At 56.6% G+C, this 140,883-nt stretch overlaps 2 protein-coding genes across 4 annotated transcripts; both read right to left on the reverse strand.

The window, feature by feature from the left end:
* Window positions 1-1,601: 1,601 nt before the first annotated feature.
* Window positions 1,602-61,684, reverse strand: SPSB1 (splA/ryanodine receptor domain and SOCS box containing 1). The gene is made up of 3 exons (XM_036256943.1): window positions 61,650-61,684; window positions 8,797-9,606; window positions 1,602-1,729 (listed from the first exon to the last, which is right to left on the reverse strand). The coding sequence occupies exons 2-3, from the start codon at window positions 9,488-9,490 to the stop codon at window positions 1,602-1,604; spliced, it is 822 nt and encodes a 273-aa protein (XP_036112836.1). The 5' UTR covers window positions 9,491-9,606; window positions 61,650-61,684.
* A 20,311-nt stretch (window positions 61,685-81,995) lies between these two features.
* On the reverse strand, window positions 81,996-107,928 carry H6PD (hexose-6-phosphate dehydrogenase/glucose 1-dehydrogenase). Of its 3 annotated transcripts, none has more exons than XM_036256860.1 (5): window positions 107,734-107,928; window positions 97,039-97,675; window positions 95,683-95,800; window positions 84,755-85,021; window positions 81,996-83,701 (listed from the first exon to the last, which is right to left on the reverse strand). In XM_036256860.1, exons 1-5 carry the CDS (start codon window positions 107,769-107,771, stop codon window positions 82,341-82,343), a joined length of 2,421 nt encoding a protein of 806 aa, XP_036112753.1. In that variant the 5' UTR covers window positions 107,772-107,928; the 3' UTR covers window positions 81,996-82,340. The 3 variants fall into 3 exon arrangements, with proteins under 3 accessions (XP_036112753.1, XP_036112755.1, XP_036112754.1); XM_036256862.1 differs by lacking the exon at window positions 107,734-107,928 and adding an exon at window positions 106,470-106,519; XM_036256861.1 differs by lacking the exon at window positions 107,734-107,928 and adding an exon at window positions 101,653-101,810.
* Between the last annotated feature and the right edge of the window lie 32,955 nt (window positions 107,929-140,883).

Below are 140,883 nucleotides of genomic sequence, written 5' to 3' on the forward strand. Positions count from 1 at the left end.
GGCGATAAGGCTGGATCTGCGGAAGTGAAACTCTCATGTGCAACATTCATCAGAACAGGACCCACCCTGGAACAGGAGTGAGGAACATCTTTAAAAGTCTTACAGGTAAGGTTCCCCCGCCTGAAGAAACCACCACCTCACAATCATAAGGGGGTAATTTACATTCCTCACCCAGTCTTGGCACCAATTTTGTGCTTTAAAAAATACACTCCACTGGAAGACTTTTTTTTTTTAAGGTACCCTACAGCAGCTGTTTAAAACATAATTCTTACGGACAAATATATATGCATATATATTAAACATTTTAAACAAATAAAGTCATCTATTGTACCTGTACAGAAATGAACTGAAGTCAGCCTCTAAGGGAGTTGACTCCAAGATAAAGAAATGGCAAATGTGGTGGTAGGGGCCGGGGTCTGCTACGTGGGGGGGCTGTGGCAGGGAGGGGGGTCCCTCTCCTGCTGGCTGCCCCGCCCCACCCCACCCCTGTGGCTCTGGGGGGTCGCGATGAACTAGGCACTAAGCACAGACCTGCGTGGGCTTCTGTGAGACACGACTCTGCTCTGGTCTCCCCCACCCCACCCTGCTCTTGGCTTCTCAGGGGACAGAGACCCACTCATCCTCCCTTCTTGGTTCGGTGCTCCTGTGGGACCCGAAGCTTCTGGGGGTGCGCGTGGGAAATCTCAGCCAGGAAGGCAAAAGCAAAACCAAACCCACACCGAAAGGTCCATGGAAGACTACGGAAATCAAACCACGTGCAAACATGTGCGAGGCCAAGTGTAAGTAACTGCGTGGAGCCGGGACCCCTAAGACACTCGAACTGTGCTCGAGGCTAATGCTCCCTGAGGGCCTCTCTGGAACTTGGAGCTGAGCCTACTAGACACGGTAGGTCAAGGGACCCAAACAAAGACACCTGTGCTCACGTGGGGACACACCATAGACACAGCCCAGCGACAGGGACAGGTGAGGTACACACGAGCCGGGCACGGAAGAAAAGCGAGAGAACACTCCAGAGAGGTGACCGGAACAAGGTCCCTTTCTAAATGGAATAAATAAATGGCTTCGTTATTGTTAAAAGAATAAATACAGGGGCCGGGGCACAGGCAGCTAGGACAGATGTGTGTGCCCATGTGCCCGTGGGCGCGCCACCTCTGGCTGCTGTCTCGGTGTCCCGGTGCGTTTCTGACGTCCTGAGCTTGGTCCCGCGGCACGACCCCTCGTCGAAGCACCTCTTCGCACCCGGGGACCTGCTCTTGGTGCCGGGGCGCCCCTGGCCAGCCCCCACCCTGGGACCCGGCGGGTGGAGGCCACCCGTGCCACTCCGGGAGCAGATGAGCGCTCAGTGCCAGGTTTCGTCGGAGTCCATTCTGCGTCTTTTTCCGAGGAGGGGCTGTGAGGTGGCATGCAGGGACCTTCCGCCAATGCAGGGACGGGGCCGGGGGAGCCCGTGTCCAGAGCTGTCGGTGTCCCGAAGGGCAGCCGGGAGGACGAGGAGGAGGGGCAGGGCCTTTCTCCCAGGCTGCGGGCGCCCGTCCGCGCGTAGGGCGCGCAGCGGCTCGGTGATTGCGCCAGGTGGCTGTCGTGCTGGTGTCCTGGGCGCGTCACTGGTAGAGGAGGTAGGCCTTGAGGGAGGCGGGCAGCGGCAGCGCATGGATCTCGCCCAGACGCTCCTTCCCCAGGGCCAGGCGCACGGAGCGGCGGCAGAGATCCATGAGCGGCAGGGGCTCGGCTGGGGAAACCAAGGAGAGAGGGTATCAGCTTAGCGGGCACAGCCCTGGACGGCTCCACCGCAAAAACGGACGGTGGGGCAGTACCATCCCCATTCATTTTAATACACCATTGATAAATAATTTCCACTTGAAGCCAATTATTAATGGCTACCACAAAACCCGTTGTGGGCCGGGCACCTTCCTTTGCTCTCTGCAAACACTAACTCAGCCCTCACAATGGTTGATGATGATTTCATAATCGTAGGCACATGAGGAAACTGAGAGATGGAGTCCAAATAATGCCCAGGTCACACTGCTAGGAGGACATGAAGCTAGGATGCCGACCCAGGCTGTCCCTGCTCTTACACAGGGGACAAACAGCAGGTACCAAGGCACCCAGCAGTCAGCTCTCCCGACATGCACCCCGCACCAGATGCCACGCAAGTGCTCAGGAAGGGAACCGGTGTAGCCAACTGCTTGCTGCTATTGCTCTCATTTTCTTTTTACAGCTGAGGGCACTTAGGTACGGAGGGGACCTAGCATGCCAGGGTCACAGGCTGGGCACCTGGATTCGAAAGAGGCTTCTAGCTACAGCCTGCAAGGGCGGCTGTGCCCTTGTGTCCCCAGAGGGCCCTGTCTTCCTGCGAGGGAGGCTCCGTGCAGCCCGCACTTCGGATACACCCAGCCTCCGAAAGCATCTGAAAGTCATTCCCTTTAAGGCTTAGAGGCCCTGCTCACCCTTTCTTCCAGGGCTGACTTTTCCTTGACCTCCTCCCTAAAACCAGGTTCAAATGAACACACCTGGAGCGGCTTGGGGCCACCCCACAGTGTTCTGGACATAGAAAGAGCTGAGACGATGCACCTGTGGCTTCACCTAGGGTCGCCTGCCCCTGGACTCTGAGTCTCCTTTGTGAGCAAAACAAAGGTCAGACCAAAAATAAACCAAACAGAAAACCCCCAGCATTCCCCTTGAGAGCCCCATCCACTAATACAAAGTCTAGGCAAGTTCTTTACCATTCACCACGGTGTCTCAGAATGTTGAAAGTAACATTAAAAACTCAGTGACTGAAGACCAAATCCTAGGGCTGGGTTGTCGGGGGAAATGAGGAGTGACTGCCAGTGAGTATGGGTTCCTTTCGGGGTGACGGACGTGTCCCGAAGCCGGCGGCCGCGAGGGCTGCACAGCTGTGAGGACTGAGGCGAAGGGGGTGAACGTACGGCAGGTGAATTCCATCTCAACGAACCTGTTACTTCACAAAAATAAATCTGAGGATTAATCACGCATTTACTAAATTCCAGGCTTTAAAAGAAGCCCAACGTGATGGCCCGTTAATTATAATTAATATAGAGAGCAATATAAGTCAATGTGTGATAGAATGTCCAATAAGAAAATAAAAATAGCCCAGGCCGATTTGGCTCAGCGGTTAGAGCGTCGGCCTGTGGTCCAGAGAGACCCAGGTTTGGTTCCCGCTAAGGGCGCGTACCTCCGTTGCAGTTTATCCCCGGCCCTGGTTGGTCGTGTGGGTGGCAGCCACTCGATGTGTCCCTTTCACATCAATGTTTCTCTCTCTCTCTCCCTCCCACTCTATATGAACAAAAAATGGAAAAATGTCCTCGGGTGAGGATAAAAATAAATAAATAAATAAAATAAAAAATAAAAATAAAAGAGGACCAACAACTGCTTTTCATCTCTCGTGGGTTGGCACAGAAGGACCTGAAGTGTAAGGGTCTTTCACAGAGAGCTTTGAACCAGGGCTTTTCCTGGTTCAAAATGACCTTGCATCCTTTAAGGTCAAGGGTTCCAGACTCTGGGTGAGTAGGGCCGGGTCTCTCCCTTGCCTGCTGGCAGAGCCTTGGGCCTCAGCAGAAACTATCCTTGCCCAGGCGACCCCAGAGCTGGCTCCTCACTTCTGTTCTGCACAGCAGATCACTCCTCTGCCTGGGCCTCAGTTTCCCCATCTGTTAAGATGCGGACTCAGACCAGATGGTCCTCAAAGTCCCATCCAGCTGAGACCCTGAAGGCCAGAAACAGCAGTTGTTGGCCTGGCCCTGCTGTTGAGTTTCGGTCCTTCCGCTGGACCAAGTCGGGGAATTTGGAGGTGCTTCCTCTGCTCCCCTTAGGGCCTCTCTTCCATCTTCCCCCAGCCCCTCCTCCTCAGGGATGTGGCTGAGCCCCCAGTGGGAGGCAGAGGGGCTTCCCCTGGTGGTGACGGCACTTGCCAAAGCATCAAAAGCCACTGAACACGGCCTGAGACTCCTGCTGGGCTGGGGGGGCGAGGGCTGAGAGGGAGTTCCCATCACACCTTCTTGGCTCAGTGGGTTTCAGGTCAACGCACACACGCCCTCATGAAGACACACTTCTAAACAGCAGAGGCCGGCACCAGCCGGCACCCAGCTCCCTGCGCCATCGGGAACAGGAAGCTCCCAGCAGCCCTTTGCAGTTTACCCAAAGGGGCAAGGACCTACAGCTACCTCCTCCTCCCCCCGAAAGCGGCTGCGTGGTGTGGGGGAGCCTCCTCTGACTGGTCACCTTCGGACCACACTGAATAGCCCAGTTAGGGAGGGTTCGTGCAACCAGAAGGGACGCGTCCTTCACACATGCCATGTATCCAAGGTGGGCTACAGGCGTGGCAGCTGACCGCTCACGTGATGCGTTACGAGCTGAAAACGCAGCCCATCACCCAGGCATCCCAGGTCTGGGTCTATTCTCGGGGCCTCAAGGACACAATAGGGCACCCTCCCCAGCTGATCTTGTAGGAGCCAAGCAATGGCACACAGGCGTGGTCTGACTGCTTGTCAGAGGCCGGGCCCACAATGCTCCAGCCACAGAAACAGACGTGGGCACTGGGCCATGGGAAATGTCTGTCCCGTGGGTTTTGGTTGGTTGCTAACAGGACCCAAGAAGCACGCCCCCACCCCCTCCCGCCACCTCAATACTTCTGACTCGGGGCTGTAGGTTCTGTATCTGGCTCCATCCACAGAGCTGGGTGCCCACTGAAATTCCACCAAGGAAGTTCCCACACGGAGAGGGCAGAGCTTATCAGATGACTCCTGGCCTCTCTGCCATCTCCCGGAAGCAGAGGCGGCTCGCTCATTTACATGGTTTATATGAATGAGAGGGGGAGGCGCCAGGGCGCAGCTCGGAAATCAGGAAGTGAATCAGGCGCTATTTATGGGAGCAGAAGGTGGAGGACCTGGAGGGCCCCTGCGCCAACTTCTGAGTGTCTAGGAGAAACGGTCAGGGGCTCACTGGCACGTGCGCGGCCCTAGCCCAGCTGCCCTGGGCTCTCGAAGTCCCCCGGCTGCAACGTGCCCAGCACCGCGTCTGGTTCGTGGGCTCCGTGACTGAGCTTCGGGCGGCCGGGTCAGAGACCAATGTCCCAGGTCAGGACGGGCCCCGGATTCAGCGGCGTCCCCACCCTCGCCTTCTCCGCTCCTGCCACTGGCCCGTGGTCCCCTGTCGGCCGTGGCAGTGAAAATGCTCTGTGAGATGGATTCTAGAATGTGCTGGGATCGCCATCCCGGGAAATGTGTGCGTTGCCCTTTACACGAGACGGTTTTTACAAAAAGGCAGCAAAACAAAACACTAACCCCTTGTCTTTGCCCACTGGGGAAGGACGTCTGACACCTGGCCAGGTAATGTGGGCACCCCTGGTCCCCTGCCCCTCAACTCTGGGAGCCCACTGTCCCTGTGTGACCAGCCTTTCGGGAGGCAGGGAGTCTAGAACAATCCATCCCCCCCACAGCCTTTTTCCCCAGAAGAAGCCCCTGAAGGGTGGTCGGTCTCCCCAGAGAGGACTGTCCTCAGACCCAGCTGGAACAGAGGTGCAGGAAGGGGCCACCAAGCTGAAAGGCTCCTGAGGAAATGAGCTGAGCCTTGGCTGAACCCGCAATCACAACAAACCGCACCAAACTTATCGGGGAGACGTAAAAGGGAGAGCTTGAAAATGTCTAACTCGGGGAAAATGCTTCCTTAGTGGAGACGCCTGCTCCCAGTGGGGACTGAGGGGACTCACGGGTCAGGGACTGTCCCTTGGGTGACAGTGGTCTGTTGCTTGCAAATAGGTGTTTTTCTTCTGCATCTCCAGGGAGGGCGACAGGCAGTCCTGGGCCCAAGCTGGGCGCTGTCTCCCACCACAGTGGCCATCTCCACCCCTTCTCCCCAGGAAAGAGCAGATGACAGGTAGGCCCCTCTGTTTGCAGCCTCAGCCCGGAGGTCTCAGCACTGAAGCGTTAGAACGAGTGGCCCGTGGTCAGAGCTGCATGGATGGTGGGGGAGGTCACCCAGGGACACACAGATAACTTGCTGCCTTTGGCTCCGCACAGGGCAGGACTCTGTTGGGGAGGGTCCGCGTGCTGTGCAGGGGAAGGTGGGCTAGGAGAACAAATCGCCCTTTGCAGCGCCCAGGGAGGGTGCACACGCGGTGGCCTTGGCTGACCTGCTGTGCAAACAGCCGCTCCCTGCGGAGGTGAGGACCTGGCGGCTGGGTGGGTGCAGTGGGAAAGGAGGGTGCAGACGAGTTCCCAGGAGTCCCAAGGAGCAGTCAGGGATCAGAACCGCCACCAAAGCCCAGTCCAGGCCTGACACCAACCAAACCTGACCAGAGTTCCCGCCTGTCACACCCTGCAAAGTCTTGAGGGAATGGTCTATATTCACTGTCTCCACATCTGTAGAGGTGGATTTGTGTCCTCCCCCCAAACTCACGACCATCTAGGACCTCAGAATGTGACCCTATTGGCAATAGGATCTTTGCAGGAAGGGTCAGTGAAGATGAGCTCAGACTGGAGTAGGTGGCCCTGAACCCAGTGGCTGGTGTTCTTGTAGGAGGAGAGGCAGAGGAGGAGGCCACATGGCTGGGGAGGCAGAGAATGAGTACTGTGTCTACTAGCCAAGGATTGCTGGCAGCCGGCGGCCGGCAGCAGCAGGAGGAGGCATGGGACGGAGTCTCCTCGGAGCCCTCAGAAGGAGCTGACCCGGCCAACACCTTGATTTCGGCCACCCAGCTGCCGGTCATTTGTTCCAACCGCCCCGGGAAACAAACACACCACCCTTCCTCCTTTCCTCAAACCAGCTGCTCGGCCAGGCTTTTGGCCCCACCCCGGCCCACCCCGCCCAGATGACTCTCGTCAAGGTCTCCAGTGATCACCCCGCTGCCAGAGCTGATGGACAGTTCTCAGCTGTCAACACGCTCCACCTGGCATCACTTGGCCTCTGGAAGTCCTTTCTTCGCTTGGTGTCCAGGACACCACTCTCCCCTGCGGCCCCGTGGCCACTCTGCCTCCCCTCCCCCTCGTCCATCCGACCGCAAAGCATCGACGCGTCCCAGGACTCGGCAGCCCTCTCCTCCCTCACCCCTAGGTGATCTCATCCTGTGGTCAAGCTCTGAACACCATCCAGCCGTAGATGACTCCCCCACTGACCGCTGTCCCGGACCCTGTCTCCAGACTCACGGAGCCACCTGGACGTGTTGAGTGGGCTCTAGCCCTGTCACCTCTCCCCCTGCACAGCTGTCATAGCTCCTCCCAGTGGCCGCTCTTCCCCTCATGTCCATTTCCACGGAGCAGCCAGTGACCCGCCGAGGTAGGACACGAGATGCTCTTAGTACAGAGCTGAGGTGTCAGCAAGCAGGAGGAGGCTGGCAGTTCTAACACGTGGCACCCCATCCTACCCTCCACGCGCGCCGCGGGCCGAGGGCCGAGGGCGCTGCCACGCCCCATGGGCTTCCCCATCTGGATCCTCCAAAGTCAAAGCCGTGCGGAGCGGGGCCACTCATGTCTCAGCAGGACTGGGGAAGGCAAGAGGCGAGCGGTGCCTGGCACCATGATCCTGGAGGGAGGGAGGGAGGGAGGGGAGCCCTGTCATTACCCACGAGAGCCGGAGGGGGTTCAGGCCACGGGCACTTCCAGTCTCTACCAGGGTCCAGCTCCCAGAGCCGTTCTCAACAACCCACTCCCGGGTGCGTTCCCGGCCGCCCTCAAACCTGAAGGTTTGGAGACGGCGAGACCAGAGTGAGCATCTGTGCTCCTCACCTGGCGGGGCCTCAGCCAGCACCTGGCCTGCAGCGAGGATTAGATCTCGGGGTGCCAGGCCACACCTGTCACTCAACGATGGCCAGCGCATGGGTGATGAAGCTTTCTGACCCACCCCCTCTGCAAGGTGAGAGCTGCAGATGGCAGAAGGGACTCATGAAAGAGTGAGGGTCAAGCAGGGGGGTGGACAGCTCCAGGTTCCAGGACCTCCTGCCACCATGAGCTCCTAGCCAGGCAGCCACAGAGCCCTCCACCTCACAGTGCCATCGTATGAGAGTGCTTTCCACACGGGGTCTAAGAAAGGCCACCCCTTTCCCCAAAGGGACAGGTGGAAATTGCTGCTGACTCAGTCTGTTTGTAACCCTCCTGACATCATGACTGAACAAGCCCCTCAGGGAACTGTGTCCCAGAGGAGCCTACTGAGAAGCCTCCAGCACCAGGAGAGAAAGACCCTATGCCTGTCTAAGGAGCAAGAGAGGCCACCGGCTTTCAATTACGGGAGAGGACCGAGTACCGCCAAGACAGCAAACCCCAGCTCAACAATACACTGGCTGCTGTGCTGGGATTTGGTCACCTGCAGATCAATCCTAAAGGCAGGTCAACCAGAAACATCTATCAAAGCCCCTCCACCCATTTATTTATTCATTTATTATCCATCCATTCATCTACACACCCACCCACCCAGCATTCACTCATCTGCTCATTCATCTGTCCACCTATCTACCCGCCCATCTGTTATTCATCTACTCATTCATTTATACACCCACCCATCCACCCATTCATCCATCCATCCATCCATCCATCCATCCACCCACCCACCCACCCTTCCACCCACCTATCCACCACCGTGCATTCATCCGCGAGGTACTGCCAGGTCGTCTGGCAGACTCCAGCTACAGTTTTTCCTTTAACCAGAGGCAAGCAACAGTTGCCTCTGAGGATCTGAGTATGTCGGGGTGTCTGCTCAAAGACATTTTAATTCCAACGACTGCACAGACTTCTGGCCAGGCCCACCCAGGACCCCAGGGCCACATTGGATAGTGGAGGAGACACTTACGGTCGAGTCCATTCAAGTAGCGCATGCGGATCTCACAGTGGCCCCAGACAGCACTCACGACAGGATACAGTTTTTTGCCCTTGAGTCCCCGAAAAGCCACTCCCATGTACTGTCCATCCACAATGAAGCTCAGGGTCCCGTCGTCCATGTCCAGGGCCACCAGGAAAGTGTCGGGGACAATGAACGTCTCATCCGGCTCCAGAAAGGCCGGATATGTTTTGCTCGGCTGGTTTTTACCGTCATGGTAGAGCCGGTTGCGTCCCAAGTCCCAGCCCCAAGACTCGTGGTTGTTCCCCACCAGGGTCGTGTACCCAACGGAGTGCAGGGGTGCGTCGGCCGTCGCCACTCCCACCACGGCGTGCGTGCCCCGCTGCCTCATGGCCCACGTGATCTGCCACACGTGCAGCCCCCGCGTGTACCCGACTTTGCCCCTGATGGCGTCCGTGCTCTGGGCCACCGGATGCCGGTGGAAGATGAGCTTGTCGTCCTCCTTCACGAAGACGTTGAGCGAACGGTCATTGTTGTTCCACGAGTGGAGAAGCTGGACATCGTAGGACACGGGAGGCATGTCCAGCAGCAGGTCCAGGCGGGTGGGCTTGCAGTAGTCCAGGCCCTGGAGCTCCTGCTTCAGGGGCCGGTACGTGGGGTCCCTCATGTCCACAGTCTTGATCCCTCCAGTGACCTTCTGACCCATGTTCGCCTCCTGTTTCACCTGGTCACCGACCCCCAAGGCAAACTCATCAATCGTGGGGCCCCTGCCCCTGAAGGCTGCCGGGCGACGTCCGTCGGTCGTGGAGCGGTCAGTGTGGCCTAAGAGATGGAAGGAGAGACAAGAGGCAGGTGAGCACAGGTGGGGGGACCGAGGGAGAAAACCAACCCGGAACACAGGGTTCGTGGAAACAGGCTCACCACGGACACGTGCCAGCAGCCTGGCTTCTGGGCTCCCATCGCACCTGACACGGGGCGGGCACAGAAGGAAACCCTGCCCTGTCCCCGCAGCTATGTTGTCACGAGGGAGAGAAGCCACCTGCCCGGCATCTGCACGGGGAGAGGCAGGCGCTCCACTGCAGGGTACACCATGGACCCAACTGCGGTTTCTCGGGGCAGAAGGCCCAGTTGGCGTAGATCCTGGGATCAGCCCATGCGGTGGGCATCTTCCCTGGTCCAAGCGAGGGGAAGCTTCCTTCCCATGCCTGCTGCTTGTCTGAGATGCCACCTCCCAGCGCCTCCTGTCTGGGCCAGCACAGCCACCTCCCAGGGCCCCTCCGGCTCTCACCAGGGAAGGGAACCTGGGGCCGGCAGCTTGACTTGGGCTCAGCGAGTGCACTCGGCTGGACGGTTCCAAGCGCTCCGGGCCTGGTGGGCCCTGAGGCTGCAGCACCGCCTCGGCAGGTCCCGCGTCCCGCATCGTGCCCGGACTGGTGGGCATGGAGGTTCTCACCCCTCACCCCAGGCAGTTCTGGACCAACATGTGGATGACCACCGCTTTTCCCTTCAGCCAGCAGCCAATGTTTGGCTCCTTGGGTTCCAGCAGCCCATCTGGGGAGGAAGTCTGACTTCAAGACACCTCATTCCTGCTCTGGCTTCACCCTCTGCCGGCCCCTTTGAGGGAGGACGGGCCATGGGGGAGGAGAAGAGACCTCATTGCATCTCTGCGTCTTCTCCATCAGGAGGGTTATCCCAGGGGGAGGGGGCTAAATGTGGGGCTGACGGGACTCTGACCAGCCGTGCCAACCCAGTGCCACCTTGACTAAGGGAGGATAACAGACCGCTTTGGTTTCCTGAGCCTCACTCCTGGGCCAGCTAAGGGACTCGTGGCTGCTCCGTGTGGGGGACAGGCTCCTGGGACCAACCAGACAGGGAGAAGGCAGGCTCCTGGCTATTTACATGTAACCACACAGGTCTGCAGAGGGGTCTGCACCAGAGGCCATGGGTGCCTGGCTGCTGGGAAAGGTGTCACATGTGTCACTCACTTTCAGCAGCACCGGGGTGCCTGAGACGAAGAGAATAAAGGAGCCTGGGGTGGGCACTGCGGGGCGCCCGCTGCAGCCGGCCTATTGCTTTTCCACCCTGGAAGCAAGGGCAGAGCCTGCAGGGATTGAGGGCGGGGACTGGCCTCAGGGAGCTCTGGGAACCTGACCAGTGTCCTCCCTGCAGAGTGCCTGGGACAAGCAGGGCCAGGAGGCGAGGAGGGACGTGCAGGGGGCTGGCTGCTCCCTTGGGGTTTCCAGCTAGCCTGGAGCTGTCCCTCTCCTGGGAAGAGACCCCATGAGACAGAGTCTTCAGGACTGAATGGCAACCGAGGTACATGCCCTTGACCGGAATCGAACCCGCGGCTCTTTGGTCCACGGGCCGGCGCTCCTACGGTTGAGCCAAACAGGCCAGGGCGGGATCAGCCTGTTCTCTCAAGGGCTGGGCAGTCACCGTCTCAGGCTCTGTGAACCGGACAGGACAGCCGCCACACAGCTACTCAGCTCTGCCTGTAGCATGACAAGCAGCCACACGAGCGAGCATGGCTGAGTTCCAATAAAACTTTATTTACCAGAACAGGCGACGTGTGGCCGGCCCACCCGAGCCAGACTAAGGCCCTGCACAGTAGCTCCACTGCCGTGGACGCAGCAGGACAGACGTGAGAGGGCATCTCGTGGGGCAGGGTCAGTCCGGCCTCGGAACACACAACCTCATGGGGCCAGGTCGCATGTCCAGGTCAGCTCCCCAAACTCTTCCTATCCTCACTCCCATCGCCTCCGAGGCCGGTGGCCAAGCACGTCCCCTTAGCTGGCCTTGTGCTAAGTCCTACCCTCCCGGCCCCCCAGGTTAGAAACCACCTGGTAGGGAGGGCCCCTTCCAGCCCCTGGGCCACATGACCTTGAGTGGAGGGAATCTCTGGGAGTGGGGAGGGCGACAGGTAAAGGTGCTCACAGCATCGTGGGGTGACTCCTGCGCAAAAGTCCTCCAGGGCACGGCCAGGGGATGTGGGCCACCCACTCTGCTCTTCTGGGCCATCTGAGTCACCTCCTAGTGGTCAGTGGCTATGGCAACCCTAGGGTCACACTTGACTCACCGTCACCTGCCAGTCTCCACCCTGTGTCCTGGCCATGGCTAAAGCCGACACCTCCTCATCACCTTCCTGTTGTCCACACCTGGCCAAGTCCTTGCAAGGCCACTGAAGCCATCTAGCCGCCTTCTTCTCTCCATCTAATTTGAAACGTGACCTGCCCTTCCCGGGGTGCCCCGGGAGCTCCCCCAGCCCCCGTCGTGGGGACTGCGCCTGGCAGGATGCTTCCTTCCCTCACTGCTGTCCTCCGCCAGCCCTGCTCCGGGGCTTCGATCCAGGGGCAACTCACGCACCAGAACAGTGGCTTGGGCCACTGGCTAGGACTTGCCCTTAGATTTTTCGAGGTTCTCTTTGCTCCTCTGTAAAATGGGGATCCCACGCTTACCCAAGACTCCCCGGAGACAGTGTGTCAGAGAACGCGGGCAGTATCACGTTCTTTCCCTAACCTGCGCTCCAGACACTGAGCAAAGACCTGTCTTCTTAGTCACGGCCCCTGGGCCTGACACGGATGCGGACTTTGGGCCAAGACCCAAGTGCTGAGAATGTTGAGCTAGAGCAGATCATGTTTAAGGGCCCTGCTAAGCCAGAGGTTGGCAAATTTGTTCTGGACGGAGCCAGACAGTAAATATTCTAGGCTTCCCAGACAATATCTAAATGAATGGATGTGGCTATGTTCCAGTAAAACTTCATTTACAAAAACAGACAGCGAGCCAGGTTCCATCCAGGAGCCACGGTTTTCTGACCCCGGTTCTAAACCCATGCAAAACTGCTACATTGTTGTCCAAACATCCGGACGTGGGGCTGGAGGTGAGAGCAGGCTGGGGGTCTCAGCACCCCAGGAGCTGAGACACAGAGATCCTGGTTTGGTCCGTAAAGCTCCTGTTAACACCGGCCCAAGGAGGGGGCCCCCGTGGGCACCAAACCTCAGGTAGAAATGAGAGGAGCAGGATGGGCCCCGGCTCCGGACCAGGCTCCTTCCCTGCCACTCTGAGACAGACGGATGCCCAGGCTCTGCGGGACCTGGAGCTGCCACAGGAGTGTCAGGGCCTGGCGGGGCTCAGAGTCCCTGATGAGTCTCCACCAGGTGGGAGGACCCAGCCCTTGTCCCCACCCAGCAGAAGCAAAGCCAAAGAGGGTGTGTCGGGTGTGTCCGAACACTGCCCTGCAGGGCTGGCCTTGCTGCTGCCACCACTACCTACCTGTCAGTCACAGGCAGCCATGCACACACACACCTGCGCACACACCTTCAGCACCCAATCTGATAAGCAGGACGTGCCCAGAAAGCACATCGTACCTTAGCCACCATGTCCCCAAGACCGCATCAGCCCTCAACGGCTGTCTCCCCACTGAGAAACCCCACCTCGTCCCCACCTCGCCACACACATTATCCGCGCTGAGTCAAAAGCCAGTTCATGGTTCACTGCAAAAGGGGTGCCTCTCAGACCCTCTTCTGGGCAAAAGCCTCCCACCCAGTGTCACTGCACCCCCCAGAGCCGCCTGTCCATCATGGAATTCCAGGTGGACCCCGGGACTCTAAGCGGATGAGCATCCCAAAGCCTCCTCCTCCCCCTGCAGACTCAGACAGCGTGGTCTCAGCCTGGGGTCCAGGACCAGTGCTCCCATCACAAAAACCTGCTTTGAGAGGGTGTGCTGGGGGCCACCGCTCTCCACAGAAGCGAAGAGCAGAGCCCCACAAACCACCTTCCCTCTAGTCTCTCCAGTGGGATCCTCTGTGCCCTCGGGGGGAGGCACAAGGAAGGAAGCCCTGAATTGGATGCTGATCCCTAGATGGTGAGGTCAGAGGCATCCCGGAGCTCACCGTGTGGGGGTCCAAGACCTAGGCCAGGCTTTCAATGATCTAAGGCAGGGATTCTCTCCCAAGGGGGAGGGTATGAGCATACCCACAGCCACGTCTCCTGGGCACGAGTGGGTGGAGACACCTATTGGACACACCCACTGTTTTCCCTACACGGTCACAGAGAGAAGCGGCGTTGGCTGACATTGTCAGTGAGAGGGGAGCGATGTGGGCTGCGCAGGGTTAACAAAGTCTGAGGGAAATGAGAGGATGTGGGACTGCCACTCAGGTACAGGTGGGGGTGTGTGTGCTTCTCGGCTTGCAGGTGCCATCCAGGTGTAAAACACTCAGCAATCACCCGCCGACAGTGCTTCCAGGGTCTGCAAAACCCGTGTCCTTCCAGGGTCACGTGGACAAAGACAGGCACTGAACCATGAAGTCCAGCAGCCTTGGAGAGGAGGAGGCAGCCCCTCGGATGTGCTGACTTAACATAAAATGTAACATGATGCTGTTACATTTTCAAAAGCAAATTGGAGAACAATATGCAGAGCGTGATCCCATTTCTGTAAGCACAGTTTAAAGAGATTCTCTCTGCCCCTTTATGAGCTGTTTGCGGGCACAGGAAGAGGTGGCGAAGAGACAGCCTCTCCCAGGGGTTCATTCCGGAGGGTGGGCGGGGGAAGGACAGGTCACTTTCAACACTTACTGAATGGAGACTTTAAAATATGCAAACATGACTGACATTGCCATGAAAATGATTTTTAAGCACACAAAAAAGAATGAGAGACTAAAAAATATCAATTTAACTCACTGGGTTCACAAGGACAAGTTGCCACACAGCGATTCCTAAAGGCTCTCTATCTCTGTCCCTTCTATTTTTTATTTTTTCTATCCTCCCCCAAGGACATTTTGCATTTATCTTCAGATAGAGGGGGAGGGAGAGAGGGAGGAAGAGAGAGAGAGAGAGAAACATTGATGTGAGAGAGACACATCGAGTGGTTGCCACACACAGGACCCCAACCAGGGCCGGGACAAACTGCCACCGAGGTACGTGCCCTTAGTGGGAACCGAACCCAGGACCCTCTGGTCCAGGGGCTGACGCTCTAACCGCTGAGCCAAACCGGCCAGGGCTGTCCCTTCTTTTAATCAAGTACAGGATACATGTTTCATTTACCCACCAAGACACCCAGTGAATCCACCTTGGACGGGGGCATTTAAACAAAAGGTCACAATCCCCAGCTGAGCTCTGGGGCCCTCCCAAAGAGGGACATTCTCTCTGCAATGATTTCTCCTAAAATGTCCAATGACACTGTTTCTCAATCACACATTTTAATTTGCCCAGTAGCCACGGGGTAGCTGTCTGTCTCCCTGGGCCCCAAACAAGAGAACAAGTCGGGAAATCCGAAACCCAGTGGCTGTAACGTGGTCTGCGCTCCACTCCGCAAGGCCAGGCGAGGGCGGAGGGCCTGGGGCGGGGGCCAGCTCATAGGACAGCATGCTCAGCACCTGCCTGGAACTCCACGCTGTCCCTCCGAGGAAAGCCACAATGCTACAGTTCACCATCCAAAGACACCCCTTCAGATCCACTCATCCTGGAGCCCCACCCCTACTAAAAGTATCCTTTTGTTTTGTTTAAGAGAAAGTTCATTGAACGAGCCGGACTCTGTGTTGGCGACACATCCAAGGTGACGGTTGACAAATAGATGGAACAGGGGCGGGGAAAGGGGACACACAGAGGAGGCAGACACACACTCACCTCCTTTCAGCTCAGTTCCCCCTCAGTGCGTCCGACTGACCCCAGAACAGTAAAACCATTGTTTTGACTCAAGACGGGGAAAGAATGAAATTCAGGATGTGGAACAAGGTGACCTATTTATAAAGCCTCCTTTCACCTGAAGATCAAACACCCACCCTCCCTCTGCCGCCCCGCCTCACACATGGGTGGTTGCAGCCCAGGATTTTGCAAGAGAAGCTGCCCCGAGCGCTTTGTGATCACAGAGAACGTAACCTCTGCAGCCGGGCTGAGTGGCCGTGGGTTCTGCCTGCTAGTTAGGGCTCCGGGCTCCCGGGAGCCACGGCCCCCCAACACACTTCAGTGTGGGCGTGCCCCATGCAAACCTGGCTACGGAGCCCCCTGCAAAGGTCCCAACAGTGGGACAAGGGCCACATGGTTCCAGTCCCCTGCCCCATGCCACCCGTCCACTGAGCCGTGTTCTTGCTCAAGCAGGGATACAAAGTCTCTGCCCCTAGAAGCAACAAAAAGGATGGGACCCTTCTGGAAAGTCCTGACGAGTGATTTTGGAGAGAAAAATCCCACACGGTCGGTCCAGAGCTCTAGCCTCTGACCTCAAAAGGCCAAAAATGCACCTGCCATAAACACCTACGGAAGGAGCCAGATTACTCATCGGGCACTTTCAGAAAGAGCTCGAAGCAGGGGAGCCATGCCCCTGGGAAAGCAGCCTGACATTCATACAGAGACTGGCAATTAGAACGAGGAGTCACGCTGCAGCCCCGCCAAGCTGGTGACGGCAACAGCCTGTGCTTCACTCAGGCAAGCAGCCTGTTCTTGGAGGGACTTCGGTGCCACACACGCATTCAAGTGGCAGTGGGAATGGGGTCTGGATTTCAGGCCCCTGACATCACCCAGCCTGGGGCTGGCCACCCATCTATGCCCCCGGGCCTGCCTGGTCCACGTAGGAGCCGGGGTGCCCCACAGAAAGGTGCAGGAAGGCAGGGCAGAGGGCAGTGCCACAGCCACCTCCATGGGGAGAGCCCCTGGGAGCCAGGGGAAGAGGCTCGGGGACAATGGTCCCTCCTTGCTCCTACCTGGCTGGGGGCTAAAGCCTGCAATTCCCCCGGTGAACTGGGCAGCCTCAGCGCTCACTCCAGGTGCTTAGTACGTTACAGTCCCTGCCCCCTCCTGCCTCCTTTAACTCCAGAGGACTCCTGAACGGATGACCCCTGCACGCCAAGGGCAGGAGAGCTCCCAGCCAGGGAATGCCCAGGCAGGCACAGGGTGAGGCCTCACAGGGCAGCCCGAGGGGCCCAGCCCGGGTATCCTCCCACCAGGAGGGGAAGAGGGAGGGGGAGGCAGGAAGCCCCGAGAGGCCACAGCCTATGGAGGCACAGCTTCAGAACCCCCAAATTAAATAGCCCCTTAGATCCACAGCAGGGGCAGAAGTCCCACAAACTTTCTACAGGGGGAAGAGGCTGCAGGGATGTGCTCCTGGAATTAGGGTTGCAGGAGTGGTTCTCAAAGTGAGGACCCCAGGGACCAGCTGACCAGCATCACCTGTTAGAGCTGCAAATACTCCGGCCCCACCCTGACCTACTGAATCAGAGACTAAGGGTGGGGCCCAGCAGTGAGCCCCTCCGGGGATTAGGATGCTGCGGGTTTAAAGGACCAGGCTGTGTGGCTCAGTGGATTGAGCATTGTCTCATGGACTGAGAGGTCCCGGTTCCATTCCTGGTCAAGGCACGTGGTCAGGGCACATGCCCGGGTTATGGGCTTGATCCCCGGTGAAGGCCGATCAATGTTTCTCTCTCACATCAATGTTTCTCTCTCCCTCTCCTTTCCTCTCTCTCTTAAAAAAAACAAACAACAACAACAACAAAAAAACCACTTGGAACCTCATCCATATTAAATGAGAACCACCAGGCTTGGATGGATAACCACAATTTTTAAAAATTCTTCTTCTATCTCGATTTGAAACATTTCAAACATTTTTTATATGCTCATGTGGAAGCGCCCCAGAAATGTGTATGGTATAAATAGTGTCCCCCTTCCACTCTGGTGCGGGTAGGAAGACAGCAAAGGATCCGCCATACAAAACGCTCCCCAGATTGCTTTCCCCAAGTTGCAATATATCAGCACCTAGGTCAGTGTCATGTGTCAGTCGCTGCACAATGTTCCATCACCATAATTGTTGTGACTTTCTCTTACAGATGGACATGCAGCTTGTTTGACTGCAGCGAGGGTCATATGTTCGCAGTGGAGAATTTCTCTATCAGAGCATGGCCCCAAAGCAGCTTCTTTTTATTTAGTCCATGACCTCTTCTCCTCTCGTCACCCTTAAAATCTTGGACCTTGGCACCCCCCCCACCCCACTGTCCATTTTTTGCAGAAGAAAATCGAACGTCTAAGTAACCCATCACCAGGCTGTGGCGAGTAGACGGGGCTTCTGCACAGCTAATTGGACTAAGGTTTGTCAGCCGGGCCCGGAGTGGACCGCAGCCAGTGAGCTTGGAAAGGATTCTGAGAGAAATTGGGCAGCCGACCTCCTAATGCAACCTAATCACCACTCCCTGGGGGGTTTCTCGGAGCTCAGCAGGACGCCAAGGGAGAGGCAAGACCTGGGCCTCACAGGCCGGTCGGTGCAATAAGGACTTAAAATACTTTTGTAGCCACAATGGCCTGCAGGAACTTCCTCTGTTATGCTGCTGGCCTGCCTCCTCCGATCCAGTCAATCTAGAAAGTCCTGTATACCTGGGCCAACAACTCGACAAGGGAGGGCCTCAGCGTCTAAAGGCGGCACGTGGAAGGGTCTGGGTGCCAGCCTCCCATGGCGCCAGCTGGGCACATGGAGACAAGGCAAGGAGGCTGGAGGAGGTGTCCCCAGCTCCCCAGCTGGTGCCTCTGTGGAGTATCACACAGCCCTGAAAAGTGCCGGCAGGAAGGATCGCTGCACCATGGACAAAGACAAAGGTATGCATTATGTCAAGCGGAGCGAAGGTCACAACTGTATCTGCCGAGAGTAAGATCTAGGAAAAGCGCACACAGGCACATGCAGGGAGAGAGAGGAAAAGAAACCCGGAAAAAGGAAAATGTCTGTGTTCAGAGTGATGAGTTTTCCCTTTCTTTCAAATTTCCTTACCATTGTTTTATTATTGCAAAAAAAAAAAAAAAAAAGGAAAACCATAAATGGATGAACTTAAATGTCCATCGATGGATGAATGGATAAACAAACTGTAGAATATACACACAACAGAATATGATTCAGCCATAACAAGGCATGAAGTCCCTGCAACCCAGTTCCCACTCCCGCCTCATTTCCCTCCTGACAATGTAGGTGAACCTCAAAAACAGGCTGCGGAGTGAAAAGGCCAAATAGAAGAGGTCCCATATTGTATTACTGATATGAAAAAACCAGGACAGGTAAATCCATAGAGACAGGAAGCAGACGAGTGGCGGCCAGGAGCAAGGGCCACAGGCGCGGGAAATGGCGAGTGACTGCTACCAGGGTCGGGGCTTCTTTTTGGGGGGACGAAAACGTTCTGGAACTCAATAGAGGTGGGGGTGGCACAACATCGAGAAGGTACTAAACGCCACTGAACCATACTAGGAAGGTTACTGTTACATTATGTGAACTGCATCTCAACAAACACAAACCGTAAGTAGGTGAGAAACGTGCGCTCTCGCCCCGCCTGGAGGGAGTGGGCGTGGGAAGGGGCCGCAGAGCACAGGCTGCCCAGACCTGGCGGGCGGAGCCAGGCCGCTGTCAGGGTTACACGCAGGGACACGCTAACGATATTCATATGTGGGGAGTGAGCCTTCCAGAGAAGTCCCTGCAACCCAGTTCCGCTCCCCGCCCCTTCCCCTCCCTCCAGAAGAAAAGCGCAGAGCTGTGGTTTGGCAGCGTCGGGCCTGGAGACCGCACCTGTAGATCGCGTTTCTCCGGAGGCATCCGGAATGCGTGCCTGCGTCTCTGCGCCTGCACCCAGAATGTGGTGTCGGAGGGGACGGCCAACACGCACGAGGGCTGCCGGCCTGAGGATGAGGACATGGAAGAACCGATGTCACGGCAGACCACGCGTGCGCACACGCCCCACGCTGGGAAGGGCGGGGCGAGGAGAGACGTGCTCGGATTCCCTGGTCCTGCTTCCCCACGGAGCAATTCAGCACGCCCAGGCTGCTGCAGGTTGGCAGAGGCCTGGCGAGGCGCTATCAGGAAACCGTCACAGCCCTCAGACCTGGCTCACACCCTCTGTCCATGGCCCTGGTGCCTGCGTCACCTCTGATGCCACAGCATGGGGCTTTGGCCAGGCTAACACACAGTTTGACTGGACCTGATGCTACGTGGAAACCTGCTGAATGGGCTGAGTGTCTGCGTTCTCGCCGAGACTGTCACTCACGGACCTGGAGTGACCCGGGCTTCCTGGGGAACTCCCACAGATACTTTCGGGCTAGGCTCTCTCAGGTAAAACATGAAAAGTTGGCCAAAAAGGACCACGCTCAAGGCCTATGTGTATGCAGTAGGCACCAAATAAATCTCAGTTGCTGACTCTCCCATCCCACAGGCAACTTCTAAGCCTTGATGGGCTAGCACGGGCTTCCCAAGACCCTTAGTCCCTGAGCACCTCAACAAAGTGGCTGATTCCAAAGGAGGGTAGTATCCCATCTACACTGGCAGAAAGCATCTTCCCCGGATGGAGACTGGGAGGAACCAGTGAAATCGACAAGGTCGTGAAGGGATCCAGCCTGAGAGGTGGTCTGCAAATGTTCCCCTGATAAGCACTTGGAAAACACCCACGTCCAGTTGGGTGACTTAGGGCTGGAATTCATCCCACAGATATTTGCTAGGCATCTATTATGTACCCACAGGCAGATAGAATTCGTTGCCCTCATAGAGCTTGCAGTCTAGTGGGGGAGACAGATAACAGCCATTGGAACAATTAATGCAAGCTTCCAGGGCAGAGATTTTCATCTGCTGTGTTCACTGCGGTAGCCCTAATGCCTAGGGCAGTGCCTGGAACACAGCAGGTGCTCAACAGACAAGCATTGAATGAATGCATTTCCAATATAGGGTCAGGTGGTAAGTGTCAAAGAAAAATGAAACCCAGTCGTGAGGACAAAGCAAGTGAGGCAACAGAAGGCTTCTCTGTCCTATACTAACAGAGACCTGGGTGAAGGGAGGGAGAAAAACATGGGACTATTCAAGGAGAAGAACGTTCTGGGCAGAGGGAACAGGACCTGCACATGTCCTGAGGTGGAAGCATGCTTGGCATGTTGGGAGGACAGAAGCCAAGTGGCTGGAGCAGAGGACAGAGAGGCTGTGGGAGGGGACAGGACGAGAGCGTGCACACAATCCTCATCTAAGTAGCCCTGCTGCCTCTATCCAAGACTTCTTGGAACTTAAACAGGGTCAATCGAGGGTGACTGGTTTACTAAGTGCCTACAAAGATGGAGGAGACACCTTCAGTCTGAAGTTGGGCCTCCTGGGCTTAAACCTCAGCTCTACAAGCTGGGTGACCTTGGGGAAGTTCTAACCTCTCTGAGCCTTGGGTTCCTCATCCATTGAAATGGGGGTGATGACTGTTTGACCTTGTTGGTTGACACTGAGGATTAAATAAGAAGCCCGTGGAAAGCTTGGTACTTCATACATAAAGAGCCAACGCTTGTGATGTGTTTGTCGTTCAGTGGTCTGAGGAGAAAGGAGGGAGGGCAGGATGGGTGGCTGGCTCCTTGAGAAGGGGGTCTCTGTACTCCTCGGGGTGGCACACGACCATGCAGGTCCTGAAACCCATTCCCCAGCCCAGACTCATGATATCCACAAAGAACAGGGGTGTCCCTGATGCCCCTCAGCTCAGCTCACCAACAGTGATAGTGAGGCCTCCGCGGGACCCCTCCACAGCGGTGGCTTTGCCTCCCATGCCCCCCACTGTGCCTGCTCCAGGAAGGGTGGCAGCTGTGCTGGTAGGTGGCGGGGGGGCTGCTACCCCTCTGTGTTCTCTGAGGCCGGACGGCCAGCACATACACATCCAGAAAAGTTTCTCAGGAAAGCCACTTTGACCTGTGGTGAGTGTGTCCCATTTGTCACGTCTGAGAGCACAAGAGGAAGAAAGGGGAAGTGGAAAAAAGGGAAATTGGACCAATATCCATTTAATGGGCTAGTCTAGATGGCAATCAGGGCCGAGGGAAGAAGCAAGAACGAAGGCACGTGCTTAGGCCGCACACCCATCGGCCTCGCTCTGCAAGCGCTTAGGCCGCACGCCCATCGGCCTCGCTCTGCAAGAGCTTAGGCCGCACGCCCATCGGCCTCGCTCTGCAAACGCTTAGGCCGCACGCCCATCGGCCTGGCTCTGCACATGCTTAGGCCGCACACCCATCGGCCTGGCTCTGCAAACGCTTAGGCCGCACGCCCATCGGCCTGGCTCTGCACATGCTTAGGCCGCACACCCATCGGCCTGGCTCTGCACATGCTTAGGCCGCACACCCATCGGCCTGGCTCTGCACATGATTAGGCCGCACACCCATGGGCCTCGCTCTGCAAGCGCTTAGGCCGCACACCCATGGGCCTCGCTCTGCAAACACTTAGGCCGCACACCCATCGGCCTGGCTCTGCAAACGCTTAGGCCGCACGCCCATCGGCCTCGCTCTGCAAGAGCTTAGGCCGCACGCCCATCGGCCTCGCTCTGCAAGAGCTTAGGCCGCACACCCATCGGCCTCGCTCTGCAAGAGCTTAGGCCGCACACCCATCGGCCTCGCTCTGCAAGAGCTTAGGCTGCACACCCATCGGCCTCGCTCTGCAAACACTTAGGCTGCACACCCATCGGCCTGGCTCTGCAAACGCTTAGGCCGCACGCCCATCGGCCTCGCTCTGCAAGAGCTTAGGCCGCACACCCATCGGCCTCGCTCTGCAAGAGCTTAGGCCGCACACCCATGGGCCTCGCTCTGCAAGAGCTTAGGCCGCACACCCATCGGCCTCGCTCTGCAAGCGCTTAGGCCGCACACCCATCGGCCTCGCTCTGCAAGCGCTTAGGCCGCACGCCCATCGGCCTCGCTCTGCAAGCGCTTAGGCCGCACACCCATGGGCCTCGCTCTGCAAGCGCTTAGGCCGCACACCCATCGGCCTCGCTCTGCAAGCGCTTAGGCCGCACGCCCATGGGCCTCGCTCTGCAAGCGTAAGCCCCCAGGATGGCCGTCAGGCCACGCTAGGCCCCCGGTCCCAGGTGCACATGGGGGTCACAAATGCACATGTCGTGTGCTTGCCTCGCAGGGCTGCCTGGGGCACCGGACAGACCGTGTTACAAAGGCATTTCCTCAGCATGGTGGACTGCCCATAAAATAAAACCATGTTACCTTCCCAGGCACAGTGGGGAGCAGAGGCCGTGCCCCGCACTCCTCAGTGTCAAGGAAGGCCTGCCTCGTCACAGCCCCGGGCAGCTCAAACCACAGACCCAGGTGTGGGGATCCCCCTGCTCCCACGTGCTGAGGCCAGCTGTGGACAGTGGGTTTCCAAAGCTGGGGGAAGACCACAGGTCCTCTCGGCCGAGCACACCAGATATTCTAATCCTGTCCCAAGTTTCCGTTCCCATATCAAAAGCGCCTCTTTTCTGCTGAGGCAGCAGGACCTGCCAACAAAACAAGCCGCTGGGACCCACGTTTTCGTAACACAACGCCTTCCCTTGAAACGCGCTACAATGAATCACTGAGGTTTAATAGTTTCGGCAGCTGGGCTGGTGGAAGGAATCCGTGTGAGAGTCGGACAGCGGAGCTCGGGCGGTCCCCGCGCGCCCTGTCCCAGCCCTCCACCCAGATATCCCACCTCTCTTGATTGACGGCACCCCCTCTCCAGGCCCCCAAATGGAAAAACAGACACGACTGCGATCCTGCACGCAGAGCGGTCCAACCCCTTCCTGGAGAAGCAGTCACTTCAGAGATGAGACAGCCGTCACCCTGCGTGCCCTGCATCTGGTTCCACCCGGGGACCCAGCTTGGGCATTGCCCGGAGCTTGTTGGAAATGCAGCGTCTCGGGCCCTGCCCCGCTGACTGCCTTGGCATGGCACTGTAGCCAGATGGCAGGTGACGTGTGCGCCCCGGCGGGTGGGGGCTGTGGTGCGAGTCCTCCCCTGAGTGGAGGCCCAGGGGCAACACACACGCCCGAAAGAAAGAAACAGGAGTGTCCACCCCTCTCCAGGAGCCAGTCCTGAAATATAACTGACTCATAACTCACTAAACCGAGAAGCCGACCAGTTTAACACAAGCGATGGGCAGAGGCTGTCGGGGCCCCGTCCTTCTGCCAGACCTACAGAGAGGGGGGCGCTATGGATTCCTTGCCTTTCTAGAAGGCCTCAGTTGCTCGGGGTCAGGAAGCCAAGGTTATGGCAAGAGCCATGTCCAGGCCCCTCCTCTGATCACAGCTCTGCAGGGGCTCCCCTCTGCCCACCTCCAAGCTCCTCACAAGCCCCCCTCAGCTCTCTCTGTCCCTCCAGTGTCCCTGAGGGGCCGCCTCGCCAAGCCAGCCTTGCCACTCCTTTTACTTCTACAACCCGTCCATCCAGGACCCGTCCGGGCCCCTCAGCCACAACCGTCCCTAGTCCATGCCTCGGCTGTTTCACAGCATGCTGCCCCCCTAGACCTCCCCGAATTACCTCAGGACCCTGGGTCTTGCCAGAGTCTAGAAGGAAGGTCACTCAGGGCCCCAAGTCGAATCCTGGCTGAGGTCCACAGCCCTGCCTGAGATCTACCCCACACGGCCCTCCGGGGAGGGGCCTCCTGGGCTCCCAGACACCTACCGGGATCGGGGATCCGGAGCTCTGGAATGCTTCGGGCCAGGGCCTGGGAACGCGCCAGGAGAGAAGCCCTCGGCCCTCCAAAGGGGGCGCGGAGGGGAGTGAAGGCAGCGCCTGGCACCCTGTGTGCCCACTGCGGGGCCCCGCCGGGTCCCCCGACCTCCCTCGCCGAGGCTGGATCAGCCCTGGCCTGAGTGAGCTCCTCCGTCACCAAGGGGAAGCGGCCCTTGGTTACCACTGGCCCGGAGAACACAGAAGGCAAAACAAACCCTGGAGCCGCTCCTGCCCCTCGCGGACTGGCTCCTCGCTGCTGGGGACGATTCCCAGCAATCGGCGGTTCTTCAGAGCTCTCCAGAAGGGAGCTGGGCCTGGGAGCCACTTGTAACCAGTCCCTCCCTCTGCTGCGGCTGGTCCCTGAGACCCGGGGACCCCCTCCACCCCACTCAGGGACGCCCTGAGAAGCAAGGCTGGAGGTCACAGAGGAGGCTGGCCCACGCAGAAGCAAGGTGGAACACTGTGCCCGTCTCAGCAGCTGCCAGGTCACGTTTCCAAAACGCCAGGTGGGCCCCCGGCAGGTGCAGACATGCTGACCCCGAAGACCCCAGCCCAGTCTGCAGGGCTGATGCAGGAGACCCGCCCCCTTCGCCCCCTTCCAGCACCCCTTCCAGCGACCAGCAGCTTTCCTGTCCCCAAGCAACTTGCGAAAGGAACAGAAACTCACCAGCAAATGATTAGATGCCCTGCTCACCGGTGCCAGCGGGAGCCAGCAGCTGAGCGCCTAGGCTGCACCCAGGCCTCGGCCACCCGTGGGCACAGCCTGGTCACTGATCCCCATGGCCTCCTGGCAGAGCACACCTCCTCCCCGGGAACAGGGTCTCCACGCAGGGGCACCCCATGGCCTGGGCCTTGCTAGGGTCCCAGGTCCCCATAAGCAGAAACCAGTGGGAGGCCTGAGTGGAATGGGGTAGGGAAAGAGCTAAGTGACACCCCCCTTCCAGGTCTCCCCCAGGTGGCAGGGGTGCACATGCCCCTCTCCCACCGTGCATTTACACCTGCGCCCTTCACAAATTCAGCCACGCTCTCTTCCCTGTTCCCTCACTGGGAAGGGGAGCATCCCCCTCGCCCCTTTGCCTGCCCCGTCTTTTCGGAGAACAGACTGCTGACCTTGGGTGGGGAATGTGGCAGCAGGTGCAAGCCCCTGACTGACAGGGGGGCCACCAGAACACCTGTCTCGCCCACCTCACCCCACAAGGCACACGTCATACTCTGGCTTCGAGGGCCTCCCAGGGGCGGGGGGAGAGAGAAAGAAACAGAGACACAGAGATAGACACAGAGCAGAGACAGAGAGAGAGAGACAGAGCCAGGGAGAGACACAGAACGGGGCTGGAAGGAAGTAGAAGGAACAGGACATAGGAGGGTGCAGCCCCAGCTTCAACACATCAGTGGGGGCTGCAGGTGGCCGGAGCACCCCCATTGGAGGGTGAGCCCGAGCAGCAAGGCAGCAGGGTCGGCGCTCACAGCCAGAGCTGGGGTGCAGGCAGGAGGTCGGGGCGCACCTCTGCCCGCCCCTAGCCTTGTCTGCTCTCCCCCCCTCCAGAAGGGTTTCCCATCCCCAAACCAGAGAGCTCATGAAGTTAAAACAAGCCAGCAGCCTTGCTGACAGGTAGGCCACGGCTGCAGGGCTGGTGAGTGGCTGCCAGGGGGGCGAGGTGCCCGCCTGGGACGTGGCGCCAGTGGCCACTGGAGTGGCGGTGGCAGCTCCACTGGATGGTTTTTTAAAAACACAAATCAGTTCCTTTGGCGGCCAAGGCCCGAGAACCCGGAGCCAACCTCCCAACCCCCTGCTGAGCCCCCGCTTGCCTCAGGGGGACCTGGGGCCCACTCCCGCCCCCACCCTGCCCCGGTCTCAGAGCAGTTCTTGGGGGTGCTGAGCAGTAGGAGTTATACCCAGAGTTAGTCTCAGATGCTGGGAACGGACAGAGTATCTGCAGGGCCCCTACAACAGAAACTACCAGAAAGCCCACTCACCCCTCATGACGGAGATGTTTCTTCTGGCCCTTGATCTTGGGGGAGGAATGGAGAGGCCAAGAGTCTCTCGACCTCGAAGCCAGACCCTCCTGGGAGCCCCCCTTCCCCTGCCTCCCCGAGAGGAGCCCTGTGGGGCAGGGCCCCCCGCTGCAGACCCAGCAGCGCCCAGCCCGGGGGAGGCGCCCTGCCGTGTTTCTCTCTGGACATCCACACTGCTCACGCCTTGCATCTCGCTCCTCACCCAGTAACGGGAAACATACGTCGCCAGGAAAAAGCCTCTTGACACAGCCTCGGCCTCTTCGAACCACGAAGGATCCTGGCAAAGGCGACGGCCTGCCCCGCACCGCAGAGGCCGAGGTGAACAAGCCACCTGGTGCCACAGTCACACAGAGCAGGGAGGGGCGGGCTGGGCAGGGTGCCCACGAGCCCTCCGAGGGGTCCTTACCAGGGGCCGAGATGTCAGTAACGGGGCTGAGGGAGGAAGTAGCAGGAGGGACACCCAGCTATGAGGGCTCGAGGGGTTTGGGAGGTGGCGGGTTCCGTGATGCCGGTGCCAGGAGCATTTGGGGCAAAAATTAGGGAGGGACACAGGGTCTGCAGCCAGACAGCAAGGGCCTTGGATGCCGTGGCAGGGAGTCGGGACTCGGGCACAGGTGACAGGCCAGAAGGCCTCCTCCCCAAGTTCACCCACCACCCCGGGTTTCTGTCCCCTTTTCCCACAGAGCAGCCACACTGGCACTGCCGAGTGACAAGTGCCGTGCCAGGCGGTGGCCCCGCAACCCAGAAGGTGCCTCCAGGTGAGGGGACCGAGGAGGGTGGCCTCCTGTCCCCATGTCACAAACACCTCCTTGAACGCTGGCAGAACAAAAACTTCCTTTTCTTTCCTTCCTTCCTCCCTCTCTCCCTCTCTTCTTTCACTTTGGGGAGGTAGGTTAAGAACCAGGAGGAAAGAATTAGAACATTTCTTTTCTTTTTTTTTCACCCTCACCAGAAGACATTTTTGCATGTATCTTCAGATAGAGCGGGAGGGGGAGAGAGGGGAAGAGAGAGAGAGAAACATCGATGTGAAAGGGACATGTCGACTGGTTGCCACCCACACAACCCTAACCGGGGCTGGGGACAAACTGCAACCGAGGTACGGGCCCTTAGCGGGAACCGAACCCAGGACTCTCCGGTCCGCGGGCCGACGCTCTACCGCTGAGCCACACCGGCCAGGACGATCACCACTTTCTTTTAAAGCCACAGAAACCTTAGAGATCCCCTGATAAAAATGCTCTGCTTGTAAAACGGCGCAGCTGCTGTGGTGGATGGTATTGCGAATCCTCAGCAAAGCAGACAGAATCCCCATGTGTCCCCACCGTCCACTCTGGGTGCAGACCCAGGAGAACTGAAGCAGGGCTTGAGCACATCGTAACCGCCGAGAGACGGGGGCAGCCCACGGACCCTTCGGCAGATGCACGGACGAGCGCCGTGCACACGATCCACGGAAGGGGATGCCTCAGCCTGAGAGGGACGTTCCGGCCTGAACCCTGAGGACACCATGCGACGTGAAACGTGCCCGTCCCAAACGACAGATGCCGCGTGAATCACCTGCAGAAGTCAAAACCACGGGGCAGAGGCGGACGGTGGGGCCAGGAGCTGGAGGGCCAGTGATGCACGGGGACGAGTTTCAGCCGGGGAAGAAGAGAACGTTCAGGAGAGGGCGGGGGTGATGGCGGCCCCAAGGGACTGTGCTTAAGGCCATGACCTGTCTAGGCTTAGAGGTGGTTAAAATGGTGAATTGTATGTCACGTCTCGTTCACCACCAGTAAACGAGGCTTCGTTTTATATGAGAAGAAAAAAGAAAACTCTGAGGCATAGAAAAATTATGTGAGGAGCCCTGGCCGGTTTGGCTCAGTGGTCAGAGCGTCAGCCTGTGGACCGGAGAGTCCCGGGTTCGGTTCCTGCTCAGGGCATGTACCTCGGTTGCAGTTTGTCCCCAGCCCCGGTTGGGGTTGTGTGGGTGGCAGCCACTCAGTGTGTCTCTCTCACATCGATGTTTCTCTCTCTCTTCCCTCCCTCTCTCCCTCCTGCTCTATCTGAAGATAAATGCAAAAATGTCCTCCGGTGAGGATTAAAAAAAAGAAAAAAATTATGTGATGAAAGGGGGGTCCCTCTATCCTGGTGCTACTGGGACGATGCTGGGATACCTGGCCAGCGTCCCTGGCCATGACCCGCCTGCATGTTCAGGCTGGCCAGCAGCCGAGGGTGTCTGCACAGGGAGCGGCTGTCCCAGGAGCTGTGCTGAGGAGGGACCTCGGCCTAAGCAGGGGAGAAAGTCACCCCTGGCTTGGCTAATGGGCTCCTTAGACCTCTTTGCCAACCTCCCTCCCTCCCTTCTGGGATAGAAAGAGAAGGCTTCAAGGTTCTCGGGCCGCTTCCCAGTCGAGTCTGTTGGGCTGCTCGCCTGCTGCTTCCCACGGCAGCCGCCTCTCGAACCCGACGAGGAGACAGAGCGGGCAGGAAACAGAAGCGGACTTGAAGAAGACACTATATGAAAGCGCACGCCCCGAACGGCTAAGATGCTGGGACAGGTTGCTGTCCAGGAAATGACTCATGTCTCCACTGGTCCCTCGGGGCCGCACTGGGAACAGACACTGAACAGAGCAGACCGAGGTCCTCGAGGTTGTTGGAAGGGAGGCAGCTTCTGCAGACTCCCCCGTGGACCTCCAGGACCCCGGAGGTGGCTGGTGCCTAGCACGGACCCCCAGGGCAGCTCCATCCAGGCTGGCTGGTGCAGATCACTGAAACCTAGGCAGGGTGCCACAGAGCCCCAGGTGCCAAGACCGCCCCATGTACCCAACACCCTCTCCTGCAGCCACCCACACTTCCTGTGGCCTCTGTCACCCTCCACGCACTTAAGCTGCAGAACCCAGCGAGCTGACTTCATGCCCAAACCACTTCAGGGAAAGTACTCTTCCAAGGTCACAACCTCCTGATCAATACATTGAATGGCCTGAAAAAGCATCTTCTCTGCCTCCCAACCACATTTGAAAGTCCTGACCACGTCCTTGACCTTGAAACACTGGTTTCCGTGATGGTGAACTTCCCGCTCTGCAAGGTTCCCACCCAGCTCCTTCGCCTGTTCTTCTTCTTGCCCCTGAAACGCAGGTGCTCTTGAGGGGCCCTCCCTCCACGGGCTCCTCTGCTCTGGTGGCTCCAGGGAGCATCTCTGCTTCAACTTGACACACCCACCCAACAGCATCCCTCTTTTTGTTTTCAATGACAGTTTATGTCCAGTAGTAGTATTCTGTGTAGTTTCAGATGTACAGCATAGCGGTTAGACAACCATGTATTTTACAAGGTGGTCCAGCGGCATCACTCGTATGGCAACCCTGCCCCCACTCACACACCGCCCTCCCCCAGAGCCCCCTTCCAGCCTCTGCATCTTGGTAATTTCTGTCCTCACCCCTCACACCCACTGGGCACCCAGATTCAAACCCCACATCTCCCTGGATTCCTCCTCTTCTGAGCTTCCCACATTATCAGCAAATGGTATAAATGCCCACATAATTGCCCAAATCTGTCCCCATTCTCACGGTTAAGTCATTATCACCTCTAAGGCTAGAGCTGCAAAGAGTCTCCAAATTGGTGTCCCTGCCCACAGCATCTCTCTGACCTCAGCCAACCCTCCGAAAACACTCTCATTTAGATCCTTTTTTCATTTTGAAAATCTGTATTGCAAAAACGCACAAAAGAGACTCATGTTGTCAGCACCTAAAATGAACAGCTTTCAACAGTTCGTCACATTTGCTGCTGGTCCTTCCGTTGCACAACAGTCAAGTGGCCAGAGGACTCGAACAGGCAATTCAGAAGAAAAGTCAACAAACAAAAAGATGCCCAAACTCCCCGGTGGACAGAAAAGCACACATTTCAGCAATAATAAGCGATCACTGCACCCCACAGAGTCCCACGTGGTCAAAACAGAGAGGCGCCCGCTGCAGGCGAGACGGGGCGGCAGTATGTGCCCACAGGCTCTGAATCAGGGCAGGTTTGGGGAATCAAACTGGCAATCAACGCAGCAATTCTGCTCCTGGGGCGTGGCCCCCGGCAGTGAAAGCACCCCTACTAAGGAAGTCTGTACGGGGTGTGGATGACAGGGTGTCGCCATCGGCAGAAGTCGGTCAGGTAGAACCGTCACGCAGCAGGTAAAAAGACAAGGCGGAACCACACCGGGGCCACGTGCATTTAGTGAGAAGGGCACAGGATATGGAAGGTGAACCCGTTTTAGTAAAATAATGATATCCTCAAAGATGCATGAATCTATATGCCTGGGCAGGCAGGAAGGTGTGGGATATGGGGTGTAGCATCCTTCAACAAAAGGATGATGTTAAGAAAAAACACCCAGGAAACAGAGCCGCTGAAAAGGATGTGGACAAATGGAAACCCTCGTGTACTTCGGGCAGAGGTATAACATGGTGCAGTCACTGCGGTCTTCAGAAATCTAAAAGTAGAATCACCGAGGGTCCAGTAATTCCGCCTCTGAGTGGATACCCAAAAGAATTGAAAGCAGTCTCAAACACATATTTGTTCACAATGGACAAAAGAGAGAAGCAACCTCAGCGTCCACTGACAAGTGAATGGATAAACAAAATGTGGCCCATCTACACAATGGAATATTATTCAACTTTAAAAAGGAAGGGCATTCAGACACATGCTACAATGTGGATGAACCTTGAGGATATTGTGCTGAGAGAAAAAAGCCCGTCACAAAAAGACAAGCACTGTACAAGCCCATTTACATGGGGGACCGAGTCATCCAGTGCATAGAGTCAGAAAGCAGAATGGCGGTTGCCAAGGGCTGAGTAGGGGAGGAATGGAGAGTTATATTTTGGTGGGGATGAAGTTTCAGTTTTACAAGATGAAAGGAGGGAGATGGTTGGTGGTGACGATTGTATAATGCGGTGACTGTACTTGACACCACGGGTACACTTGAACACGGTTAAGATGGTGTGATGGGCTAAATGTTTGTGCCCCCTCCCCCCCCAGTCATATATTGAAATCCTAACCCTCAATGTGATGGTGTCAGGAGGTGGAACCTTTGGGAGGTCACTCAGTCATGAGGCTGGAGCCCTTGGGAATGGGATTAATGCCCTTATAAGAAGAAGCACCAGAGAGATGATCTCTCTCCCCAGAGGTGATATACAAACCAGGGAGGGCCCTCACCAGACACCGGGCCTGCCAGCACCTTGACCTTGGACTTTCCAGCCTCCAGAACTGTGAGAAAGAAGCGTCTGCTGTTCAAGCCCCACGTCTGTGGTATTGTTACAGCAGTTCAAGATGACTAAGGCTGATGGTAAATTTTGTTATGTGTATTACCATCATTAAAAAAAAAAAAAAAGACAGACATGCTCCACGTTGACATCAGTTCAGGACCGGAGTGACAGACAGAAGGGGAAGAGGGGGAAGGGTGGTTGGCAGACACGAAACAGTCCAAAGTGTGCAGCGAAGCCACGCGTGTGTGCGAACCATCGACTTACAAGGATGGTGTCAGAATATTCGTGCGGTCCCTCAGGCTGTCAGGCGACCTGCCCTTATGTTTACAAGTCATGCATCATTCAGTTTCTTCCCAGTGAGTGTGTAACCTCATCGGGAACAACAAGAAAGCTATTTTCACCGTGGAAAAAATGACTGCCGCAGAGCACAGGGGTTGGAAGTGGCAAACCCCTCATTTTTCCACGCACAGCTGATCAGCACTGGGGGTCAGCCCGTGTCTCCTGGGAGCATCAGAGCGTGAGTCCTCCTCTTTCCCATGTGGGCGATTTCCATCGCGCCGCCGGCGCGGCCTCAGAGTCCCTACTTCCAACACCGGCACCAGAGGTGTCCCACCCTGACCTCGGCCCACTTTGTCACGAGAAGGCTTTCTCGAACCCTCCGCTGGCCCCAGGTCAGCTCCCACACGAGCCCGTGCTCGTCCACCCCACCCACGCACCTGGAAGGCTGTCACCACAGAACCACGCAGACCGCCTGGCAGCCCTGTCAGACCCACCTCACCTCAGACTAACTAACTAACTAACTAAAGTCACTCCCTCACCAACGAGAACCTGCTAACTCGCCGACAACCGGCAGCCGCCAGGGTGCCGAGCTTTGCCCTGCACGACCTCGTGCTGGACTTGGAAGCGGAACCCAGTGTGTGCCTGCTGGCCGCCGACCCAGCGGTTGTTAACAGACTCCGGTGACAAAGGACGACAGTGGTGCGAGACCGTGCACGCATCAGCTCCCTCCTCTTCTGCACAACATGTGGCCACCAGCTCCTGGGCCTCTCTGAACAGCTGTCTGTCACCCAGGGACACTTTCCTCCCTGGACTCTGGGAACGAGTCCCATAAAAGACTCCAAAAGCTTCCTAGCGTCAAAGTTTCGAGAACAACATGTCTGTAGAGTGACACTACCCGCAGAGTGTTCCCCGCCTCCCTGCCGCTGCGCAGGTCACGGCCAAGCCCTCGGTGCTCCTGGCTGTCCCTCCAAGGCTGAGATCTGGGATGGCCCCCGGACTCTAGCCTTGACTTCTGGTTCACTGTCAGGCTCACCTCCCGAGACTCTCCACCCTCACTGCCGTCCGCACCAGTCCCACCTACATTCCCCACTGCCTTTCCAGAACATTCCATCCCTCCCCCCGCAAGACATGAAGTCCTCTGACTGTGACACGCACACTTCTATCCATTTGGGATCTCGCCTTCGCCTCCCTCTCCACTGTGTCGCCTGCCCCAAACCCCTCGACCGAGAACAGCGGAACATACGAGAATTGAGTCACCGGTGTCCCCTGGGCGGAGTCTCTTCCAGCAACCTGCCTGGGACCCCTCCCCGCTGCCTGTGCCGCCCGGAAAACGTTCCTAACTCCCGCAGAGCTCGGGATCTTTTACCGTTTACCAGGGAATCCCCGCAGACGCCGGCTCCATGCCTGTTCGCTGAGGACCAACCAGACGTTCTCACCTGGCCTTACCCCCAGGGGACACCTGGCCAGGCCTGGAGACATTCTGGGTGGTCATAAATGAGGGTAGGGGTGCCACTGGCATGTCGTGGGTAGAAGCCCAGGATGCCACTAAATACCCTACAGTATATGAACATCCCCTACATCGGAAACGTATCTGCCTATAATGTCAGCGGTGCCACGGAGAAACCAGAGACAGAGTGAGCTTCCGATGGGAGCATGCAGTGACTCCTGGGACCACCTCATCTCAGTGTGGCCGGAAGCACAGTCCAGGACACCCACATTTGTGACTCCACATCAGGACAAGATTGGCAAACTCCATAGGTTTGCCACGCCAGGAGGGAAGAACTCAGTGATTCTCCCAACACCGTCACCAGCCTCTGGTGTCTCCCTGAACAGCACATTTGGCCCCTCCAGGCATCAGGTTCCGGAATCTATAAATCGAAGGCCAAGGGAGATCAGCGCTTTCCCAAAGTGGTCTGGACAGATTCTTAAGCAGAGTTTGGGGAACTATATCCCTTCCTAGAGAGTCACAAAACCCAGCAGCATCTTAAAGGCTCTGAGAAGTCCTGCAAAACAGCAGTTTGGCAGGTTTCATTGAACTCTAGTGGTTCCCACACTGGAAGAGAAAGGGACATTCTTCCCACAGCACATTTTCCCACAGCACCCCAAGGGACGCCGGCGTGGAGGGCCTCTGGATCTCTGTCAGCTCTGTGGCGTCTCGATTCTATGCTGCGCAGGGCCTCTGCCTTGTCCCAGGCCCGTTTACCTTGCTCCAAAGAAGGGTATAAAAGCGCATGGCATGCCCTGACCAGTTTGGCTCAGCGGTTAGAATGTCGGCCCACGGACCAGAGAGACCTGGGTTCGGTTCCCGCTAAGGGCACGTACCTCATTTGCGGTTTGTCCCCGGCTGTGGTTGGGGTTGTGTGGGTGGCAACAGCTCGATGTGTCTCTTTCACATCGATGTTTTGCTCTCTTTCTTTCTCCCTCTCTCCCTCCCGCTCTATCTCAAGACAGATGCAAAAATGTCCTCAGGTAAGGATAAAAAAAAAAAGCGCACGGCAGAGCTGGGTGTGCGGCACTGGGCTGGCAGGGCCGTTTGCCCACCCTAGCTCTGCAAACAGTCTGTGAGGTACACACTGTGTCCCCAAGGCCTCCAAGTGTAGGTCTAACTGGCACACCCATTCAACAGCCCAAGGTCAGGGGCTTGTGTTTTGGTGGGTAATCTTGGCTGGTTCTGAGCCCTGTTGGGCCCATCTCTGAATCTCGATCAGGGGTTGGCAACTGATGCTCCTTGGGTCAACGTGGCCCACTACTTGTTTTGTCAATAAAGTTTTATTGGCACACAGCCCTGCCCTTCTGTTCATATGCTGCCTCTAGCATTCTCGCTCACTCATACCAGCGGTCAAGTAGTTGGAACAGAGGTCATCTGGTCCATGGTGGCTAGACGTTTACTCTCTGGCCCTGAGAGTTAGCTGACCTTTGGTCTAAATCTTAGAAAATGTTGTCAACCACTGAAGAAACAGGCCCAACCTCTCTCCCCAAATCCTCCCAGAGCCTGTTCCTCCAGGCTCAGGCCCCCGTGTCTACACCCACGGGATGACACATCGTGCCCAAAGCACAGGAGAGTGCCAAGATCCTGCTGTCTGTCCGTCCCCTACGCCTGCACTCCGCCAGCCCCCAACTTCCCTGGACCCCCGTGCCGTCCCCTTTCCTCACAAACTGCAGCCTCATTTAAAGCAGCTACCAGCCTTTTTGGGTTATGCACCCAATTTTCAAAACTTTAAAACACATACCCCCAAAAGACCTATCTTGTGCGGTGGACCGTCCGTCTTAGAGACATGCTCCGGACACGGGCACCGTGCCCACCTCCTTCCCAGTGACCGGCAGTGGGTTCATCAAGGGGCGGGAGTCATCCCGATGCCCACCCTGAGCACCGCCCTCACAAAACCCCCGTGGGGGGAGGCTGGGTCTGGAGACCCAGAAGCCACACCCACCTGGCGGCAGACAGGAAGGGAAGGATTAGGGACCCCCCAGAGAAGGCGCCAGTTGCTCGCCAGCAGCAAACATCATGGCCACGCAGGGGGATTTCTGTGTTTTGACTCAGAGCAATACGTCTTTCAAATTAAACCAACGCAGACTCAGTGCAGTCATGAGGAAAGCCCCTTGGAACCAGCCGGCGGGTGGCGGCTTCTGCCAGGAGAGTGGGAGGCAAGGCGACGATGAAGGGCTGGTGAGGGGGGCGGGAGGGCAGGGTTCTCAGACCACCTCCCCAGTTCTCGCACTGGGCCCTCGGCCCTCACCTCAGTCTTCCCAGGCAGCCCACCAGGGAGAACAGGGCCACAGGGAGTCAGTGACCCCAGGGATCAAGGTCCCATCTCACCTTCTCGGCCATTCAGTGACTTCAGCCACTGTTCAAGGGGTGGTTTGGGGCAACAGCTCGGACACCACCCACTGACTTTCTGTGGGTACTTCAGTGCTTCCCCAGGGTGAAGTCAGGTGGCCACATGGCACGGGGGAGAGAGAGAGGCTCAGAAAGCGACCTGAGCAGGGATAGGACTAGCCCAGGTCTCCAGGGTCCCCTGGGGTGATGCTTCACCACCTAAGACATCTCCTGAGCACCGAGGCCCCACAGACCGAGGGAAGGAGGGAAGAGCTCATTCAGCACCACCGAGAACTTCCCGCCTGACCCCTCCAATGCCAGCCGCCTGCCCCGCCGCACACCCGGGGAAAGACGGGACCCAGGACGTGCAGGGGACTGACTGCCTCCGACCTCAGGGACCTCACACTCCCTGCAGCATCTTCTCTGCTCCCAGGGCGAGTCGGGGCAGACACGGGGACCCAAATACATCTCCCCTCGCGTTTTTATGGAGAAGAGAAAAGAATTCAACCGCGGGGGCTTAGTGCCAGCCCAGGGAGCAGGGCCACCCAAGTGAAAAGGCAGCCTCCCCGGGCAACTGGCTGCTTTTAGCAACACACCCTGCTCGGCTGCCACAAACCTTCGCCGGCAGCTAAAGAGGGAAGTGAAGGGAACAGCTCTCCGGAGAAGACAGAGGATGCTGGGGCAGAGCTAATGACAGGTTTCAACTCCGCCACCCAAATTTGTCCAGACGGCCCCCTACGGAGCGGGCAGCGCAGAGAGTGTCGGCGCAGGAGGCAGGTGGACGAAGGCCCCTGTGCCCGGCTGTGTGCCCAGCCCGCCCAGGCCCTGACTGTCCCTGACCTCCCTGCAGCCTCCAGCCTCCGCACAGAGCCCTCTCAGACACTCAGGCGATGGTGCCTGCTCCAACCACCTGCTGGCCGTGCACGAACCATGCGGGTCACCCTGGCCAACGTACCGAGTGCCTACGATATGCCACTGGCAAGGACATCTCAGGATCAACCACCAAACTCTCGCAAATAAAAGCATTTTAGGACCTGGTTCTGACTGCCTTTGTGGCCTCCCCACCGCCCTGCCTGCCACAACACACAAAACCAGGGGACGGCAACAGTGTCCCTAACAAGTCTGGGCTTCTGACTCCTCTGCCCAGCACCTGGCTTCTCTTGTCCTGGTGATGCACCTCGATTCTGACTTGAAGGAGTCCCCCTTCCCATTCCTGGCCCTGGGCTGTGGGGGAAGGGGTACAGGAGGTACATGCCTCAGTCCATGCATTGAGACATCACCCACCCCTGTGACCAGGCAGAGGCAAGCTGGGGACTTCTGCTTTCATGACTTTCCCAGAAAGAGGCCCAACCCAAAGAAAGCAGATGCTTAAACAGAGAGGCAATTACCAATGCCAGAGTTTGAGCCTCTGGATCCAGCCATGCCTGAAACCCCTCAACTTTTTAACTGCTTATGGTTCAGCAAACCAGTCGCTTGTTTAAGGCTGTTTGGATCGGAAAAGGCCTGCCTGACTCGAAGCCAAGCTTTTGAAAGGCTTCACTCGTTTGCTCTTGCTGCTTCTTCCACCTGGAGGCCCCGGCTTCTTATCAGGCTTTTTCCCAGGGAGACTCTGACCCTGGGCTCAGGTTCCCTCTGGAAAGCCTTCCTGACCTCTCTCCCGTGTCACTCAGATGCCTCTGCTCTGTGTACTTTCCGTTCATTCACCCGATCCTCGACTATGCGCGGGCACCGTGCCCCGCCCCAGTCGGCAGGAGACTTGCCGAGACTGCCGATTCTCCTACCTGCCTCTGCTCCTGGAAGGCTGGGACTCTGCCCTACACCAGGCCCAGAGCCTGGCATGCAGAAGGCACCAGTTAAACAATTGCCGGAGGAGGAGGGAGCAACCCTGCCTCATGGCTGCATGCCTCCTCCATGGTTGCATCGTGTGTGAGCGATGGGGTGGAAATCTAAGCCGGTCCAGGAGCAAACCCTGTTGGTCCTACCTTCAATCTACCCAGAACCCAGCCATGGGCTGTGGGTAGCTCTTGCTCACCCTCATCACCTTGCTGTCCCCTCTCAGTCCCCAGCACCAGCCTCCTCTGCCGAGACTCCCCACTGGTTCCACTCAGTGAAAAGCAGGTGTCCCCCAGTGGCCCACAGGCTGTAAGCCCAAACTCCTGTACCTCCTTGTCCCTCTCCCCTTTCTCCTCTCCCCTCCCACACTCTGTCCTGCCTCACTGACCTTCTGGCTGTTTCTGGCATATGCCAAGCTCCTACCCCAGGGCCTTTGCACTTCTCAAGCCCTTGCCTAGTACCAGGTACACTGGGCCTGGATACTCAGGTGGCTATTCCCTCATTCCCATCAGGCATCTGCTCAAAGTTTGCCTCAACACTGACACCTTTCCCAGTCACCTTACTTTAAATGAAAACTGTTCTCTGTCCCCAGCGTTCCTGGCCCTGTGCCCCACTCAGCTCTTCTCCAGCGCTTTTCAATGGTATTCACTTGGCTATCTGCTTAGGACCTGACCCCGACAGAACACACGTTCCACAAGGAGCCCGGAACAGCTCCTGGGACACAGGTGCTCCGTGAACACCCGGTGAGGAGTGAGTGGCTGCTTCCCTCCTGTGAAGCCACCATACACACCGCCACGCTCCGCAGACACGCCACGCCCGCGGGAGCAGGACCTCAGGCGTCCCCTCCTGCACCGCCTTCCTAACGGGTGATCAGGGGTCCATCTGTCTGTCCCTGACCTGATCCGGAACCTTCTCCCGGCTGATCTGCAGCTCTTCTGTCCAGCTCTGCCCTCCGGGGCCCCTCATTCCTTGAAAACTCAGTGCTTAAGTGTGGCCAGAGCTCACTCCTACACACCCCGAACTGTCCCCGGTGTGTTGGGCTGGCCAGTGTCCAAGGATCAGGGTGCAGCCATGCCCTTCTCCACCTGCACTGGCCGCTCGTTCCTGGAAAACCCCGTCGGCAGCAGCGCAGGGGCGGCTCCATCAGCAGCTCACGCCGAGCCGGTCCCCGTCGCCCCCGCTCATCAGTTTTCCAAGAAACAATGTGTCAGGTCTGGATCAGACAATGCTGGCCCCGAGGCGCACAGACAGGCTTGTCCCAAACACGACCGTCTGGCCTGGTGTCAGCTCTATCTCAGAGGTCGAGGGTCACAGGCGTTATCATAGCCGCGAGCTGTGGCTCCGAGGTGGCAGCCCCGTTCCCAGGGAGACTCTGGGTGCCTCCTCCCAGCAGGAGCCACACAAAGTTCCCTTTATGGGAATGAGGCGGCCAGGCACCGGCAGTTTCAGTCTCAGAGAGACCCAGGTTTGGGTTTTCTCTGCGGGCACAACCAGGCCTTTGTCTTGACTTCACCCCATCCCCGCCGCCCGGCCTCCCTGTTGAGTACACAGCGTCCAGGCCCCAGGCCGCTGCAGCCAACCCTTCCGAGGCTGGGCACAAGGAGACACCACAGAGGACAGCAAGGGGCATGCACCCCACACGGAACACAACTCGCGCTCTCCACCAAAACCTCACGGAGGACCTACTACGTGCTGAGCAATGGAATCAAAGCGGAACCTGCCGCAGAGGCAGGCGATCAACGTGACGCCAGCGATCACGGTACAACGCGTTGCCGCGACGCGTCGCTGTGAGCCCTACTGCGCACCCGCCTGCAGAGGCGAGACGGACAAAGTGCTGCCCACGTGGCGTCCGCCCCAGCGGCATCGGACGCATCAGCTTGCTGAGAAAAGCGTGAACATGTGATCACTCACCAGGGATTTGGTCCCCTATTCGGCACACACACACAAAAATGTGGCCTAAAAAAAAAAACTAGAAAAAAAGAAATGGAAAAACAAAACAAAACAGGAATTGAGACCACATGGAGCAACCAGGCCACCCCAGGAGGGATTTGGAGGCCAAGGGGAGCTGGTGACAAGCCTGCGTGTGACACCCTCTTTGGGGTCTGTATCCTGGTTCTTCTTCCTGCAGGAAAAATCCCTCCGCCCCCATGTCCCCCTGGCCACCAGGAGGCTCTGAGAGGGAGGGAGGGAAGAGGCCCACAGGCCCACGGTGCCACGATCCCACGTCCCACATCCCACGTCCGGTGCGGCACGGCCCCTGCCACCTGTGAGCATCTCAGCGAAGCGTATCCTCAGCGCCTGGATGCCAGGCTGCGGGAGTCGCTGGTGTGGATGTGGCACTGTCTCGCCGAGGCCCAGGAGGCCGTAAAGATCTGCAAGGGCCGCTTCCCCAGAATCTGCCCGGCTTGGGCTCTCGGCGCCTGGAGACACTGGGGGCGGCCAGAAACCTCCTTGGAGGAAGATGGATCTGGTGTTTGCCGTCTGCTTGTGAACATACGGACTCTGAAGACTGGAGGGGAAGCCCTCCGTTTTACACAGGGCTCCAGGCCGGGTGAGGGGCGGCGCACCCCAGCACTGAATTCTGGGCACTGGCGACACAGTGAGGACCTTCAGGGTCAGGCTTGGCACCTGGGCTCTATGGCAACTTCCGAGATCCACCGTGATCTCTGCCAACAGGCCCTGACGGACAGCTCCCCAAGCCAGCTGGGATGGGAAACGGAAAAACCCCCGTGATTCTGTGGAAGCAACATCCGCTGCCGAGCACCAGGCGGAGGGGCTGGAGGGCCAGAGAGGGGCCGAGTCCAGCCCCCGGCCGCCCTCGGCTCTGGCCCAGCAGGAACTGGTCTGTCCCATCTAGACGGTCAAAGCGGCCAGCGCGGCCAGGGCTCCAGGGGGCGGAAAAGGTCGGCGCTCAGACAGGTCAGTAGTGTGGATTTCCCCTGTCCAAGATGGCAGAGGGGAGGAGGGGCGGCCGGCAGGACCATTGGCAGGCGCTGCCGAGGTGGCCGAGTCGTCGAAGGCCAGAGCAGGGGAGGGGCGGCCACCCTGCTCCCAGACACTCGTCCCTCCACAGCCAGCATCAAAGAGTGACGGCCAGACACTGTCACCACAGGGAAGGTCACATGTGGGTCAGCGCCGGCGGCACGGGAAGGGAGTGACCTCTTTCCAAGGCCCATTCAGGAACCTCCCTGCAAGCCCAGACGTCTGAGGCAGCCAGACAACAAAGGAAAGGGGGGCTGGCGGGGGGGCTGGGGTGTCTGATGGTCCACGGACTCCCCTCCATCACAGGGGCCCCGCCGCGGCACCCCAGCCTCCTGCTGACCATCAGGGTGGCCAAGCAGGACTGAGCATACGGCAGCACCCTTCACCTTGCATTGGCTCTCCTGACCCTCCAGAACTGCCAGTGTGCAGCCCGACGGAACCAGAGGTGGGTCCGGCCTCCCAGACGTCGGCACAGGACCAGCCAGTAAGCCGTCTGCCACACGGCTCCGAGGAGCACCCGTCACGCTGGGCCTTACCGAGACAGCCCTGCTTAGGCAACCCTCAGGTCACGACCTTTCCTTCCTGTTTGCCTACAGGTCAAATCACCACACGACAGCAAGTGAGACTGCTGAACCAAGTGAGGCAGGCACGGCTTTGGAGCTGACAGCCCTGGGTTCGAATCCAGCCCCGGCCTAAGATTTTTGGGGCCTCACTTTTCTCATCTGCAAAATGAGGACAATGACCCTATCTGTCTCACAGGGATGGTTTTAAGGTGAGATGATACTGCTGCACACACCCGGGGCCTGATACATGCTGAGGAGAAGCCACAGAGATGCGTCCAAGACGGAGAAGAAGGAGCTTGGGCCCCAGGGACTGAGCCCCAGGGACTTGGATCCTTACTAAAGAACCAATCAAGGCCCTTAGAGGATGGGAGCTTGGGGAGAGCAGGTACTAAGCCCCTGCCCAGTGCTATTCCCAGGTGTGAGTTACCTGGACGGCCTCTGCCTCCTGTACAGCAGACACAGGTGAGAAGCTGTAGCAAGTAAATGGACAGCCAGAGCCCAGCAGGGGCTACACGGGGCGGGCACGCAGTCAACCGTGCCCACTGGCATCGATCTTGCTGCTGCTGCATCTCCCAGCCCACTCGGCCCCCAAACTACCCCCCGGGTGCCCGCTAGAGCTGAAAGAACCTCTCCCGTGGACCTGGCGCTGCCCGGGCCAGTCCAACGCCCCCATCCTGTCTCTCATGACTCAGCGTGTGTCCCATCTTAACTTTGCAGCTGTCGGGCTGGTCCCGGAGTCAAGGGCACATTACAGCGACAATCGGGGCAGCTTATTTAAAAACGAGGACCCTTCCTCTCGATGGCTCTTAGATGGGATGACATGCAGCGCCCGTGAGCTGCCATCTGTCTCCCTCACTGGTTCACAAGCTCCTCGAGCGGCTCGCGCTCCGCTGTGGCCGGAGAGTCACTGTTCACTGAAGGTCTGGGGAGCTGAACCGCGGACACACCTCCCTCGCAGGTACCGAGGTGATGGCGAGCAGGTCAGGGCAAGTTTAGACAGAGTGGCACGGGGTCTGCCCTCTCCCGAGAACGGGCCCCGGTGCTTGGAGGCCACCGGTGCCAACCAGGGCGTTTGGGATTTCACCCCCCACACCCCACTAGCCCAGAAATGCGACACAAAAGCATCGGCTAAGCCCAAGGAATGTAAATGTTTAAGGCCTCCGCCTGCGATGCTCTGCAGACTAAACTAAGGTTTAAGAGCTCTGGTCGGTTTAGCAAATGTGTGTGTGGGGGTGGGGGTGGGGGGCAGGAGGAGAAGGTTCAGAGGGAAACGGGACCGTTTCTAGTACCTGTAATTACACTGCCGCCTTCTTCGGCCACAGTCCCACTGTCTTGGCCTGGCGAGTGGGTCAGACACTCAGGAATTCAGAGGCGGGATCAGAGCAGAGGAGAAGCAAGATGCCTGTTTTCAAAGGGGGAAAAGCCTCCCACTGGACCTGGGGAAGACCCCTCCCGGTCACACTACCCTTTCCCATAATCCCGTCCCACTGAAACCAGTCTCAAAAGCACCAGTGATGAAAATGAAAATTCCCCCACAAGGAAGCAAGAGACACAGAGCCCAACCTCCAGGGCACCTTCGAAAGGGAGGTCCCGGTCAGCCTGAGTGGGGGCAGCCACCCAGGGGTGCAGTTAGACCCTAACACCGGGATAAAGTGATGGCCGAAAACCAATTAGCTGAGTCAGTCCGACTGTGTGCCAGGCACTGTCTAGGCTCATGGGCTGCGGGCTAGGTAGACAGAGCCCCTGTCCTCATGGAGACATACAGTCAACAGACAACCATGGAATACGAGCTGATTGGATCAAAGATGCTAACTTTTCCATGTCGTGAAGAGGTTGGCTAACTCATTCCTTCCTTCATTCATTCACTCACTCAACAAGTTCCCACTGAGCCCACACATGTCTCAGCCACTGTGCTAGGGGGGCAGCAGGACCTCACCGTGATAACTAAGGTCTCTGCCCTGGAGGATGTTCCAGCGACTCCCAGCCCCCCCCCCCCCCCCGCCCCCGCCCGATTCCTTCCAAGTCCCCCGGCCAGGCACTGAGCATGGGATCAGCCCCAGCCCCATATCACCATCTTCCTCAGTGACATGGGGTAAATCCGTTTCTCCTGCTCCATAGCCTGAAATACTTGCCAAACAGAACGGGGTGGGTACATGCTTCCCCCGAGGACCAAGGGACAAATGAGAACCACGCAAACCCACTGTGTATAAAACACCCCAGCAATAGTGCACTCCAGAACACCATGATGAACGGGCTGTCTGGGACCTCCCTACAAAATGGGGGACAGGGACACCCCACATCTGCACACAACTGAGGTAGGGCAGGGGGTTGGAAAGGCAAGAAGAGGTCAGAGCCATCTGGCTCGGGTAGGGAGGGGGGAGGTGCTGCAGGTGGGAGACAGGCACACCTGCCGCACACAGGGCGGGCCTGCCCAGAGACCACGGCTAACCCCCACCCCCAGCCTGCCTCATCTTGCTGCAACCCCCACCCCAGAACAATGCTGGCACATAGTGGGTGCTCAGGAAGTATTTGCAGAAGCAAGTTCTGCTATGGACATTTAAGAGGGAGGCAAAGAGTAACTGAAGTGGGGTGGAGGCGGGGGGCGGTGCCCAGAAACAGTGAGAAACAGACACCACCTGGACATCTGGAGTCCCTGGCAGGGGGCTCTGGCCCTGTCCTGAGCAGGTAAGTCTGGCTGCCACAGCGGAAGTCACTGCATTCAGCAGGCTTGAAAGTATGAATCCCCCTTCCTCCCTTTGAGGACAATGTCCTGCCTCTGACCCCAGGATCAGGAAGGCAGGTGGCTGGCTGGCCCGGGGCCAGGCCCAGCCAGGGTCCCCCCAGGAGGTTTGGGGCTGGATGCCTGCAGACAGGAAAGGCCGGAGGCAGCTTCCCACCCAAGCACCAGTGGGTGTGGACCGGGAGTTCACTCAGAGTGGGCTGTCCTGTCTCTAACCACCGGGATGCACAGTGCTTTGAAGCTCTACCCTTCAGGAGGTGGCCCGACTGACATCACCCCCCCAAAACCACACCAGCCACACCTGGGCCCCAGCAGAGCCCACACTTCCATCACCCCCCCAACACCAATCCAGTCCCCTCTCCCTGCTCCGGGTGGACGCCTGGCGCTGCGCCAGGGTAAGGCCTCCTCCCCGCTCATCATCAGCCACCTCACCAAGCCCCTGACCTGTCCCCACTGCCTCCTCAACCTGACTTCAGAGGGGACAGCAGCGGCCCCGTCCTGGAGGGGGCTGAACAGCAGGGCCCAGGACTGTCCTCGTCCCTGCAGCTGGCCTCGCCTCCTGCCCTGCAACACGGGCCTCCAGCCACTGTCACAGATGTAGAAACTGAGGCTCAAAAAGGCCAAGTCATTGTCCAGGACCCAGGTCGGAGCCAGAATCACAGCTCATCCCTCCAGGATGCTGGAAGCCTGAGAGTGGAGGCGGGGGTGGCCTTGGGGACAAAGAACATGACAGGAAGGCCTTGTGGGCCACGGGTGAAGGATGCAGCCCTGGATCCCTCCTCCTGTGCCCCCTACAGCCTGAAGACGCCAGGCCTCCGGTAGGGCCTACACTGCCAGGGAGAGAGCAGAGACAGAGGGAACACACAGCAGACTGCACAGACCGCAGAGGGACCAGAGTGGGGGCGGCAGCCGAGGCACGAGGCCGGCCCCAGTCAAGGAGCGGGGGTGCAGGGTTTCTGGGTGCCGAGGTCCACCTTCACCCCTTGCCCACTGTCAGCCCAGATCCCACGCCCCTCCCTCACCAGGCCACAGGAAATGCCATCCCTCCCAGGCTGGAGCTTCCCAGAACACACGCCACATTCCCCCAACCTGCCCGGAAAGGGACAGTGAGTACAGCTGTTTCCTGTGGCCCCCACCTGGCTCGTCAAGGAGCTAGACTGTCTACCTGCCTCCCGTGGCTCCCAGGGGGTGCGAGTCAGAGCCTCGCACCTGGCCTGGGCACTCCACGGCAGGCCCCGGGCGCCGGGAAGTTCCAGAACAGCACGACCTTGAAACCCACGGAGGCAGAGACAGCGCCGGGACTCCCCTTAGGTCTCCGCCTCGGTCCTGGTTTCCCGCCCGTGTGTCCTCCGAGGCCACCGGAGCAGGGCCGAGCCTGGCACACAGAGGCTTTTGAAAGCATGTGGAATGAATGGAAGGTCAAAGGACGAAAATACCACCCAAGGAGCCGGAGGAACTGCCGGGTTCAAGAAAGAAAGAAAGAAGGAAAGAAAAGAAAGAAATTGATTCCTTTGCCACAGGAAATCAGTTGCACACAACTTTGAAACTGTCTTTTCCCACCTGGTGCCTGAAAATCTCACACACACACACACACACACACGCACACACAGAGTCACACACACGCACACACTCACGTGCACACTCGCTCTCACACACTCACTCACTCACACACCCACTCACTCACACCCACTCACTCACACTTGCTCACACACACTCACTCGTTCACACACACTCACTCGCTCACACACACTTGCTCACACACACACTCACACCCACTCACACACACACACTCACTCGCTCACTCTTCTCCCAGGTACCTAAACTGAAAATCCTGGTGCCACATTGATTTTTACAATGACCTTTACTAAGTGCTTACTACGAACCAGGTACCATCTAGGCTCCTGGTGGTTCTGCACACGCACATGCCCTTCCACCAGTGACAGATCCCTTCCCTTCCTCCTCCCCGAGCTCTTACACATCTCAAAATCCAGACTCAATGTCACCTCTTCCGGGAGGCCTCCCTGGATCCCCCTGCTGAGAGTAAACCCTGTCTTCATCAGAAGCCTCCAGAACCCCCACTGCCTCTCATCGCGTCGGTCGCCCTCTGCCTAAAATGATCTTGTTTGGGAGATAATTGTACATTTGCTCTCTTCCCTTCCAGAAAGCACAGGAAGCAAACTCTCAAAGGCCAGGATTAAGGATTATAAATTCCCAGGCATGTTCCCACCTCAGAGCAGGAAGGAAAACAAAAGGTGAGGCCCCACCCCACCTCAGGCCTCGGATCGCAATTATGGGAAGGACCGCCCCAGACAGCTCGCCCGCGTCGACCCCTTCCATCCATGGGGCACTCTTACCCACCCCCATTTCACAGACGGGAAACTGAGGCCCGGGTCACAGAAGGAGGAAGGACCAGAGCAACACTCCAGCCTCCTCCACCTGCCTCCCCAGCCGGGCTCCTAACTGCTCCAGCAGCCACGCCCACCGCAAACACGGCTTCCGGGGTGGCCTGCTGTGGGGAAGAAACCCACAAACCAGAGGCGTCACACATGGTCTGCCTGCGGTGCTCTGAAGGGGTGCACAGGCTCTAAGACGTGTCGGTAAAGAGTGACTGTCCCGAGCCCCCCAAGGGGCACCCCCACATCCAGATACTTGGCATCACAGAGGCCCCAGGACCCTGCCCAACGCTAACACCAAAGTCTGCTCTGCTTGGCCAGTACCCACCCAAACCAGTGTGCTAACATGGCCTGGCTGAGCCTATGTGGGAAGACACACATGCACACACACACACACACACACACACACGCACAGCCCTCCACTGTCCCCTGGAGTTGCCTCTCACCCCCACCGCAGCAGCACCTAAGGTGCCTGGGTGCACTCCCATCTCCGACTCACCTGAAGCAGGCGGCCCAGCAGCTGGGAAGTGTCTCCTTCCGAGCTCAGGTCCCTTGTGAGGTGAGCGAGCCCAGGGAAGATGAGGCTGGCTGCCTCATCCGGCACCTTCCTCTTCCCCCGGGCTCCCCCTCGCCCTGCTCTGCTGGGCAAGGTTGGGTAGGGAAGAGCCACTGTTCCCTCTGCAGGCCCCGGTGGCCCGCTGCACCTCCCTGACCTCCTGCACCGGGTCCCCACTTGTAAATGACTAAGCGGTTTCCACCTTGGAGCCTGCCTGCCAAGAGGCCCCGCTGGCTGCAGAACCGGGCCAGGATGCCCGGAGCCGCACACACTGAAACCCATAATTGGCCAGTCCTCTTCTTGGGAAAGAAAACCCCCTCCATGTTTTGTTTTGTTTTGTTTTCCCCTTAAATGAAACAAATCCACCCACGTAGTTACTGGAAACTCGAGCATGTGAAACTGAACGGTTTGCAAAGAGAATTAGTCAGCAACGTTGTGAGCAGAGGAGTGGCCCCTCTGTAGGTGGGGCCGCCCAGCTCTCTGGAGGTTCCCATCCAGGAGGGGAGGGGGTGGCCCGACCTCCACACCAACCTGCAGGGGATGCCCTGGCACGGATCCCGAAGAGAAGGCATCGCCCGTCCCAAGGGCAAGGTCGCCCGGTTGAGGAAAACGTGAAAACGTGCACCTGGCTGAATGCCCCAGGGCCAACGTGCAAGGTCTGAAAGCCTTGGCTCAGGAGCCTGACCCCTCCTTCAGAAAACCCCGCCTCTAGTTAGCTGAACCTCTCTGAGTCCGTTTCCTCGTCTGGAAGATGGGGATACCAGGACCTACCAGGTGCCTCAGGGCTACCAGAGCACTTTGCTCCTGGCACCCCACAGGCGGCCCCGAATGCCGACTTCCATAGGGAGCTGACATGGGTAGGTGTCCTGTCTCAGGGCTCTGTCCCCCGGTGCAGCGGGATTTGCTGAGTGAGTTCCCAGCCCTCCTGCTTTCCCCAGGACACAGCATGGTGAGGTGGACGTCGCCCAGGCCAGGCGCCAGCCGGTCCAGGTCTAGTCCCAGTGCCTCGAGCCCCAAGCTATGTGACCCCATGGGGCTGCTTGGCCTTGTCATCCTCATCTGTATGTGGAGGCCACAGACATTTCACTCTGTGTTGTTTCTTTAAAAACCAAACAAACAAAACCCCACTAAGTTATCTGCCAACACTTTGAAAAAATCTGGATTCCTGGCTTCTCTTAGGGGGGGAAAAGAAATGGACACCAACAGAGGCCGCCCCCCACCCAGGACACCCGCATTCCACTTTGCCACAGTCCTCCCCGACCCTAGAGCCTCCCACCCACTGCTCATCTGCGCCTTCTTCCCAGCCCCTTGGGGCATCGGAGTTTGTGACCCATTGAAAACCCTAATTTTATTTAGGAGCATGACCTTAGCCACTTTGCACTCGAGGTAGTCACAGGAAGTGCCCCTCAGGAAGGGAATTAAAGTCTGACGCTTATGGCTGGTTTTTCTTGCAGAAAAACAAGAGGACGTAAGACCTACGCACAGGGCTGGCCACGGAACCCGCGATGAAGCGGTCCTGTTCCGAAACTCTTCCCGTGGTGTCCTGGCCAAAGGGCGGAAGCAGGTGTGGGACCCTGCCCTTCGTTTCTCTGGCTTCCCCCCCTCTCCTGTTGCTCCTGAACCAGAAGAGGGCCCCCCGCTCTGGGCTCCCCGCTCTGGGCACACAGGAGGTGGCAGTGGGGCTCAGGGCGCCCCTCCAGGAGGGTCCGGCAGTGGCTCGCAGAACAGGGCACCCCCAGCTTTCCCAGCTGTTTTGTTTACGGGGGGCGGGGGGCAGGGGAGGCAGGGTCTGGAGGGACAGGGCTGGATCTACTCACAGTAGAGATCATGTAAATGTCAAGCGGACATTTGAGGGCATTTTCAAGTTGTCTCGGTCACTCCAGAAGGGAAAACACAAGGTTCAGAACCCCGCGTTCTCCCTGCGATGACATTTCGCTTACTCAGCCTCCGCTAGGCCTGCTAGGGGCTGGCCACCGAGACGGCAGGGGCACCCCGCCCCGTGGCACCCAGGCACAGCCGTACCACAGGCTTACCTGTGCAGCAGCCCACTGACCGCCGCCTCCTGACCCTCCCTGGCCCCACAGCATGAGCCTCGTCCCGCTCAGAGGCTGTGTGGGGCACTGGCTCAGAGCGGAGACTGGGTCTGTGTCCAGCTTGACTTCTTGGCTGTGTGAGTTCAGACCAGTTATTTGACTTTTGTGTTTCAGTGTTCCCATCTGTAAAATGGGCGTAAAAAACCCCACTCAACAGAGATCTTGGCAGCAGTAGATAAGCCCATGCATGCAAAGTGCTGAAAACAGTGCCCAGCACACCGCGGGTGCTCGATAAATCTTCAGCGAACTGGTCTAACCGCAGGAAGAACGGTGCTCCCTGTGCACTGGGGACACAACAGCCTCGGGCCCAGCTTGGGACAGTCGGCATCCACGGTCATGGTCACCTTCACTTTACAGCCTCCGCCTGCACTGCCTTCCACAGGTGCTTTCCCAAACTGTCCTGCCCCAACACGATGACAAGGGGTAAGAGGGTGCAGCCGTCCTCACCAAATGCAGCCTGTGAGCTGCTCGGCCAGGCACCTCCACGGCCGCACCCGTGTGCGTCGCGACCGGCGGGCTCGGGAAAGCTGCCCTTCCTGGCCCTGGACCCACCTGCACACCAGGCTTAAGTACTGAGAAGAAATGAATTCTGAGGGCGTTGATGGCTGCCCGGCTGCACAGTTACTAAAAATCCTCCACGTGGACATTTGCAACGGATGGCAAGTGAATGATGCTGCTAGAAATGGATCCTACTTTAGCTCCTGCTGTGTGGACGCTGAACCTCCAAGAGACAGCAGCCCAACCGAAGAAGGCCAGGCACTACCTGCTCTGTCTTATAAAAATGTTAGGGGAAACAGCTACACCGAGACGAACACCGGGCCATCACGAGCGCCCCGCTGTCTCCGTGACTCCGGACGCTCCGGCCGCGGGAGAGAAAGCCAGCCCACCGTTACTACTTGGTCTAAACACAGCTGTTTTATCTGGCTGGTCAGCTGCAGCAGAAAACTCCTCGTGGGTGCTCCAAACCCACCTTCCCAGGAAGAAAACAGATCTCATCCCAGATCCCAGAACCTGGTGGGTAAAGCCACATGGCGCCCGACACTCAGAAGCTCCAGCAGAACCATCCTGGGCGCTGCCGCCAGTTTGCCCGGGGTTTGACCTTGACTGAAGTATTTGGGGAAGGAGGCAGAGGCAGGAGGGGGTGGGAGAAGGCCACCCCCTGTCTGCCTCTGGGAGAGTGATCCCCAAACTTACTTTTAGCCATTCAAATGACCCCCCCCCCAAATTAAGCCTTATACAGAACTCTATCCCCCTCAAAAAAGAAATAAGATCCACGTTCCAGTGCTCTGGCTCCGGCGGTCCGTGTACCCCTCTGGCAGGGCCGGGGATGTGGTGCCCACACAGAGCCCAGCTCAGCCTTGCAAATTCCCTGGAAGCTTGTGCCCTTGTCAGAGTTGCCCAGGAAACTAGAACATGGTTTAAAAGCCCCAAACTCAAGAGCCTCAACTCACCCTTTCTGGGACTTCGATGCCATCTCCAAGCCCGGTCTTCGCAGAACGGAGGCTGTCCGTGCGCACAGACGGGACGGGTGAGTGTCCCGGGCTGCGCGGGGCGAGGCCGGCGTGGGGCTCACCATACCGTCTCTGCTCTTGCATGTGCTCAAATTTTTCCATTAAAAAAATACATGTAAACACTACAGCGAAGCAAAACCTCAGTGGTGGTGAGACACCCCCTGGGGTGGGGGAGGGATCCCAGGCAGGACTCGGCTCAGACATGGCCTCCTGGGCTGGTGCTGTGGCCCAGGCACCGTGACGCCCAGACAGAGCGGGCATTCACGGAGTATTGGCTGAATGATGAAGGAATTAAAAAAAAAAAAACCCTCTACCCTGAGCTGTCTAGACACCCCTGAGTGTGACTCGACAGTGAGGGCGACGGGCTTTCTGGGACCCTGGAGGGCAGGCGGGGGAAAAGGGATCTGTTCGTCTAAAACGGTTCAAAACTGGCCAACAGGATGTAACCGGGAGGAGGGGGAACCTACCTTTTTGAACATCACATCTCTCCAAAGACAGAGTTTTGGGAAAGGGATCCTGACATTTACATATAAGTTGACACAATTAGAACACATTTCACACCAGCGTCGCCCCTTAGGATGATTTTCCAAGCTTCCAAACGCGAGGTGACCTTTCTCATAGCTCCTCAGAACCCCCACACCGAGAAGACCCTCGGAGAAGCGTAAACCCTCCTGGGTCCCCACCTCCCGCCTCGGAATTCTCATTCCCCACCCGGGGGCTCGTCCCGCAGACGTCCACGGAGGTGCCCTCGGAACTCACCTTGCACAAACACCACCACACACTGAAGCCTGTGTTTAACCTGGGGTTGCTTGAGGCTCCTGGGATTGACCTAAGAGGCAGACCCACCAGCCTGGCCCATTTCCTGCTTGGCCTTCCCAAAGTGGGTGCGGTACCCCCTGCCCCTGGAGAGAGTCAGAGCCACAGTGTCACCACCCCAGCCAGAAACCCCAGCCTCGGTCAGACCTGCAGCCAAACCGCCCCGTGGACGGTCACTGATCTACTGAGAAAGCCCCCCGGGCGTCCAGGCCAAAGGACCCGGGAGTTGAGCTGGGCTGCGGGAGGGGCAGCCAGCATGTTTGAGGAGGAGGCACAAAGGGAGGCAAGCGTTTCTACTTTATCTACACTCTTAGCAGCAACTTTGGGGATAAATGGGGTGGGAGAGGGGTGCAAGGACAACCCTGTACCCACTGACAACTCCCGGGCCTGGCATCTAAGCCCCCACCACCACCATACGGCAGCCTTCTTGGGATTCTTCTCGTGATGGCCAGTCCCCCGTCCTGGGCAGGGAAACAGGGGTCTTTTCTCCCCACCCCCATCACGGAAACCCCCAGCCTAGAACATACCCTCCCGAACAGTCACACAAGGTCCTCTGTGCCCACCACAGCTGGCAGAGAGCTAACGCTTCCTGCACACCCGTCAACTCCACCTGCCCGACTGCAGACTCTCAAGGGCCGAGGCTCCTTCACACACCTCCAGTCGTGCCTAGTAAACAGCAGTGCCCAACGGACGAGCCACCGTGTTCAATATTCACAGTGGAAAGAACACAGGCTGTGGAATCAGGCCAACCAACACCATCCACGTAGCCATGTCGCCCCCGACAGCGTAGGAAGTACCTCCGAGGCTCGCTCGCCCTTGGACGGCGAGGTGATGCGTGACTCACGGGGTTGCTGGGGGGACTGAGATCCATCGACAGGCGTGAGCACTGGGCTGGCACACGGGAGGCACGCGATAAAGGTTACGGCTACTTCTGGCAGAATCATACTCAGAGCAGATGGGAGTCGAGACACCTGAACTAAACGTCAGCCCAAGAGTGGGAGGGGAAGGTGGGAAAAAGATGTCAGGGGCGCCAATGACCAAGGGGCCAATGTTCCTCAGGTGGTGACCACTCAGGTCTTCTCCCATGTCTGGGACAACCTACCAGTTCCCTTTATACAACCTGCACTCATGTACCATGGCTCTGGGGACCCACTGCTAGAGTGCCAGTGACCAGTCAAGGGCAAGCAGAGAGCAAATGGCACGATTGCTGGTAGACACTGGTCAGGACATCACTGCCTCGAAGACGGGCAGGAAGCCCTGTGTCAAACCACAGATGACACAGAGACAGTCCACCCCCTTCAGGGCCTGACCGGTCTCAGAAAACACTGGGAGGAAAAAAGAAGAGAAGGTGATTGGCTAACACGGAAGCTCTGGTCCCAGACAGGCCGACAGGACTTGAAAGTGACGCGAAAGTACCACAGCATCAGAGAGCAGTCCTAGAAACAGCGCCACCTCTGGGTGGCCCTGGGGAGGAGCAGCCCCACAAGTGACAGACCCCAGCCTCAGAGCTGATCCACGCAGGGCATGCGGCATCCCTGCTAGAGATGGGGGCAGGGCGCTGAACAAAGGGAGCTTGGGATGAGGTCATGCCCTGAAGGTCACATCCCAGGTTTGGGAATTTACCCTAAGAGCAATGGTCACTGCTAAGGAGCTGAGGAAGGGAGTTCCACATCGGCAGGTATTCATTTTTTATTTTATTGACTGATGTTAGGGAGAGGGAGGAGGAGCGAGAAAGAGAGAAACATCGACTTGTCGGTCCACTTGTTTATGCATTCACTGCTTCTTCCTGCATGTGCCTGCCTGGCCAGCGGACCCGCGACCGTGGCACATCGGGACAACGCTCTAACCCACTGAGCTACCTGGCCAGGGTTCCAGGTGCTCGTTTTTAAAAGATCGCTGGGAAAAAATGAAAAACAATGAGAAGGCTTGCTAACTGCAAGAGGACAGGGGCTGGGTCTTTGGCAGCCATGACTAGGAGAGACAGGCCAGTGTCGCAGTTCGAGGTGAACGTTTTGGACAAGCTGTTCCCACCTTCCAGTGGCCCTCGAGTGAACCAGGAAGGGAAACCCAGCATCCTTCTGGGAAACACCGCAACCTGAAGCCAGGCACCGGAGGTCACACGGTGCATGATTCCACGCGGAGAAAATGCCCAGGGTATGCAAATCCAGAGATTGGACGGAGACTGGTGGTTGCAAGGGCTGGGGCGGGGTGGTGGGGAGTGACTGCTTCAGGGGTACAGGGTTTCCTTTTGGGGTGATGAAATGTTCTGGAACTAGAGAGAGGTGGTTGCACAACACTGTCAATGTCCTGTTCCTCTGGATTGGTTCCAGGACCCCCCGCGGATACCAAAATCCATGGATGCTCAAGTCCCTTATGTAAAGTAACGTCGTATTTGCATGCACACCCTCCCCTCTACTTTAAGTCACCTCTGCAGCCCTCATAATACCTAATACAATGTAAGTGCTGTGTAAACAGTTGTTACACTGTATTGTTCGGGGAATAATGACAAGAACAAAATGTCTGTACACTTTCCGCACCACGCACCCATGTGGTGCTAAGCACACAGTGCGGGTCAGCAGCCATGGGACTTTCCCCCAACCTTTTCCCTCTGCGGCTGGTTGAATCCGCAGATGTGGAACCCGGGGATACAGGGGGCCGACGTACTAAATACAACTGAAGAGTTCACTTTAAAACGGTTAATTTTATGTTATGTGGAATTCACTTCAATTAAAAAACACACACATATACACACAGTTAGCCAATGTCACAGAGCACATCAGCATCTTAAGAATATTAAGAGAGCCCGGCCGGTGTGGCTCAGTGGTTGAGCGTCGACCCCTGCACCAAGAGGTCATTGGGTCGATTCCCGGTCAGGACACATGCCCAGGTTGTGGACCCAATCCCCAGTGGGGGGCATGCAATCAATGTCCTCTCTCATCGATGTTTCTATCTCTCTCTCCCTTCCTCTCTAAAAATCAATAAAGAAAAATAAAAAGTAAAAAAAGAAGAATATTAAGAGACCTCCTTGAGCTAAGACCCTCCACTGAGCCACAATGACCCCATTTCTGCAGGGGCGCCATCATTTCCTCACAAAACAGAGACCGCTTCTGCCTGTCCTCAGCCCCGAACGTCCAAACAATCCCACAGGAGGACAGGTCCCTGTCCCCCCACGCTGCTGTGCCAGAATGCTCACCCCGGTCAAAACCTGCCTATTTATGGTGAAAACGTGCTAGGCTAACACTGCATGCATCACGCGGGCACATCCACCACGAGGGAGGCCCAGGGACCCAGGAATCCCGCTGCAGGGACCCAAGGCCGAGAGGGGAAGAGAGTCGACGGGCAGACCAATCGTCCCAGGGGCCCTCGGCTGTGGCCTGAGAAGTGCAGGTCAGAGCTCACCCCCAGCAGCATCCCCTACGCCCAGCTCCTCCCCGCCGGTGTCCCGGCCCCTCTCCCTGTAGAGCCATCCCCTGGCACCCTCCTGCCTCTCCGCCCCAGCCACACACCTGCTCATGCTCACTTTCCACACCTGCCATCCTTCCACCCAGGAATGCCCGCCTGCATCCGCCCCTCACCTTTGCCTGTCACCGTCCCCATGCCCTCGATACTGCCACCACAGGGAGATGAAGCGCGTTCCCCTCTCCAGCCTTTGTATCCTCAGCTCCAGCAAATCGGCTGCATGCAGCAGGTGCTCAATAAATGTTTGAGTGGAAGAATCAATGACAAGAGACCCAATAACAGCTCAGGAGAGGAGCCCGGTCTCGGGGTTCCTGACCTCCCGGGGGATCCCGGGGGGAATTCTGGGACATCGAAGCTGGCGGTCGGGTTCTGTGAGGGAGATGCCCCCCCACCCCACCCCCTGCGCACCGTGGGCCGTGCATGTGGCCAGCGCGGATGTGCATCACCTCCCTGCAACCTCGCAGGCACCCCGAACGGTCAGGCAGGCCGAGGCTAAGGGAAACCTGTGACCGGGCCACCCAGCAGGAAGTGCTGGCATGTCCTCTCAGCCCAGGCCCAGGCCGCCCAAGCCCCGCCCAGAACCGCCCCGCGACGGCCTTGGCTGTACGCGCCGTCTAGTGGGTACCCGGTAGGAAGCTACTGCGTGCACCGAGCACTGCGGACACCGTGATGAACAAGATCCACGTGTCCTGGTCCTGCTCTCCTGGAGCCCACAGTCCGGTGGGACAGCAGCCAGCGGCCCCCGTGCCTCGCGGGGGGGAGTGTGTGTCTGGCGCGGGTGACTGGCCTCCTCGACAGGAACACCAGAGCAAGGGGGTCTGGGAAGAGAGGAGACGTGGGGAGCTCGGTTTTTAAAGGGACGTGCTGGCCCGGCCAGCGCGAGAGGTTCAGGGCGGGGCGCTTGTGCTGGAGGCCGAGTTAGGGTCGCAGGTTACAGGTGCTGGTGACTGAAGCGAGGAGGGGCGGGCGGGCAGCTCTCTAAGCAGGACGGTGGGGGCGAGGGCACCACAGCAGCAGAGCTGGAGAGGGGTGCGAACTGAAAGTGTGTGAAGGTGACCTCCAGGGGCGGCTGGAAAGACCCAGAAGTGCCAGGGAGTGAGGAAGGAGACCGGGTGTGTTGACCCGGGAATGAGGCGGGTCTTCGGCCGGAGGGACCACCCACTCCTCTCACCCTGGTAGCAGCTCTGGAGGCTCAGCCGCCACTTGAAGCCAGAATCCTGGGTCTCCTGGCCCGAGATCTGGCTCCCCGCCCCCGCCAGCTCCCACAAGCAGCCTCAGCTCCTGCAGGTGGAGGGGCAGCAGCCTGTGGGGCCGGTCACCTCCGGGCCGGGCGGGAGCCCAGGAAGGCCACCATCAGAGCCCCTTCATGCCCACGAGCTCCCCGAAGGCACACTATGAGGCCCTCCCTGGAGCCCATAACCCAGGGAGTGCCCTAAAAACCAGAGACCCAGTGTCCATCGATGGATGAACGGATGAAATAAATGCAGCCCATCCATGCCATAGAAGACTATCCAACCTTTAAAAGGAAGAACGTTCCAACACCTGCTACAACACGATGAACCTTGAGGACATGGTGCTGAGTGAAATCAGCCAGTCGCAGGAGGACAATGCTGTCCGATTCCACTTCTGAGGGACCTCACTCAGAGAGACAGAAAGCAGAATGGTGGGTGCCAGGGCTGGGGGAGGGGAATGGGTGTTAGAGATTCAGTTTGGGGAGATAAAAATCGCTCTGCAGGTCATGGTGCGATGGTGCACAACAGTGTGAATGTGCTTAATGCCCCTGAGCTGTGCATTTAAAGATGGTTAAAGGGGGCCTGCCTAGTGTGGCTCAGTGGTTGAGCATCGACCCATGCACCAAGAGGTCGCCGGTTTGATTCCCAGTCAGGGCACATGCCCAGGTTGTGGGCCAAATCCCCAGTGCGGGGCATGCAGGAGGCGGCCAACTGATGCTCTCTCTCATCCGTGTTTCTATCTCTCTCTCTCTCCTTTTCTCTCTCTCTAAAATCAATAAAGAAAAAATATTTTAAAAAATGGTTAAAAGGTAAATTGGATGTTATATGTATGTTATGATTTTTAAAAGAGAGATATAAAATCCCCAAGTCTTCCCAGGTGGCTCTTAGGCACCCTGGCGCCCACGTCGGAGACCCCAACACACACCCCTCCTGTCACAGGTGTACTGTCCCCGAACAGACAGGCCCCAGCCGGAGCGCTAGGCCTGAGGATGCTGGTGCCAAGGTCTCTAGATGGCAGTGCCAGGAATGAGGGTTCCATCCCTGGGCACATCTCACCTCACGCCAACGCTCTGCTGTTGATGGTACTAACCCCTTTGAAAGAAGGTTCCTGTCAGGCCTAGCTGTGGTCTGGACACATCGCATGAACCATTTCCACCTGAGCAGGTTTAACACACCTCGGTGCCCTTGTTTCGGCCCTCCCTATGGGGTCATCATCCCCTGTGACCCCCACACTAGCGGGGAACCTCACGGACATCTGCAATTCTTCACCCTTCTTCACCCCCAAACCCGACTAATCACCACACCTGCTGATTCCACCTTGCAAGCGCCGCGGGCTCAGTCCCAACGGCAGGAAACAGATGCAGTGTAACCCAAGGAACCATCTCAGTCATCAGAGGCCCCAAAGCAGAGCCGGCGGCGGTGTGTGGACACCATTGGCCGGTCTGGCCAGGACTGTTCAGAGCTGGCGCGGTCTCCAGACCCGGTGACCAGGTAGATCCTGGATGCCCGTTCAGAGTGGCATTTCCACGCCACATGGCCTGAGTCTTGGGCCGAATTACCCACTGCCTCTCCCATTTCCCCAGAGGCACCCCCAGGCCGCAGGCTCCCACACTCCCCCACCCATCGCCCCGACAGTGAATTGAACCTGGTTAAGCTTGAGTTGAGGTCAGTTGGGTCCAGAGCTTGTGACCATCCATTTCCACATCCCCGTCGCCCAGCCCTGACTCGAATCCCCATTCCTGCGTTGCACAAGCCCAGCCTCCGTGGCGGGCAAAGCCGAGCTGTGCCCTAGGGTTTGCCTGTGCCTGGGGTTGACCTGGTTTGTCTCATGACCAGTGGACTCAATTATTCGTAATGTTGAGCAATGAGTAGAATTTACAAAACACTTGTTTCGTCTTTTCAGAGGCTCTCAGGCAAGGGGTGGGGGAACAAGACGGATCCCCAATGAGCTGTCTTTCCCTCATCACAGCCAGGAAGGTCCCTCAACCCCAAGTCAGGAAGAGTGTGCTTCCACCCAGCGCAGGCACGGTCCCCTCTCTGAGACCTGGCGCTTCCCCTAAACGCTCCATAGGAAGTAGTTGCAGACGACCTGACGTCACGTCTGAGATGGGCTTCGTAAGAACACAGCATGGCTGTACCTGTGTGGACGCTTGAAGCTGGTAAGGGAACCTTACATACGCTTCTCTCAAATTGAGTATGTTTGAAACTTTCCATAATAGTAACAGTTTTCATTTGAAAACTGATACTTCTTGGGAAAAAAGGCCAAGTCGATACAAGTGGCATACTGTACCGGCTGAGGGCCGGGGTGCCCGAATCGGGGTTCGCGTTTTGCTCCTCCACTTAGTGGCGGTGAGACCATGGCAAGACCCGAGGCCATGCCAGCCCCTGGAGAAGGTGGATGGTGGGGGAACCTGCCGGCGCTCAGGGCTCTTAGGAGAGAACAAGGGTGAACTGTCAAGGGCTCGGTCAGAGCCTGGTATAGCACAGGCTGTAACACTGTTCCCACCATTGTTATTCCGATCATCATTGTCATCGTCATCAAACACGGTCACATCCATGAAGCACTCAGCAGCACTGCCTGGCACCTGGCTGTGAGCAGGACTTCTACTCTGAGGGGGAGGGAATGCTGTCAGGTAACTGGGACAAGGGTGAGAACTAGGTCGAAAGTCCAAAAGAAGAGTTCCAGGAGTCTGGATTTTGTCGGTCAGGCTTGAGGGGAAGGACCCCCGAGGCTGACACGCCCTATCCTGTGCCTAGGGGTTACGCACCCCCAGACAGACCAAGGCACACCTATGCCTACCCTGTACTTCGGTCTGATAAAGACGTTCATCCTCAAACTTTTCAGAAACGGAAAGGTAAATCGATTCACGCATACCACAACCTATTTCTTGAGAAGAACTGGTGTGAAATTCTCAGATTAAACTCTTGGACACCAGCAGGATCAGAGGTTTGGCTCAATGGGAACATGTATCAGCAGGCAAGTCTCTGCTCACCCAGGAGGTGGGGCAGGCGCAAGGGACCAGGCACAGCCCAGGGAGCGCCGCATCCACTGTCCTGGGTGAGCAGGGGGCAGCACTGGGCCTCCACCAGCTGGACCCCCGCCCCGCTGCCCCTGGTCCATAGAAGAAATTAAACACCTGTGCTGATTCCCTGGGGGGGGGGGATTAGAGTTCTAAGAGGAGCCCCGGAGAGCCCACTGAAGGGTGGTTTTAGCCTTGCTGGAACAGCCCAAGGAATGCAGCCTCACCCAGCTCTAAAGTGACATCACCCACGGTCCCTGGCAGGACCTCTCCTTCCTGAGAGCCCTGGAACCCCCAGAACCCACTGATTCTCCCCTGACCCTTGACCTCCCTGAAGCCACGTCTGTCCCTGCTCATGGCTATCAAAGCCACTGCAGTCAATGTGCCACTGCTTTTTTGGTCTCTTTGTTTCCCTGGGAAAGAAAAGGAGGAATTGTGAAGTTATTGCATTAGGCCATTCCACACCCCCCATCCGCGCGCCTGCGTGTGTGCACGCACGCACATGCACACGCACACGCACGCATGTGCTCTCTCTCCATCTACTGGGTAAAGCACTCCCTGCAGAAGAAAAAGCAGTAAAAGAACAAGAAAAGTGCTTAAAATGATCTAATCCAGCCCATCACTTTACAGCTGGGGAGACATGAGTGCCTGGCCCATGACCTCAGCACTGGGGACAGTAACCAGTGGCAACAGCTAGGATTCTGAAAACTTGGTCCATAGCCCTGGCTGTGCATTTTGGGTAAGTCAGCCACCCTCTCTGGGCCTCTGCTGGGAAAGACGCCCGCTAAGTAAGATAGGGCTTCCCCCCCTCTTCGAAGCCAGCCTCTGCCCCAAAGCTTAACCCAGTGCTTCCTACCACTCAGAATGGGAGTATCAGCAAGGGACTGAGCAGAGAAGGGAGAAGCAGCCGCCCCCTTCCTTGCTTGCTGTTCTCACACCCCACAACAAGGGATGAGGTCTGGGTCCCCTCCCCTCCCCTACTGCAGGAGAGAATTCTTCCAAAGATACCAAACCTTAGTCACTGGGATGGCACTCTTACCATCAACACCTGTTAAAACTCAACTCATGACCAGTTTCTGATGCTACTGGCTGGAGTGTTTAATTAAATATTACTCACTCAGGAAGCAGCCCCTGCCAACTCACCCCCAAAGCGTTCAGTTCATTTTCAGAGAAAGAGAGAGAGGGAGGGAGAGGCTCCTGCACCCTCCTCGGCTGCACCAGCAAGGGCTCCCCTAGTCCAGAGTGTGGGGTCCGGCACAGCCCAAAGTCAGGAACCAGAGGTTCCGCTGTCAGGTGACCATGACGACACACATTCACCCCACACAGACACATTCACACAGATGCACTCACACACACATATTCACTCACTCAGATGCACTCAGACACACACATACTCACACAGATGCACTCAGACACACACACACACAGATGCACTCACACACACATATTCACTCACTCAGATGCACTCAGAGACACACACACAGATGCACTCAGACACACACAGACACATTCTCAGAGATGCACTCAAACAGACACACATACACAGATGCACTCAGAAACACAGATGCACTCAGACACACACATACTCACACAGATGCACTCAGACACACACGCATACTCACACAGATGCACTCAGAAACACACACACAGATGCACTCAGAGACACACACAGACACATTCTCACAGATGCACTCAGACACACACACACATACACACATGCACTCAGACACACACACATACTCACAGATGCACTCAGACACACACAGATGCACTCACACACATACACACATGCACTCAGAGACACACACACAGATGCACTCAGACACACACATACTCACACAGATGCACTCACACACACACACATACTCACACAGACACACACACACAGATGCACTCAGCGACACAACCACCCCACAGTGATACACTCACAAATGCACTCAGACACACTCACGGATACACAGAAACACACTCAGACCTGAGACACGCACACATGCACACACACATTTACACACCTATTCACACACTCACAAAAACTTCTACACCCAGGCACACGCCACCTCACTCATACACAACTTGCAGTCTCACAGCAGGCCAAGTGGGGCCATTAACATTCCCGGGAGCCTTTGCCCTGAACTTGAACAGGACAATTACCAAGTCCCCACACACACCCCTGGCAGAGGGTGACCGTCCCAAGGTTGCACCAACAGACCCAGGCTGCTCTGGTTTTTCTGTTTTGAAGATTTCCTGTCATAACACTCGGCTCTCCCTTGGTTGCCCGGAGAAGCGGCGGCGGCTCCGGGGAGGCGGGGAGGGTGGCGCCGCCCGGGTGTCGCCCGGCGGACTCCCCGGGGGAGGCGCTACCGGCCAGGAGAGGGAACAGAGGGGGCCAGTCCCACCGCGCTGCAGATGCGGGCCCCGACTGGCGGGAAAAGTGAAACTAACTTCGCAGAGCAGGAGAGGGAGGTCGGCGCCCCCGCCTTGGCCACGGGGACTGTCGCGGGGACGGAGGCCCTGGGGCGTCCCAGCACCTAGACGTCGGCGGGGGCCGCCGCGCGCCCTAGGCCCCTTCACCCGGTCTGCAGCCGCCGGGGCTCAACCCCGGGAGCGGCAGTCGTCGCGGCCGCTGGGACCCCGGCCCCATCTTGCCTCTGCAGGTGGGACCCGTGGCTGCCGCGACCAGCCCGCGCCTGCAGCCGCAGCATCGGCAGCGGCGCTGGGCGGCGCCCGACCCCCTCTCCCGGGACCCGAGGCTACAGGAGGCTCCCCGCGCCCCTGCGGTCCCCAGCCGGGACCCCCACCGTCCCCCGGGCCCGGGCCCGTGCCCACCCCCTCGGTCTCCAAGTGCCGCGATCCCCGCGCCCACCCCGCCCAGCCCACAGCCACCCGGTCCCCGAACCCGGCCCTGCCTACCGCGCTGGGGAGGCCGCCGCCGCCCGCTCTCCGGGGCCAAGAAGCTCGGGGCGCCCGGGCCGCGCCCGCCGCAGGGAGCGAAGTCACCTCCTCCCCGCGGCCCCGGCGCCAGCGCCTGGAGCCTGGTTCCTGCTGCGAGCGCGCGGGCTGCCCGAGCGCGACTTCTGTGCAAAGAAGAAAAAGCGACCCAAGGCTTTCAAGTGAAAAACGAGAAAAGCGCCGGGGGCGGGGCCGGGCCGGTCTGATCCCGCCCCGCCCCGCCCCCGCCCCGCCCCTGGGCTCCAGCTCGCTGGCCGCTGCGCGTTAGGGGCGGCGGAGGGGCGCGGGGCGCCCGCGGGTCCTGGCGGGGAGCGGGCAGCGCCTCACGCGCCCCGCGCCCGCTCGGCCGCCCTCCGCCGCCGACCCCCCTCGCCCCACCCGGAGGCCGCCGGGGCGCGCGAGGAGGCGCCGAAGCGTCGGTCCCTCCGGAGGCGTCTTTGGGAAACACCGGGCGGCCTCCGCTGGGCCAGAGGCCGGGGTTGCAACAGCCCAAGGACCGCCGCAGTGCCAGGCCGCGGGAGGGGGGGTGGTCTTACTAATAATAATTTTTCAGTCTCTTGGGAGAGTGAGGGTTGTTTCAATAACCTCGGAGCGAGGGCTTGCTTGCTTCATTTGAAATTCCCAGCAGCTTAAAGTTCCGATTCCAGGGCACAGGAAAGGAGTTTGTGGGCCGACAGATAAGCCAGGGACTCCCCTGCCCTGCTTGAGCGTCCCCTCATTTCCGTTTCGGTACCCACAGGGGGCGGGGGTCTCTCAGACCCCAGGGTCTGGGCACCTGGGCATCCCAGCGTGTGATGACTCAAGGCATACAGTAGGCTGCCTTCCATGCATGGTTATGAATGGATGAATGAGCGTGAGATGGCCCGGGAGGTCCCCACCCCTGAGGACTTCTCCAGATATGTCCTGTGGCTCTACCTCATCAAAGGAATTTTTCTCCCCCTGCCCCCTACATAGCAGCCACTTGCACCCTAGAACTGGGAAGTTTATAAAGAAATGATTGTCTGAACAAAACCTTACATTTCTCCGCCCCTCGCTGTGTGTAGTGTCCATGGAAGGGAATGGGGAATTAGCATTATTGGAGAAGCTGTTGTAAACGTGATTTCTAGCTCTTTCATCTTCACCAGAACCTGTAAAGGCAGGACTGTTTAACTCATTGTAGAGAGGAAGAAGCAGCAAGTGGCCAGAGGCCCTGCCCTAGCAAAGTTTGGAGCTTAACGGGACTCTGTTAGTTTCCAAAGTTCGATGTCTTCCCGCTTCACTGCGCAGTAAATCAGTTTTGTTTTGTCTTGATTTTAAAAAATATTCTGGATCAACTGGCTGCGATGGGCAGGGCGGGCCTGAGTGGGCATTCTGGCCGCTCAGCTGACAGTCCTGATTCAAATTGTTTAGGGATGTTAAAGCAGACTAGTCAGGTGGGCAGCCACTGTCAGCAACCCAGGGACGCCGGGAATTTAAAAGGGCACACGTCTCCCTTTAGCCACGTTGCAATGTTAGAAGTGTTCCTTGTCCCAGGACGTCATGGCACGTGGGAGAACTGTGAAAACAGGGCTGGTGGGGTCTTTCCAGGTCACTGGTATACCCCAGGGTATAGACCTGAAAGAGCACAGCCACCTCTGTGTTCATTTCTCTCCCCCAAAGGAGTAACCATGACTGACGTGTTGTTAAGCATGGAGTGTGCGCCCCTCATCGGGTGCTGTCCTCTCGTCAGGTGGCCTCACTTCCTCTTATTCTGGAGGACACCTCCTGGAACAGACTGGAGGGGATTGCGAGGACATAATTCAAGCAGGGTCTGCTCATTTGGGGCCAGAGACCCCACCTTTGATGGGAACCCTGCTAAATAGTTCCCAATGCGAGGTCCTCAGCTTTTCTACCCCACCCTCCTACAATATAAATCTTGAAGTCTCAGCTCTGATCCACTCAAGTAATTAGATCCTGCTGACCTAAATTTCCCAAGGGAATCCCTGGGAGCCTTCCTCTCGTCCAGAACACTGGGCAGGTGGGCCAGATGATGCTGGGAAGCTGGTCAGCAGAGACCCACTGCAGCGTGGAGCAGCGTTGAGCAATCGAGGAGACCAAACTGTGTCCCTGTATGCTCATCATATCAGTGCTGATACTATTGTTTGTTCAGAGATACATAATCTTGCAATATGGTGACATCAGCTGATAAACACCATCCAGGAATTTGCAGACTGACTCAAGTCTGCAGTTAAGTATCTGTGTTCCACAGGGGTGAGGAGGAAGGAGGTTGACTCTGGGCTTCTGGTGGTGCCAGCCCCCCCCCCCAACTCCACCTCCCACCCCCACACACATTTCATCATTTGCATCAGTACAATTTGCTCACATCTCTAATCTGTCTTGGGAAAATTACAGGGAGAAATGATAAGATAGCAAATGAACATCAGCTGCTTTTTCTGATGATGAAAAGTCTGCCCAGAGATGTCCTGTGCACCCCTTTGGGCCCATAGAGTAGAATCCTGCTGCCTTTATCAACATTAGGGACTGCATTTTCTCCAAGTCCCTTTGCTGATTGGAATGAATGGGCAAGGAATTTGGAACTAGACAAGCCTAACCCAAACCCTAGCTCTGCCATTCACCAGGTGTGGCCTTGAGCAGTTACTTGACCTCTCTGAGACTCAGTTTCCCCATCTGTAGAATCGCTCTCTGTGTTTCCCAGAATTTAGGGGGTGAGGGGCAATCATTCAACAAATATTAATTAAACGCCACATGTGTAGGGGATTATGTTAGAATTGAATCAGAGGGTTTTGAGAAATTTCAAGATAATAGACACATTTTACATATTATTATTGAAAATAATAAAAAGAGGTTTCCTAGAAAAGTATGGGATCCAGAAAGAACACTGAAAAGTATTAATAAAATTTAGGCCCATCCTGCATCTCTAATAAAAGATTTACTTATCTCATGGAGTGAAACTGAAGTAGAGTGGACCTTATCTTATATAACTTTGATCTTATAGCATTCATGAATTAGTACGTTGATTCCTCCCATAGACTGGTCTTAAACGTCTGTGGATTTCATGCAGGATCACATATTAGACAGTGACACCTGCTGGTGCAGTATGATATTGCAGTGTAGCTCTATCAGACATTGTCACTCATCAGAATAAAGGGATGATGCAAACTTTCGGTGGCTTTAAATGAGACACTGGCCCTGGTCAGTTTTGCTCAGTGAAAGAACATCGGCCCACAAACCAAAGAGTCACAGGTTCAATTTCTGTCAAGGGCACGTACCTTGGTTTTGATTCATCCCCAGCCCTGGTTGGGGTCTTGTGGGAGGCAACCAGTAGATGTTTCTTTCTCTCTTCCTCCCTCCCACTCTATCTGAAGATAGGTAAAAAAAAAAAAAAAAAAAAAATAAATCCCTGGGTGAGGATTTAAAAATAAATAAATAAATAAATAAATGAGACACTGGGTGATAACTAGGTTTGAGGAAAGTTCCTATAACTTTGAAAAGAAATTAATAAAGAAATGAACTTAGGCTTGTGACAATAATGATTGCAAAGGTCTTATAAAACACTTCCAGTGAAATAAAAACGAGCAGGCTGGGATCTTGATGCCGTCTTAACTCTTCCCTGCATGTTTTCAACAGTCTTTCAGTTTTCCCCATGTGACAGCCTCAACATTATAGTAACATCCATTAAAATAATACAATAAAGCACCCCTCCAAGCATTTAGTCATTCGGTCCTCCAGCATTTATTTATTTTTGTTAAATACTGAGAATACGTTTGAGCAGCACTCTTCTGCATGCTGGAGGGTGAGCGGTACATGAAGCGGACCAGGCTCCTGGCCTTTGGAGACACAGACAATAAACAGTAACTGAGTTAGTTTCAGACAGTAACAAGTGATGACAAAGAATCTTTTTATATCGATTTGCTCTGTGGCCTATTTTTCTTTCGACAGAGAGAGACCCGTATGTAGTGGCCTCCGTTCAAACTTTAAGACTCTATATAAAGATTTTAGAAAGGTCACCCTTCAGTCCCAAATGACAGAGCAGAGACCTCCAATAGTCAGGGAATCATTTCTCCTTTCTGTTCTCCACAGCAGTTTGCCGTTAGACAGACACCTCGAAAATGGGTCCAGACTCACATGTCCAACCTCTCTGCTCCACCGTCATCTCAGGATGCCCCATTCACCAGCCAGGGGTCAGATGCCTCATTCATTCAATAAGCAGCTACTGGGAGTGAGCCATATGCCCCGCACAGTGCTGGGCGCGTCTGAAGTTGGCATTGATGCCATGAGGGACCAGCATGGAGAGCGGGAATGGATCAGCTCCCGGAAAATGCCTCACTCCTGGAAAAATATCTCCAAGAGCTTGGATCGTCAGCCCTCCACCCTGCTGCACGGAGCCCGCCACATGTGGCTGCAAACTGGTGATTCTGCGCATGTGCAGTTTCCTCCTCCTCGGAGGTCTCCTAAATATGTCTCTCCAGGGGAGATCAGGTGGGAAGTAGGAAGACTCAACACATCCACACCTGTAGGATGCTTTTATATATATTTTACATACAGGGTGGGGCAAAAGTAAGTGTACAACTGTTCGTATGGAAAATAACACAATAATAATGAACTCTGTGTGTCCCCTACTCACTACTGTAGACCTACTTCTGCCCAACCCGGTATATTATATCTTTTTGGAGGGGTTTCTTTCATTCGTTTTTAGCTAAGATTATTCCTAAAGCCAGTTAAACTAAAAAATCAGGTTTGATTTTACCCCAGCTTTTTTAGGTAGAAAGAGTTTATTTCCTTAGAGACCATAAAGCAGGAAAATACCCCAAAAATCTTGACCATAGACAAAAAATGTAGCCCTGAGGAGTGTCCAAAAAAATGATATACATATGCTAACATTACTGAAGGGTTACTAGATGCCACGGCAGTGCTGCACTCTTCATGCATCATCAGACACCCCTCCTATGACGTGGGCGGGGACTGTTTATACTGTGTGACGGAACGGTCTTCCAGATCCGGTAGCCTTTGTCCCTTGGTGCCGGGAAAGGCCTTTCCTTGGTGTCCCACGTTGGAGGGAAAGTGCCCAGACCGGAAACTGCTTGAGGCCACAGTCGTCTCTACGATGGTTCTGCACCAGGAGCCGAGACCCGAAGGCAGCCAGCTGAGCACATGAAGAGACAGCCAGTGCTCCGCAGGTGACATCTACTGTGGCCGACAGGTGCTCCCTAAGTTCCTAGAACTGGGTTTCTGCTTCTCCAGAGGCCTTTAGCCATGTGCAATGGGAGGCGTTGGCTACCATGTAGACACCTCCTTGCTCAGTAAGTAGATCATCAAGGGCTATGCAATTATCCAAAACTATTTTCACCCGCGAGGCGAGTGATCGTGGCTGAGCAGATACTGCTTGGCTGTGGAATCGGCCAACTCTCCTACTGTTAGGGAGAGATTTCTGATCGTTCGTTCATTGGCACTTACTCCGGCTCACGGAAGGAAAACTCTCCCTGCGGAGGCAAACCCAGAATCATACATGCCTCCTGGGACTTCTCGTGCAAGGCGGGGTTAGAGAGTTAATGGATGAACCAATGGGAGGCTGCTGTTTTGTTAAGAAGCAGGAATAGCCATAGACTGTCAGCCGATTTCTCAAAAGAAACTTTGCAGGCCAGAAAGAAGTGGGAAGAGATCATCCAAGAGATGAAAAGCTGGGACCTGCAACCCTGCAAAGTTACTGTTTAGAATCCATGGCCATACAGAGTTTCCCAGACAAGACGAAGCTAAAGGAGTCCATCACCACCAAACCAGTATTATATGAAATGTTGAAGGATCTTCTTGAAGAAGATGATCAAAATACGAACAATAAAATGGCAATAAATACGTATCTATCAACAATTGAATCTACAAACAAAATGAGCAAGCAGAACAGAAACAGACTCATAGATAAAGAGAACTTTTTGTTGGTTGCCAGATGGGAGGGGGTTGGGGGGGCTGGCAAAAAAGGTGAAGGGGCCCTGGCTGGTTTGGCTCAGCGGTTAGAGCATGGGCCCACAGACCAGAGAGACCTGGGTTTGGTTCCCGCTAAGGGTATGTACCTCAGTTGCAGTTTGTCCCCAGCCCTGGTTGGGGTTGTGTGGGTGGCAGCCAGTCGATGTGTCTCTGTCTCTTCCTCCCTCTCCCTCCTGCTCTATCTGAAGATAAATGCAAAAATGTTCTCAGGTGGGGATTAAAAAAAAAAAAAAAAAGGTGAAGGGATTAGGAAGTACAAACTGGTTGTTAAACTGATAAACCTCAAAGGGAAGGGGCAGGGTGAGGAGAAGCCAAAGAACTTCTATGCATATGCATAACCAATAGACACAAATAATGGTGTGGGGAAGGCAGGAGGGGGGTGGGAGCAGAGAGGAGGGGGTCAATGAGGGAAAAAAGAGGGGACATCTGTAATACTTTCAACAATAAAGATAAGTTTAAAAAAGATAAACTGAGACAAGAAAGAAAGAAAGAAAGAAAGAAAGAAAGAAAGAAAGAAAGAAAGAAAGAAAGAAAGAAAGAAAGAAAGACAGGCAATTGGACAGTACTATAGCAAGGGCACATTGTCCTTTGACCCTCCAGCTGCCCAGACAATGAGTCACCCAAGCATTTTTAAGGCTCTTGCCAAAACCTCCTGGTATAAAGATGTAGCCAGGAGGTGTGCAGAAGCCGCCACCATAAGTGACAGCGTCTACGGACCGAGTGTTTACTGTACAGGCGTTAACACTATCAGCCAATGATCAGACACGGCATTTGCATATCGAAAGGCTGCCTAAATAGATGGGCATGACAGCAAGCTTCTGGATGGCCAGCTTTACGTCGGTTGTCCCACAGAGTTTCGTAGACAGCCTAGATTTTCGAGAGACCGTGTTCTCCCGTCCCAGGGTTGGATTCGATGGAATCAAGCGATGAGGTTAGGTGAGCTCAGTGCCCTGACTTTACAAGACGGGCCCATGGAACAGTTTAAACCTGTGGTGGCCTCTGGAATTCCAGCGAAACTTCTTGCAGGGTGAACTGAGGGGTCATTACTGTCCTGGACAAAGCGAGGCTTCTAATGACAGGTCCTGTGACAAGTGCCTTGTCTTTCCAAGAGAGAGGGGAGGTAAGGTAAGATGCAACAGTAAGAACGGGGTGCGCAGGCCTGGTGCAGTCATTCTGGGGAAGCTGTCTCCTGGTAGCCATCTGCTCCAGCTCCTGGGCATCTTTAATTTCAAGTCCCAGGACAGTGTGGCACGGGAATCCAAGAGGCCTCTCCCTGGAGTTGGGCGGCACAGGGTCAGTCAGTAGTCTGAGGGACGTTAACCTGGTCCGGGTCCAAAGCCGAAGCGAGTGCTTTTGGAGGTGTGTTTTCCAGCGAACGCACTTCCAGGACGCAGAGTCGGGGCCCCCCGGGAGCGCGGTGATTTTCAACAGTCGGGCTCTGACAGCCTTGGGGCACGGCTCCCTTGGCCCTCTGTGGATCGAAGACGCAGCGCCAAGGGCATGGGCATCCTGTACTTGTCTCAAAAGGTCAGAGCGAATGAGTCCTGAGGGGGGAAACAAGGGGCATCTCTTCCCGCTGGGCACCACCATCATGGGACGGGGTAGACCCGAGGTTTAGAGGAGGTAGTGGCCGAGCCTTCGTCCAGGGTATCTGGAGTCTTCTAGCGACCCGCCCACGGGGTTTAACAAGGCCCCGGCGCGCCCCCTGAGGGCTGAGGGCGACAAGCAGAAGGAAAATGCAAAACGCACCGACCCGCACGCACAGAGCTACTGAAACACCCGACCACCAAAATGAGTCCTTCAATCACTGTGCAGTTGGGGAGGGGTCTCCAAGTGAGGATGATCTTTTCTAACAGAATCTTAGCCACGGAAGAGGCAGGGCCTGCCTCCCAGCGAAGGCTTCAGCCCAGGGAGAAAACATACCGGCCGTGACTAACTGAAACATTTATACTGTGAGATGGGGAAGATGTAGGAAATCCATTTGCCAAATCTCAGAGGCCCATTAGGCCATTTCAAGTGCAGGGAGCAGGGCGAACAGGCTTCCCTGGACTGTGCTTTGGACACGTGGGTCAAGCAGGGCAGGTACTCTTCCGGCCTCATTAATACCCCCCCGCCCCCAGCTCTGCCCGTGAGTGCTGCCATTAGGGCAGCAGATCAGCGGGTGAGGCCTGTACAGTGGTGAGGAACAGGACCCTCAGAATCTCTGGTAGGGCCCATTGTTACTTGGCCAAACCACAGTCTCTCTCTCTCTCTCTCTCTCTCTCTCTCTCTCTCTCTCTCTCATTGAACCAAGTTACTAGGTTTCCAATATTGTTTTTCCTTTTCTGAGATCAGTTTCTGGGCACTTCTAGTGCATTTTTCCAGGGCGTCGTTTTGAGGAGTGTTCCTTTGGACCATGATAGGCGACTGGCCATTGGTTCCTTTGTAGGTGGCATTTGGGGCAGAAATATCAGCAAGGTGGTTTTCTTTAGCCTCAAGGGAGTCGAGTGTGGCTTGCCCAGGGATCTCAATAAAAGCCAAGGTGGTGCCCTGGCCGGTTTGGCTCAGCGGTTAGAGCGTCGGCCTGTGGTCCAGAGAGACCCGGGTTCGGTTCCCGCTAAGGGCATGTACCTCGGTTGCAGTTTGTCCCCGGCCCTGGTTGGTCGTGCGGGTGGCAGCCACTCGATGTGTCCCTTTCACGTCGATGTTTATCTCTCTCTTCCTCTCTCTCTCCCTCCCACTCTATCTGAACAAAAAATGGAAAAACGTCCTTGGGTGAGGATAAAAAAAAAAAAAAAAAGCCAAAGTGGCTGGCAAGAGTCAGATTTTGGATAGCAGAGCCATTGAACATCTTTTCCCCGTTAGAGGTAAGGAACCCTCGCTGTTTCCAAAGCATCCCCAATCCGGGTTACCCGGGGCGTGCTGACTTTCGGCATGAACACTGGTAGTCTGGCCTGTGGCTGGGGTACACGCCCAGGTAAGAGCAGGTAATGCAGCCTGTTGGGCCGAAGTAGCCGAAGGTAAAGGTGCTGCCTCCTGACTTCAAAAGGAGTTATAACAGCTTACCAGGCACCATGTGGACCCCTTTGACCCTTAAAATAAGAACCATCAGTAATCCATGGAAAATCGGCATTGATTGGAGGAACGTCCTGCCACTGATTAGGGGGAGTCAGAAGGTGCTCTGTCTGCATTGAGCAGTCAGAAGGGGAGGAGGGGTGAAGGAACAGGGTTTCACAACGAGAAAGAGTTATAAGTAACTTGTTTCGGTCGCTCCACTAGTAAGTGGTAGAGCCTGGATCCGAACCCCGGGTTTCTGCTCCAAAAGTCAGCAGCTTAACCATCATTCTATGTCCCTTGTTAGATTTTAGACATTTCGGTAATGTCAAAAACGAAACAAAATCACGAAACAGTCGTGTAAGCAGGCTTCTGAGACATATGGCCGTAAATATCCGATTAAACAGCCACGGAGAATCGACAGCAGTCACCTCTTGGGATGCAGACACAGGGCGTGGGGAGGGCGGGCAGGAACTTGCTGGGGTTATTGTTTTGCTCTGATATTTAAAAAACCATTTGCATGCATTGTTTTCATGAAAATACAAATAAAATCAAGACAAGGAACTTCAGAAGGGATCCCGGCTCCCCCCCGGAGAAAAGCCTCTGGCCAGCTTCCCGCGGGGGGTCCAGACCCGTCCTGCTCTCCAGCGTGGGCTCCCTGTGCTTCTCTCCCCTCCACAGCCTGTTGGAGCTGGCTCCCGCCAGGGCACCGGGTCTCTCTGGCGTCCGCTGCACGGCTGTGGCTCAGATCGAGCCAGGTCTCGCTGCTGCAGGGGCCCTCGATGAGCTCTCCCTCTGTGTCTGAGGACCCCCAGAAGCCAGCCGCCTGAGGACCCCCACGAAGCCAGCCGCCTGAGGACCCCCACGAAGCCAGCCGCCAAGACGTGAGAGCAGAACCGTCGGGCCCAGTGGCCTCTCATCCCAGGTGGAGCTCAGAGCTCTGGCACCCAACCCCGAGAGACAGGTTCTGCCCCAGCCACCACCCGCTGTTGGTACAGGCCCACGGAGGTTCCAGGGGAAAGTGAGGTCACAAGCCAGGCAGCTCTGGGCATCAGTGCCTCCTTGCCCGCTTCTCATGTTATGGGTCATCTGGTCACCTTTATCGTCTGATTGCCATGGGCCACAGAGATGCCCAGTGCCTGTCTGGATGAATGGTGCCCTGGGACCTTGGGTCAGCCAAATGGCAGTCAGACCCAGGAATGCCCCTCAGGGGCGGGCCAGACCCTCCCTGTCCTGCCGCTGTCCTTGCTCCAAACCAGGAGCCGCAGCTGCTCCGGGCCCAGGAAGCTGAGTCTGGGTGAGGTCCCCAAGGTGCCCACTCTAAACCCAGGAGGAGGACAACTGGGGTGGAGTGGGCTGAATTTCCTTTCTATTTAAAGGGAAAAACCCAAGTCAGGACTTGCAGGTGCCAGTAAGGGGGTGCTTCCCCCACACAGGTCTCCGTCTGCCGGGTGGCCAGGACAGACGCTGACATCTGGTTTTCAGTGAGGGTCTGTTTCCCCCACTCCACCAGTGGGCTTGCCTGGAGCTCCAGAAGGAACTCGCAGGAGACTGGTGGCAATTTGAACCCAGGCTCCTTCTGGAACGCCAGGGGGCGTTCATTCCGATCTCAGACCACCCAGGCGGCTGGCACGCAGCGAGGGGGCTGAGCGCTGTCTGGAAGCCGCATCTGGGAGACACTCTGTAGCAGATGCCGAAAGCCAGGGACATCTGTCAACCTGTGTTGCTCTGTGCCCTGCAGGGCCCATTGCAAGGAGGTGCGCCAGGTGCTCCTGCGGCCTGTGTGGGGGTCACCCTTGTCTCCCAGGGCAGCTGGCAAGGACATGGGATGACAGCAGAGGCCTGAGAGAAGCTTGGCCTCCCCTTAGGGGCTCTGGGGGCCGCTGGGGGAGGTGGAGCGGGCAGATGTGCTGAGACCGGGGCACACGGGCACAGCCGTGCAGAGAGGGCCCGCCTGGGCTGGCTCTGGATGGACAGTCTTGTGGATGGATCCCCTCCATAGCCCTGATCCTGGCGGCGAGAACAGTGCTCAGAGACGGCCCGAGCCTTCAAGGGGCTCCGAGTCACCAAGTAGGAGGAGACCCTCCTGGCCTGGGGTGCCTTGGGAGTCGCATCCTGTCCCAGCCCCCAGAACCTGGGAGCCGCAGAGGATGAGGCTGAGGCCGAGATGGAATGGGGCTGGCCCCATGTCCCGCACCAGGGTTCTCCTCTCTGTGGCTCCCAGCTGAAGCACCTTCATGCAGAAGCATCCATGGAGGTGCCCCCCGCGCCCCCCCTCCCCCAGTGCTCCCACAGGTCCCAGTCAGCCTGCCACCACCTGGGTCCTTGTCCCTTTCCCCACCAGCCTGGGAGCCCTGGGCAGGGTCCTCCTCTGTCCCGGGCCCCGTTCATCCCAAACCAAACACAGTGTCTGGCACAAAGTAGGTGCTCAGTAAATACCGTGGGGTGATATGAATGGGTTGGCAACAGTTACTTCACCCATAGTCTGCGGCCCCCCGGCCGACTTTCCCCGGAGCCCTGCTGTCCCCTCTGAGCTCTCAGGGCACTGGCGGCACCGGGGGGCCCGCCCCGTCGGCACCGGGGGGCCTGCCCCGTCGGGTGCTCCATTCTCTTGCCAGACTCATTTCCTGAGCGCAGGGCCGGGTCTCGGTCACACTTTTATAAGACAGAGCCCCTGGGACACGAGAGAGGCAACTGTCACATGACCGGACTGGTGAGTGTACACTTGTCCCTGCTTCTGCAGTGGCCCCTGCCTCCAGCCGCTGGGGGCCACGGTGAGAGCCACGCCAAACTTCCTCCCAGGAAGCAGGCTTCCTTGCCTGGTTATTAGAGGAGGAAACCAAGCGCAGTGGTCAAATCAGACCTGTCGCTCCACAGCGAACCAGCATGACCAGGACTGGAATCCAGAGCCCAGCACAACTCACTGTCCTGCAAAGACCATGCACAGCAGGGGCCCCGAGTCCTGCTCCCATGTCCTGCCACAGGCTGAGTCGAGCATCACAAGTTGTTTGGACAGGCCTCGGGTCTGGACGGAAATCGCTCTTGGCAGGAGCCCCTCGGTGAGTGGGAGCAGGCAGCGTGGCAGAGCCCGAGCCCGGACCTCTCGGAGCGGGGGAAGGGCCAGCGGGAGGGGCCAGTACTGGAACCCAGGGGACAGACGCAGAGGGAAGCCGGACACCTTGCCCTTCCTTTGGGACGGCCAGCCCGGGCGACCCTTCGCAGCTGGGGCGATAAATTACCCTCCTCACTCTGGTCCCGTTAGTGGGTCCAGGGGAGCCAAGGGCTAACGGAGCCGGAGAGGCAGCCATGCAGACCAAGTTCCTGGGGCCCAGATCTGGGGGAGGGCAGGACAGAGAGGGAAGCAAAGAGATGGAGGATGGGCAACCAGAAGACACGCTGCTGTGTCACCCTCTCTCACCTCTCTGTGGCCAGGGAGGGGGCTTGACGGCATCTGCCGTCCTTATGGGGAGGGCTGGGAGCAGCAACCAGAGAGGCAGGAGAGGGGTGCTGGGAGGGTCAACGCCACAGTCACCACACCCCTCAGCACATCGGCCCAGGTCAGGGCCCGTGTGGGCCTTTCTCTCCAGGCCTCACGGACAGACGAGGCTATCTCGGAGCCTAGTGTGGGGGGCACCTGGGCACAGGTGTGTTCAGTTGCCTCCTGCGCAGTGAGTGGGTCGAGGTCTCACTCTTGGGCATAGATGCTGGCGCTCAGCCACTCTAGACTTGGGGGACCGCTGGGGGACACTTTGGGCCCCTTCCCTGTCGTGAAGCCCTGAACTCCCTCACGCCACACAAATGCCCCTCTCCAGGGTGTGGCGGGCAGGCTGAGTTCTCCGAAGAGCTGGCCCAGAGGCCAGCTGCTGGGCTGGGGACATCCCTGAAGGGACTGAGTGAGTCCTGGGCGTGCAGGGTGGGGGGCTGGAGACTGCCGACGGGCGAAGGGAGGGGCTGAGAGGACGGAAAATGGAGCCTCTCTGTGAGTCACGGAGCAGTCATCTCAGGAAAACCTCCCCCAGGGGCCGCCCCAGGGCCGGGGGCAGGGGGCAGACACAGCTCGGAGGGGAGGCGGCCGCCGGACCCGGCCCACGGCTGCCTCGGGTGACCGCCACTGGCCTGTGGCCTCGGGAGTGCCGCTCAACACACGACATGGACGACCGCGACCTCCGTCGTCCCGGGTCCTTACGCTGCGTTCAGGATTTCGTAGACACCCTCCATGGTGGCGCGCTAGGTCACGTTTGCAAGGACTCACACCGTGGCCCAGCACGCAGAGGCCGTGGTGGCCTCGGGGTTTTTGAGGCACCAGGAGTAATTTTAGCAGTTGGCGGCGGGGGTGCCGAGCAAAACACTGGGTGTGTGTTTGTGTTCGAGCGCACGACCCGCTTCTGGGCACGGCCCCGCTCGTCTCTCACGCAGCCCTGCAAGCTGGTCGGTGCCCACGGGCGCACACGGCCGAGACGCGGCCGGCCAACCCTCTGGGCCTGCGTTCCTCGGGGCATAACTGGATTCGGAGTAACTTGACGATTAGGAGAACTGTTGGGTGGGTGTTCCCGTCTCTGGAACAGGAGATACCACCGCTAAGGTGGTTACATCTGTTAGCGACTGTCCTGGCTTCTCGGGGCCGGTGGGCACCGAGCGAAAAGTCTGAAGCTCTGCGTGTTTGGCGTGTGTGGCAGATCCCTGTGGGTCTGGGGCCAGTCTCCTCTCCTTTTGGGAGGGACCCACTGGGTTGGTGCAACACCCCAGGGATGGACAACCCCCTTTCCCACCCAGTGAGCGATCCAGAGACCGGCGCTGTTCCCACGAGGAAGGGCCTTGGGGGCGAATCTGGGGAGAAAAGGGAGCAGGGCACCCGCTGTGAAGCCACATGGGCAAAGTGCTTGGCAAAGACAGACAATCTCAACTGTAAACAGCCAAGAACCGGGGGAGGGGAGGATGGGGGAGGCAGGGCAGGGAGAGGGCTCTCCAGGCCCCTCCTGGCACTGCCACCACCGTGGCCCAGGACGGACCCCACCACGTCCGCCCCGGGCGTCCCCGGCAGAGCCAGGAGCTGCCGGCAGCTCGGCCCCTCGCAGAACAGGCTGTCTGCACCAGGCAGGAGCGAGGCCAGCGACACGCGGCGGCGGCGCCGTCACCGGCGAGACGACGAGACCTCGGTTCTTGTCTTCTTGCAGGAAATATTCCGATCAAGAGACAAGAGGCAGCAAAGCCGGCAAGAATGCGTTGGCCTTAGCGAAAACCACACTCAGGACAGTGCGGGAAGGAAGGGTTCAGAGGCAGGCACGGGGGAGCCTGGGCGGGCTGCTTCGGCTCACTGGGAAGTCAGAGGAACGGGGCCTTGGAGACCAGCTGCCGCTGCCCACTGCTCTCCTGGTCGCAAGTCTTGAGGGGCCCCTTAGAGTTTAGGGGATACAGGCCTGTGGGGGAAGAGGGGAAGGGAGAGGCACGGGGGCGGGGTCCCTGGAGGGACAGTGCACCCTGGCTCCTTCGTGCTGAGGGCATCTGGCTCCCTCCTGCAGGTGGGACTCTTAGGGGAAGTCTCAGGGGCGGGTCTCAGCAGAATGGCCACCAGCTCTCCAGGTGTGCTCTTTCGGGGCTGTGGTCTCCGCTGATTGGTCGGAGCCAGGGCAGTCGGTCAGAGTCAACGCAGCTGGTCCCCAGGCAGCCGCCGCATCACTTGTCTGGCTTTGCTGCTTTCCTGGGTCTGGGGCGGCGGCCAAGCCCCCGAGGCCTGGGTGTTGTCTGAGGGAGGAAGAGGCCGGGGACTAAGCTGCAAGGCCAGAGATAGGAGAGGGCAGGGGTCCAAGCCGCAGGGCCGGAGATATGCTACAGGAGGAAAGGTTACCCTGGGGGGCAAGGTGTTTGATTTCCGGGTTTGCCCCTGCCAGGCGTCCGGGGCTTTCTGCCCTGGTGAGTTTCTGTGTCTGGCCCATCGTCCTTGCTCTGCTCATGTCTGTCTACCTGCCTAGAACGGCCAGATTAGACACAGAACACGCAGGTACATGTGAGTCTCAAATAAACAATGAACACTGTTTTAGTGTAGTATGTCCCAAATGTTGCAAGGGACAGACTTCTACTTGAGTTGCATTTCTGTTCTTTATCTGAAACTTGTATTTACTGGGCATCCTGTGGACTGACTTTGCTGAATCTGACGACCCTGCGCAAGGGGAGGTGGGCTCGGCTCCCTGGTCCCGAGTCCTGTGCTGAAGCTGCTCCCACGCGGGGCCTTCCGAGGGGGGGCGCTGGGGCCTGGCCTTGTGCTTTCGGATCTGGTTTGAGTTGGGTTTCTGTCCCTTGCAACCAATGTACAGGGAGGTTCCCCAAAGGTTGGAACGGGGACCCTCGGGGCAGCCCTCACAGCCTCAGGTCTTGGGAGGCAGTGAGCCCACCTGACTGTTTCCATGGGAACAGCACAGCCAGTGCCCATCAGGACACGCATTTGTCCCAGCCCTGGCTACCTCCCCCGGGAAGCGCCTTCTCCGTGTGCTTCCCAGGCCGAGGCACAAGCCAGGACCACAACTGCCGACTCCGGTGTCCAGCCTTCATCACTGTCCCCGGGACCTTCCCCTTCCCCTGGGCTCCGGCGTGTGTCTGTCGCCTGTGCCTCTGGGTCCCCGGGAGCCCACCCTCTGGATGCTCACTGTGTCCGGCTCTCATACTCCCGCCAGTTCTGCAGCTTCGTCTGCCCACGACCCTTACACTCCTGGGAAGGTGACACCGGGTGGAGGGGAAGGTCAAGCGAAGAACAGGACAAGACCAGCAAAGGCACCGGTCCTGCTGCTTCGAGATGCTCCCTCCCTCGCAGGTGCCACAGTGCCTTCCCTCAGGGGATGTCCTTCCCACCCCCTGGGCTGCCAGGAAGACTGGGGGGCCCGTGAGATCGCTCACCTTGGCCGCGGCCACCCAGGCCAGCCACCCTGTGCGATGGAGCGAAGCCGCTTGGCTCGGACGTGCTGTGTCCGCAGTGGGCCGAGCCCCCGCTCCGGGACTTCCTCTGCCTCCCCTCCTCCGAGAACACACGCGGCGGGGACAAGGCCCACGGCCCGCCACACTCGGTCTCCCACAGAAAGAAGGCAGGCACGCATTTTGGCAAAACGATTTGTTTAAAAAATAAACATTGTATCTGATATAGAAAAAGTCATTTTAAAATCTCTGGATGTGTCTCATTATTCGAAGCATCTTTAAGTGTCCAGCATTCCTATAAAAACCAGGGGCCGTTCTCTCCCCAGAACGAACGCACAGCCTCGCCGCCCCACACCCTGTCTGCCCACCGCCCAGGGAGTTCCCGCTGTCGCCTCCTCGCCCGCCCACGGGAGCCCAGGGCCACTTCCCAGCACAGGACAGGGAGCGCGGGGCCATGATCCAGACCCAGCGTGTCCTGACTTCAGTGCCCACACGCCCCTCCAGGTGTCTTGCTGGCAACTGCCCCTTAAGTATTGCACCAAGTTGGCCTTCCCAGGTATAAACAAGGCACAGGTGGGCAGTAACAGCCCTTGGACCCAGGGGAGGCCCTGCTGGCACCTGCCCTCACCCCGATCTTCCAGGTGCAGAACCAGGAGGGTGCCCTCCGTCTCATGGAAACGTCACCTGGAAAAAGTCAGCAGCACCTCAAGCACACCTGCCCCGCTGCGGCCAGGCTGCAGGGGCGGTGGGGAGGGAGGGGGACACAGCAGCCCACCCTCTTCACTCCAGCCAGTGGATGGCCAGGGGACCGGCCTTTGTGGGCCACATGGCCTGGTGACATCGGGAGGCAGCAGCCCGCGCCAGGCCCTTGGCCCCTCTGGAGTCTTTCGGGGCCTGCGGGTGCCGATCCCGTTGGCCTGTCACATGGCCACCTTGCCCTGTGTCCCCACCGGCTTTTCCTGACTTGCTCATTCTGACGTGCTGCGGGCAGCTTCTCTGCTGGTGGACAAGGGTCTGTGGGGCCCTGGCTGCCCAAGGCAGAAGCATAGGTGGGCAAGGCCGAGGCAGAGGCTGCTTACGTGTGGCCGTGTGAACTTCCGCTGAAAAAAAATTCTTGTTTCTGAAAACTAAACTGTAGGAGAGGTTTGATGGAAGGTCCTCCCTTCCTTTCTGTGACACTGTCCCTGGGGGAGAGGACGGAGCAGAGCAGAGCAGGACAGCTCCCAGACCAGGGGGACCGGCCTGTGCGGTCTGGAACGACACCCCCAGGGAGCACTCTGAAACATTAGTCCCCGGGGCAGAAAGCTTTGATGGTGCTGCTACGCGGAGGCTGCGACTGGGAATAGAGCGTCGTCTGCAGAGAATAGGGAGCAGGGAAGATCAACAAGGCGGGCTATTTTAACTTGCGGTTTGCAAAAACTTTGCTCCCAGATCAAAATCAGATTCTAGCTTACAGCAACCTGGAAAGTCCCTCGCTGACTTCCCGACAACACGTGGGAATAAGGCCAGCGCTGGAGATGCCAACTGGACGAGGCCCCCAGAGGGGCCCCGGAGCCTTTACAGGACTCCCTGGGAGGGCGGCACCACAGGGTGGCCGGGAGGCCACGTCTAGAATCCTGAAGACCTGGCCCCGACGCTTAGCTTAGGGCGGCCGGCCTGTTGTCGTTAGACTCGTTTCAAAATCATCGGTACCTTGCACGGCTGCTGAAAGGATCGGACGTGACCACGTTGCGCAGAATGTTCAGGATCCAGCCTGGGACTTAGGGGTTACGTCACAGTCACCCCCGGCTTCTGCTTAGGGCACCTGCATCACCCACTGCTCACCCTCCCTCGTGACGGAGGCCGGGCATCCCATCACCCGGGCTGAAGCAGCTCCCGCTCTGGGCCTGGGCAGCCTCGCTGGGCTGGGGGAGCCAGTCCCGGTGTGGTTGGCAGGCGCGCTCCCTCCCAAGCCTGGATCCCCGGCTTGTGGGATGGGGTACAGCTGGGTTACGGCAGCACCCAACTGCATCGACACAAGTTAGTGGATTACAAGCCGCATTTTCTTAAGGAAAAATAGGAAACACTGGGCACCCCACGTTCTCAGGGCAGGACTTGCTTTGCAACGCTTGTGCTTGAGACAGATTTCTGCAGGACTCCTGACGTCAAGTGCTTCTTGCTGTGGTGCATGGTCCAGTTTGCAAAGCACCGACCTAGGTGGCTGGGTCTGAGCATCTCTCCTTCCGGGCACGGGGCAAGGAGGGGAAGGGAACAGGGAGAGGTGGAAGTGAATGCTGATGTCTCCCCGTGGACTGTCAAGACAGCACTTGGTTCTGGAAAGAAAACCTCTGGCATTGTCCGCCTCCTCCCCACCCCCACATGCAAACTCTCCACAGATAAAGGGTGCATTTTGAGGGAAGGCAATCCTCTAAGGACAGGACATCCTAGGCTCAGGCCCGCAGTGACTCACTATTATTCAGAAATGATGACGGCTCACCCTTTGTCCGGGACGAGACTCGGGTATGTGGAGGTCGCTTTCTCTCTGGTGTTGCAACCAGAGGAAGACATTCCCAAAGAACAGGTCAGGGCCAAGGGCCCAGGGAGGCAGAATACAAAATGCAAATACAACAGGGGGGAATTCCTCCAAGTCAGACCAGCAGCCCACCAAAAAAAAAATAATAATAAATAAATCCCGGTCGGGATGGTGCGCGAGCGCCCCCACGTGGCCAGAGGTGGCACTCGACCAGCAACCACCTATGTCCACCAGTGTCTCTAGAGCAAAAAAGCCAAAATGCAGACCCCCCCAAGAGGGAGACCTCCCCACCCCGGAACTGTGGTTCTGCTCCGCCAAGGTCAGCTCTCTCGGTACAAAGAGAGCTGTCCTGTCTGGACCATGTCACTGGAGGCCAGGGGAAGCAGAATTTTAACAAGAGCGCCCCTGGCTCGGGCACCCATCTGAAATGAGAGCAACAATCCGTAGCCGCGAAGAAAGTCTGAACAATCAAAAGCAGAGAGAGAGACTTTGTGACGCCGCTCACCAAGGAAAGCCCTCCGTGTGACAGGGACACGCCACACCTGTCTGACAGTCTGTCTGCCTCCCACAGTGTGGCTGTGGGGGGTGGTACAGCCCCACAGAAAATTCGTATTCCTTGACAGTCAGAGCTTGGGGCATGGTTAAGCGGGACGCTGAAATCACAATTACGTGTGTCCTGCCCTGGCCGGTATGGCTCAGCGGTAAGTGTAGCCCTTGGACCAAAAAGTCCTGGGTTCGATTCAGGCCAAGGGTACACACCTCAGTTGCAATTCATCCCCGGCCCCACTTGAGGTTGTGCAGGTGGCAACCAATCAATATGTCCCTTTCGCGTCGATGTTTTTCTCTCTCTCTCTCCCTCTCACTCTATCTGAACAAAATGGAAAAATGTCCTCGGGTGAGGATAAAACAAAGAAAATTGTGTCCTGACAATTTTGACTTCTTTAAAAAGCATTTCCGAGATACCCTCGCAGGGGTTTCGGGAAAACAGGTACTGCTGGCCCGTGCTTCAGGAGCAGAGCGCCCGGCCTGCTCGGAGGGAGAAGCTGCCGGTTTGCTCCCCGCGACTCCGGCAGCGTGTCAGTGAGGAGAGGGGGCAGGAGGGACCAGCAGGTAGGAAGCGGGCAGGCTGGGCGCCACCGAGAGGTAGTGTGAGAAGGGTGGGCTGCAGCCGCTGCTGCCGGGAGCCCTGCCCACCCACCAGAAGGCCGGGCTCCTGTCGGGTCAGATCAGGGCGTCTGGATGGTTCATCACTCCACGTCACATCTCTGCCCCTCAAATGAGGTGCCACCGGCAAAGAAAGATTTGACTGGCTCTTTCCTGGTAGAACGAGAGGATACTGAGAGTAGAAACACCTGCTGGGAGGTGCCCGAGATGTAAAGGGCCCTCGTGAAGGAGGGAACTCTGGAATGGCCTGATCATCTGTGCCCAGCGTGCTTCATGGAGAAGCACTCGGGCAGGGATGGGGTCCTCCCTGGGGAGCTGGGGCCCCAGCGCCCCCCCCCCCACGCAGAGAGTTCCACTACTGAGGAAGGGCTCCAAACGACAGCCACAAGGTTTCTGGCACCGTCGTAGCATCCCAGTATCTGTGGCTGTGTTACTGTCGTCACCCTTCCTCTGTCTGTAAATGGAGAGTCTGGGGGACAGGCAAGATACAGAGGAGGGATGGGAAGACCTCTCACAGTTGGGACGGAGGAGGAGGAAGGAACCAGACACACCGAGCAGGTGGAGGCAGCCACGCAGGGGACAGGCCAGAAGGTTGAACGTCAAGAGACTCAGGAAGCAGGGGCTGCACCAGCCCGGGTGCTCCGGACAGTTCCCAGCACCCTGCACCCGCCCGATGCCGGTGCCCCCTTCCCTCTGCTGCCCACGCCCCTCTCCACGGGAGCCAGCTCAAAGGCCCCCTCCTCCAGGACACCCCCCTCGGCCCACTGCACGCCTGCTGGAGCTGGGGGCTCCCCCGCTGGTCTGTTCTGTGCTGGCTAATGTTAACGTGCGGCCGCTGTGGGTCTCCCATTTCAGTGGATGTGTCTCTCCGAACGTGGACTTGAAGCTTCTCGTGGGCCTCCATTTCTTCCTTGTTTCTGTGTCTGTGACCACAACTGGATGGGGACTGTCCAAGGGACTGGGGTGGGGCCTCTCCAGGGGCCTGGCCTGAGGCATCAGATTCCAGAGAGCCAGGGTGCATGGGCAGGTGGCAGGAATCGGGGGGGGGGGGCAGGTGAAGGACAGCACGGGGGTGAGCAGCATCATCCCAGAAACGCCTCGTAGTCCATGTACCATACCAGCTGGCCGGAATCGGGCAGGACGCCAGAGATGGGCCACTTCTTGGGCTCGTGCCCGACGCGGCTCACCAGCAGGGTGATCTCACGCTTCATCCTGCCCATGACCAGGACCGCCACCTTCCTGGCACGGTTGATGAGGGGCAGGCTGAGGCTCATGCGGTGGTGTGGACGGGCGGGGCTCTCCGTCAGGACTACCAGCTGCTTGCCGTCCAGGCCGGTGGGCGACTGCGGGAAGAGGGAGGCCGTGTGCCCGTCGGTGCCCATGCCCAGCAGCACCAGGTCAAAGCTGCTGTTGGTGACCAGGGCTGAGATCTCCTCAGCATAGACCTGGGCGCCCCGGTCCTCCTCCGCGCAGAGCCGTTGGTGCTGGTGCACAGGCATGGGGTGGATGTTGTAGTAGGGGACCCTGACGTGCTGCAGCAGGTGAGTCTGCAGGCCCTGGAAGTTGGACTCCGGGTCCCAGAGCGGGACACAGCGCTCGTCCACCAGCCACAGGTGTGTGTGGGCCCAGGGGAAGCTGTAGTGCCCTGTGGCCAACTCCTGGAACAGGGCTACCGGGCTGGAGCCGCCCGAGAGCGCCAGGTGGAACCGGCCAAAGTGCCGCACGGCCTTCACAGCTGCGGCCTCGATGTCGCTGGCCAGCTTCTCGATCAGCTCCTCGGGCCAGGCCGTGACCAGGGGGCTGTCTCGGTACTTGGTCCTGAGAAGCTGGAAGTCACTGGGCGTCAGAGCGGAAGCTGGCCCTGGCACCAGCTGCTCCGGCTGCGGCACAGAAAAGGCTAACTGGTTGCCGCTGAACTCAAAGTCCAACAGGTGCCCGTTCTCAGCTCCTCCTGGGTAGGGGCGTGGGGCCTCGTGGGCCAGGCTGTCCAGCAAGGGGGTCCAGAAGGCCCAGGAGGCCAGCAGGTTCTCGGTGGTGATGAAGGAGTCCCTGCGGCCGTGGAAGATGCGCGACACGAGGAGGGAGTAGGCGTCCTGCTCGCGCACGGGGCGGTAGGCGTAGTAGTCCGACAGAGGGCCGCCGAACAGGCGGAGCCCGGGCGGGCCCTCCGCCTCCTGCCAGCCGCTGGGCAGCGCGGGCCGGAACAGGTTCCGGCTCACCAGCAGGGCAGGGCTGCCCAGCTCGCCGTGGCCGATGTGGAAGATGACCTGCCGGGGCAGGCAGCGGCTCTGCTCCCCGAGCCAGTGCTGCTCGCTCTGGGCGCAGCAGGCCCGGTTCTTGAACAGGACCCGGACGTACCCCACTCTCTCGTCCAAGGCTTTGCCCGACATCAGGACGAACGGGACGCCCTCCCAGCGCAGGTTGTCCACGTGGACGAGGATGCCTGAGGCGACAAGGGGACAGTGGAGGTGACGCCCCAGCACAGGGACACCGGGGCATCCCCGCCCCCTCGCTTGTCCCCTCCCACCTTCCTGCCAGCCAGCCCTTCTCCCCAGCCCCTCCTCTGGCACCCACTGCCCTGAGACACCCCTGGCCTTGTTAGACTCACCCCACCTTCCATCCCCTCAGCATCTTCCCCCCAGCGGTGCTCGGAAGCAGCCCAGGACCACCACCGACCCCCACCTCTGTGGGACTCCGTCCCCAAGGAGGGAGAACTGGGCTGTCTCCGACCCGGAGCCTCTAAGGAGTCTCATGGTGGGGAAACCTGGGCTGTGTGGGGCTCAGGACAGGCCGGAAGCAAGGTCAGGTACCGAAGGGGAGGGGTGCAGGTCAGGAGGACTGAGGCCCGGTGCGGGGGTTGGGTTGCTAAGGGCCAGACGCCCCGCCCCCCCAGCACACTCCTGACTCCAGTCCCAAGCCCCTCCCCCTGAACGACCTCTGCCGGCCCTCGGGCAAGCTTTTCCACCTGCCTGAGCTCTCGGCTCCTTCCCTTCAAATAGGGACAGTGACCCTACCCGCCTCAGGAGTGTGCATGCGAGGGCCGAATGGGGCGGTGTGCGTGCAGTGCCTGGCGCACAGGGGGTGCCCGGCCCGCAGCTCTCATCCTCAGCCTGAGGGAGCCACCCTGTCCAGGCAGCTGGAGCCTGGGGACTGCCCCGAGGATGGCTCCAGGGGCGCCCGCCTGACCAGCCTGGTACTTGCCCACTGGAGGTGCCTCGGGCTGCGGCCGGACAGGCTTCCAGCCTCGTGGGGGGCAGGGGGGCTGGATGTAGGCTCCACGAGGGTGGGAGCCAGGTCCGAGCCCAGTGGACAGGGACTGGACTGAGACTGTTCTGGGGTGTCCTTCACCCAGAGGGAGCCAGCAGGTGACCCGCTACTTTAAGCTGGTGGATGGCCAGAGAGAGAAAATCCCCTTCCAGACCCTGGCAGCCCAAACGAAAGGCCATCGGCTTGGACGCTGCTCCCAGCGGGGCAGCCCGCCGGCCCCAGAGCCCACCTGCGAAGGTCGGCGTCAGGCTGCGGAAGGCGTCGGGCTTGTGCAGCTCCCGGCGCACCTGCGCGCTGTAGGCCTGGTACTGGCCCACCACGGCGCTGGCCCTCCGCAGGCCCCGCAGCGCCTGGAACACCTGCAGCTTGCGCTGCAGCACGGCCGCCGAGCTGTTGACGTGGGGCAGCTCCATGGCCACCAGCGTGAGGATCTCCGTCAGGTGGTTCTGCAGGACGTCGCGAATGACACCGTACTTCTCATAGAAGCTGGTGCGACCTGAGCGGGAGGAGGAGAGGGAGGGGGAGGCCATGAAGAGTGGGCAACACATCCGACTTCCCGAGGGCGCCGAGACCCTGTCCTCATTGCCCAGTCCAGAAAGCCTGCAAAAATGGTTTATGCAGAAAACCTCGACAAGAGAAGGAAGAAGGAGCTGGTCCCAGAAAAAGCCAGACTGCACTTACCGATACTTGGCTGGCCTCTGGCCCCGCCCCCGCCCCTCCCTGGGCACCCTAGAGGGGGCGGGGCTCTGGGGTCGGAGGGCCGCTTACTAGCGAGTGACATCCCAGTGTCTGTTTCTGCCTCCTGCCAATCAGTGGGGCTGACAACTGCCACCACTGCCAAGTGCACCAATGTGCCAGGCAACACGCAGGCACCAAGGACACAGACAGGGAGGTCCTTGCCCTCGGCAACAGGGAGGGAAGACGGGAGGGAGAAAGAAGTGGGTCAATGAAGAAATTGTAGACAGGTTGTGACGGGGTAATGGGAGGCCCCTCTGAGATCTGAAGTCAGCCCTGCGGGAAGCCAGGGAGAGGGCATTTCGGAAGCAGAGCCCTGAGGCAGGATGGAGCTTAGCTGGCTAGGGGTCCAGGTGAGCCAGAGGGAGGACACGGGAGGGCAGGGGCCTGGGGCCCGGGAAGGAGGCTGGACTTGCTTCTAGGTTCCCGGAAAGCCAGCGGGAGTCCCCAGCAGGAAAGGGTGGCCTGGTGTGTGCTCGGCACAGGTCTGCCTGCCGCGGGGAACGGCTGCAGAAGCGGGGGGACCGAGGAGGAGGCTTTAGTGGCCGTACAGGAGGGGTGGACGATTCATTCCAGTCGGCCAACTGGACTAGCTGAGCAAAAAGGAGGAACCAAAGGCAACTCCCAGAATCAGGGCCTAAGCACGGGGCAGGCAGTGGTGACATCTGCCGAGATGGGGAGACGGGGGGGCCGCTGGATGGAGGGGAATCATGAGTTCCATTTCAGGTGTATGTCAGCTTAGGACATCCCGGAGGAGACGCCAAGTTGGCAGGTGGACACTGAAGGTAAAGGGGAACAACACAGAACCCCGAGCACAGCGGGCATGACAACCCGATGCCGACTGCGGCCTGGCACAGTGTGGGCACGTTCCACGTGCCCCTCCTGTTCGCACACAGACCCTGCACGGCAGCCACATGGCTGTGCCGCTCTACACAAGAGGGAAGGGTCAGATGCCCACGGCCAGTGCAGCCCAAGTCAGGAGCGGGTAAAATACACACCACGCTCGACCCTCTCCCGCAGAGCTCCGAGTGAGCTGACCATCAGGGACTCGAGTGCATATAACCTGACAGTCTTAAAGCTGAGGGTTCGAGTGCACAACTGCTCCGGTGACGTGGCTCCTATTCCGCGTCCACAGCCTGACACACGGAGGCCTGGCATCGTGGCAGGAGGGCAACCACGAATCAGCTTCGAGAGCACCGTCTGTGCGGACTGGTGCCTGCAGCTGGCGACTCCACCCGTCCACCTCCGGAGGTCACTGACCTCTGGCCCACCCTCCTGGGGGCCCCGCCTGCCTCAGTGCCGGTGGCCTGTCCCCTGTCCCCTCTGCTCGCTGCTGCATCCCGGCGCCTGGCGGAGGGCCAGCGTCAACCACGGGACACACCCAGCAGAGAAAACAAGTGTACACGCGCCGTCATGGATCAATCCCAAACATGTCGACAGAAAGAAACATCGATGCTTCCAGAAAATAAAAATTAATGCTGAAAATAGGATGGGAATGGCCAGGAAAACAGAACTTCAACAAAGGAGGAATATCACTGGAAATTAGAAACGAGACCGATGGGCGTTCTGTGTCAGAAACAGCTGGGAAGAGTTCGTCATGAGAAGTCGGAGCTGAGATCACTCCAAGTTCAGGAGAGAGCGACAGAACCACCTCCTCAGGCACACAGCATGACCCCTTCAGAACTCCACATGCATCGTTAACGAGGAGAGGAGAGAAGCGGGGAGTCATCTACCCACAGTTTGGAAGAGTGAAGGAGAGGCCATGGGACAGAACTTGGGGAGGGAACCAGGAGACCATAAAGCTCTTTTTAAAAAGCGAGCCGGTAGGTACCTGGCATTTGTTATACCGCAATCCTGTAGATCTTACGTATATTTTGTAAACATTCTTTCTTATCGAGTCGATATCCAACTCAAACACACACACTGCTCTACAGCGGACACCCCGGGGCCTCCGCGAGGTCCTGAGCCACCTGCCCGGACCAGGCTCGCAGTGCAGCTCAGACTGGCTGGATGGCAAGCCAGACCGGGCCGTGGGCAACGGAACAGCCTGCTGTGGATCCAGCCAGGTGTGCCGCGCCTGGTGGTAGTCCAGTGTTGTGAAGCAAGAAACGAAGCCAGGAGCCTGCCTGCAGGGAGGGCCCCTTGTCCCCGGTGGTAGTTCTGACTCTTATTCTCAACCAGAGCCCACATCCCTGACCAGAGTGCCAACCCTGGGCGTGCAGGACAATCCAGCCCCACTGTCCAGCCCAGATGCTCAAAGTGCCCCCCCTCCCTGAGAAAAAATGGCCGGGCTCCCCCAGCCCCACGGGGTTCTGATCTCCAAAGTTCTTACAACACTGTACGGAAGACATCAGGAAAGAGACAATGGCAGTAACAAGGTACGTACTACAGTCCGCTTACTGCTCACAATAACGATACGTAAGGAGGTCCCACTGTGACCCCTATTTTAAAATACAAGGAAACTGGGGTTCAGAGAAGCCAGATAACTTGCCCAATACACACACAGCTGGTTAAGGTTCGAACCCAGGCCGTCGGCCCCAGCACCTGCAATTCTTGCCACCGAAATACCTCCCTTCCAACGTCCTGCACTCCCGCTGAGACCACCACACAACAGACAGTCGCTCGGAGTGGCGTTCAGTGGCACGAGCGCTGGGGCTTCCAGAGACGAGCAGTGTCCGAGCAGCGAGCTGAGCTGGGTCCTGGAAGGACTAGGTCGAAGGTCGGGGCCAGAAGTGTAGGGGGATGAAGTGTTTTTGTTCCTCAGGACAGGTGGTGCCAAGGTGACCAAATCTTCTGTTGTTGGTTTTTTTTTTTGAGAACATGAAATTTAGATTAAGTGTAACCTCATGATTTTTAAGTGTAATGCTACTTTTTGAATAGTTCAGCTTTTTAAAAATGCTGTGCGTCTCAAAGACGTGTCCGCTGGGCTGCCTGCGCCCCCGGGCCACGTCCGAGCTGAGCGAACAGCACGAGCCGGAGGGCAGAGGCCCCAGCCGGGGTGCAGGCGGCAGCGCCTGGCCTGGCAGAAGCAGCCAGCAGGTGGCCAAGAGCAGAAATCGAGGACAGATGGCAACGGCCTTGGGAACGAGACTGAGGAGTCTGAGGAGCTATTAAAAGTTCTTGACCTCGACCAGTGCAAGAGCTACCAGATGACCCAGCAATTCTACTGCCACATTTCAAGAGAAATGGAAGCGTATGTCCACACATGAACGTGTACACGGATGTCCACAGCTACACTGTTCACAATAGCCAAAAACAGTCACATCCTAAATGTCTACCAACTGACGGCTCGCCAATAACGTGTGGTCTAGCCATGGGATGGAATATTAGTCAGCGATGAAAAGAAACGAAGTTCTGACAAACACTACATGGAATGAACCTTGAAAACGTCAGGCCACCTGGCCGGTGTGGCTCAGTGGTTGAGCGTCAACCCATGCACCAAGAGGTCGCCGGTTCGATTCCTGGTCAGGGCACATGCGCAGGTTGTGGGTCCGATCCCCAGTGGGGGGCATGCAGGAGGCGGCCAATCAATGTTCTCTTTCATCGATGTTTCTCTCTTTCTCTCCCTCTCCCTTCCTCTAAATTCAATAAAGAAAAAAAAGAAAACATTGTGCCGAGTGAAATGAGCCAGACCCGAAAGATCACGAATCGTATGATTCCACTGATACGAGATCTTCAGAAGAGGCAAACCCACCGAGACAGAAGGTAGATGAGTGTTTGCAAGGGGCTGGGGAACACGGGGAGACCAGAGGTGGCAGCTAAGGGGCACGTGGCTCCTTTGGGGGTGACGAGGGCGTTTTAGAATGGCTCGTGAGCCCTGGCCGGTTTGGCTCAGCGGTTAGAGAGTCGGCCTGCGGTCCTGAGAGACCCGGGTTCGATTCCCGCTAAGGGCGCGTACCTAGGTTGCAGTTTGTCCCTGGCCCTGGTTGGTCGTGCGGGTGGCAGCCACTCGATGTGTTCCTTTCGCATCGATGTTTCTCTCTCTCTCTCTGTTCCTCTCTCTCCCTCCCACTCTACCTGAGCAAAAAATGGAAAAATGTCCTCGGGTGAGGATAAAAAAAAAAAAAAAAAGAATGGCTCGTGGTGATGGCTGCACAGCTCTGAGTAGACTAAAACCCACTGAACTACACGCTTTGAACGGGTGAACTGCATCTCAACAGACTGTTTTCCAGAAAGTGTCAGGGCTGGGAAATGGAGACGCGGAAGAGGCGCTGCAGGAAGATCAGGCCGGCGGGGCCTGCAAGGTGACCTGTCAGAGAGGGGCCAGGTCACAGGAGCGACAGTGAAAACTGGGTGGCGGTGGGCGGGCTGGGGGAAAGCCAGCTCAGAGAGGCGGGACCTGGAGCGGGGTCTCCCGCCAGGCTGCGGCTCTGCCATGCCCAGCCCTGTGAGCCCAGGCGAGCGGCTGTCTCACACAAGAGAAGGCAGGCACAGTGGCTCCCAGGAGGGCTGCCTGGAGGCAGTGAGTCAGCGCGTGCGCAGGGCCCAGCCGGTGCCACATGCAGGAAACACCCTAAACACTGGCTAGTTAGGACCTTCACTGTTCCAGGGGCGGCGGGAGAGGGCGGCCCAGCCAGGCAACCCGGAGCGGCCACCGTTTGGAAATGAAGAAGCTAGAAAACGTAGCTGGTATTTTATGAGAAAAATGCAATTGATGGTTTTAGTTCTAAATCTGCCGAGTCTGAGGTGGGGATGTGACATGGGCGGAAATATCTAAAAGGCGGCGGGAGGTCCAAGGCGGGACTTGGAAAGGCAATGAATGCCGGAGACGAACTGGCTCTCAGCACATCAGAAATGCCATCACAGCCCTGGCCGGTTTGGCTCAGGGGTTGGAGCATCGGTCTGCAGACCAGAGAGACCCGGGTTCGGTTCTCGATAAGGGCACGTACCTCGGTTGCAGTTTGTTGTCCCTGGCCCTGGTTTGGTCGTGTGGGTGGCAACCACTTGATGTGTCCCTTTCACATCGATGTTTCTCTCTCTCTCTCTCTCTCTCTCTCTCTCTCTCCTTCTCTCTCCCTCCCACTCTATCTGAACAAAGAATGAAAAAATGTCCTCGGGTGAGGATAAAAAAAAAAAAATGCCATCAAAGCCCTGGCCAGTTTGGCTCAGTGGTTGAGCGTCGGCCTGTGGACCAGAGAGTCCCAGGTTCGGTTCCCCCTAAAGGCACGTACCAAAAAAAAAAAAATGCCATCACCTGGCCAGTGCGGCTCAGTGGATTGAGTGTCCTCCATGGACTGAGAGGTCCTGGCTCGATTCCAGGTCAGGACACATGCCTGGGTTGTGGGCTCGATCACCGTTGGGGGGTGTGCGGGAGGCAGCCAATCCATGTTTCTTTCTCACAGATATTTCTATCTCTCGCTCTCTCTAAAAAACAAAATCAATAAAAACATGTTAAAATAAATAGATAAAATGCCATTAATGGTAGAAGAATCATAATTTTATAACCACTGAGAAAGAAACAGGCTGCCAATCCAACTATGTCATCTCATCCATGGAAACCCAACTTCAGAGATGTTCAAATATGAAAAACAAAGCAAAACAAAACAAAACTGTGTCTTAGAATCAATGAAGCACAGCAGATGGAAGAGCACACGGAGAACAAAGGCACTGAGGGCTGGGGAATTTCTGGTGGAGAGAACACAGCCGAGGTCCTAAAAGCCCGTTATCTGCTTACTATTCATCAGTTCAGCAAATCCCTAAGTGGCCCTTCTCCTATTTTTATCCTCTCTCAATCCGTGGGGAGAAGGCATTTCATAGGCTTACTACCTGCTGTGTAAAAGAGAGCTTCCTTTATTCCTAATTCCAAGCTTCAGGGGGTACGCCGGTTTAGCACAGCCCACAGATTTGTGGACTTTGGTCCTTTGCTGGCTGGCTCTGTCTGCAGGTTCAGGTGCAGCTACCAGAACCTCCGCCTGGGCCGCTGGAGGGGGCCTGCAGCTAAGCACCAGCACAGGGACGGGAGGGGCTGGCCTCCTGGAGATGCCCAACAAGCTCTTTTTTTTTCTAGTTACCAGCAGTTGTAATGGGCCGATCTTTCCTTTCTCCTGGAAATGGTCTCTATGGATGCCTAGCGTCCTTTCCCGGGTCGAGAGGCGAGGGTTGAAACGCATCCATGTTCGGACGAGGACGGAACAAAGCACAGCCGGGCGGGCAACGGGAAGAAAGGCGCCCCCACGCTTGGAGTCCAAGCGCACCAGCAGGGGAGACCCGCCGCTGTGCCCCTCAGTGTGTTGCCCTGGAAACCTCATGAGGTAGGAGCCCATGGAAGGCAAGAGAAGTCTGATGGGATGTAATAACAGCTAGAAAGCAGACTTGACCCGTTGGCCTATTATTTCCACTTCAGAAGTATACTTGAAGTAAAAAAAAAAAACCACAAAACTTAATACTCACAAATGTTCTAGAATTAGATAGTGGTTGCACAACTTTGTGAGTACATTAAAAACTACTGAACTGTACATTTTAAAAGGGTAAACTTGCTGTGGCTGGTGTGGGTCAGCAGTTAGAGGCCGGGTCACTGTCACTATACGAGAGAGATGAGCTTAGGTCCACAGCCTTCAGACCTGGGACCTGAAACCCTGCCCCCAGGGCCTCCACATTATGGGAGACCCCACATTTCTTGGTAAAAACAGGGCTTGAAGAACACAAAAAAACTAGAAGCCAGCTGCGATCCCTACCAGTACCTTCTGGAATCACTGAAAATAAAAAGGGGGCTGGGCCAAGGAGCGCGGTCCACTGGTCAGCAGGCCTGGCAGCTGCCCCGAGCTCAGCCTGCGACAGGACGGGAGCCGCACTGCTGAGCGGGCTCCTGGCCCCTTCTGGCACACCAGGCCGGAGGGCAGGACAGCTGGCGTCCCTGGGAGGGTCCTGGCGGCTCGTCCCCGGTGAGAGGCACTGACCGGTCACTCCACCCTGGAAGTGAGCACGCACTGGCCGGGACCCTCCCAGGCCGGGGCTCAGTCCATCAGTGACCGGCGCTCTTGTCGGCAGAGGCTGTCCCAGCGGCCACGCTGGGGCCAGCAGGGTCATCTCCACACGGACGCACGGTGGCCCAGCCGAGGTCACTCCTCGCACGGCCCACAGTGCTGTTTCAGGAGAACCAGGTGCCCGGCCTTTCTGTGACTCTCAGAGGCTCACTGGATGGGGACTCCCCAGGAGGGCACCCCAGATGAGACACAGGGAGCTGGGTACTGAGGGGCTGGCGGGAAGACTGCTGCCTCCTGTCCTCCTCCCATGTCTGTCTCCCTCCCTCTTTCCCTCCCTCCCTCCCTCCTGTCTATGCAGCAGACTTGACGCTGCAGCAAACTTCTCTGGACCAGAGGCTGTGGCAGAAGAGAAAACAACCACTCACACAGTGTGGAGGGAGGGAGCTGGGGAAGCCGCCTCCACCCATTTGGATGGGAGTGAGCGGGGGTGGGGACGTCCAAATGACCTTGCAGCGCACAAGTCCCATTCTCAGGGCCTGCAGCAGCCCAGACCGGAGGAGCCCCTCCTGTTCCAGCACTCACGGTAGCGGTCCAGGCTGCCACTGGGGACCTGATCAGTGGCTCCCTGCAGACTCCCTGCAGGAGGAAGAAGCCCCACGGGCTGGGGCTGGGGGGGTTGGGAGTGGGTGGGTGCAGGGAGAAGCCCCCACACTTTGCCCTTTGGTTTACTGGCCACTCGGTCCCACTACAGCGGGCACTGTGACCTCCAGAGGAGGCAGTCTTTCCTCCTTCCTGCCCCCTGCCCCTAACCTGCGAGAAGGCACGCCTAGGCCGAGTGCTGGACACAGGCCTCCTGGCCACGTGGGGTGGCTGCAGGGCCTGGGCTCCAGAGCAGGCCCCGAGTGGACAGCAAGGATCAGTGCTTGGGGCCCAGGGCTGCACGGGCCACTTCCTGGGATGTGAAGAACACTTGTCCTTCTGGTCCCAGGGGTGTGGGGCTGGAGGGGGTTGGAGAGAGAGAAACCTCACTCCGTTGCCAAAGGACCGGTGTCCCAGGCCCCACTGAGCACAGTAGCAGGAAGCCATCCCTGTTGCGTGTTTACACCTTTCTCAGCCTGAATATGCACCTGGCAGGTAAACAGGCTGCAGGGAGATCCAACCCCCGGGACAGCTGCAGTCTTCCTGGCCACCTCTGGCAAAGACAGTGGGCTAACCAGCAGCCCCTGACTGCACCCTACTGGCTTCCAAGTCCCTCGGGGCTCATAGGGCCCCCCCTGCCTGCCTGCTCTGGGGGTCTTTGCCGCAGGGCTGAAGTGAAGCAGCCTGGTGCTCCGGGCTTGGCAGCACCGAGACCCTCCCTCAGAACCCACACCCTGCAGGCAGAGGGCCTGTGCCTGTCTCACACAGCCTGACCCCGCTCCTGGACCTCGTGCTGTTGCTGTCCAAACCCGGATCCCCCTGCGCCAGCCCGGTCTTACCATCAGACCTCCAGGCCACCTGTCTTCCTGCCTTGTCTTCTGTTTTCCTTTCTCCAAAATCTAAAAGTCCCTTCGCTGCACTTTGCCTAGCCCCTGGCTCCACAGGGATCCTGCGAAGAAACTCTTAAATGAGCTCGGATCCAAGAGGAAGTAAGCGGCAATGGTGCCCACCGGTACCTCCAGACATCACGGCTTTTCCCCAGCTCAGCGTGGGCGCAGGAAGGAGCTGCCCGGAGTGGAGTGGGGGCATCCTGGCATCCTGGCCCTGCCGGTAACCAGGCCAAGCCCAGGCAGAGCCAGGTGCTGGCTCCGGCAGGTGCGGCGGGCTCCCTCCCATTCGGCCTCACGCTCTCCTCACAGGGCTCAGGGTTCGGAGCTCATCTCTGCAGATGAAGCAAGGGCAAGGCCCGGCAATCCCTCGGCCAGGACGGCCAGGACGCCAGGACGCCAGGACGCCAGGACGCCAGGCACACACAGGCACGGGAGGGAGCCCACAGCCCTCGCCCTCGCTGGGGACAGCGGGGAAGTCTGGCCGGGCTGGGGGCATCCCGAGACCCCCGAAGGCTCACTACAGTGGGACCCCTCTTCCACTGTGGGCTCCAGACGGGGAGACCCAGCTCCTTTGAAGGACAGCAGTGCCCTTTGGGCCTGTCTCCCCAAGTTCTGCCTGACTGCCCAACCCACCATGCCTCCTTCCCCCGCCCCCAGGGCACCGCCTGCCTGCATCGTTCATTTTGGAGTTCCTCCGGGTATATTCTCTCCCCCAGGGATCCGTGAGTATCAGGACAGGCTGAGTCTCAGCTCTCTGTAGCCACAGAGCTCCTAGTTCTCAGTACACCTCCGAAGAGAAGGAGAGGAAGCTGGGGAGCGTAACCAAGGGGAAGACAGAGAAAAAGAGAGGGCAGAGAGGAAGAGGCAGACCTCCTAGCCCCCCACCCGGGCCCGAGGGTAGGGACAGGGCCTCAGCCCTCCTGCCCGGGCAGAGCCTGGTGCAGGAGCCCGACTGTCTGCCCAGGACCCAGCCCCACCGCTTCCTGCCGTGTGACCTTGGGCACATCACCAAACCTCATCTGTCAGTGGGGCGAAAATAGGACCCACCTCATTTGGCTCATGGGGGGATTAGGACACAATGAAAATTAGCTGTTACCATTCTGGGTAAGAACCAATGCTTTGAACACAGACAGCCCATGCTCAGAAACGGTGATGAAGTCCCAGAACGGCAGAGCTCAGAGGGGCCTTGGCTGCAGGTGTCTCCACGACCTGTTCCTCTCACAGAGGGGGGAGGACAACAAGGTCACCCAGGTGAAGGCAGAGACGGGCCCAACACCAGGTCTTCTGCCTCGCAGCTCGACAGGCTCCCTCAGCTCCTCTGAGAGGTGCGCCGGGTGCCAGAGGGCGGATGGCCCGGGCCCTGCGATCGGCAGCGACAGGCGGGCTGGACAGGCCAGACGAGGAAGAGCTGGGAGGGGCAGCCCCGCTGGGAGGCCGCTGGTCGGAGTGTCATGCCATACACCAGAAAGGTTGTGGGTTCAATTCCTGGTCAGGGCACGGGAGGGAGGCAACCAACTGATGTTTCTCTCTCTCTCTCTCAAATCATTAAACATATCCTCGGGTGAGGATTTTTAAAAATCTATAAACAACACTGGGAGGGGCAGTGAAGGGAGACCATGAACTGAGGACTAAACTGGGAGGCCAGAAGGTGGGAGGGACGAGGAGAAGCCTTCTGGGCAGAGGCTGCGGCCTGGGCAATGCGGACTGAGGAACCCCGCAGCCCGGCGTCCACGCACTCCCGTGAGCTCGGCGGATCCCAGCGCTGACTGCTAGCCAGCTGTTCGGCGTGGGAGCCAAGTTTACCTACCGAGACCCCACTCCCCGAGGGCAGCCGTGACCCTTCGGGTTTGCCTGCAGGCCCCCTGGGGCTTAGCATGGTCCACACACCGGCACGGGCGGGCACAGGGCGGGCACAGGGCGGGCACAGGGCAGGAGGGGGGCAAGGAGGCGCCAGCGGGACACGCACACACCTTCTGCGTCCACCGTCTCTTTCAGGACGATCTCCACCCGCTCCACGTGGTGCCGGTTCCAGAGGCCGTCCAAGGCCTTGCGGTTCTGGTCTCGGAAAGGCAGGATCTGGGCCACGGCCTGGCGGGAAGGAGACTGGTCGTGCTGCGCGTTCCTCTCAGGACGAAGGCGGACTCCCTGCGAGGAAGGGCCCGGGCCCCCCCCCTCGGACCCCGAGCAGACGCTCCGAGCAACGCCCCTGCAGTTCCGGGCCTCCCAGCCCGGGAAGGACCCCAAAGCTTTTGCGTGACCTCCAGAGGGTTACCAGCTTTTTATTTTGCCAAGAAAGGAAATATTTAATATTATCTATGTTCTGTTACCATCAACTTTTTTTAAAAATCCTCACTGGAGGATACTTTTCCATTTCTCTTCAGATAGACTGGGAGGGGTAGAGAGAGAGAGAGAAACATCGACGTGAGAGGGACACATCGACTGGCTGCCTCCTGCACGACGCCAGCGAGGGCCGGGGACTGAACTGCAACCGAGGTACGGAATCAAACCCGAGACTCCTCGGTCCGTGGGCTGACACTCTAACCGCTGAACCAAACCAGCCAGGGCTATTACCATCAACTTTTAATAACAGAAAGATACCGTAACACCAAAAATGGAGTAAGAAAAGCTTCAAATGGACATTCAGTATATTATGGGTTTTTTTTTTTTCATTTTCCCATAAACAAGTGCAACCTCACCAGCACAGACACTGGTCTGAGGCCCACTCTCTGGGAACATTGCACCTCCACACAGGGAGGAGGCGAAGCCACGCCCAGAGCCCTGGGCTCGCCGCCAGGTCAGCGCCAGCGGACACGGGTGCGCCTCGCTGGCCCTTCTGGGCAGAGATGTCCCACGGGGCTCCGAGGGCACATTCAGTGGACATTCGTCCCCCGGGTCAGCCCCACGCTCGGCCACAGGGCCTAAGAAGCATGGACCTTGCGTCCCTATTCCGTTTTAAGATCTTGTTACTAGCCTTCTGGCTCACAACAGATCTCAGGAAGAAAAAGATACTGAAAACCAGGCAACTGGGTGTGGACTCAGGTGGCTAGTTCTAACTCCCACAGCATGCCCACTGGCAGCCAGGTCCAGAGCCGTGTCGTGGGGCCACCTCTGGAGGGCACGCAGGGCATGCTGAGCGATCAGCGGCTGGGACACGCGGACGAGGGCCACACAGGCCCGCTCGCACTTGCCCTTCCCCCTCTCACCTTCTGCCCACCTACAAAACGACCACAGAGCTCAGAGCTTTGGGTCTAATTCCACAACTGGCGGTACGGCCCTGTCCCCGGGGTTGGCTTGCGGCCCGCCTGCTCCAACCCTGGCAGGCTCACCTGCTTGCCCAGGTAATGGTCCACCCGGTACATCTCCTCCTCCTGGAAAAAGCTCCCCAGTTCTGCGGCCAGTTGCTGGGCGGAGAGGGAGTCATGGCCAAAGGGTTTCTCCAGGACGACCCGCAGCCAGGCCCCTGGGCCGGGACGGCAGCTGCTGTTGATGCTGCGGGCAATGTCTGCGTAGGCAAAGGGCGGCACGGAGAAGTAGAAAATCCGGCCAGCCTCCCGGAGGCCCTCGTGCTGGACCAGGGCCTCGATGTCTCTGCTCAGAGACAGGTAGTCTTCCACTGTCTTCAGCTGGTGGTACTGGCTCAGTCGCTGGAACTGGTCCTTGAGTGCAGCACAGCGACCAGGTGCCACATCCTTGGGACAGGAGAGGGACTCGAAGACCTTGGCCAAGACCTCCTGGCCCTGCTTGGGGTCCGTCAGAGCAGCCCCATGGAAGCTAACACTGCGGCCCTCCCCCGCCTCGTCCAGGTGGAGCTGAAACAGTCCCTGCCACAAGTACTTCTTGGCCAGGTCCCCTGTTGCTCCGAGCAGGACTACGGAGACATGTCCCCGAAGCTCCTGGGCCTGCAGGCAGCCCAGAAGGGCCACGCACATGGCCGCCGTGAGCATGTTCCGAAGGCCGGGGTGCCTGGGAAAGACACACAAGGAACAAGGAAGGATCAGACATGGCTCAGGTGGCGTGATGTGGGGTGAACATGTTGCTAGGCTATCAGACACTTCCTGCCTGGCAAGAAACAATCGCGCGTTTCTCAGAAAAACGTCCCAGCCCCACAGCTTCCTCCTCCCTGCTCGGCAGCTTGCTTCTGTGCCAGGGACCAGTGGGGAGGGAGCCTGCTCTGTGAAGGGGACTATGCCCAGGAAGGTGGCAGGCCACTGCAGGAGCATGGGCAGGTGGCACAAGCCAGGAGGGAGGCTCACAGGGCTGCCAGGGGATTGGAGCTACCCACCGATGACCACGGCCAGTCTCTGCCCTGAGCACAGGTTGCCCGGACCATCGGGGCAGCTCAGGAATGGTGGCAGGCCCTTAGGTGACGGCTGGGACTGTGAGAAGCTGTGATCACCTCCTCTCACCTCTCTCTGCTTCTCCCATGTCCACTGGGCTCTACTGACTCTCAGTCACTGGTCACTGCTCCAGCATCGTGATAAACAAACACAGACTCTCATGGAACCAAATGACTGAGTTTGAATCGCAGCTCAAGCCCTTACCTTGGACAATTATACAACCTCTCTGTACCTCAGTTTCCTCACCTGAATTGGGACATTAGCAGTACCTACATCGTAGGGTTACGGTAAGACTACAACGAGTTAAGGTGCAGGGGACACTGCCTACCACCTGCTAAGCTGTGACTGCGGGGTGTTAACGGAGCAGCGAATGCCGAGCGCTGGCACGTGCCCAACACAGAACTTGGTGCCTGCGCACCGGCTCGCACTGGATGCGGACAAGAGCCCTGGGGACCCGGTGCAGTGGGCACCACCCTCGTCGCCCTTCTGCAGGTCGAACAGCTGTGGCTCAGGAAGGTGAAGGTCCCCAGGTGAGCCCTCCTGAGCGGACCGCATCCTCCGGCCTCCCAGGGTGGGCTCAACATCCTGACTGGCTTTCAGCCTCATCTGAAGCAGTGGACGTGGATGAGAGGCGAGAGGCCTCGGACCCGCCACAAACGCACCAGAGGATCCACCGTCTCTGGCCTTCTGTCCGGCTGAGGCCGGAAGGTTAACGTGCTCCGTTTTACTGCGCGGCTCCCCCATCCTCCAGTGTCCCGCCGAGGCCAGTGCTCTGAGCGAGCGAGGGAGCAAGCAGTCCTGGGCAGCAACTGGGTCTCGGGAACAGATGGGGGAGCGGGCCAGCCTGCGTGCTGACGGAGGAGGCCAGAGGACAGGCTCGCGCTGTTAGGTGGCAGGCATTCCATCTGCTAAAGGGTGGACAGAGCCCTCAGCAGTGAGCTGTCGTCTGGTATGCAGACAGCCGAACTGAGGTTAAAGAGATAACAGGACACGGCGAAGGCCCTACGGCCCCGGCCGGCTGACCTTCCCCTGGGCCGACATCATGCCCTGGGGCAGGGCACTAGGTCTGCCTCCTGACTCAGACCGCTCCTCCACTTCTCCCTTTGTCCCGCCTTCATCTCCTGAGACCCATCTGCGCGATGGCAGCCAAACCAAGTAGAGGGCCCACCCACAGTGCACCACAACCTGCAGGATACCAGGCGTTGCCCTTGTTGGAGCTTTAGCTGGAGGATCAAGGGATCACTCCTGTGGCCTCCAAGCCTTCCTCCTCTGCTCTTCCTTCACCTGCGCTCACCTCCAAATCTAGAGGGGCCACAGGACACTTCTACTTTATTCTCCTGCTTTCCCATCCCTGTCCCTGGCCCTTCAAGCACTTCTTTCTTCAGTTGCAATCAGCCCTGTCCGAAGGGAAGGAAAAGCTGCAAGGTCAGTGCAGGAGACAGGCAGTGAGGAACGTGAGGCCCAGAGAACAGCCTGGAGAAGGGGGAGCAGCCAGCTGGCAAGCTGCATGTCAGAGCTCCTGATGTGAGTGGAGCCAGGGCTCAGGACGTGCCCGGTACGAGCAGAGAAGGCGCTCAAGACCCCAGAGTGCCTGGATGGGCAGGTGAGGGGGTCAAGGGCCAGAACCTCTAGCCCCACCCCAAAAGACTGCAGAGCACTGTGATGGCTGCCCCCTGGCCTGACTCGACTCCCAGCCCTCTGTCATCCTGCTCTGACTCAGAGGTCTGGCTGCAATCCCCCAACCAGCCTGTTGTAGGTTCCTGTTCTCAGGTTAGCCTCCCTCCCCTCTTTGTATGTCCCCAGAACTCCTTTTGACAAGCACAAATCAGAGAGATTACTTATTGCAACAAGGTTGCGAACTCTGGTTGCTCAACAGCAGGGAACAATTCTTCCCTGAACCCGTGTGGGTGGTGTGTGTGTGGGTGTTTGGTTTGGTTTATTGCCATGTTTGTTTCTTTTCAACTTTAACGGTGTTTCTCAGACTTGAACTTGCATCTGAAACTCTTGAGGATCTTTTTTAAATGCAGATTTTGGCAGATTTTGACGCAGAGGGCCAGGGAGGGGCCTGAGATGCGACAGCTGGGCCAGGGAGCACACGTGGAATAGTGAGACTGGAACACAGAGCACCCAGGCCAGAGCCACGGCTCTGATCAGTATCAAAACCCACCCACCTGCCTCCTGCTCCCTTCACCAGGACCACGGACTCCGACTCCGCAGTCCCCGCAGGTCCAAACACAGGTCTTGCCCAACAGCCTCCAGTGGTTCAGATTTGCCCACCCCCCTGCGAAAACTGGTAGCTACCTGCCCAGAGCCCAGCGATGCCCCTGCAGGTTACCAGCAGGCGGAGAGCCCGGCGATGCCCCTGCAGGTCACCAAGCAGGCGGAGAGCTTGGCGATGCCCCTGCTGGTCACCAAGCAGGCGGAGAGCCCGGCGATGCCCCTGCTGGTCACCAAGCAGGCGGAGAGCCCGGCGATGCCCCTGCTGGTCACCAAGCAGGCGGAGAGCCCGGTGATGCCCCTGCAGGTCACCAGCAGGTAGTGTGCCGGGGCTAAAAGCACTGCCTCCGTCGTTCCCCCAAGCGGCCGAGGAGCAGGCTCTGCGAAGACGCCCGTTTTACAGATGAGAACATGGCAGTTGAAGTGAACCATTGAGTCAAGCCCCCGCCTCAGTCCCGTGTGAATGGAGTGTGGCATGTAGACCGGGGGACCTGGGTTCAAGGCCACCTCCTAGCTGCATGACCTCGTTAATTCATCTAGTCAGTTTGGGGCCATGTCTCCTCATCAAACAACAGGGGCAGCAGGTGGCTCAGCCTGCTCCCTGCGGTCTGAGCCCTCCCCGCTGCCAGGCTCTTCCTCCGCCTCCCGAGAGGAGTGGGCTGGGGGAGGGAAGTCTTCTCAAGTCACAGACTCAAAGTTCACTGAAAAGCATGGAGGTGCATTCTGACCGCTGACCCTGCTGTGGTTCTCTTCCATTTTTAATTAACAAACAGGAAAACCCTTCGTGAGAAGTTTGAGAAGCCACAGGACAGGACGGACAGATTTCGGTCTGTGAGCTGGAACGTGGGTGGTTGTTGCCCGGCCCTGCTGCGGAATAACACACACATCACCTTGAACGTGCCTTTTACCCTGGCTGGGCCCTCCTCCCCGGGATGAAGAGACTGAGCCCAAGGTCCGCGACCATAGCTTCCTGCCCCTCAGTCCTCTGCTTTCCAAGGAAAGGAGAGAACTATCTACGACCAGAGAGACACCCACCACCTTTCTGGAAGGGCAGGAAGTGCGCACAGCCCCAGGCCAGCCAGCAGGGCTGTGAAGGAAGCAATTAGCTGGTAACTGAGTGTCATTCAGAGTTAAGACAAAACTCTCTGAAGCTATAAATTAAGTGCGTGGAAGATGCAATTTCATTTACAATTATTATTCCAGGCACTTGCCAGAAACACACTACAGCGCGGTGCAGGCCGGGGGCCTCCTTGGGGACGGGCAGCAGACGGCCTTCCGACGGGCTCACCTTGGCGTCAGGACTGACGGCACAGTCCATGGTCCAGGCACCTTTCACTGCCCCCAACTGCAGACTGAGGGCTCCCTACAGGCATCCTGGGGACTCACCTCTTACAGCACAGCTCTGCTAACATCCGCAATGCTGTGGACACTGGCTGGCCAGCAGGTCTGGGTCAGAATCGGGGTTCCAGTCTTTGTTTCTGCCCAAGCACAGGAGGCAGCAATGGGGCACCCACACAGCCGTGCCTGCCGGGGCCCAGCGCAGCCCCGGCTTGTGCTGGCAGTTTCTGGTAAACCCCGGGAGGAAGCGGCTCTCGTTCTCTATTCCCAACAGCCAAGGGGCGGGAGAGGAGCCGAGAGATAAAGGTCGTGGCTGCTGCCACCCACTCCCTTTCCCAACACGGCACCCCTACCCCGTGCAGTCTACTTTCTGTTTGCCAAGCAGGAAGGAGGGGAGGTTTTCTTCAAACCACAGCTCATGAGTTTGGAATTTCTGAAAGACTGTTAGGAGCTGAACAAGTGAAACTAAAGATCCTTTTCCTCTAAAGTACAAGGGGTTGTGCCGGGTCCCTTTTATAATCGCCATCGCACGTGTCTTTCTGCGTTCCTTCTTATTTGTGGGGGCCCGTCTGTGCTACACATTCTCGCATGTGCAGGTCAAACCCTCAGCAATGGGCCGCCCAAGGCTTGACTGTGGACCAAGTGATGAGATCGGTTCTGGACCCTTTTTCCTAATCTCAGAGAGTCCTTATTCCCATCACCCCTTTAGGTAACAACCTTGGGTCCCAATGACCCAGATGGTGTGCTGTGCCACTTGTTAAACATAGCCATTGTTAACACCAAATTATACACATTTGAAACTAACCCTATTATATTAAAAACATAGGTAATAAATACTCACAACTCATGACTTCCTAATTATTCTGCTACATTTTACTATTATCTATTGCTCTTGACATTATTACATCTATTGTATCCCTAAGGCGAAGATATTCTGTAACGTGTGCTCGAAATTGGCCAGCCAGGAGTGTCTACACAGCAGGTATTGGCAAACACTACAAACCAGGCTCCCCCTCGTACCCCACCCCCTGCAGAGTTGGTTGTTACACATTTACCAGAACACTCGGCCTATTCTGCCAAGTCTCTATTTCCAGTCTGGACTTTCTCCTTCTAAACTCCACACTTAACCAACTGCTACTCTGACACATTAGTTGGATGGCTAGAAGACTTTCCACATTTAAAACCCAACTGCCTTCTCTCCCCACCTGCTCCCAGTGCAGATTTCCCCTTCTCAGTAAAAGGCAACTCTATCCTTCTCCGTGCTCAGGCCCGAAAACGTGGGGCCATCACAGGCCCGAAAACGTGGGGCCATCAATCTGTCAGCAAATCCTATGGTTTCTATCTTCAAAATGTATGTAGAAAACACCCACTTCTGTCCACCTTCCACCACTCCACTCTGGCCCTGGCCACCGCCGTCACCTCTGTCTGGATTACTGTAGAAACCAGCTAACTGGCCCCCCACTTCTCTCTTTCCGTGAACACAGCAGTCACACAGCACGGTCAGACCGTGGCATTCCTCTGTTCAGTGGCCTGCAGGGTCTGCACGGTCTGGCCTCCCTCCCTGCCCTCTTTGAGCTCTCTCTCCTGCTTCTCGGCCCTCTCTAGGCTCCAGCCACCCATTCTCCTGCCTCAGGGCCTTTGTTCCTGCTGTTTTCTCTGCCTGACCTACTTCTCCCCGCAGATGGCCACGTGGCTCACCCCCTCGCGACCTTCAATTCTTTACGGAAATGTCACCTTCTTGGAGAGGCTTTCTCGGCCGACTCCATAAAATCGTAAAGCTCTCAGCCCCATGCCATCCCTTGCTTTATTTCTCTCCATGGTACATAGCATTTCGAGTAGACTGTGTGTGATAAGGGTGTTTGTTTTGTTTACTGTCAGCCCTCCCCTCAAGAATGGGAGTGCTGCCCTGGCCGGTTTGGCTCAGCGGTTAGAGCGCTGACCCGCGGGCCAGAGAGTCCTGGGTTCGGTTCCTGCTAAGGGCACATAACCTCGGTTGGTTTGTCCCCGGCTCTGGTTGGGGTCCTGTGGGTGGCAACCAGTCGATGTGAGAACATCGATGTTTCTCTCCCTCTCTCCCTCCGCTCTATCTAAAGATAAATGCAAAAATGTCCTCGGGTGAGGATGAAAAAAAAAGAATGTTGAGTGCCAGTGAGGACAGAGGGTTTGTGTTTGTTCACTGTGCGTCTCCAGTATCCCAAACAGGGCCTGGCACACAGGGGGTGCACTATAAATATCTGCTGAACGGACAAATAAATCCCATTGGCACAAGACCACTGTCATCTGTGTCTGAGCTCTCTGCATGTGAATGATAGCACAAAGCAACAACTCTCTAATGGTGACTTCAAGCGCTGTGACAAGCACACATTAGCAGCAGCTGGCTACTTAAAACAAGACCATCAATAATAAGAGGCATCTTTATAGAGTCTTGAATCATAATGTCAAATGCCAGGCTAAGAGCTCAACATGCATCATGCCACAACCTATGAGGTTGGCACTGTACTGTCCCTCTTCTCAAAATGAGGGAGAAGAAACTAGATGAGATAACTTACTGAAGGTCAGGCAGCTTGGAGGTGACAGGATCTGAATCCAGGCAGACAGGCTCCAGGGTCTCCCTTCCTCCTACCTGTAAAAAGGCGTGACTACAACCCCAAATGGCAACACGTATAACACCGGATTAGGGTGGACACGGACCCTGCTGCTCTAACAGATGGAACATCAGTGGTTTAACCCGAGAGGCGATTTCTCTGACAGAGGCTATCCCTGCACTAACTGCTGGAAAGACCTCGGTCCACTCTGCCTAACAGTGACTCATTCTTCTTTCTGTTGACATCATGAGAACACTGTGCTGAAGCCCGAGCTGCTCTGTTTAAACCTAGAAGGTCCTTCCAGTTTCTGGAGAAACTGTTAAGTGTGAGAACTCTGGGTTGAAATCCTTGCCCAGCCACACAGTAGCTGTGTGACCTTCCACAAGTCATTTAACCTTTCTGTACCTCGGTCACAGAGTGGGAAAACAAGTCAATAAGAAAATGAGACAATTCCTATAAAGAACCTGGCACGATGCTTGGCATACAGTAAGTACCCGAGAAATGTTAGCTCCAATCATTAGGAAACCAATGGCACCATGAGCAAAGGGACTTCTCTTGCGAGCTTCTTGGAACAGCTGCAAGACCAATTAACCACCTCAAAACAGAGAAAATGCCAAGGAACCGCTAGCTCATCGACAGCTTCCTGACCTTCCTGCCATACTGATGAAAAATCAAAGGGATTTGATGCTGAGATGGTCAAAAGTCCACACTCAGCCCTTGCGGGGTTTCTAATCTGGCCCAAAGAACACAGGAGAGCAAACCTCTACCTCTGTAGCCCCAGGCTTTCGCTTCACTGCTGAAAAACGGGGATCATTACCTCATGTTAACCCCTGGCTGAAAAAAAACCCAGATCACAACTGTGAAAAGACTCTGGGAGGCAACCATGGTAAGAACTCTCCCAGACCAACAGCCACCTGGCCCCCAAATCTGGTCGGCAAAAAGCAACACCAGACTTCCTGCTCTGCCCTTGGGCGAGGGCCTGACACTCCAGGTGAAGTCTGCCAACCAACGCTGACATTTTTCTTATTCAAATGCCATCCATAAAGTGAGAAGTGGCGAGGCCACAGGTGACCAAAGTGCCTCTTGGTTTCCCTTTCCTTACCCACAGATTTAACTTTAAAATGTTTCCCTTTTAAATGGCCTAAAACCTTCCAACTAACTCTAAGAGTGACTTAGTAGCCCTGGCTGGGTAGCTCAGTTGGTTAGAGCATTGTCCTGATACACAAAGGTTGTGGGTTCAATCCCCAGTCAGGGCACATACAAGAATCAACCAATGAATGCATAAATAAGTGGAACCACAAATCTCTCTCTCCCCATTTCTTTCTCTCTCAAATCAACCAATCAATAACATTTTTTAAAAGAGTAACTTAGTAAACTCCAGCCTTTGGATACAAATGACCTGTTTGTTTAGAGTGGTTATTTATTGCGCAGTCATGTACCTCAAAGAAACAGTTACACACAAAAAACTGTCTGAAAAATGAGTTGTTCACTAAACACGGAGCATTTTATCTCAGGTGCTCCTAAAACGTACAAGATTAGCCTCATAAACTAAAATATTCTATCAGCCATCCATGGCTGCAGAGAACGCAGAACATAACACATGCCCACTCTACACCAGTTCTCCCTCATCTGCTACCCTTCAAGAGCCACAGCCCAGGGTGGGGGGAATGGTGCGGGAGGGGCAAGGAATTCAGGCTTATGATTTTCCCAGAAGTTCTCATTTGTGGCAAAACTTTCCAATTTGAGTGAGCTGATTTTCAGAGCTCTGAGCAGGTTTACTTCTGGAAAACTACTCGTTGGATCGGTGCATTGGAAACGCTGATTGAACCCTGAGGGTTAAAGCTAAAGATTTAAGCAGATCCCAGGAAAAAGGCACTGAGTTCCTCCTCTCAGGGAACCGAATTCCAGAAAGCCTGTGAAGGAACCGTTGGTCCCTCTGGACTAGCCGCAGGGGCCCGGCGCCTGCTGCAGAGCCACCATCAGACAAGCTCTGCGCAGGGATCTGCCGAGGACGTAAACAACGTATTTATTTGCGGAAAGAGGGTGGGAGAGGAATTCCGGAAAGCTGGCCCCGCCTGGCTCCCCGTGGCTGCAGGCAAGGGGCGGTGGCGAAGGTGACTCTTCCCAACAAAGTGCCCGAGGACGTGACCGCCGCGCGTGGCCGGCCTCCCGGGCGGGCGGCCCGACCCTCCGACCTCTGATTCGGGCCCGCGCGCGCGCAGCCGGCGGCCAGGAGCCTGTGGCCCGAGGAGCCCGAGAGGAAGCGGGGACTCAGCTTACTTCGTCTCGCCCATCAGAGCCGGCCGCTGCTCGGGGAACGTCGCGGGCGCTGCGCGCCGGGCTCAGGCGGGGCCCCGCGCATCCTCTTCCGCCGGCCGAGGCTGACCCGACAGGTGCGCGCCCGTGTTCAGCCGGCGGAGCCGGGGCGGCGCGCGGGGGTGGCGCGTGGCCGAGTTCGGCCCGGCCGCCCGTCCCCTGCCCGGCAGCGCGGCGAACCGCCGGGCCAGGGCCTCAGACCCGGGCGGCCTCGGGCGCGCACCCTGGGGCAGGGGCGCGCGGGCGCACAGAGGCCCCGGGCGAGGCGCGCGCGCGCGCAGTAGGACCTAGCCGGGAGCACGCGGCGGAGGCGCAGGCGAGACCACGCCCCCTGACTCGGGGTCGAGGGGTGGGGAGGAGGCGGGGCCTCCGGAACGAGTTCCTGGTTCGCGTGGATCCTCTGGACTTCCGAGCGAACTGAGCGGGCCAGTGGGTGGTCCTCCCTCCCGTCCGCTGCCCGTCTCTCCAGCCCTGGGCTCTTCCGTGCATCGTAGGGGCTGCCGTCTGAGACCCACGAGTGGCCGAGGGAAGTGGTGGTGTCGTGGGGGAAGTCTGGGAGCCTGGTTGCTGGCTCCTTCCCAGAATCTGCCACAAGCTGTCTCATCCAGGTTACCTGACCTCCCCAGGCCTTGCTTTTCTCGGTCTGTATGGGTGGCCTGAATGAGTGGCTTGGTTCATCCCATTTTCAATAGCCAGAGGTAATGATTTCCATGCTTGCGCCAGACAGCTTTAAATCTCTGCTATACCCGAGTGACCTTGAAGACAGTAACCCGAGACTCAGTTTCTCCGTCTGTAGCATGGGGGCAGTGAGAGAGTACTTGCCTCGGGGTCATCAGGCCTGTGATAAGTGCTCAGCAAATGGTAGCCTGCACCTGTGTGACTGTTAGTAGGGCAGTGAATGGGAAGAAGGCCCTCTGTGTGGGGGGACAGTGGGGTGCATCAGTGCGATAGCCTGGCCATCGGCCTCTCTCAGCACTCTGAATGGTCTGCTGGTCCTCTACCCCACTCCTCGCCATCATCGGGCAGTACCTGGCCCTCCCTCTTTAGCAACCCGGTGCCCACTTTTCTCCCAGCGGGGCCCCAGCCATTATAGAGGCAGATGCTCTGCAGACCCTGAGTGACCTTGGGTTAAGTCAGGGACACTGCTACACTGGACAGCCAGACCACCCGGGACCAGCCCTTGGACATAGATTCCCCCATTGCTACCTTGTCTCTTCTCCAGACTCACCTTCCTCCCACCTCAGAGACAGGAGTGTGTATGGCCATCTTTGCTGAAGAATGCTGGACCACCCAAGAGGGGATTCTGAGTAGAGTGTGGAAACTTGTGGCAGCTTTTTATTTCTTGAAGGTTCCAGTAGAGGGTCCGGAACTAGCAGATGGAACGTAGCAGTGGCCAGCAGGACTAAGTGCAGGCAGCAGGCGTGATTACCACACAGGATGTTGGGCAAGAGGATTCCAGGAAGGCTGGGGAGCCAAGGGGGCTGGGCCCCACTGTCACCAAGGCCGGGGCCAGCTGGGGGCCTGCAGTGGGCTGCTGGAACTCAGGAAGGATTTCAGCCACCCTGGATGGGACTTGTGCAGAGGGTCAAGGAGCTGGGTACCCACTGGCTGGAAGTGGGCAGGAGGGTCTGGGCAGGGACCAGCCAAACCGGACTGGGTGATGCCAGAGCTTAGTCAAGAGCCTGTCCCATGCTCTGTAACCCTGGGTGCACCATGTACCCACAGAACATGTGAACCCAGGCCAAGGGGGCACAGATGGGGCGAGGCAGGTGCCCAGAGACTGAGGTGAATGGAGGGAACCCCTCACAGATCCCTGTGCAGCCATCACAAGGGTGACCTTCAGGGACCTTGAAGGTATCTTTTTTTTTTTTTTGTATTTATTGAAGGCATCTTTAAAAATATCCCAGGTTCCTGCTGAAAACATCCCAAAAGCCAGTCCATTGTAACCAACTTATGAAGAAAGTGTGTGTGTTCGCTTACATGTTGGGGTGCGGTCTGAGGAGTGATGGAAACAAGTCTCGGGTGTCACGGCTCTTCTCCCGGACAGTGTTTCTCCTCCCTCACCTTTGGTGCTCATCTCTGCCTTCGCCACTGACACCCCTCGTCTGAGCTGGATCATGGCTTTGCTTTCTCTCCGTCGCGTGAACCATTCGGTCTCATCCAGGTGTGAGAGTATTGCCCCCACAACCAAAAACCTAAAACCTCGTCCATCTGGGCCTGGCCGTTGGCTTCAGCACAGTTGCCAACCCGCAGTTTTCTCGTCTCTGTGGCCACAGCAGACGCTCCAGGCCACATCACCAGGGCCCAGGTGCGCGTAGCATGCTCTGAAGGAAGCCAGAGGAAAGAGTGATGCCCCGCAGGGGTCCTGTGACCTGAGCTCTCTGCCAGCAGATTTTGTCTGTCTTCCTGAACTGCAGGGTAGACAGAAGTCGGGGCAACAGCTTGCTTCATAGACGTGGACAGCGAGTCCCAGAGATGTCTGTGGCGTTCCTGTCTTCAGGCGGCACTCACTAGGTCAGCTCTGCTTGTTCCCTCTGCTTTGCGCAGGGGTGGCGAGGGAAAGAACAGGTGTCCTGGGTTTTCAGCCACAAGTACATCCTTCCCTCCCTGGACATGAGAAAGCTCGGCACTCTCTTTTTTTTTTTTTATCCTCACCCGAGGACATTCTTCCATTTTTTGTTCAGATTTTTTGTTCAGATAGAGTGGGAGGGAAAGAGAGGGAGAGAGAGAGAGAAACATCGACATGAAAGGGACACATCAAGTGGCTGCCACCCACACAACCCAACCAGGGCCAGGGACAAACTGCAACCGAGGTACGTACCCTTAGCGGGAACCAAACCCGGGTCTCTCCGGACCACAGGCCAACGCTCTAACCACTGAGCCAAACCGGCCAGGGCTCTTTTTTTTTTTTTTAAAGATTGACTTCATAAAGTCTACATGAAGTAGCTTTGATTGGCTTTCTATTGTGGCCGTAACAGTTGGCCACCATTTAGTGGCTTAAACAACACAAACATATTATCTTGCAGTCCTGTAGGTCAGAAGTCCCACGTGGGTCTCGATGGGCCGAAACCAAGGGATCGCAGGGCTGTGATCCTTCCTAGGGGCGCCCTTCTCTTACTCAGCTGGATGTTGGCAGAATGTATTTCTTGTGGTTTGGGACTCAGATCCCTGTTTTCTTGCTGGGTGGCAGAGGGCCATTCCCAGCCTCCAGAGGCACCCAGTCCCTGGCTCGTGGCCCCCAACCTCCATCATCCAAGCCAGCAACAGAAGGGCACGTGCTTTGAATCTCCCCTTTTTCCGGTTCATCTCTCAGGCCCAGATGGGAAAGGGCCTCTGCTTTCGAGGACTCTGGCACACTCGTGTAATCCAGGGTAATCTCCCCATGTCAGGAGTCTGGACCGTTAGTCACATCTCAAAGTCGCACTTGCCGGGTAGGGTGATACACAGGTGCCGGACTTTAAAGCCTGGATCTCCTCAGAGTCATTCTGCCCTCCACAGACTGCAGGTTTGCAGATTCTCAAACCCTCTGCGTTGTCCAGGATCTTCATCACGTGATTTTTGTTGTTTAAATAACAGCTTTACTAAGATATAATTTGCATACTATACCACTCACCCATTTAAAGTGTACACTTCGACGGTTTCCAGTATTGTCTCAGAGTTGTGCAGCTATCACCACAATCAGTTTAATACACGTTTTTGTTGTTGTTAATCCTCATCCTAGGATCTTTTTTCCATTGATTTTTAGTGGAAAGGTCGGGGGGAGGGGGAGAGAGATGTATGTGAGATAGACACATTGATTGGTTGCCTCCCTCATGTGCTCCCACCCATCCGGGGATCAAACCTGCAATCCAGGCACGTGCCCTTGACCAGGAATTGAACCCGAGACCCTTCGGTGCGTGAGCCAACGCTCTAACCACTGAGCACACCGGCTACGGCAGTTTGGTACATTTTTTTTATTACCCCAACAATAAACTCTGCCCCCATTAGCAGTCACTCTCCAGTTCCCCAAAACCACTGATCTGCTCTCTGGATTTGCCTATTCTGGACTTTTCATATAAATGGAATCATACGATATGTGGCCTTTTGTCTACATATATGTTTTATAGACATGTGTATCTGCATAATGCCTTCAAGGGTCATCCATGTTGTAGCATGTACCAGTGCTTCATTCCTTTTCATTGCTAAATAATATTTGATTGTATGGATATACCACAATTTATCCTCCATTAGTTCATGGATATTTCCACTTTCTAGCTGTCATGAATAATGCTGCTATGAACATGTGTGCACGTGTTCTTGTGTGCACGTATGTTTCATTCCTAGGGGTGGAATTGCTAGGTCATGATTCCCCTGGGTTTAGTTTTTTGAGAAACTGCCAGACTGCTCTTCACAGCAGCTGCGCCATTCTCCATCCCCACCAGCGTCCGCAGGGGTCTGTTTCTCCATCCTCGCCGACACTTGCTGTTATCTGGCTTTTGTGTTCTAGCCATCCTCGTGGGTGTGAAGCGAAAGCTAACTGTGCTTCGGTTTGCATTTTCCTGAAGCCTCCCGATGCTGACCATCTTTTCTTGTGCTTATTGGCCACCTGTATGTCTCGTTTGGAGAATTCGAGTCCGATTCTTTGTCCGTTTTCAGCTGGATTGGCTTTTCATTATTGAATTGTTAGAGCTCCTTATGTGTTCTCGATGTGCATTCCTTCCTGGATATGTCGTTTGCAAGGATTTGCTCCTGCTCTGTGGGTCTTGATGGTGTCCTGTGAGGCATATGAGTTTTTAATTCTGTTGATGTGCAACGTATCTGTTTTTTCTTTTGCGTCTTGTGCTTTTGGCGTTCTATCCAAGAAGGCTTTGCCGAACCCGATGTCATGAAAATGTATGCTTGCGTTTTATTCTGAGAGTTCAGTAGTTTTAGCTCCTACATTTGGACTTGTGATCCATTTTTTCAGTTAATTTTTGTATATGAAGGGAGAGGTAGTGGGTTCAAGTTCATCCTCTTGCCTGCGGATGGTCAGTGGTCCCAGGATGCTTCGTTAAACTGGCACATAATGAGCTCCAGAAGCATCTGCTTGGATAGCTACCCAAGGCTGACGTGTCCACAGTCCCTACCTGGCCCCGTGAGACAGGCCCTGGCTGACTAATGTCTGGCAAAGGACTGCGATGCAAGGCGGGGAGCCAGAGCCACCAAGTTCGGGTGCTGCGTCCCCTTTGCTCCATAGGTGGCCGTGAGTGACTCTGGGAATGTTTTCTGCAAGTGGCTGCTTGGTCAGTCTGAAGAGGTGCCCCGGTGCCCTTGGGGGAAAGGAGAAAACTGGCCTGAGCCAGATCTCAGGGGGGGAAATCCCGGATTTTGTTTTGAGGCTTCCTGGGGGTGTGGGGGCGGGGTCAAGGGAAGAAAGAGAGAAGACGGAGCAGCTGGCCTGGATGTGAACCAGGGCAGGGACCTTGAGTAACAAAGCAAGAGGCACCTGTACTCAAGGTCAGCATTTCTCGCTTGAAGCTTTAAGAGGCAGAAGCAGGGAGAACTCCTGGCTGGCAGATGGAACGCAAGGCACAGTGCTGGCGGCCGCCCCAGACTTCTCTGCACCAGCAGAAGCTGCATTGTATCCTGGGGCCAAGCGGAGGTGCAGCCCGGGCCAGCCCAGCCTGTGGAGCAGGCGACGGTGAGCCGGGGGTCTGGGGAAGGACAGGGCACCCTTGCAGGGGAAATGTGATGGTCAGCAGGACCTCACGGGACAGAGGCGACTTCCCGTTGGCTCGTCCGGAGGCACAGTCTGCCTTTCCCAGTCCTGACACTTCCGTGGCCTGGTCCCAGCCAGGAGATCGGGAGCCTCTGGTGAGCCAGCCACTCCCAGGTGTCTGCAGGGCCACAGCAGGGGACAATTCTGCACTCATCAGCTCTTCCCACTCCGCCCCTCTCCAAAGCTGGGAATCCAGGTAAGGCCCCCCTCGTTAATTCATTCAATACTACATGCCAGGCCCTGTAGACTTGGGGGACACAGCTGCGAACAAGGCTCCTGTTCTCAAGGAGCTTATATCTGACTCCAAGTGGGGGCATGGGTGGGGAGATAGACAGTAAACAAGTAAAGAACGTGACAGAGTGACAAGTGCGATGGAGGCTACAAAAGGAAAATGGAGCGGGGTGTCTGGCTGCCTAAGGAAGCCCTCTCCAAGAGCTGACATTTGACTGAGACTCGAGGGAGAGGCCAGTTTTGCAAAGCCGGGGGAAGAGTTCTGGGCCGAGAGAAGGGCACATACAAAGGCCCTGAGGCAGGAAATAGCTTGGTGTCTCTGAAGAACAGAAAGGAAGCCAGCGTGGCTGGAATACTGAGCAAGAGGTAGGAGCCAGACACACAGGCCTCGGAGGCCGGGCAAGGAGTGGGGTTTTTCTTCTCCTGTGTAGTGGAAGGCCCTGGGGGATAGTAAATCATTGGTTTGCATGTGGGGAAAGTCCCCAGGTTCCTGGGCCGCGGGCCTCGAGGAGAAGTACACCGAGTGGGTGGGGGGTTGTCGAAGGGCCCAGACAGGCAAGGGGCACAACTCCAGGGTGTTTGGAAATGTACGTGTTATCGTTCAGGTATGGCACGGCCAATAATCAGGAGATGACGTCCCAAGAGGAGGGGCAGGCCATGCCGCGCCACCCGCACGGCCACGCGGGAAGCGCCAGGGCTGGTCAGGAGGCAGAGGGAGCAGGGGCAGTGTGGGCAAAAGCCTTTATTGTGGTTTCCGTGGGAACACAGGGCACGCAGGCTCAGCACGGGCCAGTCTGAATAGTTTCAGCGGTTCTGGGACATAGGTGCTGCCCTTGGATGCCTGGTACCTGCCCTGGGTGGTTGAGGGGACTGGTGGCCCTGAGTGTGAGCGCCCCAGAGAGGAGGAGGTGGGGGTGGGTCTGGATGGGTTGGTTGGCATGTGAAATGCACCCTCCAGGGTGAATCATTTACTGTCTCTAGGAATTGGCTGTCCCCAAGAGGGGCACTTCCTCAAGGGTCAGCCAGGCCCCAATGCCAAAGCCTCAGAGACGCACGGTTAATACGCAGGAGGCACCGTGTTCTGCAGAGTGGGGCTCGGGAAGGAAATCGCAGGGTTTGATGTTGGGTCCGATGTAGGTGACAGGGAGGAAGGAGCACGGGATGCTGCCGGGCTTTTGGCTTAAGCAAGAGGGGCCGCTCACTCTGAGCAAGTCTGTGGGGTCAGGAAACAGCCTTGGCAGGGAGCTCACATCTCCCGGGGGAGTCCAGCTCCAAGCTGGCGGAGCTGGCCGGCAGGCTCCCCGGAGCACACGCGTACCTCGCCTTAAACGAGAGACACGTTGCTGCAGAGCAGTACCTAGGCGGACATCTGGCTCCACCGTGCAGAAAGCATGTCCACGTGTGCCTCCTTTCATTTCAGCAGCTGTGATTTCTGATTTGCTTTCACTCGTCCAGGGCTCAGGACCCTTCCTTGGTGAGGGTCCCTGCTGCTCTAGTCCAGGAATTCAGTGCTTCTATAACCCCGTCTCACTGTGTCAGGCAATTTCTCCACAGGCGTTTCGGATGAAGCCTTTTCAGAAATACCCTTCTGCTCATGTAAATCATTGTCTCCTCACTCTTTTGTAAGATCTAATTGCATTAAATCCAATGATCAATAACAGTAAATACGTTTTTTTTATTATTATTTTACAATCAAGAGTAAGAGAACAGAACACCGGTGGAATCGAATAGGTGCTCAATAAAACATTGTCCGTGACTCGATTTGGTGGCGTGGCCTCCACAAAAGGCAAGGCTGGTGATGCATCTCCATCTGTCGCCAAACTGCAAGAAGCTGCCTCCTTAGAACATGACCTTGACCTGGGAAGGGGCCCAACGAGCTGCGGATGTCGCAACACCTCGAGTTAACATTCTTGAGTTCTTGCTCAATGAGTCACACAGCAGCTACTTCGAGGATGGAAGTGGGGGTTGCTGGTGAGAAACTGGACGGTGTGGTTTGGGGCAGGCCATGAAGAGGCTGTGCTGCTGCTTGCTTTGGCCCACCTCCCTGGACGCTGGGTCCTGGTCACCTCCACCAGAATGCGCACGTTTGAAATGACTGTGCGGCACCTGCAAACATTCATTGTCGTCGTTTTCCAGCCTCTGATTTATGTGTCTAGTCAACAAGGCTGTAGACACTTTGAAGGTGAGCTGTCTGGTGTTACTGTATCTCGTGAACATCAACCCCCTCCCGGCACAAGGCTCTTCATAATCCACGCATGGGTTAAATGGGTGAGTTAGTTGATAGAGCGTAGCTGTCAACTGGCAGATCTCTGTCAAGTCAGGTGTTTTGTTTTGTTTTTCATGTGCAAAAAAAGTCACATTTGGTTGTGCATTAAAGGATACTTACTGTCAAGAGAGTAAAAAGGCAACCCACAGAATAGGAGAAAGTATTTGAAAATCATGTCTGATAAAATATCCTATAACTAATATCTAATACCCTACAACTCAACAACAAGAAACTCAAACAAACCCAATTGGAAATGGGCCAAGGGCTTGAATAGACCTCTTCCCCTCGGAAGAAGGTACACAATGGTCAATAAACACATGAAAAGATGTTCAACACCATTAGTCTTAGGGCAAAGCACATCAAAACCACAGTGAGACACCACTTCACACCCCCTAGGACGGCTAGAGTCAAACAAAGGGGGAAAATAGGTGTCAGGAGGGTGTGGAGAAATCCGATTCCTCCTGCACTGCCTGTGAGAAGTGATGGGCACAGCTGCTTGGAGACAGGTTAGATTCCTCAGAAAGTTCAACGGATTCCTATGTGGTCCAGCAATTCACATTCGGTTTACACACACAGGACCGCAAGCTGGGATTCAGATTCTTACACACCAGTGTTCGTAGCAGCATGATTCACGATGGCCCCAAAATGGAAATGACCCAGGTGTCCGTCAACAGATAAGTAAACAGCACGTGGGCTTATCCACACCGTGAAATATTCCCCCACCAAAAGGAAGGACACTGGGCTCTGTGCTACAACCTGGATGGACCTTGAGGACATCGTGCTAAGTGAAGGGAGTCAGACGACAAAGGACAAAAGTTATGTGATTTCGCCCTGGCCAGTTTGGTTCAGCGGTTTGAGTGCCGACCTGCGGTCCAGAGACACCCGGGTTCAGTTCCCACTAAGGGCGTGTACATTGGTTGCAGTTTGTCCCCGGCCCTGGTTGGTCATGCAGGTGGCAGCCACTCAATGTGTTCCTTTCACATCGATGTTTTTCTCTCTCTCCCTCCCACTCTATCTGAATTAAAAAATAAAAAAGTGTCCTCGAGTGAGGATTAAAAAAAAAAAGTTATGTGATTCCATTTATATGCGATGCCTAACATAGGCACCTCGGAGAGACGGAAAGTGGAAAGAGGGGTGCCAGGGGCCACGGGAGGGAATGGGGAGCTGGTATTATCTGGGTCTGGAGTCTGCATTTGCAAAGATGAACGAAGTTCTGGAGATGGATGTTGGTAATGGCTACACAGCACAAGCACTTCTAATGTCGTCAAATTGAACACTTAAAAATGATTAAAGCAGTACATTTTATGTTATGTGTACTTCAGAATTTTTTTAAATCACTGAAAAAAATAATAAAGCTGCATTGAGCAGCATCACGTGGACAAGGAGCTGCGAGGCACTCGGCTTGTGTAGTGTCATTTAACCCAGGGTGCGCCCTGTGGCTAGGACAGGCTAGTCATCCTTTTACGCTTGTATGGGGAGGGTGAGACTCACGGAGGTTTATCCCCACAACGGACACCTGTCAGAGTTGGGCTGCAGCCAGTGTCCACTCAGCAAAGAGCTCCTCGAGGCCCCAGCTCTTGTCTCCAGTCCTTCCGTGTCCGTCTGGACGCCACACCTGCCCCGATACAATTACTGTGAAGGCTAATTCTGTGTTAGCTTAAATCAGACACTGGGCCTTGACTCCCAGTCCAGTATGGGGGGATGTTGAGTTCATGTGAGTCGCTGTTCCAAAGTAAAGGGTGAACGCCCAGTGGGTGTGGCTCAGTGGATTGAGCGACATCCCACTGACCGAGAGGTCCAGGTTTGATTCCTGGTCCGGGCATGTGCCCGGGTTTCAGGCTCCGTCCCCAGTAGGGGGCGTGCAGGAGGCAGCTGATCAATGTTTCTCTTTCACATTGATGTTTCTCTCTCTCTCTCTCTCTCTCCCTAAAATCAATAAAAACATATTTTAGCAAAGTAAATGATGAATGAAATTCAAACGTACACCAAGGTAGCTGAAGCATTTGGTTCTCAGAACCTGTGCAGCTGGGTAATGCGACAGAGACGTTTCCTTGCGGCTTCTCGAGGTCCGCGCCACATGGATGAGGCCCCTGATGAGTCTGTGTTGAGTTTCAGGACGCTGGATAATGTCGGAGGGAGGCTCCCAAGTACTCGAAGAAAATAGGAATTACAAGCGGAACACTAATGAGTGCAGCCCTTAGCTAGCTGCGCAGAAACAGGTATTTAGAGGTGAGGCAGGGAGTGTAAATGGAGCCCTAATTATACATGTGCTGATCGGTCCTCCCCGCAGCCGGGAGATTAACCCTGACGCATGTGTAAAGCTTCTGTGTGGCTGGTGGGACTCAGCGGCTACAGAGGAAAACTTCGCCTTCCTCCCGCTGCTGGTACAGCCTGCTGAAGGATCTCGCTCCGCCCTTGGATGACGTCTCCGGATGACACCTGACCTCCCTGGCCTCTCTCTCCAGCCAGGACTTTAAAAGTCTAGCCCCATATAATAGTCAAAACCCCGGTTACAGCCTCTCCCTGCCCCAGCTCCTGGTGGGGAGGGGCCGTTATTTCCCCCTGGGGAGTTTCTCCCCAGCTAGCTGTGGTCTCTGCCCCCTGGATCGCAGCAGGACAGGAAGGGGACGAGGGAAGGGGACAGGTGAGGCCTACCCAGACTGGGAGGTCATGGGCTGGCCCCGTTGCTCCCGGGGTGCAGCAGGTATTTAAGCTCATCAGGAGAGACTGGCAAGGGTCTGTGGGGACTCCTTCAGCTGGGAAGAGCTCACCCCCTGCTGTTCTTTGATTCCAGTGAAAACAGCTTCTCTAGCTGGTCTTTTGTTACTTTTCATTCCATCCTCAGCCCCTGGAGATCAGACTCTTCCTCCGGGTCTTCTTTCTCCTCCAGGTGGTCCATTGGGAAGATCTGAGACTCTCCCAGACCCACACCTGGTCCTTGGAGGCTCCCACCTTGTCGGTCAGGAAAAGAACGTCACTGCCGGGGGCTGCTTTAGCCAGGCGCCCCTCCCCACTGTTAGGTTTGTCACGTGGGAGTTGCACCCCAGGCCGTTGTGTCCCTGGCCCTGAGGGACATGGCCTGACCTCTTATCCTCCCTGTAAAGATCCTCATGGTCCGCCGGAGGTGAGAGGAAGCAGAACCCCGCTCTGCCACGTGGGGGCGACGCTGCAAGACCCTGACCCCTGAGAAACTTGTGCATCACAAACTTGCTGCCTCTTTTTTCTTCCTCTAAGTAGTTGTTGAGCTAATGCTGCAAAACAGTCGCGTGCCCCTTTCTTTGCATGTTGGTCCAGCCGTCCCCACCTCACCCTGGAACTGGGAATGGTGACCTCTGAAGCCTGGGCCTGTGACTGACACGGAGCCCGAGTCCCTTTAACGACAAGAAATGGAGAGCGAGGCACGGCTTTCTTTTGTCGCTGGTGAAGAGTTGTGCTTGATACTAAATCTAAAAGGTGAAATATTCCCAGCAGTACTTAAGGGACCCATGTGAGTCATTGAGTGACTTCAGGAGGCTCAGAAGATTGCCCCCGAACCCGAGCCACTGGTAAAGAGCAGTCAGTGAGGTCTCTGTGGGCCACACGGAGGGAGCGTCAGTGAACCGGAATTCCGCGATGGATGAGATTTGTCAGGAACAGGGAAGATTTCTCCGGGGCCCTCCTCCCAGGCACTGCTGTCTCCTTCCTCGCCTCACCTAGTTAGGAAGGAACCACCTACTCGGGCCATTTCACACACTTTCATCACCTCCATGAGCAAGCACCCCATTGGTGGGCCCCCCTCACCCATCACTCTGTCCCCTGGTCCTACACGGGGCCTGGCACACAGTGGGATCTAGACAAAGCGGCAATTGAATCACAGTTTTGAATTACAGTCTCTGCGGAGATGCACAGAGACCAGGAATTTATTCGTCAAGGAGTTGATTCTTGTCCTTAAAAACATCCTTTTTAATTAGATCTTAAGTATAAAAAAAATCTATCTACTGCTCTATTTTATTACTCCTTTATTATATTAAATTGTGCCCTTGCTGGCATAGAACCATAACAAGTGAAGTCTATAAAACAAAATAGCAGGCACATTAAAATTGCCTATATTTGTTAAAAATTGGCTTTTAATACCCTCCTGTAGAAAGGCCAGGTGTCCTAATATACAAAGAAAGAAGACATGGTGTTCTATTGAGTCTATTTGACTACCCAGTATCCTTCTTCTCTTCCGATAACAGACCCTTGATTTTATTCAACGTGGTAATGTAGTTATAACACTACATCGTCGAGCTTCTCTTGCAGCTAAATATGACCACCTGACTAAGTTCTGGCCAATGAGATGAAAGGAAAAGTCATCAGATAAAATTTATGAAAAGAGGGATAGACAGAGGGCACGTGCTTTTGTCATATTCTTTCCCTGTCTGCTCCTTGCTTCTGCCTGGAATGCTGATGTGACAGCTGGGGCTCCAGCACCTCTCGTGGCTCACGAGGCTACTGTAAAACTGGAAGGCATATGCTAAGAATAGCAAAGAGAAAGGCAGAAGGAGCCCAGGTTCCTGATGGTACTGTGGCGCCACCATGACATCCCAGGACCTTAACCTCTGGAATTTTCTTATGTGAAAAAGAAATAAATTTCTATTTTAAGTCTCTATTTTATTTTTTTAAATATTGTTATTGATTTTTTTTTTCAGAGAGAGGAAGGGAGAGAGAGATAGAAACATCGATATGAGAGAGGTACACCGATTGGCTGCCTCCTACTCACCCCCCACCAGGGATTGAGCCAAAACCCAGGGAATGTGCCCTGACCGGGAATGGAACCGGAACCTCTCAATCCACTGAGCCACACTGGCTAGGCTAAGTCTCTTTATTTAAAGTTTATGTCATTTACTCAGTTCTTACCTGTTGTATCTGTTATACAGGATTGCTTAGCCACCAATCTTTTTGTTATCCATTTTGGAAGGAGCCCTCTCTGGACGCATCGCATGCTCTCTTGCCTTTTTTATTTTATTTTATTTTATTTTTTTTATCCTCACCCGAGGACATTTTTCCATTTTTTGCACAGATAGAGTGGGAGGGAGAGAGAGGAAGAGAGAGAGAGAGGGAAACATCGATGTGAAAGGGACACATCGAGTGGCTGCCACCCGCACGACCAACCAGGGCCAGGGACAAACTGCAACTGAGGTACATGCCCTTAGTGGGAACCGAACCCGGGTCTCTCCGGACCGCAGGTGGATGCTCTAACCGCTGAGCCAAACCGGCCAGGGCCTCTTGCCTTTTTAAATCAAGCATGTAATGAACACAGAGTGGCTAGGTAGAATGTAAGACACCCACTACGTTTAACTGTCAGATAAGCAACAAATACATTTTTAGTAGAAGCACGTGGCAAATATTGCACGGGACATAGTAATGTTAAAAAGTAATTTGTTGTTTATCTGACATTCAGATTTAACTGGGAGTCCCTTGTTTTTATTTACCAGCTCTGCCGGCCCTGACCCAACACTCTGGTCCTACTGTCAGCTATGATGAGGTGTACGGTGACACCGCGGTGCGCCTTGAGGCGGGTGAGGCTCCTGGCCCTTACATGAACTGCACTCAGATCGCCAGGCTTTTTATTCTTGTCCTGCGATTCCGAATGTTTCTGCCTCTTCTTTGGTTGTCAGTCTGTCAATTGCCCTGTCTGTCTGTCCTAGCCCCCGCCCTATTGGTGAGGTGCCCTCCAAATCCGGGAGCAAACCCGGTGCTCAGAGCGCATGCCCATGACCTGGAAGTCTGGATTCCACTCCAGGGTCCCCCTACTTTCAGTCTATGACCTTGGGCAACTCCTCCGACCTGTCCGAGCTTGGACCCGCCCCCCATAATAACATGGGGCGGTCAGAGCTGCCCCGTGGGCGATGTGAGCTGGAGTGTGGGAGGCGCCGGGGCGGTGCCTGGCCCTACTAAGCACTTGGCCACAGGGCAGTGGCTGTCCAGAGGCTCCACTATCGGAGAGCCGGGCTGGAGAAACTTCCAGAGCAAAGCGTGAGCAGCAGGGCTGCTGAGGTCCCTGGGAGGGGGGGCTGAAGTCAGGGGAGAGGAGAGCTCAGCTGATGAGGGTGGGGAGGTTTCGGTGGCCAGCCCAGGTGTCGTTATGTGTCCCTCAACTTCATATGCTGAAGCCCTAACCCCCAGTGGCTCAGAATGTGACGGTATTTGGAGACAGGGCCGTTGAAGACGCGATGAAGTTGAAATGAGGTCATCAGGGTGGCCCCCATCCAATAATGACTGGTGTCCTTACAAGAAGAGGAGAGAGGACACACAGAGGGATGGAGGATCACGTGAGGACACAGCGAGAAGACAAGTCGGGGGGAGAGGCCTCAGGAGAAACCCACCCCATTGACACCCCGATCTCAGACTTCCAGCCGCCAGCACAGCGAGAACACGGACTCCCGCTGCCCGCGCCAGCCAGTGGCGGTGCTTTGTCACGCGGCTCGGGCAGATTACTCACCTGTCAGCACGGGGGACTGTGGGAAGGCCGTCTGGAAGCAGTCCTCTGCCTTTATCCGACAGAGTCTGCTGTTGCTGCCGCTGTTATTGATGTGAGGGACTGTTCCGGGCACAGGGAGCTCATGATGGACGCCATCGTCCTGAAGAAGAGACAGAAACCTACGTGGCCGGATGGATGAACCGGAGAGAGGAAGGCAGTGCTGATGCTGGGCTCAGGGGCTGTCTGGGAATGGGGGAGGGGCAAGGTGACAGGGAGCTGTCAAAAGAGGCCGTCAGAGGAGGGACCAGGCGGACACTGCAGGTGAGCAGGCCAGCTGGGGGAGTTTCCGGGGGAGGGCACTGAAGGGGGCATTTCAGAGACCCCAAGGAGGCTGGAGCTGTGGGGGCTGAGCAGGGAGAGGAGACAGTGGCCCAGGGGAGGCTGGGGGGATGGACGAGGAAGGCGGGAGCATTTCATTCCAAGCTAAGGGCCAGCTCCAAAGGGTGCGCGGCTGCAGAAGGACGACCTGCTCGGCCATTCTCCCTCCCAGCCTGTGCAGGGGCGACTTCAGCGACCGTGGTCTGCAGAGCTGCAGCGTGGGCTTGTGGGAAGCCAGCTGTCACTTTGGGGGAAATTAGAAGACCCTAAGGATGGAGGTCAGAGGTGTGTCTGGAATTGAAGGAGAATCCACCAGGCACAGATGGGAAAGGAAGGGAATGTGTTTGTTCATTCTTTTACAAATATTTCCGGAGCCCTACTGTGTGCTGAGCACTGCTCTGGTGCTGGGGACACAGCAGTGAATGAATCAGCCAACTTCTCTGCTTTGGGGAAGTTCACTCCTCTGCAGGGCGTCAAATAATGACAAATCGACACAGTCGTACAATGTCAGGTGCTGACATACTGCGCAGGAGAGAAATACAGCCGGAGACGGAGGACCGTGAGGAGGCGGCCTGGTGTGCTGTTTTGAAGGCGGGAAGGACTCTGATAAGGGGACATTTGGGCACAGACCAAGCGAGGTGGTTTCCATAGCCGCAGAGGTCATTTCGAGGACTGCAGGCAGGCTTCCTTGCACTGAAAATATTTTTCATCTGGCAGCCAGGGCCTGAGGATGCCCCCGTCACCCCTTTTCAGTCGGTCTTCATTCTGCTGTGAACACAGGGACCCTTGGGAAGAGTCTCAGCTTAAGCCAGTGAACCTCACGGAGATGCGTTCACAATCTGTGGAGGTTACGCCCACCTTTAGTCCAGTGTGGACAGAATTTCTATCTCTCTACTGCTCTGCACACAGTAGGTGCTCAGTAAACACTTTTTATTTATTTTTAAATGTTTTATTAATTTTTTTAGAGAGAGGGGAAGGGAGAGGGAGAGAAAGAAACATCGATGAGAGCGAAACATTGATCAGCTGCCTCCTGCACGCCCTCCTGCTGGGGATCGAGCCCGCAACCCGGGCAGGTGCCCTGACCTGAAATCGAACCGGTGACCTCTTGGAGCACAGGATGACACCCAGTCAACTGAGCCACACCAGCCAGATGATAAATACTTCTTTTTTGTTGTTTTTGTTAATCCTTACCCAAGGACATTTTTCCATTGATTGTTAGTTAGATAGAGTGGGAGGGAGGGAGGGAAGGAGAGAGAGAGAGAGAAACATGGATTGGCTGCCTCCTGCACAATCCCAACTGGGGCTAGAGATCAAACCTGCAACATAGGTACCCGACCCTGGCCAGAATCGAACCCGTGACCCTTTGGTCCATGGGCCGACGTTCTTTTTTTTTTATCCTCACCCGACGACATTTTTCCATTTTTTGTTCAGACAGAGTGGGAGGGAGTGGAAGAGAGAGAGAGAGAGAAACATCGATGTGAAAGGGACACACCGAGTGGCTGCCACCCTCATGACCAACCAGGGCTGGGGACAAACTGCAAGCGAGGTACGTGCCCTTAGCGGGAACCGAACCCGGGTCTCTCTGTACCGCAGGCCGACGCTCCAACCGCTGAGCCAAACCGGCCAGGGCAACGCTTTTAAATGAACGGGGAGAAATCCCACAGCGTGCACCTGTGGGCTGGCTGATCCACGTGAGCATCGATAGTTCTGTTTACCTTACACTGAGAGGCGGACTGGGAAGGCGGGAGATTGTCCTCCCACCGCAGGTGATGAAGAAGCAGGGGAAGAAGCCAGGGGACCGTTCTGGCTTTGCCATCCCTGTGGCCTCGCCTGGCACAGCTCAGAGCAGAGTGAACGGGGCACGGCGCCGTCATCAACACAAACCGCGCAGGAGATCTCAGACGGGAGATCTTCTGTGTTTCTTCTGTTGAAGACGAAAGCCAGCCTCTTGGACCCTCCCTGGTGACGGTGGTTTTGCGTTGGTAGAGAAAAGGCCAGCCAGCCCCATGAAGGTCATCACAGAAGGCTTGACCCCTCCGGAGAGAGAAGCCGCTGGGATGCATTCCACGTTCTCTAGTCCCCACCACAGGCCCTGCCACCTGAAGGTCAAGGGCCTTTTTATGATCGAAGAGGCTGGGAATCTTCCAAGTCAGAGGACCACCGAGAGCTCGTCTCCAGGCAGTGCCTCTCACCCTAAAAAAGCAAAACCCCTAAAATCAACTCTATAGTGATATTGTAGAACAACGTCCACACACACTTGCCCGAGGTCGCACCTAGTTTTCGACAGCTATGTTTATGTCTGCAAACACAAAGGAGACAGTGTGACTGTTGCAAAGTAACCCCAAATAAGGCTGCCAATGAAAAACTGGGACCGTGCCTGTCCTCCGCCCACTGGCCTTGTGGGAAACCCCAAAGGAACTAGACTGCACGCATTATTTTTCAAGGTCTACATCAACAGGGCCGTTTGAGGAGTCAGGGCTACAAAGAAACCTAACACGCGTTAGAACTTGCTCTCCGAAAGAGGAAAAACCTCCCAGGTTGCTGAGATGCGTCAGGAAGAGGGGGTAAAACTCAGGGACCCGTAACGTGGGCAGTTCCCGAAGGACCATCGCTGTTCCTAAGTTTCTTCTTTCTTATAGATTGCTTTTTTTTTTATTTTTTAATATTTATGTTTCATTAATTTATTTTTGTTACAGATGTTTTCCCTTTTCCCCCCATTGACACCCTCCTCCAGATCCCGCCCCCATCCCATCCCCCCCACCCCCGGCCCAGCATTGTCGTCTATGTCCATGGTTATGCATCCATGCATATACGTTCTGTGAATTACAGATTTCGAAATGAATGCTTGTTTAGTGCTAATTATTGGCCTGGCAGGTGTCTTGTTAATCATCACTGGTGACAAAGTTAGATGCGCAGTGACATCTCCCCTCTAAGCGCAGGAAGACCTCGTGTGCTTATCTGCACAATGAACTCGACTGAGTCCCGCACCTCCCCCCCCCAGTGTGCTCAAAGGACAACACTGGAAGTTACACACACACAGAGCATACATCAAAAGTGCCCAATAAATACCTGGGAAAGAAGGAGAGGCGAGTTGGACAGGAAATCAATGGTGGCACGTTGAGAGGGAGAAGAACCCTGCCCCAGCTCGGCGAGCAGGAGTGTGCTTGGGAGCACAGCTTCCCCACAGAGGCCTAGAGCCTGCCGCTTGGCCGCCGCGAGACCCAGCCCTCTGTGTGCTTAGTTTCCTCGACCGCCGAGTGGAGGCGACAGCACAGGGCCTGCCTCTGAGCCGTGGGGAGTTCGATGAACCAGGCAACTGAAGCACTAGGGAAGGGGCCAAGCGTCCTTTTTTTTTTTATCCTCACCCGAGGATATTTTTCCATTTTTTGTACAGATAGAGTGGGAGGGAGAGAGAGGAAGGGAGAGAGAGAGAGAAACATCGACGTGAAGGGACACATCGAGTGGCTGCCACCCGCACGACCAACCAGGGCCGGGGACAAACTGCAACCGAAGTACATGCCCTTAGCGGGAACCGAACCCGGGTCTTTCCAGACCGCAGGCCGACGCTCTAACCGCTAAGCCAAACCGGCCAGGGCACCAAGTGTCCTTTTTAAAAAAAAATTTTGTAATCCTCACTTGAGGATATGTTTATTGATTTTTTAGAGAGAGAGGAAGGGAGAGAGAGAGAAAGATTGATGTGAGAGAAAAACATCGATCAGTTGCATCCCATACACCTGCAACCTAGATATATGCCCTGGCTGGGGAATCGAACCAACAACCTAGATATTTGTCCTGACTGGGGAATCGAACCAACAGCCTAGGTATGTGCCCTGACTGGGGAATCGAACCAACAGCCTAGGTATGTGCCCTGACTGAGAATCAAACCTGCACTGCAACCTGTTTGGCACACGAGACAACACTCCAACCTACTGAGGCGCCCGACGGAGGTAGGCCGAGCGTCCTGTGGACGTAGCTATTAACTTCTAACCCAAGGGGCCAGGTGATGGCATCTCTGAAGATTCCAATGGGGTTGGCAGCCATCACATTTCATTGCTGTTGGTTCTCATATGAAAACTCTCATTGGACAATGTAGCAGGTTGAATAATGCCCTCCGCCAAAACGTGTGTCCAGTTGGAAGCTGTGAAGACGAACTTATTTGGAGAAAGGGTCTTCGCAGATAATGAAGTGTATTGCGATGACATCGTGCTGGATTAAGGTGGGTCCTAAATCCAATGACCCGTGTCCTTGTAAAAGAAGAGACAAAATACCTGGCTGGTGTGGCTCAGTGGTTGAGCGTCGACCCATGCACCAAGAGGTCGCTGGTTTGATTCCCGGTCAGGGCACATGCCCAGGTTGTGGGGGGCCCGATCCCCAGTGGTGGGCAAGCAGGAGGCAGCCAATTGATGTTTTCTCGCCCTCTCCCTTCCTCTCTTTCTAAAATCAATAAAGAAAAAAATTTTTAATAAAAAGAGAAGAGACAAGAGAGAAGGGGAGAAGACACACCAAGGAGAACACCGTGTGAAGGTGAAGACAGAGATTCGAGCGATGCGTCTACAAACCAGACATGCCCAGGGTTCCAGCAGCCAGCAGAGCCAGGATGGCATGAAACTCCCTCAGGGCCTCCGGAAGGGACCAACCTGCTGACGCCTTTTATTTTGTTTTTTAATCCTCACTCAAGGATATTTTTCTATTTATCTTCACACAGAGTGGGAGGGAGAGAGACAGAGAGAAACACTGACTGGTTGCCTCCCACACAACCCCGACCAGGGCCAGGGATGAACCGCAACTGAGGTACATGCCCTTGACCGGAATCGAACCCTTGACTCTTCAGTCCACAGGCTGACCATCTAACTGCTGAGCCAAACCAACCAGGGCTTGTTTTGTTTTTTAATACTCACCGGAGGATATCCTTATTGCTTTCAGAGAGAAGGGAAGGGGGGGGAGAGAGAGAGAGAGAGAGAGAGAAATATCAGTGTGAGAAAGAACATTGATTGGTTGCCTTCTAGACATGCCTCAACCAGGGATCGAACCTGAAACCTAGGTATATGCCCTGACTGGAAGTCGAACCCGTGACCTCTCAGTGTATAGGAAGACGCTCTCACCGCTGAGCCACTGTGGCCAGGGCGTGTCTGTTGTTTGAAGCCACCGACTTTGTTTATTACAGCAGCCACAGAAGACTGATGCAGACGGCCATCTGAGTCTCCAACTGGAGGGGACTGAGAGCCTGCTTCGGTTCCCAAGTCAGCGTATTGCCTTGGCCCACAAGGAACTATTTGGTATTTCTTTTTAATGTTTTTTTTTTTTAATTAATTTTAGAGAGAGGGGAAGAGAGAGATAGAAACATCATTGAGAGAGAACATCGATTGGCTGCCTCCTGCATGCTCCCCACTGGGGATCGGGCCCACAACCTGGGCATGTGCCCTGACCGGGAATCAAACCATCGACCTCACCTGGGTTGACACTCAACCACTGAGCCACACTGGCCAGGCAAAAATAAATTGGTATTTTTCCTGCTTTCAAATAGTTGACATTCCTTGGCCTAAGTCTGCATATCCTCTATGGACGGAAAACCGAGTCGCAGAGCAGAGAGGTCATCCTCAAGGTCATCTGAGGAAGTAGCAGAGGCATATGGCTCACCTAACAGGGGGTGACGACAGGTACGGAAAGATCCCAGGATGGAGAATCTGAAGACCTAAATTCTAATCTACGTCGTGCATCTTACTGGCGAGGTGACCTTGAGTGAGGCTCCGCCATTTCTGGGTCTTGGTTTTTCTGTCTGTGAAATGGAGGGATTGGGCTGCGTGCTCTCTGAGGTCCCTTTCGCTGTGACACTCCATGGGTCCGTGGCCACCCCTTGCCACAACAAGGGGTGCAGCATGGAGGAGGAGAATGCCAACAGCCTGGCTGTGGCTGGTCCTTGGCTCCATCCGCCAGCACAGCCTTACCTGGCTGGGTGAGGCGGCTGGCACGATGCAGCGGCCACGCTGGCCCTGGTGCACTGCAGCAGCGTGGCGGTGTCTGTCCCAGGCAGGTTGCAGAGGTGCCCTGCGAGCCGGTTTAGAAACAAGCCACAAGCCAGGTCTTGCTTCAGTGGTGAAATGTACATGCAGCTGATGCAATTGGTCCTTCTGAGCAATTTATTTAAGGGGCTCAGTTGTCTCCCTCCAACCCCCCACCCCGACTTGCTCCTTTATTGTCCTTTCTCAGGCTCCAAGTTTGCATTAAATTCAAAACCTGGGATTTCCTTCTTTTCCCCTCACCCTCTTCTGCTTCCCGGTTTATCTATTCTGCATCTTCTCTCGTGAATAATAGTAGGATGCACTGTTTTAACCCTGTCCGCATTTGAAGCGCTTCTCTCTCCTGGAATTTTCCCCATGAAATCCCTGTCTCAACCTAAAACGACATTAACTCGCATAGAGGCGGGAGCAAAAACTTTAAGAATCACAGACGCGTCAGGACAAAATTGACACTTTGTGGCCATCTTGTAGGTTTCACGGGCACACAGCATGTTTAAGTGGCATTTTCTTGAAGGGAAGCAAAAAAGGCACAATTTCCCAAACTGTCAAAAATTCGCCGGCAGACAGAGAGGAATTTTCCTCTTCTCTGTACCCTGGGTCCACCTCTGTCCTTCCTTAGTGCACTGATGGTGTGGGCTTGTCTGAGGCAAATCACACGGTCACTCATTGCTGCTGTTCCCTCCTGGTGTCAGGCAATTCTCAAACTTCGGAACAAGTCACACCTCCAAAATGTGGTCTCGGGAAGGAAAGAATTAAGAATTCTGCAGTCCCTGTCTCTGTCTGTCTCTCTCTCTCTCTCTCTCTCTCTCTTTTTTTTTTTTTTTTTTGCCAGAAAAGCATCTTAGGTGAACCAGTGTGGGAGGTGGAGCAAAGCCTTGGACCTGGTTGTGGGAAGCGAGCGTGGGGAGGGAGGAGGTCCTTTGGAGATGTGTCTCAGTAGGAGCGGGCATCGTGCAGTGTCAGGGGTTTAAATTAAACCGGGGGGAGGGGGAGAGACCATCCCCGCCGCCTGCAGCTTTGACTCTGGCATCATTTCGGTGCGGGGACCCAGCTGACACTTTCGACTTCGGGTGCTGCCTTTCTGGCAGCAGTCTGCAACTTGCCGGCATCCCGGCAGGACGCAGGGCAGCCGCTGAGCAGAGGAGAGAGGTAACTTGCAGGGAGGGGTGTGTGGGTTCCTGCAGGCGAGGTCTGCTCGCTTTCTGCACCCCTGAGGTGGGGAGAAGGATCATTTTCCTTGGGGGTTTTAAACAGCGTTCTCCACTAGGGATCCGTAGCCCTCCCTGCACTTTGCAGAAACTCGGGCTCCATGAACTTCCTCCGGGTCCTTCCCCGCCTGGCTTCCAGCCGCGCGGCGTGGGGAGAGCCGAGTCAGTTCACAGGAGTCAATTTCTCCAAATAATTTAAAAATGCTGCTCGGATTATTCTTTTCAAAGGGGTTTCTTTCTCCTGTTGCTTTGCACCTTGCCTTTGAATTAAGCTACAAAGACCCTTAAGTTTGTGGCAGGAATTGGAGGTGGGGGTGGTCAGGATTAAAAAAAAAAAAATTCTCCACTGCAGCCCCGCTGCGGTCCCGGCAACCTGCTTAACTGCAGAGGCGGCCACGGAGCGGCGGCCTCTCCATCCACCCTTGCCGGGGTCTGTCTGGGCCTCTGATTCCCACCCGCCTGGCGTCTCCAAGCCCCCTGTCCTCCATCTCCTTGCCCACCCACTGTCCACAAAGGACCCCGGTAAGTGAGCGGGTGTCCGTGACACTCGGGGTTTGAAGGAGAATTTGGACACTGCAGCTTTAAGAATGCCGTACTGCGAAATCTTTCTCCTTCAAGTGACTGCAGAACTAACCGCAGCAGCAGCAGCAGCAGCAGCAGCAGGAGGGGGGGGGGGGAGGAGGAGGAGGGATACCCACTCCCTGTCAGCCTGTTGGGTACCTGGGACTGGGGAGCGCTCAGCCCCCAGCAAAACCCAAAGCACAATCAAGACCTTACTTTGGGTTGGTTTCCCTCCCACAGGCTTGGGCGGGGGACCCCGCAGACTTACCGAGGAGTTGAAGTCCTTGCCTTGGTGCGTGTGTTCCATCCGGTTGACTGGTTTGTTAAGCCCTGTGGAGTCGAGCTGTAGAATTCAGTCCGAGGTCCCCTGCGATCTGCCCAGCCTGGCCTGAACCCTGGGGACACAGACGCAGCCTTCTTGGCCTTATTAACCAGGGGTGGAGCTTTTATTCGTTTGGGTTTACTGGGATGAGCTTTGGAGGGAAACTCGAAACAATGATTTGCGACTGCAGGGCAGAGGCTGACTGATGCCCTGAAGCAGGGATGAACTCCCTCCTGTGTTGGGTGCTGCGTGACGCTGCACGGGCGCTGGGCGGTTTCGGGGGGCTCCCTAAGGGGCTCCTCTAGGTGGGGATCGCACAGAAGCAGCAGAGAGCACACGCAGGGCAGGGGCACCTGCGGGGGAAATGCACCGAAGTCCTGGTCTTCATGGACTCCGGGGCCAGACTGTTCCCCACGTAGCCAGGGGACAGCCTGAAGCACTGCTGCCTCAGTAGGGCTGCTGGAGGAGCTCCAGGGGGGCTCGCCTGGCATTCCCAGACGCACTGTGCGTGGATCAGGGTCTGCACTGGGGGTGATGTCATGCGGGACTCATGGTGGCACCTGCCCAGGTGGTCCCAGGCCCTGGAAGGGCTGAGCGCCTCGGAATTCCTCCTGAAGCACAACGGTGACTTTTTACAAAACAGAAACAAAAAGACCAACTGTAGGTCTCCCCGTAAATCAGTTCTGCCTCTCAGGTGCAGCAACCTCTCGGATATAAACGATCCAAGGCCAGCCCCTGAAACAGCCGCTGGACTGAGGGCGGCAATGTGCCTTGACCTCGGGGTTCCCGCCCTGAGGGCTGGTCCCTGCTGTGGACAGGGCCAGACAGAGGCTCGTCTTCAGAAAACCCTGCCTGCGCTCCGGCCGGCGCTGCCTGGGGTGTGAGAGGTGCGCCCATCAAATCTTAACCATCTATGGGGTGTGTTTGCAGAACCCCTTGAGTAATGCTCAGCAACTTATTATTTCCAGACTAGCACCCTCAAACGTGGAAGATTTCGAGCCCGATGAGTCACTGGGATCCCGTGTGCTAGGGTCTTTCGAGGTCAGCATCCTGTGAGGCTGGAGACGGAGCCTGGTCTGTGCAGGGGGCAGGACTTGCCCACGCCCCGCCCCCCTCGCCAGGAAGCAGCTGGGATTTGCCATTTGGATAAATGATGAGTTTCCCCTCATCAATGGATGGCGGTGGAGGTGGCCTCACCACCGTGGGGAGGGAGCTGCCCAGCCTGGGCAACACAGAAGCGCCCTTTACCCCTGAAATGAATCCCTTTCTATCCGGAATGAGCCAAGGGACGGGCCTCTTGTCTGTGACTGCAAAGCAAGCGGAGCTGTTGGCCACAGGCTGCACTGTGTGGGCCAAAGTGACCACAGCAAGGCAGTCGGGGGTGAAGCAGCCAGAGTGACCCCAGACCCTCAGGGATGGTCCCTGGACACCCTCATCTCCGGGACAGAACAGAAAAGCCAGCTGTCGAGAGCTGGTGAGGCCAGGCGGGCCCAGGCCAGAGAGGGGCCAACATGTCCCAAGTTTTGTCAGGTGAAAAATCCCACGCAACTGGTGACGGCCACCATATGCCCCCAACTCCCCCGTGTCAGGCCCACTAGCCAAGGGGCTGCAGGAGGATAGGTCTGAGAAAAAGATTCTCCCCTGCTTAGCCTACAGGTCTGGTCCCCATGACCTGTGCCTGACCCCACAGTAACATCCAGAGGATGACAGGAATCTGAGCTGCTTTTAATTTGTTTTTTTCTTTATTGATTTTAGAGAGAGAGAGAAAGGGAGAGAGATAGGAACATCGATCGGCCACCTCCTGCATGCCCCCCACTGGGGACCGGGCCCACAACCTGGGCATGTGCCCTGACCAGGAATCAAACCGGCGACCTCTTGGTGCATGGGTCCACGCTCAACCACTGAGCCACACCGGCCGGGCTCTGAGCTGGTTTTAAAAAGAATTCCCTATCTCTCCATTCCCCAGAGGACTCAGAGCAGGGTGCATTATCACCCGGGAAAGGTTGAGTGGGATACGAGGCTGGCGCTGGGCCCTGCGTGGGGTGAGGGGTGTGCCTGTGGCGCATGCTGGACAGGGGTTGTATGTTTTGGTCCGAGGCTCGGGGCGCCTGGCAATGCACCAATGCTGACTCAGGGCTCCTCCAGCTCCCTCCTCTGCCCCAGCCCTGGCCAGCTGATCCCTTGCTGCTGGTTCTCCAGGTCTCCTTGCGCAGGGGCAGTGGGAACCCAAGCTGCTGCAGGCCCTCCCCCACCCCGGCCGGCTGCCCCGGCTGCAGCAGCGGGCAGTGCAGAGGCCCTGCACCACTGCTCCGGGCTGGCGCCTCTGCTGCTCGTCCCGACGGCCACCTCCTGGCGGCTGCGCACAGCCAGCCCGAGACAGGACTCAGTGCCTGATTGGTGCAGGGAGTGAGCCTCTAGTTTTATTTATACAACCTTTCTTCACGACTCGACTCCATCGGAGTTGAGGACCGGGACCGGAGGCAGCCTTCCCCGTGGGAAGGATGACGAACGGGGCTCTGTACCAGCCGGCTCCGTGCATCCGTTTGCACAGGCGCTTCAGAGCCGAGCTCCCACCCCGTGTGGGGCACGGTGTGTGCAAACCTCCACAGAGGAACGGGCTGTGCAGCACCCTAGCAGGCGAAGGCTGTGAGATGAGCCGAGGGCAGCTGTGTCCCGGGCCTGGCTTCGGCTCTCCTTCGGATCGTGGAGGCCAGTGTGCAAAGTGAAGCTGCCTTTCCAGTTGGCGGGTAAGGAAGGGACTCCCAGCTCAGGCATCCTCTGGGCCGAGGGCAGAGGGGCCTTCTCGGACCCCATTCTCTAAGGCCCCCTCAGGATTTCTGGGACAGCCTGGAAACGCACTATTGAGGCGGTAAGAGGAAGGTTTTCCTCCGGGTCATGGAGATGGTTGCAGAAGGCTCAAGTTGGACGTGGAGGGAGTCCCTGCGGGGGAAGCGGGAGCCAGCAAATGTGGGTGGGGTCCTGTAGCTGCCAACCCTCCCGGATGGTGTGAGGGCCTTAAGTGGCAGGAGCCGGGGGCCTGGGGACAGAGAGGGCATTTCCCAGGGCATCCAGACAGCACCGTCTGCCCAGAATAGCAGCCTTTGGTGCAGGCCTTCATTTATGCCAGCGTCATGAAAATGCTGCCCGACTTGTCCCCGGGGGCCTGTTCCTGGCAAAAGCCTTGTCTCCTGACAAGATGGGAAGTGATGTCACGCTGTGCACATGAGCCTGCTCTTCTGGGGCTGTTCACGGTTGTCAGACAGTTCAGAGACAGATGCCTCTCCCTGTCCTGGACCCCCGCCTCCTACGGGAAGAGCCTCGGCACTGGGGTGCTTCTCCCCATCACTCGCTTGGGTGTCTCCACCTTGGAGGCTGCCCTTGGAGCCTGCATTGCTCTGGGAGGGAGGCTGGAGATGGGGCAGAGACGGCAGGGATCGTGGGGACTGCGGATCCTGCTCTGAGCTGATGTCATCAGCTTTGGGGGCCTGTCCAGGCCTGTGGCTGCCCCAGACTGCCCCGGGAGCCCTCTTGCTCAGCCTGGGACAGTCACAGCACTGCAGTTGCCAGACTTCCTGCCAAGGACACGGGGACAGGCTGCTCTCCAGAGGACTGGCTGCACCCTCCAGGCAGAGCCAACTGGCCAGCCCCGGAGGACAGAGGTCTGAGGAAAAGGGAGGGCCCGGAGAACAGAGGGCAGGCCTGGTTTTCAGCCGGAGACGGGACACTGGTGGTGCTCACCTGGGAAGGCGGCAGCACCCAGAACCCTGGAGACGGGGGCTACCAGGGATGCAGGTGGGGGACAGCAGGAAAAGGTTCCGAGGTGCTGCTGGGATCCCAGGGCGCCAGGGCCAGACCCGGCCCCGTGGCGCTTCCCCACTGACTGTTTCGGCTTTTCCCACAACGCCAAGTCAGCAGTTCCTCAGCGATCCTCATTCTCTGCAGGTCTGAGTAAGGAACAGAACCTGTCTTTCCTCTTATGCACGTGAATTTTAGCCTCACGAACGAAAGGTACTTGGGAATCATCTGGTCCAAGCCCCAAGCCCAGAGATCAGCCGCTTGGCCCCAGGATATGGGACGCTCAGGGCAGACCCGGGAGTCCCTGGGACATGTTCCCACCTGGCACGCGAGACAAGGATGAAGTCAGCGGCACTGGACCCATCAGGCAGCCTGACTCAGGCAAAAGAGAACAAGGTAAGGAAAATGGGGACCTGGGGGTGACACAGACCATGGGCAGGACTTACTGGCTGTGCTGCTCCGGGAACCAGAGGCTGGCTGTGCAGGCCCGCAGCACCCCTGGTTTACAACTCTCGCTGGGCAAAGTGCCAGGGAAAGAAAACATGGGGCTTTTATAGTTCCTCCTCTTTCCACTTCTGGAAAATTGGGGCCACTTGAGTCTGGCAGCTCCGTTCAGGTTATCAGTGTTGCAATGCAGGCGTCCTCCAGCAGAGGGCTCCTGAGGACGCGGGAAGGCAATCCGGCCGCGTCGAGGAGGTTTTCAGGATGGGGTGTTCAGTTTTATACGATCCAACCAACGGGTGCAGGCAGAAGGGGTTTTCAAGATTTTGTTTTGACTAACAAAAATCGGAAAGTGGACTGAGAAACTTCCCTGCCGTCCAGGATCCGTGTCATCTCCTAAGGCATTGCACATTTCACGGGGCTTGCTCCTGGCGGCAGAGGGGTGCTGTGGTTCTCACCGCTGTTCTCATTTCTGAGGAGACTGGGTTAACTGTGCACACAGCTGTTGTCCGAGCGCACTAACAGCATTCCCAGGGAGGCTGACCATCCTTTGAATGGGGTGGCAAAGGACAGAGGAGACAGCCCACCCGCAACGCCCCACTGAGCACTCGGGTCCATTTGCAGGATCTTTAGGCTGCTTGTGGGATTCAGGTCCAGCCCGTGCCCTCCCCTGGCTGGGGAAATGTCACAGAACAACAGTGGTAAATCCAGCCACGAGTCCACGTGGGCCAGCCACGGGATTTGATCTCATTCTTTCCCCACCTGCCTCTCCCTTGACGATCTGTCTTTCTGTCCTTGTTTGGGGGTTTCCAGTGTCCCAGTTCATTTTTGTGGGTTCCCTCCGTCCTGCCGAAGGCTTTCACTTGTTTAACGCTGGTTTGGTGTCATGAGGAGGACCAATCTGAAAACCCTTGAGACTAACATGCTGTATCCTCGTGACCTTCAGCTCCTTGGAAGTGAGTTACTGTGATGAGCTAGAAGACAGCCCATCTCCCTGTATTGTGAGGTTAGCTCTCTTCTCTTCGGTAAAGTTTGGGTTCTAGGTTGCGTGATCATCCCCAGCTGGTAACTTCTGCGCTCTCCAGTTCAGGGCCTGTTGTTCTTGGTCACGTGTGCCCAGCAGAGGCTGCGGACGTAACAGCCGCGGAGCAGGGCCACTGCCGGGCTCCTTGGTCACGACGGACATGATCAAGGTGGAGAACGTCAACCCGGAAACTTGACCAGGGCTCTCAAACGGGACCCATAGGCAACACATCGTTTTTTGACTCTGGTGGTATAAAATTATTACCCCTGCCCAAAAATTCTTGATAATTCGGTTCAACCCAACAAGTACTTACCGTGCACCCACTGACGTGAGCATCGGGCTGTGAGTAGGTACAGACCGTATAAGGTGTGGTCCCAGCCCCTACAGCTCAACAGAAGGGACGGGTCACTTCTCAGTGGCACGGCTGATGGTTCCGGTTCTGCCTTTTCCTCCTTCCTCCTTGAACCAAGTCCTGGTGCAGAGTGGACGCGTGGCGTTTGCGAGCTCGGTTGAGTTTAGAAGCATGGCGTGCGGATCCGTCCAGGCCCGGCCTCAGCTTCCTACTGCAGTACCCGGGAGCAGTGCCCGTCACTTGCTTTCTTGGGGTACCTGGCATCAGTGTTGATTGGTTGGGGGTGGGCCATTCGGCTCGAGCTTCGTATTCAAAAAAGGCCTTCAGCCCTGGCCGGTTTGGCTCAGCGGTTAGAGCATCGGCCTGCGGTCCGGAGAGACCCGGGTTCGGTTCCCGCTAAGGGCACGTACTTCGGTTGCAGTTTGTCCCCGGCCCTGGTTGGTCGTGCGGGTGGCAGCCACTCGATGTGTCCCTTCACGTCGATGTTTCTCTCTCTCTCTCCCTTCCTCTCTCTCCCTCCCACTCTATCTGTACAAAAAATGGAAAAATATCCTCGGGTGAGGATAAAAAAAAAAAAAAAAAAAAAAAAAAAAAGGCCTTCAGATTTTTGTATCTTTGTCTAGTCAACAGCCCAGTTCTTTTGTATTGGTTGTGTGTGTGTGTTCAGTTTTTTTTCTAAACCATAGACATTTCTTCATTTTGTAAACGGAGTGCCCAGGTCCCCTAAGGTACGGCAGGGGCCCGGGTGTCTCGTGTCCTCTGAAAGGCCCTGCCACACACAAGGCATTGATTGCCCCTTGCGGTCTGAAGGTCACCTTGCCCTCCAGCCCAAATGTTGTCAATAGTCTGTGCCAGATCTCAGAGGTATCAGGCTTCCTTCTCGGTCACAGATGTACTTCTTTGCACAGCGGTGGGCCAGGCATGTGGTTTCGTAGAAAAAGTACAAATTTGGGTTTTCTTCCAAACAGGAAGGATTAGGTCGAATCGCTCAAACTGTGAACTGCGCCAAGCTCGTCTTTGCTGTCCCCCCACTGTGTTCACTTCCCAGGTTACCCCAGGCTCGGGGGGACCCAGGTCACCTGGACGCAACCCTTCTGCTCAGCCTGGTGGCCCGCGCGCCACGTTTGTGGGTCTACCTGTCTCTCTCTCTCCTCCCTTCCAAGTTCACAAATTCTGTTCGGGGTGCCAGTGTCCATGGGCCTCTGGAAGGCACAGGCCCTCCCTGGCACTCCCGGGGCGGCAGTGCCTGAACTCAAAGGAGAGGTTCCCACCGGCAAGCTCCCCCTTGGGAGAGGAGGCTGGCGAGGGACACCTGGCAGACCTGCCAGGTGCCCACAGGTCACCTCTCAGCTGGCCCTGCGGGTGGCTTCGTTTTCCTAACTGCGTTGCTTCCTTGCTTGTCTAGGGCTCCACAGGCCGCACGCGGCTGCTCTCCACGCCGCTCCTTCCGGCACGTGGAAGGGACGCAGCTCCGGCAACGAAGACCCGTGAGTGACCTTTATGGCTCCCGGCCGGGGATCCGCACGCGGCTAGTACAGTTTTCTGAGGGCTGTGCTGAGCGTCCTTCCTATTTATAGAAAGATCTGGGTGATGCTGGTCTGTGGCTAACTGCAGCGACAGGGGCGATGACTATAAATAGATCACTGGGTCGTGTCTGCCCAAAAGGCAAAGGACAAGTGTGGGTGTGGCTGGTTAGAGAGAAGGGGGTTCCACTAGGACGAGGACCGGCGTCATTCATGGAAGTCGCCCCGGTGGTCCACAGCTGGGACTGTCCACATAGCTAGGACCTGGGCGCCGTTCTTTCCGTCTCTCTGCTGACCTGTCCTGTCCTGAACTGCAGATGGGTGCCCTTCCTCCAGTGACTGTGTCTCCAACATCTGCCCTTTTCATCAGGACCCCACCTGTCCTTGGCATTTCCATGGCACCCCCCACTCTGTAGTCTCCGAGCCCAGGTGTGGAATTGCCTTCAACTCACCCTTCGGTGAGCGACCCTCCCTCCTACAGAACAGTCCACGTTCCCTACTGGCGTGGGGCTACTGTTCCTTTTTTTTTTTTTTTTTACTTTCTGATGAATCCGTAGAATGATGTGGTTATCAGAAATAATGTGCTTGCCCTGGCCAGTTTGGCTCAGCGGTTAGAGTGTCGGCCTGCGGTCCGGAGAGACCCGGGTTCGGTTCCTGCTAAGGGCACGTACTTCGGTTGCAGTTTGTCCCCGGCCCTGGTTGGTCATGCGGGTGGCAGCCACTCGATGTGTCCCTTTCACATCGATGTTTCTCTCTCTCTCTCCCTTCCTCTCTCTCCCTCCCACTCTATCTGTACAAAAAATGGAAAAATATCCTCGGGTGAGGATAAAAAAAAAAAAAGAAATAATGTGCTTATGTTAGTATTTTCTGAATTAGGAGAGAATTGTCATTTTCCCCTCCAGGGCCCTTTGGCTGTAAGAATGAGTATTGGTGGTGACTCTGAGCCCAGGGGTTTCTCTAGTCCTGTTCCCTTCGATGCCTCCCTGGGGGCCCAGGATGGAAAAGCGCTTCTCGGTTACAGCCTCTGGTTCTCCCGGCCCCCTGGTGATGGTGATGGTGGTGACGAAGGACGGTGACTGGTTCCCAGGGAGCGGGAAGAACCTCCTGCAGCGAGGAAGCTAGTGTGGCTGGGACGGAGTAAGCGAGAGAGAGCAGCCTAGAATGAGGTCAAGAGCCAGTTGGGGGCTGGTTCATCTGAGCTTTTTAGGTTACAGAAGGGCCTTTGGCTTTGTCTCTGAATGGAGCGAGGAGCTGCTGGAGAGGTTTGACTGAGGAGCGATGTGATCATTCTAGAAATTTTTTTTCTTTATAGATTTGAGAGAGAGAGAGGAAGGGAGAGGGAGAGAGAGAGATAGAAACATCAATGAGAAAGAACATCGACTGGCCGCCTCCTGCCTGCCCCCCACTGGGGATCGGGCCCACCACCTGGGCATGTGCCCTGATCAGGAATCGAACTGGTGACCTCTTGGTGCAGGGTTGATGCTCAACCACTGAGCCACACCGGCCGGGCTAAGACGCATTATAAATAGATCGCTCCTGGGTGCTGTGTTGAGGACAGACTCGGGGAGTGAGGGCCAAGTAGAAGCAGTTAGGAGGCCACGGAAATCTTCGGGGAGAGAATGATGGCGGCTTGGACGAGAGTGAGCGGAAGTAATGAACGTGATGAAAAAGCAGAGAAGGGTCTGGATTTTGGCTGGATTTTGAAGGTGGAGCCAGCAGGCTGTGCCAAGGGTCAAAAATGGCCTGTGAGGATCTTGCCAGCATGCTGGAAGGATGGGGTTACCTGTGTGGAGATGGAGGAGACTTCAGAAGGGCACTCTGGGGAGTCGGGGTGCAATCAGGACTCGAGTGGGGGATATATTACATTTTCAGATTCCTGTTACTTTCATGAGCCTTTGGTTGGCTGTCAGAGTCTGGGGGTCGGTGGAGAGGCTGTGGCTGCAGGTGTTAGCTTGGGCATCCTCAGTGCACAGATGACCGACAAGCCGTGAGGCCGGGTGGGATCACCCAGGGAGGGAATGTGGCAGACTGACCCCTGGGGTCCTCCAACACAAAAAGAGTGGGAGCGGAGGGGGGGAACCCACAGAGGAGACTGAGAGGGAGAGGTCCGTGAAGTAGGCAAGAACCAAGAGAAAGTAGTATCCAAAAATCGAAATGGAGAGGAAAAAAAGAGCCTAAAAAATCAAGGAGGGACCAGCTGCGTTAAATGATGCTGATGGGCCAAGCGAAATGGGAACTTGGAATCGACCATTGACTTTAGCAACATGGAGGTCGTCAATGACCTTGACAGAGGAGTACACCAAAGGCAAGCTTAGACCTGGCAGGTGAGGAAGGCTTGGCTCTGGCAGCTAAGTGGGTGGGCGCTGGCCAAGCAGCCTCCGGGTTCTGAAGACCTCCCAGGTGCAGGGGAGGCCCATCCCTTCTGCCACAGGTCTCAGCAGGTGCAGCCACAGGGCCAGGGGCCTGTTCCCTTGTCTTCCGTGATGGCAGAGAGACAGCCTCCAGGCCATTAGTCTGCAGGGCCAACCAGATCGAGTTCTGGTCCCATTGGGAGCTGCCAGGCATTCAGCCCTGGGCTGCCCAGCACCAGTGACCCATCAGACCTTTCAAAATCTTGTGCCCAAACTCAGTCACACAACTGCCTTTCAAACACCACCCTTGGGCTCGTACTCAGACTGTGGCATTATCATCCGAGCTCATTGGCCGGCTGAAATGGAAAGGCCTTCAGCTCTCTCGTAACTTAAAGGACAAGTTGGTAACCAAAGAAGAGGCTCTTTACCATGTTGCATTTGGGGATCCCGGACACCCACAGTAGGTTGTCATGGAGACACCTCTCAATGTCTATTATGCTTCCCGTGCTAAGCACTGGCTCAGAGTGAGCATCGTGCATGGGGAGCTGTGCCCAGGGCTCTTTCTCGGAGGCCCCCCAACGTGAACCGGTGGCTGCCAGCCAACAGGTGAAGCGCCCAGGTTCGCTGTCTTCTGATGCTCTGGCTTCTCAGGACAGACTTTAGAGCAGCGCTGTCCAATCCAGGAGCCACTAGCCACACGTGTCGATGCAGGGGGAAAGAACTGAATTTTAAATTTTATTTACTTAATACATTCCAATAGTTACATGTGGCTAGTGGCCACCGTGGTGGACAACAGAGGCATGGAACTTTCCCACCATCCCAGACAGGTCTACCGACAGCACTACACATTTATTTTTCTTTATTGATTTGAGAGAGAGAGGAAGGGAGAGGGAGAGAGAGAAAAACATTGATGAGAGAGAACATCGATTGGCCGTCTCCTGCATGCCCCCCACTGGGGATCAGGCCCACGACCTGGGCATGCACCCTGACCAGGAATCGAACCGGCGACCTCTTGGTGCATGGGTCGATGCTCAACCACTGAGCCACACCAGCTGGGCAACACCACACAGTTTTTAACCTTTTACATTTGTTGGGAGGAGGTAGTCAAGGAATCTTTTGAAATTGTGAGTAAAAATTTTGTGAGGTGTGAGTTGTTGGGTTTTGTTTTGTTTTGAAGGAAAGGGTTAATAGCTTTCGTGAGATTCACAAAGGATTACGTGACCCAAAAAAGGTTAAGAGCCATCCACCTGGAGTAACAGATTCTATATATATATATATATAATGAGACATATACTATCACTATTATAGCATATATATTACCATGTATGTTGTGGCGTAGCACCTGGTAAGGCAGAATGTAACTTTTAAAAACTGTATTTATTGACTTTAGAGAGAGAGAGAGAGAGAGAAATATTGGTTTGTTGTTCCACTTATTTATGCATTCATTGGTTGATTTCTGTATGTGCCCTGACTAGGGATTGAACCTGCAACCTTGGCATACTGGGGCGACACTAACCAGCTGAGCTCTCCGGCCAGGGTGGCAGAATGTAATTTTTAATTTAAGGAGAGAGATGTTGTGCACTGCCTCTGCTTCTGGTGGGGGTCTAGACCTCTCTTAGAGCTGTCCTTCTTTGTCCAGGGAAGAGCCACTCAAGGGTGCTTGTGACCCGGGTTCTGGGACAGGATGAGACTGAGCACGTGGCTAAGGAAGGGCTGTGGCCGGTGGAGCT

Source organism: Molossus molossus, unplaced genomic scaffold (genome assembly GCF_014108415.1).
Source record: "Molossus molossus isolate mMolMol1 unplaced genomic scaffold, mMolMol1.p scaffold_m16_p_12, whole genome shotgun sequence".
Taxonomy (NCBI): Eukaryota; Metazoa; Chordata; class Mammalia; order Chiroptera; family Molossidae; genus Molossus; species Molossus molossus.

What these genes read in the sequence shown, in the direction of transcription:
- SPSB1 (XM_036256943.1), bottom strand. Translation starts at nt 9,490, where the DNA reads ATGGGTCAGAAGGTCACTGGAGGGATCAAGACTGTGGACATGAGGGAC. An exon ending in CTACTTGAATGGACTCGACC is followed by an intron (nt 1,730 to 8,796) that starts GTAAGTGTCTCC and finishes TGGTTTCCCCAG; the next exon opens with CCGAGCCCCTGCCGCTCATG.
- H6PD (XM_036256860.1), bottom strand. Translation starts at nt 107,771, where the DNA reads ATGGCCATACACACTCCTGTCTCTGAGGTGGGAGGAAG. An exon ending in GTCTCTGAGGTGGGAGGAAG is followed by an intron (nt 97,676 to 107,733) that starts GTGAGTCTGGAG and finishes TGTCTTTCCCAG; the next exon opens with GCACCCCGGCCTTCGGAACA. An exon ending in AGAGACGGTGGACGCAGAAG is followed by an intron (nt 85,022 to 95,682) that starts GTGTGTGCGTGT and finishes CCTCCCGCTCAG; the next exon opens with GTCGCACCAGCTTCTATGAG.